This window comes from Rattus rattus, chromosome 3 (genome assembly GCF_011064425.1).
Source record: "Rattus rattus isolate New Zealand chromosome 3, Rrattus_CSIRO_v1, whole genome shotgun sequence".
Lineage (NCBI taxonomy): Eukaryota > Metazoa > Chordata > Mammalia > Rodentia > Muridae > Rattus > Rattus rattus.
Window position 1 is genome coordinate 214,876,829 of NC_046156.1, and position 144,179 is coordinate 215,021,007.

The 144,179-nt window shown below is 40.8% G+C and overlaps 4 protein-coding genes and 1 pseudogene across 4 annotated transcripts; 4 read left to right on the forward strand and 1 right to left on the reverse strand.

The window, feature by feature from the left end:
- Nucleotides 1-1,246: 1,246 nt before the first annotated feature.
- Nucleotides 1,247-34,379, forward strand: LOC116896082 (adhesion G-protein coupled receptor V1-like). Its single transcript, XM_032897059.1, has 16 exons — nt 1,247-1,725; nt 2,043-2,247; nt 6,537-6,683; nt 10,008-10,263; nt 11,595-11,797; nt 13,209-13,385; nt 13,678-13,860; nt 15,771-15,950; nt 21,160-21,324; nt 25,099-25,216; nt 27,527-27,647; nt 28,704-28,842; nt 29,135-29,320; nt 29,595-29,827; nt 31,175-31,323; nt 34,046-34,379. The coding sequence occupies exons 2-16, from the start codon at nt 2,056-2,058 to the stop codon at nt 34,261-34,263; spliced, it is 2,667 nt and encodes an 888-aa protein (XP_032752950.1). The 5' UTR covers nt 1,247-1,725; nt 2,043-2,055; the 3' UTR covers nt 34,264-34,379.
- A 191-nt stretch (nt 34,380-34,570) lies between these two features.
- LOC116896083 (adhesion G-protein coupled receptor V1-like) lies at nt 34,571-93,386 on the forward strand. The gene is made up of 14 exons (XM_032897061.1): nt 34,571-34,861; nt 36,528-36,764; nt 38,426-38,575; nt 44,307-44,780; nt 51,101-51,244; nt 52,269-52,361; nt 59,255-59,429; nt 61,431-61,566; nt 63,687-64,786; nt 69,249-69,366; nt 70,393-70,564; nt 77,485-77,727; nt 82,686-83,093; nt 93,053-93,386. Exons 1-14 carry the CDS (start codon nt 34,571-34,573, stop codon nt 93,239-93,241), a joined length of 3,930 nt encoding a protein of 1,309 aa, XP_032752952.1. The 3' UTR covers nt 93,242-93,386.
- LOC116897337 (ribosome-recycling factor, mitochondrial-like) lies at nt 73,876-74,487 on the reverse strand. The gene has a single exon (XM_032899092.1). The coding sequence runs from the start codon at nt 74,475-74,477 to the stop codon at nt 73,953-73,955; it is 525 nt and encodes a 174-aa protein (XP_032754983.1). The 5' UTR covers nt 74,478-74,487; the 3' UTR covers nt 73,876-73,952.
- A 2,704-nt stretch (nt 93,387-96,090) lies between the features above and the next one.
- On the forward strand, nt 96,091-110,641 carry LOC116896084 (adhesion G-protein coupled receptor V1-like). Its single transcript, XM_032897062.1, has 6 exons — nt 96,091-96,113; nt 96,984-97,233; nt 98,444-98,583; nt 100,976-101,136; nt 108,664-108,764; nt 110,540-110,641. The coding sequence occupies exons 1-6, from the start codon at nt 96,091-96,093 to the stop codon at nt 110,639-110,641; spliced, it is 777 nt and encodes a 258-aa protein (XP_032752953.1).
- A 15,946-nt stretch (nt 110,642-126,587) lies between these two features.
- LOC116897336 lies at nt 126,588-127,051 on the forward strand (annotated as a pseudogene).
- The last annotated feature ends 17,128 nt before the right edge of the window (nt 127,052-144,179 follow it).

A 144,179-nucleotide genomic window follows, 5' to 3' on the forward strand; every position in this document is an offset into this window, starting at 1 on the left:
AATAGTGGCAAGAGGGGCGAACAAAGAAAGATTAGTAAGCCAACTAAATGGAGAATTAACACATTTTGGTGTATATTCTAAAACTTATATAGTGCCTTTTGTGGGAAGGTGACAGAGGGAGGGAGAGAGAAAGGGGGAGGAAAGGGAGACAGATTCCTAAGAGATAGAGAGACACAGAGATAGAGATCCTCCTTGCTGACTGCTTTAAGACTGCTTTAAAAGGGAAGCATTTAAAATTTGTTTTGGAATGTCTGTAATTTATGTAAAATATCTGGCCATTTAAAGTTTCTAATATATTGTCATGATTTCTCCCTTCTTTACCTTTATGCCAGTCTTAGTAACATTTAACAGTACCTAACTTAGTCAGCATGATTAGTACCTTAGCAGTAAACATTAATGGCTAGGAGTTTTTGATGAGCAAGAGTCAGGATGTTGTCTTTCCCACCGGAACCTATGAGATACACCCTAGAAGGCTGGTGTCAGCCTTTCCAGGTGCCTGTCATTTTAATACCTACTCATGCTTTCTTAACAGCCGTCTGTTCTTGTGTGTCAGTCAGCACTAGAACTTGTGTGTGTTTCTCTAGGTTTCCCCAGTACCTCTCCATTAATGTCTGAAGAATGTTTAGTGCTATATTAGTATTTTAAAACACCGCTCTCCTAATCTGTGTAGCTACAGATGTATGCCACTCTCGTTAGATAATAGCACAGGTTCTGGCAACGTCACAAGTGCTCTAGAAATGTCATATGTATATTCATTTTCTTTGGATTAAATATCTTGAATAATTTGCTAAGCGAAAATTTTGTTTCCACTTAGTGCTGAAAACTTCAAATGTTAAACTACAAATGTTAAAATTAGAAGCCTGTGTGGGTGAGACGGCTCAGTGACCAACAGTTGTTGTGGCCAAACCTGACAACCGCTTGGTTGTGCTATAAAGATACCCAGCTCCCAAGAGTTGCCCTCTGACCTCCACATGCACTTGGCGTGCATGCTGTCATGTCTGCAAAATGGATACATAAGTAAAAATTTAAAAACTTACAAACTTGAATACTGTGTGGCAGCTCATTGATCTGCATCATGCCGTGATTATGGAACAGAATGATTTAGAACTTTTGTCTATATTAGTTACAACTGTCAATTTTACTATAAAAAGGCTAGAGAATAAAATATGAAAGTGAAACATTTGGTGGTGAAATTCTTTTTTAGCTTTGAAAACCTCTATATAAGTTTAGCATGGGCACAAAAAAAATGACAAAATACACTTTCATTTTATCAGGTTGTGATTTTTCATGAACAAATTATATGTACAATGTCAAGCTGAATCCATCAATGCACAGTACTGAAAAATTACTTCTATCCTGCTGTTTCAAAAGCAGAATCCTATTTGTTTTAGTCTAGGACTCACGTGGCGCTTTGAGCGTTGGAAGGGTTTTGCTTTGGAGCTGTGAAGAGACCACGCGTGGGCACATGATGCTTCAGTTCTGATGCCTTTCTCTCCTTCCAGTGCACGTACTTCTAACTGGCCAAGACCGGTCTGCTCTTTACTGCTGGAACTCAGAGCTGAATGCCTTCACTGTCGTTCTGGAAGCACCCTCTGCACACGATGCAGCTTTTGTTACGGTGAAGTCGCTTAATTCAAGCAAGACTTTAATTGCTTTAGTGGGAGCCACTGACACCCATGTGTATGAGCTGACCTACGTCTCCAGCCAGTCTGACTTTATTCCTAGGTAGGTTCAATAGTTGATGCTTAATGCTTTTAGCTTACAACTGTGTGTGGCGCCAAATTTTTCCACCTCATTGATTAAGTCACTGCCTTATGTAAAATGTAGGAGTCAGAAATCTGTGCCTTATCTATAGTTTTGGAATCTAGTCTATCAAGTTAACCAGTGTTATGGGTATTTTGTATGCAAATTTTACTTATGAAGTGTTTTGATCCTTGTAAAACTTCATTAATATTCAGTGTGATAAGAGTCTGGGACTAACCCACCGTGTGTATCCTTCAGTGGTCGCCATCGACTCATTTTAAATGTGCTTCTCATGCTAGTTTAGGTGAACTGATGTTTGAACCTGGTGACAGGGAAGCAATCATAGCAGTCAGTGTCCTTGATGACGCAGTTCCCGAAGAAGAAGAATCCTTCAGAGTTCAGCTTAAAAATCCAAGAGGAGGAGCAGAGATTGGCACCGACAGTTCCGTGAGAGTCACTGTTCGTCCCAATGATGATCCCTATGGAGTTGTGGCCTTTGCCCAGGTAAAAGGACTGAGAGCTTCACTTGTGTGAAGGCTGTTGTAGCGATACATTAGCTTTGACAAGCTGTCAAGGAGTGAGTGATACTTGCCTGGTCTTAAGTCTTTTTCCTTTCCCTTGCCTCAGCCTCACGTCTTACTTCAGAGAATTCTGACCTACGGTAGGATTCTACAGAGAGTTCCAGTGCACAGGCTTACGCACTGGGTTCTTGTCGCATTGCTCTGTTTACTTACTTTGATTTGATTTGATTATAATACATGTACTATTTGGTCTTGTCTCAGTGTTTTGCTTCAGTTACTCTCTTAAAAAAAGATTTTAAACCAGAGTGTAGTCACAAAAGAGATGCTAGATATACTATACAATGTATTACATCACACACATCACATACAGACATTACACCAAATGGAAGGAGTGGCGAGGCTTATAATGGTACATGTGTTGTCCTACAAAGAGATGCCTTTGCCGATTTTTTTCTCAAGGAAAGAATTTTGAAAATCTTCTCAGGTTCTCCTATACCTGGGTTTCATATTTCTTTACCAATATGAAGAGAGGTAGACATTCATATTGTATTATTCCTATTTTCAAAGTATATTGTGATGTATTAACTTGTTATATTAACATCTCTACTGCATCTTTCCCCCGAATCTCTCACCTGTAAGAAAAACCTAGTTCAGATAGACTTGGCCACCATGAGCCAGCACATCCTGAACAAAGGCGAGGTGTGGGTTGGCTGTGTGCTGCTCTGTCCCTACAGCCCAGACAGTGCCACTGCACCTTTCTCTGCTCTCACTGGGAAGTTGCAAGCTCAGTCTGCTGGCTCCAAAGCTTGTGTCATTGTATAGTACTGTTTTCCTATTCAAGTCCAGTTAGTGACAGAAAGGAAGGATGCCTTAAGGGTCCTTGAGACCCCCTACGGCTTCGGTGACTCACTAGGAATGTTCCCTATAGATGGTGTTTAGTAAGTCTTGTCACACACACACACACACAATATATATATATATATAATATGTATAATATACATATATTATATATATAACAGTTACAGCTAAAATTCAAAATTATCTAAGGAAAGATACTCATGAGCTAGTCCCAGGGCAAACAGGGATAAGATTCCAGCAGTTGTTTAGGGATCACATAGAATATATCGCGTGATTTCCCTAGCATTGGGTTGTGTCGCTCCAACACATGTAGAATTCGGACACTAATAGAATCTTAGTACAGGTTCAACGTCAACGTTTTTATTGCTAGCTGGTCACATGGTCATTCTCTGCCTCACACATGTCAAAACTTTAGATCCCAGAAGAAAAACAGATGCTAGCATGAACCATATTATTTGTATCAATTGTCTATTCCTAGGAACCATGCATCAGTGCTGTGAATAGAAGGGACCTCATGAAAACCAAATTATTAGACAGTAGCCGAGGCCCAGCCTCCTGAGTTTGGCTCTTACAGGCCAGCAATCAGACCTACTATGTCAATACCTGGCCAGGCCCTTAGCAACATATTGAATTTGTCCCTTGGGGAATGGGAGGGCTTGGAAGTGTTGAAAAAGTGGCACAGCATTCCAGCTAGTGATTTGCATTGAAGGGACTGTACCAGCTATTGAGTTCATATTCTAAATAGAAAGTGACATTGACTGGAGGCCACTGCTACAGTTCAGTAGTTATGGCATGATGAAGCTGTTGGAAAGCATGAGTTTACCCTTCTCCTCCTTGTGGAAAACTGTAGGAAGAGGAGCTGCATAAGGAATGAGGTTGTGCATGCATTACCCTTAGCTGCATAAAGGATGAGGTCTGTGCATGCATTACCCTTAGCTGCATAAAGAATGAGGTTGTACATACATTACCCTTAGCTGCATAAGGAATGAGGTTGTGCATGCATTACCCTTAGCTGCATAAAGAATGAGGTTGTGCATGCATTACCCTTAGCTGCATAAGGAATGAGGTTGTGCATGCATTACCCTTAGCTGCATAAGGAATGAGGTTGTGCATGCATTACCCTTAGCTGCATAAGGAATGAGGTTGTGCATGCATTACCTTAGCTGCCGGTGGGGTTGGGAGTGAGTTAGATCACACTCTCAACCAATCTGGCCCTTCCCTGGAACAAAGGAAAACCTGACAAAGGTTGAAGAGAAATAGATTATGAGCATAGAAATAATTTTAGTTTTGTTTTCTAGTTCACATTGGTGAACAGAACAAGCAGCAAGGAAAGCCAGTTTAACTAGTGTGCTTTACTCAACCCGGCCTCTCCAGAATGCTGTACTTTCCTCATGGTCAAAAGACCGCTGAAATAGTTTACATTCTTTTTACTACTTTGTCTTTCAATTGCTGTACACACTTCACATTTAGAGACCAACTAATCTTGAGCTTTCAGTAGTCACATGTGGGCAGGGGCTCCCATGTATTATAGGGTAACTTTAAGATATACACTGTGTGAGTTCGGGATGTTCCAAGTTTAGAAACCCTCTCCTATCTGCTGTTCACATTTTCACTAACTTCTTCAGGTCTCTCCTCAAATGACACCTTAGCGGAAAGGACTTGCGTAGTTGAGAACTAATACCCATCATCCGGACCTTCATGTCCTGCCTTTTCTTTTTATTGATACTTAGAGTCGGTTAATTTATTATCAGTCTATTTTCATTTGAGTTCAAAAATACATGAGCTGGAAGCTGGGCGACTAGGGAGAGTATGCCGGTGTGCAGGCATGAATCACGGGAGCTTCTCAGGCTTCTCTGGGCTTCTGACAAATATGAAGGGCTAGACTAGGGCAGCTGAAATGAGAACATGGGAGGTGACAGACACCATAGCTCCCTTCCACCCTCTCACCCAGTCTTCAGGAAGCCTGCTTACCGGGTTCCTGTGGGCAAGATTCAGAACTCCTGCAGGCTCTTCCGTGGAATTCCTCAGTGAGCCCCTCAGGACAGGTTACTTGTATCTGGACAAGCTTTAGGATGAGGTTTGGTAGAATTTTTGGTGCATCTTCTGGCAGTTTGCAGGCCCCGTTCTAGTTGCTGTCAGCAATGAAGGGCAGGGAACCAAAGAAGGGCTTTCCCTTTCTGAATAAGTTAAATATTTTGAGATCTGGCATTTTGTGACTGTCTGATAACCGTGAGCAAGACTATGTGACTTTGGCACATGTGTAACCCACTGAACAGCTGTGTAAAATGTTTTCTTGGGTTGGATCTCTGTTCAAATGAACATTCTAAGCATTAAAGGGGTGGGGTGTCTCTTGAGATGACCTCTGTTAAGAACACATGGGGAATTTTATAGAAGAGAGTTTTTTAAAAAGCATCATTATTTGTAAAATGATTATGTTACTGAGAAATCAAGGATGCTTTAAGAAGGGGTTTGTTTTCAATCTAGGGCTACCTGTCACCAGCTGTGACATTGCTGAATGCAAAATCATAAATGTACGTAAACATTATGAGAATACTTTAGCTAATACATTTGTATGATTATTAAGAATGGACTCTCTAGATGCCTAAAGGTTGGACCTATGTGGAAGTAGTCTTTTTGAGGAAAAATTCTTTAAATGGTTGGCACAAGATGTTGTATGTGTTTAGAAAAGAGTGAAACCTTCATGGAGTGGTAAGCCACTAGAATTGGAATGAAGAAATGTGGCTAGGAAGGATAGGTGAGGAGAGAGATTTCTTTTTCCTGGCAGGAAGAACAGTTGCAGAGACCATGAGCTAAGGAATGAAACATCACCAACAGAAGTAGGTCAGCTAATCAAATATTTCATGGGATATGAATTTAAGCCTAAGACACTTTGCAAATGATCGGCGAGCCTCAGTTCTCAGGATGGTCTTGCAGTGGGTGTGGGATTGGAGATTTCTAGATCTAACTCTTCATTTACTCGCAGGCAAGGGAGGAATTACCAGATCTTACACAGATGCAAACGACTTCCCTGCCATTCTAGACTGCATTCTTGCCATTCTACAAACCTTTCAATGCTCTGTGAACTGTTTTAACAAGAAATGCACGCTGTGTATAAAAGCAATGTTTGTCTATTGAATAAAATATATCAGGAAGGCAAACATAAAAACCATGCAATGCGATTAATGGTTTCTTGTGACATTGGGCTATTTATGTACTCACTTTTTGAGATGGTTGTACTCTGTAGTCTGGGCCAGACTCAAACTTGTGTCTTCCTGGCTTAGGAGCCTGAGCACACACCTTACAATGTATCGCTGTTGGTAAGTGTTATAACTATGTGGCAATGAAAGGCAACGAAGAGATTGCTTGGGTATTGCAAGGCAACCAACCCCCTGTGCCTTTCTACCTATCTTTCAGAACTCATTGCATAAGCAATTGGAAGAGCTGGAGCGAGATAGCCTGGTCACCCTGAATGTTGAACGCTTGAAAGGAACGTATGGTCGCATAACTGTAGCATGGGAAGCAGCGGGAAGTGTCAGTGATGTATTTCCCACCTCGGGAGTGGTATGTAATTTAAGAATTATAGAAGACACTTACAATCACAAATCCTGTCTGTTGGAAGAAGTTTTAGCGTGACTATGTTAACACTGGATTCTTGCTAATCACCGTAGAGTAGAATAGAATTTAAGGCTAGTTGTATTTGTTTCCCTGTAAAAGAAAAACTAGACAAAAAATGAAGCCCTTTGAGTTTCACTACATGAATTAACCAAAACACATTACATTGTAGAGAGATAAAATGAGCTAAACTGGGAATGGAAATATGTCGAGACATAAGAAAAGCCAAACAGTTCTTAAAGAACAAATCTTGGGAAATAGGCGTCCTGGTGGAAAGGTCAGTGAGAGCCGTAGACTGAAGATGTTCCCATTGGCTGTCAGTAGACTGAGGTGGAGAGCTCTGGACAGGAGACTTACATGAATTAATCATGTGGAAATGAGGAAGGCAGAAATGTGTAGAGGGAGAGGTTGATCCGTAAGCAATTGCAGATCCAGTGGAGGTCAATTCTGGGTGAGTTCTGTGTCTAAGCTGCCATCCCAGGGTTAGGCCTGATCCGTTGGGGTTCCCCCTTCATCAGGTGTTTGGGACTAGGGTGCCTTGGGTGGACTGTGGTGCAGAGCCTTTGCTAAAGCTAAGGGCCGTCCCCAAAGGTAAGCAGGAATCGGCTGCCCCCAGTAGTTGAAGGTTGACCTCATCGGCCACAGGGATGTGATCTGGGCTAAGGATCATATTATCCACCATGTAAGTTAGCATAAAATTGAAGCCCTGCTTCAAAAACATTTAATTGAATTAGAATATGACAGTTGACTCACAAAGAGGATTCAAGGAGCCTTTTGCTATTTGCCAGAAGTGTGACCTCCTCTTTTGCTGGGGTTCTGTAGATTAGTGTTTTGCCCAAATATTTCTCTGAAGAACCAGTGAAAGAAGCTTTTATGAAGTTATCTCTTAGAAAAAAGTGTGTGTAGCAGTTCAGCATTTCTAGATTTTCATCATTTCAAATTGATGGGTACTTCAGTGTATTAAGGATGGTTTAGCATTCTCTTGCATTTAACACTTATTCTATGCAAATCACCACTAGTGGTATCTCTCTCTGTATGCACTGAAATATATTTCTCTAGATTACTACATAAATATGACTAAGATTTAAAATGTTAACATCCTCTTTCCTTGACATTAATTTTGAAAGAATTATTTTTTCTTCTTTACCTTTTTATTGGTTCTTTGTCAATTCCACATCTTGCACCCCAATCCCACTCATCTCCCTGTCCCTTTGTATCTGTCCTCCACTCTTGCAACCTCCCAAGTCTTGTGGAATCTGTACTATGTGACAGTGTGTTCCACAAAATACCATTTTGTCCACACTTCTTTCCTTACAAATGTTCATTGTTATGAGTCATCGATTCAATTTGAGGCCTCTGGCTTTTGCTGTATATCCATACCGAATCCTCACTGCGACTCCTCTCAGATGACAACTCATTCTTGGCCTGTGTCATGGAGATCCTGCAGCTTTGGATCTGTAGGGCTGGCCCTTCACATGCTCCAGCAGTTCATAGATGGGATAGATGTTGGGGTGAGCCAGCCCAAAGCTGTAGGTCTGGGCCTGCGTGGTAGCTAAGCTGGTCATTCCACCAGCTGCCCCATACCCACACCACCAGGTAGAGCTTTCCAGCACTGTCCTGGTTAGCTCACCCAATGCTGTAGCCCACAAGGGGCAAACCCAGCTCTTCTGCTCTCAAACCCGTGTGCCAGCTCACTTGTGTCATGCCAGCAGGGCCAGCTCTACTGTGCTTCCCAGAGGACGTGCAGGCCCTACTCTCCTGAGTGCTGCAGCCAGTGATAGGCAGGACCAACTTTTCTCCTCTCATTACCTCAGAACAGCTCTCCTGTCCGCCATAGATGGATTGGAGTGAGGGAGAGCATCTTTCCCTAACCCACACTAATGCACGGTAGACGAGTTATGGGGCCAGCTTTCCCATGCTCACGCTTGTGAGGCCAGCTCACCTGCATGCCTGCTGTGCTCACATGCTGTGTAGTGTTGTAGTCAAGGGAGAGAGATGTTCTTTCTCTCCCCTCCACCCTGGCCACCAGCAGCAGGGAGCAGAAGAGCTGGCCCTGCCCCTTATTAGCACAACTCTCAGGAGAGCAAGCCCTGTACCTTGCCCACCAGCGTGATAGAAAGAATTATTTCTATGTAGTGTGGGTAACAGTAGATACATTTTGTAAGGGTCACATAGTAGATGCTTCTGATTTTATGTTCTGTTGTGTGTGTGTGTGTGTGTGTGTGTGTGTGTGTGTGTGTGTGGTTTCTTTTTAAAAACGACTTTGCTTTTGTAGTATAATCGTCAGGTAACAGCAGTTGTTACAGGAAGTCACCGTGTTTATGTAAGTGTGTTTCGCTGCATCCCAATAACATTTCATTTATGTAAGACGGGTCTGGCTCATAGGAGAGGTGGAGGCCTAGGCCTAACGAATGACTGATTTGTGAACGAATTTGGCATGTGTGACATAGAAATGGCATCTATAAGTCAGATCCCTGTCAGAAAGGACTCAAGATACTTTCAGCAGATTTCAACTACTGAGATTCCTGAAAGTCGCTGTCCTTTACATTGTAGTGAAAAGTTGTTGGGAGCGATGCCCTTGAAGCCCTCCATTATTGATGTTATTATTATGGTTAGAATTAAGTATGACTGGGTTCATGGAAATCCCCAGCCAGCTGCAGAAGACTAATACAAATCTGGTGGTCAGGATGAATAATCATATGATAAAGCTCTGACCTTGCTGAGAAATACATCTGACGTCAAGACGCCCAATGTGATGACCTATGACCTTTCTGAAAAACCAACATTCTGCTGACTAATAGATATGACAAACTTGTGACCTTTCTAACATCCTGTCAACATCAGCCGATTCCCTGACCACACGAATATTGTGTCCTTGGCCTGCGTAAATGTTTCTTACTTCCCCTCTCCCTCTGTTACCCCTGTTATGGTATAAATTCAGCCTTGGGGAAAGATAAAATTGTCGCCTTGATCAGATTCTTGTCTTGGCGTCCTTCTTCGTGTCTCTTGTCCCCCATTCTCTTCCAGGTACACCCAATACCCTTCGCTTACAAAAAGTAGCCACCAAGATGGGACAATTTGAATATAAAAATTAACTCAAGTTTTTGAAGAGCTTTAATTTTTTTTTAATCTTCTAATTTTAATATAAAAGACATTTGATTTATTTGTAAATTTATATTATGTTATAGATTTGCATAAATCATATTAAAATAAATGAACATTTTTACGACATGATGTTAACCCTAAAATTAGTAAAACTCTCTCTTTTTTTAGATTTCGTTCGCAGAGGACCAGGCGATGTCCACCATCACTCTGACTGTCCTCGCGGATGACTTGCCAGAGTTGTCTGAGGCCGTGGTTGTAACCCTTACCCGGATTGTCACAGAGGGGGTTGAGGACCCATCGGAAGGTGCTACTATTGACCAGAACAGAAGCAAGGCTGTGCTGACCATCCTGCCCAGTGACTCGCCCTACGGCGTGGTTGGCTGGCACGCTGAGTCTCTCTTCACTAGAGTGCCTGAGCCCAGAGGTCAGTCCTGGGAAAGATCTGTCAGGTGCTAATAAAACGTTTCCTTGGACATTTGAATTATACCATTTGAAAGGGACGTGCATTCTTTTTATTCACATGGCTTTTTCAGCTTCATAGGCCATTCCTTTAAATTTAATTTAAATTTTGTAATTGTGGACTGACTGCAATAATGTTTACGACAGTACTTTTAACTTCTCAGAGCATGCTTTTATAACAGCCGTGTCCATTTGCGCTGCATTAGTAGCAGGGCTGGCATTTATTTCCTTTTTATAGTTTCTCTCCTCGTTTGCACTGTGCACAGAGATTTCCTGTGTACTCTCGGGAGGTGGAGGGAACAGTCAGTAACCCTGAGAAACAGACTTGGTGTTGGAGGTATTGATTATGTTACCCCAAACAGGAATCAGAGTGATTTCATCCAGTGACCAGTGCTGAACTGTTTAGCTAAGTAACTTCTGATTCCTTTTGTTGAATAAATATTCTAATAATAGGTTATGATCAATCTATTGAAATAAAATGTTACATAAATCTTGTGCTTGTAACAAACTTACAGGATGGCTTGAAACTTTTCAGATTAAAAAAAATGGGCAAACAGATTCCAGGTTCCTTTTAATCACAGAGCTGACAGGTCAAGTGGCATATAGTTATGTTCCTGGGCCCTTGCCTGTGTGTGGGTGCAACACCCAAGACAAGAGACATTAATAAAATAACACATTCTTTTTCATTTAATGAACATTTCTAAAACAGAAATTTGTAGGAATTGTATTCTTCCTTTTGGAAATAATCAATCATTAGAAACTCTTAGACTGGTGAGGATATTAATAAACATTTTAAGTATTTTATATGACAAATTACCTTACTCTGAGGTACAAAAAAATACTAGGATTTTGGAGACACTTTGAGCCTTGTGATTGACACCTCATGGTAGAAATTTAAATTGCTCTTTCGATGGTTCATATTAAATTATGATGGTGTGTCCAAATACCTATTTTCAAGACACTTGTGAATATTATGCAACTGTCACCTATGCGCTATGCCCATGTGTTCACTTCTGTAAGACGTCAGTCAGATTTACATCGTGCGTGACATGGATAGCATCTGAGGCTACCATCATGGGACAGAGGGACTAAAGCAGATGCAATCCAAGGGTGGACGGCAATTCTAAGTACAACTTTGGGAACAATGGAGACAAAACAGAAACCTCTCCCTAGTTTGTTGTTTGTAACTCCTACTTCCTTAACTGTCTAGAGAGAGTGGGTTCTACCATGAGTGTTTTCGACAACATTAGCAGAACACAGAACAGCTTAGTAACTTGAGGCACCTTTATCTCCTAGAGAACATCACTGTCGTTCAGTTACATCTTGTTCGAGACAAAGGACTACTTGGGGACATTTCCATTCATTTGATAGCGAAACCCAATTTCTTACTAGACATCAATAATCAAGCTACTGAGAATGAAGACTTTGTGTTGCAAGACTCAGTAATAATAATGAAAGAAAATATAAAAGAAACTCAGGCTGAAGTTGCCATTTTGCCAGTAAGTATAGATTCTAATATATATATATATATATATATATATATATATATATATATATATATGGTAAACTAACATGCTTTTAACCATAAACCTGTAATTCTCCAATAGGTAATAATGATTAAAATATGCTCTTAAATACAAGTATGGAATTTTACCACTCAGATATTTTATTGGATGGAAAATGGCAAGTGTATTTATTATTTTTGTTTTAGAGTGGCAACATTTGAATGCATTTGAAATGCTGAATTTTGATTGATTTTATGTCTGATTGACCATACTATGAAGATAATTGGTTAATTGCTTTAATAACTGAATGAATTAAATCTCCAAGTCAACCTAGTTATTTTTATTGTTTGGTTGGCAGCGAGAATTTTCACTTTATGATACAGTAATTTCAATATGGAGGAACGTTTAAATGGTCTAGGTCTAGGTCTAACTAGGTCCAGCTTTCGTGGGCTACATCACACTAGGTCTTCCTCTGTCTGTCTAAAGAGGAAATGGTTCCAGAGACACAGAGACACAGAGAGAGGAAACAGGCAGAATGCACATAAGACATCAGAGATGCCACTGCTTAGTGTCTTATAACATACGGGACATACGGTGATCTGGACTGGGGGTCAGCTCAGAGCTAATGTTTACTTAGCATACATGAGACCCCGTGTTTGATATACAATGGCACAGAATGTTTAAGTAGTGCATTATACATAATATCATGTGAGGTTAATAATACCTGTTAGACACTGTAGTCATGTCACATGCCGTTACATAGATACGGTAATATTTGTGCCCCTGTTAGGGGTTTTGCTGATGCTGGTTACCGGTCCTGTGGCGAGGACAGTAGGGAAATCACATAAAGGGGCAGGAGTAGAAGGGAGCTTTCCTATTTTTTTTCTGTATGTTACTTCTACGTCTTGATTTTTATTAATTTTTATTACACAAGTAAAGTGATTTTTTCAAAATTAACTATTATATTTGCTTACACGTGTTTCTATCTAGAACTTATACTTCTACAATACATGTGAATTTTATCAAACTTTCCTAATTTTTTTCAGGATGTTTTATAAATGTAAAAGGTTGAGATCAAAATTGTGGGACAGGATTTTGAACATATGATAATGTACTTGTGAGTACCTTTGAAAGATTGTCATTATTCTTGAACACATTATAGATTCCGAGGACGCTCTGAGAATGTATTGGATATATTAAAATATAGCAAGAAACCATGTGTGACAGAGCCATAAACCCTGAAGAATGCCAGGTTTACAAATGAAGCGTGGAGGAAAACATCTGTAATTCCAGCTGCTCGAGAGGATGCGGGAGGGGCACCTGGGCCACCGTGTTTGAGACCAACCTGGGCTTCATCCCAGGACCCAGATAACCAAATGAAGCATCTCTTTCTCTCTCATCTCAGGATGAAGTTCCTGAGCTGGACGAAGGACTCATTGTCGCCATTGCTGCAGTGAACCTGGTGAACCCCAACTTTCCAGCAGAGCAGCCCCGTGTGCAGAGACCAAGGATGGAATCAGCGGAAATAATGATTGAAGAAAACGATGACCCCAGAGGGATTTTTAGCTTTCGTGTTAGCAGAGTGAGAAGGCGTTTCTCTCATCCATAGTAACCTAAGCAAAGCTGGCCATTGCCGATTCAGCCAGTGCCTTTGCATGAATTTGCAAAGCAATCTGACTTATTTGTAGATAATTATTCAGTTCGTATTATGAATAAGTTTTAGTTCTTTTAGCCAGACCACAGAATGCAACATTACATTTTGCTCTGAGTTCTAAGTCCCTCCTCACATAAGTGAGAGTAGTAAATTCAACCCATTGTGGTTTCAGAGAGGTTTGAAACTTCGGCTCCCTTACAACCTTTATTCTCTGTTAAAGGGCGTTGGTGGCGTCATCATCGCTCACGAGGGACCTCAGCCCTTGAATATTCTTCAAGTTCCTGTCATCCGGATGGCTGGAAGCTTTGAGACAGTAAATGTTTACTGGAAAGCAACACCAGACAGTGCGGGCCTGGAGGACTTTCAGCCACCTCATGGGATGCTGCAGTTTGCCGATGGACAAGTATGTTCATTAGGAACAGATTGATTTGGGTTTGACTTCAAGCATGTGTGAGCGTCAACCAAGTGAACATACACTAGTGACTGCTAAGTGCATTCTAGTCTGTTTATTTATCAAATGAAATCTGTAAATTACTCTACAGCCCACTAATTAATCAGGGAACAAGAATTCATTCTTATGGTTTTTAACAACAACAACAACAACAACAACAACAAAAATGCATGCAATGTATTCTAATCAGACTTTTCCCTTCTCCAGATCCAAATCCTCCCACCTTACTCTACTCCACATCTTTTCTCTCTCTTTAAAAACCAAAAACAAAAGAAGAAACACATGCAGAGCCACAAAAATAAAACCCAGAATATACAAGCAAAAGACTGAGATAAGAAAAAAGTGCCTGAGCAAAGCTAATGAGACAAAAAGTCTTCAAAAATCCTACGGCGTTTGCTTTGTGTTGGCCAAGCTGAAGTGCGGCACATACACCCTGAGAGACTCTACTGGGGAGAACTCATTGTTATCTTACCAGCTGGGTTCAGTTGCAGATAGCTTCTTGGATAGGGGTAGGGGCCTGGGTCCACTTCCTACCTCTGCTCTTGGACCCCATAGCTTGAACATATGTAGGTCCTGTGCATGCTGCCATAGCCTCTGTGATGCACAGAAATACATCAGTGTGCTTGCTGTGTCTGGAGGACACTTCCTGTGGAGTCGTCTGTCATCTTTCTGACTCTTAACAATCTGCATCCTACAGAAAGAGAGTGAGTGCACTGTCGCAGTCTTCAGACACACCAGAAGAGGTTGTCAGTGCTCTTAATTGTTGAGCCATTTTTCTAGCCCCAGAAAGAGAATTCTAAGAAACAAGCATCTCACGTTTTTTTTTTTTTTGAACTTTTCTTTCATTTGAAATAGACGTTATAGGCATACAGGTTCTTAACAAAAAAATACTTTTTAAAAAAGCCTGACTTACTATTCTGTTCCTTGTTTTAGTTTATTTATTAACTTTATTTCTTAGTATTTATAAATTGATATTTTCTATTTTATTGCAGAACCATCACTGGTTTACGTAGTTAATTAGATACATAATTTTCAGTACTCTCTCGCCTCTGCACCACTAAAACTTTTCCCCCAGATTCCCAGTGCTACTCCATGTCTTTCCCTGTCTGTGACCAAGTTTGCCTTGGAGTGTATTTCCCCAAGAAGTGGTTACACCACTGAAGATGTGCGTGGCTTTGTGTGTATATATGTTTGTGCGTGTGTGTGTGTGTGTGTGTGTGTGTGTGTGTGTATGTGTGTGTGTGCAGTCAGACAACAACTTCAAGTGTTCATATGTATCTTCTATTGTATTTGAGAGTGGATCCCTCACTGAATACACATGCCAAGTTAGTTGGCTTGTGAGATTCTACTCTGTCTCAGTTCTCTCCTCCAGTTTCACCTAAGGGGTGCTTGGATGACAGGTGTGTACCACAGTATCTGGCTTTCCATGAGTTCTCAAGGTCCAAACACAGGCTCTCCCATTTGTATAGCATTTCACCAACTGAGCTATTTCTCCAGCACAGTCTTAGTAAGTAGAAAGGCGTATGGTTGTTAGAAAGGGCATGGCATTTAGAAACTTTAAAAAATATCCATTACTTTTTACATCACTAATAAAATAGCCTATGTCTTATTAAATTTGAAATTAACCTTGAAAATAATAGATTTTAAATTTCTAATGTTAAAGAATAGTATATATAGTCTTACATGTATATAAGTGGATATAATATGCAAAAGGCTGCTTTTTTCTTTTCTACTGTGTTTTGTTTCACTCATCAAAAATAATGAAAATATTTATGAGGAAACATCATTACATGTGTCTTTCCCAGCTCTGCTCGCTCCTGTCTCTGACTCCTCCCTCCCTCTCCTCACCTTGTGTTTCATAGGTCATTGCACCAATACACATAACTATAATTGACGATACTGAATTTGAACTCTCTGAAACATTCAGCATCTCCTTAATGAGTGTGACTGGTGGCGGCCGCCTGGGCGATGATGTTTTGGTGACTGTTGTCATACCACCGAATGACTCTCCCTTTGGAATATTTGGATTTGAAGAGAAGACTGTAAGTTAAATATATCAGGGGACTGCTTTTCCCCAGTTTTTCATGTAGCTGTCAATAAAATGTATCTTTAATTTTTGTTTTGAAGCTTCTCATAACTCTCCACTTAATGAGTCTTTCTTCAGGAATGGTCCTTGACTAGGCTGTTGCCTGTAGGAAACACTCCCGCAGCCTCTGCACACAGTTACACACTGCAAGCGTTGGTCACAGCAGGGGATCTTGCCAGAGAGCAGCAGATTCATTGTTACTGCTTACGGTAGACCAAGGTGTCCTTCTCACCATGCCTTCCATTTTCTGCCTGTGTTTTACTGCCAGAATGCTCTCCTTGTTGGGAACGCCTTTACCATTGCTCTTAGGATAGCTTAATTATGAGAAATACTGCTACTCATCCGTTGTACTGGAGTTTTGCCTTGAATTATACTGAGCAAAAGATTGGACGGTAGTCTCTTGTCGCTAGCGCTGGCATATTTTCTTATCATTCTTCTTTTTGCTGTTCCTCAGCTGTTTTCTTCCAAGATCCAAAAGAGCGAAGCCACTTATTACAGATTTAGCTCTTGAGTGGAGATAAAAAGCTCAGCCAGTTCCAAGCATGCAGTCTTTATGTGGCTCTATTTGGTGACAGTTTCTACATGAACAGCCTCTTAAATATAAAAGTAGGAAGATCTCTCTCATAACAAATGTTGTGTGGTGATAATAGATAATTATAAATTTATCTCTTAAAGCCTACTCCAATCTGAGATAATCATAAAGATCCGTAGATAATTCATATTTACTGAAAAGCTCTTGTGGCTCAGTCTGTCCCAGTTCACTCTCTTACCGATCCTGGGATCAGTCGCTCATCACAGGTAGCCTTTAGCAACTGTAACGCTACTCTAACACCCCACGTGACTCTTCTGTGGCTGGAAGTCTAGAGCTTTATAACTTGTCTATGAGATCTGTTTTTCAGATACTTAATGTAGTCTAGACAGTACCTAATAATTTTGTCAGTGTAATTTCAGTTTCACAAGAAAATGAGACTTTTTAGAGGATAATTTTACTACAACTAAGTCAAACATTTTCTACCTGGAATAAAAATCAGGCAGAGGTCTTGAAGTGGCTTGTGATAAGCTAACATCTGGGGAACACAAAGTGTATAAGTTCCTGAGATAATATCAATATTATTTTGGAATTACTGATCACAATATTTCTTAGAATATTGGCATATATATAATATTTATTGGCATATTTTAGTACACATGAATATGTAATTTAATTTTTCAAATTTGAGCAGAACTAACTGCTCAAATCTTCAGTTGGTAAAACCTTATAAAAATACTTTCATTTGTAACATCATCACACATGAACTTGGACGTTGGAAACTGTGTTTATAAGCCCTTCCTCCCGTTATGGAAAACAATTTGATAAAAATAATTCATGGTTTATTGTTCGGTTCTTCAGTCAGTGAAGATTTTTTGCATTTGGGCATTCAGTTTGTTTAGAAGCTTCTCTACCTAAGAACAAGAAATCATTTTACTATTCACAAATAATTTTTGGTTATTATTTTATCTTAATTGCTATTATTAACATTAGCATCTAAACTCAACTTAAGCATGACTGGAGAATTAATCTACTAGCCTCAAGTTACTACTCGTCTTACCCCAAAAGTAAAATTAGGAACCCAGATCATACTCTGATTTTTTTCATAACAATTACAAGGAATAAATGAGTTGATGCATGCAGAGCACTCACCTACATTAGTTGATGTATGTAGAGCATTCACACTTACATGAGTTGATTATGTAGAACATTCACACCTACATGAGTTGATATATGTAGGGCACTCACACCTACATGAGTTGATTGTGTAGAGCACTCACACCTACATAAGTTGATTATGTAGAACATTCACACCTACATGAGTTGATATATGTAGGGCACTCACACCTACATGAGTTGATTATGTAGAGCATTCACATCTACATGAGTTGATTATGTAGAACATTCATACCTACATGAGCTGATGTATGTAGGGTACTCACACCTACATGAGTTGATTATGCAGAGCACTCACACCTACATGAGTTGATTATGTAGAGCATTCACACCTACATGAGTTGATTATGTAGAGCATTCATACCTGCATTAGTTGATTATGTAGAATATTCACACCTACATGAGTTGATATATGTAGGGCACTCACACCTACATGAGTTGATTGTGTAGAGCACTCACACCTACATAAGTTGATTATGTAGAACATTCACACCTACATGAATTGATTATGCAGAGCACTCACACCTACATGAGTTGATGTATGTAGAGCATTCATACCTACATGAGTTGATTATGTAGAGCATTCACACCTACATGAGTTGATTATGTAGAGCATTCACACCTACATGAGTTGATTATGTAGAGCATCATACCTACATGAGTTGATTATGTAGAGCATTCATACCTGCATTAGTTGATTATGTAGAGCATTCACATCTACATGAATTGATGTATGTAGAGCATTCACACCTACATGAGTTGATTATGTAGAGCATTCACACCTACATGAGTTGATTATGTAGAGCACTCACACCTACATGAGTTGGTTATGTAGAGCATTCATACCTGCATTAGTTGATTATGTAGAGCATTTATATCTACATGAGTTGATGTATGTAAAGCATTCACACCTACATGAGTTGATTATGTAGAGCATTCACACCTACATGAGTTGATTATGTAGAGCATCATACCTACATGAGTTGATTATGTAGAGCATTCATACCTGCATTAGTTGATTATGTAGAGCATTCACATCTACATGAATTGATGTATGTAGAGCATTCACACCTACATGAGTTGATTATGTAGAGCATCCACACCTACATGAGTTGATTATGTAGAGCACTCACACCTACATGAGTTGGTTATGTAGAGCATTCATACCTGCATTAGTTGATTATGTAGAGCATTTATATCTACATGAGTTGATGTATGTAAAGCATTCACACCTACATGAGTTGATTATGTAGAGCATTCATACCTGCATTAGTTGATGTATGTAGAACATTCACACCTATATGAGTTGATGTATGTAGAGCACTCACACCTATGAGTGCAGTTGATATTTTGACTCTTGGTAGAATTAGTACTAATTGTCATGCAGCCTTCTGAGTTTGTTGACATTATATCCTGTCTTTCTTTCCACAAAGCATCTTACTTTCCAACATGCATGTGACAATGTTGTACACAGTGAATAGCACTACTTGGTGACAGATTAAAAAGAAAACTGAAAACATTAAGGAGAAAGTTGTTATTGTTGAACTCATCAAAATAAGATGCTCATAGGGCAGTGTATTAGAACATAGACCTGTGACTATCTACATGTGTATTCCAAGCTAAGCATAAAATATGCACACAGACAGAATGCTTATAGTTGATTCCTTCCTGCTTTGTTACAAAATTTCCTGTGCCTAAGTCGTGCTGTGAACAGCACTTAGTATGGAGTCCAAATACTTGAATTAGATTTTAGACTCATTTTATCCAAATATCTATATGTGTCTGGTCTTCAAATTTCTAAGAGGTTTATGGGGCTTAAATAAAATAAACCATATGCAATGGTGGGATGATGGGAAGATGGCTCAGGAGAGAAGTCAATGGGAGGATCTGAATTCAAATCCCAAGAACCTACTTAACAGTCAAGTCTGTAGTGGCTGTTTGTAATCCCAGTTCTCTGATGTTCTCTTAATTATTTTTCTGTTGCTGTGAAGAGACACCATAACAAAGGTAACCTTTAAAAGAAAATATTTATGGGTTTTGTTTGTAGTTTCAGAGGCTGAGTTTCTGGCTATTGTGGTGCATAGTATGGTAGCAGGCAGGCAGGAATGGTTCTGGAGCAGAAGCTGAGAGCTTATATCTAGTGTAAAAGCAGGAAAGAGAGAGAGAGAGGGAAAGAGAAAGGGAGAGGGACAAAGAAAGGGGCTTGGGAGAGGGAAAGAGAAAAAGAGAGAGAAGGAGGGGAGAAAGGGGAAGAGAGATAGAGAGAGAGAGAGAAAGAGAGAGAGAGAAAGAGAGAGAGAGAGAGAGACTGGGTCTGGCATGGGCTTTTGAAACCTCAAAGCCCATGTTTTCTGTATAGTGACATATCCTCTCTGTCAAGACCACATTTACTAATCCTTTCCCAAACAGTTCCACCAACTAGAGACTAAACATTCAAATATATGAGCCATGGGGGTTGGGGTGGGAGAGTGGCAGTCATTCTCATGTAAATCACTCCATATTGAGAGGTGGGAGGCAGATACCAGAGAATCCATGGAATTTTGTTGGTTGGCTAGCCTAGTGTATGCAGTGGCCAAACAAGAGACCCAGTCTCAAACAAAGTGGCAGGCAAGGACCAGTTCTCAAGGTTGTCGTTTGACCACCATACATACATAGAGGCATATGTGTGCCTGCTTTTATATAAAGAAATGCATGTGCGCGCACGCGTGCACACACACACACACACAGTGTGTACTCAAAAAAAGTCTAAAGAAGACAGAGGTATGGAGAGAAAGACACGCACAGGAAGAGAAACTGTGTGTGTGGACTCTTCCCCCATCTCCCCACTCAAAATTGCTTTTAAAATATTTCCTCTTTTGAAAGTCAACCAGCTTAATAAAAACTTCAGCTTACTAAAATTGGTAAACAGCGGCCCACACAGAGGAGAGTTCATACCTGTGTTACTTGAGGAGCCCGTGCACTGAAACAGAACTTCAGAGTCTCACTTCCTTTTGCATGAATGTTTGCCTTTGTAGGCAAGGGTGGTACGGTAGTGCCTGCTTCTCTGATTGCCTTGGACCTCCGTTCTCCAACGGACACCCGAGGCGTAGGATTCCTTCCATCTCTGCATCCTAATTTTTAAAAGATCGTGGACCACCTTCTCTGTTCACCTACAAATGGGAAGAGTAGATGTGGAGGATTGTGGGAAGTTTGAGTTTCCTGCCCGCTATGATCACTACTAACAGTTACTTATTGATAGTGCAGCCACTCTGCTCTCTAAAAGTTCAAGATAAATTTGAAATACTAGTGGCCTGATGTGTAGGAAAGAAAAGAAACAAATTTGAGAGGCTCTTTTTACCAGCCACGTGATAACATGGCGTGAATAGAGTCACAAATTCAAAACTACAGTGATCACAACCAAATAAGATTATTTCTCCCATATTTTTCATGTGTCTGCCTGACTGGATTTTATTTCTTGCAGGTAATGGTTGATAGATCCCATTTGTCTGATGACCCTGATTCATATGTGAAACTGACAGTAGTCCGGTCCCCAGGAGGAAAAGGAGCTGTCCGACTTCACTGGGCTATTGAAGAGAAAGCCAAAGATGACCTCAGTCCTTTGAACGGGACACTGTACTTTGATGAGGTACAGTCAGCCTCTCAATTCCTGTAACATTTCATTTGTTTTGTACAGAGCCTTGAAGTATGGCTTATGAATTCACATGCTAGAGTTCAATAGTTCTGTTTTTTTTTAATCCATGTGCACTTAGAAGAAATGAGAGGAGACATGGGGGAAAGCAGGAGGGGAAGGGAAAGGAGTATCAGGTTGCATACTTCAGACCCTGCCTCTGTCACAGTCCAAAGTGCCTTTCTGTCATCTTCCTCTCCTGACTGAAGGTCGAGTCGGCAGACAAACCACACGTCCGTGTGTCAGCCCCAAAGCCAGCCTTTCTGCAGCCATTACACATGTTATCACTGAGTCTGATATTGTATTTATTTATTGTATGTATTTGAGTCTATCTGCATGGACACCTGCATGACAGAATTGGGCATCAGATCCCATTGTGAGCCACCATGTGGTTGCTGGAAATTGAACTCAGGACCTCTGGAAGAGCAACCAGTGCTCTTGACGGCTGAGCCATCTCTCCAGCCTGTGTATATTTTTAAAATTGTATGAGAGCTTCTGGGAAAACATGACTTCTTGCCTCAGGCCTTGCTTGTTGTTCTCCCGGGAAGGCCCTAACTGCTGGGGTACATGCCTTACCCTCACCCAGCGTTCCTGTCTCCTTTACTCTTGCCTGTGCCCCTGTGGTGTCTACGTATAAATATGTTTGAAGAAGGTACATTTCCCTTGGTCAGCCCAGCGTCCATTTAGCTCAGAAGTCTCCCATGTTTGTTTTATTCTAGTAAAACAAACAGAACAACCACGTGCTCTTGGTTAGAACTCAACGGTACAGAGGGATGCAAAATAAGTGCTGTCTCCCCGCTCCTCTGTCTCCCCACCCCTCCTGGGTAACGGCTATTGATAGCGTCTTTTATCCTTCCAGAACATAGTGCCCCATCTTCTTCACACATGCGATTTGTGCTTTGCAATGTGTTCCTAACTTGCTGTTCTATACTATGGTTTAAATTAAACGTTGGCTTTCCATGTTAAACAAATCTCTTGCATTAGAAACATGGACGCACAGCTCTCGCTGCTAGGACCTGCACACCCTCCTGATTTGTCTGTACCACCATGGTTTGGGTGGCTTTGAGATTATTCCTCGTGTCCTTCAGCTCATATCATTTGCTCAGAGCTTAGTCTCCTAGATTCTGGCATGCCGTAGTGTTCTACAGCACGACACATACCTACGTCACCTCATGTGTGTCTTTGTCTACTTTGTCTACTTTGTCTGCTTTGTCGACTACCTTTCCTTACAATTGCAGTTCTTCTGTAATATTGGAAGTAACCACGGTCAGATTTTACATTTCCAGGGAGGCTACTTGAAATCTTCTTCCTACCATTTCATTCCATGTGGATCTAGGTAAATTTATTAATGTTGATGGCATCTGGTTTCCAAAGTACGAAATGAGAACAGTGTTTAACCACATCAAGGTGTGAGGGCTAAAAAATAATATGTGTGAGCAGGCTAATTTCCCGACCTTATCAAGTGCTTAATAAAATAGATTATTTATAAAGAATCCATGAAAATAGCAGTTTGCCACCTCAGTGTCATGACATTCATCTTTCCCACGTTGTGTACTTAGTGCTTAATAACTTTGAATCTCCAAAGCAAACAACTAGTTTATATCTCTGTCTCTCTGAAATAACCTACAGATGTTATTCCCAGGTCACTGCTCCATACGGTTTTTGTGTAGAATATGAATAGTGAAAAATTTAGGGAAAACTTTTCTATGATCAAATATCTTTAGAAACTCTTGATTAAATTGAGGAGGATTTTTTTGAGGGATTAGGGGAAGAGTTGCTTAGAAACTTTGTACTTAAGTAAATTTTGATTCACTAGGAAAATTTGTCTAAGCTCATCTCTCCATGAATCAGTACCCCATTACCTCTTTGTGCCCGGCATTCATCGTTACCAGCGCCAGGAAGCTGTTGACTTGGGATGACCCCCCTCCTTTCTCCTCCTCTCACTGACTTAGTTCTATTGAGAGCTGGAGACTCTACGACATGTTTCCTAGTAAGTTAGAGGGCTGCGTCAGCATGCAGAATATAGTAGAACCTTATGATCCATTGAAGAGCCTGAACTCTTGTACACTTTTGAGTGTTCCTACTCACTGAGATACATTTGTGTCCCTTGGCCAGTAGGTCAATATGCCTGGTGCCTTCCTCCTTGCTTGCTGGCACTGGGATCTGATGGGAAACTCAGCTTTTATATTTTATGCATTCCCTTCTGAGGAAAGACAAGAAAACTAACTTGTTTTACCTCATAATGTAAACAAAGGTCCTTTTAATACAGTCTGTTTAAAATCAGTTTTCCTTATTTGTATATTTGTAACTTCGCTGCCAAAACAATTCCCAGAGTATTGTAGAAATCATCTGTGATGTGACTCAAACACAGACGCTCTGTGTGACAGATAAAGTATACTCCACTATGGGCTATGGTTCTTATTAGCACAGGAACATGTTAGAACAGCTCTAGGTTTGCTATAATAGTCACATCTCTAGAAACAACCAGAAGTACACCAGAAGTTGATTTAAGGTTGCAAATACGTTTTAGAGCACAGGCCAACTTACTGTCTAGGGATGGCAAGCCAACGGGACAAACTCAGAGAAGTTTCACACACAAATAAGGATAAATGCAAGAATATTTGTGGCAGCATTATTAACACAGTAAATATTCAGTTAGATGAACATAAAATTGTAAATACAAACAATGGAATGTCCATTATTATCGAAGGACGAATTAAATCCACACAGGGAAATGCCGAAGGCTGGAGCAGACATAGCACAGCACAGGGAACAGCAGAAGCAGAATTCATGGCACAGAATGATAGACAAGAAGGGCAGCCTTGAAAAGGGCAGCTGAAATGGAGAGACAAAAAGGCACAAAAAGAATATAAAAACCTAAAAGGCTGTGTGCTCTCCAGTAAACACGGCTACAAACATGGGATGAATGCAAGCTGCATTTGGGGGAACAAGAAAAATATTTATTGACACATGAAGTGACACTTTGTGACTTAGCACTAAAGATAAAAATTAAGATCAGAAAAGTGTAACGTACTCAGGAATACATTCAGTAAGAAACAAGCAAGATGCACATGAAAACAGTAAGACAAATCATTACCCTTAAGAAGAAACCAGGACTAAATCTTGTAACACAGCAGCAGGCTTCTGGGTAGAGACTCCATTCTCTCCTAGGTCAGCCCTGACTGATGCTCTCAGGCAGTATTGCCAACTAGGAAGGTGCCACCCACCTGACACTGATGAGGGAAGCTGGGAGCTTTTCCAGTGGCAGGGGACTGTACACGCCCTAAAGACTGCAGACTCCAGCCGTGAAAAGCTCTCTCCCTTGTATTCAGCCGACGGTGTCCTGTGTGCATCAGCTCCACCCTTTGCCTCTTTGGGATGTGGACAGTTAATCCTCTAAGTTTGAATTTTCAGTGCTGGAAATTTTTCAGTAAATTTCCAAGTTGTGGGCTTTTTTTTTTCTTTTCTCCTCAAGAAAGTAAAGTGGAATTCAGAGCTATTTTTATATTGCAATTCTTCCTGGATATAATTCATAATTGTAGGTGGCCAAATAGCATCTTAAAAAGTACATGCATCAGTGCACTGGTTTCTGTTGTCCCTATCAATAAACCTCATGTGATTGCATCAAAAAAAAAAAAAAGTACATGCACAAAGGTCTTACTTTTCTAATGCGAATGTGTAGAAGTTGACTTTGGTTCACCTTGAACATGTTTTTTGCTTGTTTCCATGTAGACTGACTCCCAGAAGTCCATTATACTGCACACACTTCAGGACAGCGTGCTGGGGGGAGACAGGCGCTTCACCATTGAGCTGATGGCTGCTGGTGAGGTAGAAATATCTCCAGGGAAAGGTAAGAAAAAGCCCGTTTCTGAAATTCAGTATATCCAGAAATAAGCGTGCATTCTAGGCCAATGGTAAAAATTAAAATTATAATATAAACAGCACATGATAATTATTGGATTATAAAAACATAAATTTATTACAGTTATATCTTTATGCTACACTACTTAAGATTTATAAGGTCAAAGATCATACACCGCTGGGTTTCGTTTATAGTAAAGCTCTTCACTGTCCTTGTGCTTGTAAAATAAAATAGGAGAGCTAAATGGCCAAACTGTAGTAAACTATTATATAGCACAATATGGCACAGCAGAAACTCCCAATTACATTAAAATCAACTATAATTAACTTTAACTAAAATCATAATTGAAAATTTCAGTTAAAATTGTGTGTGTGTTGTTAATGTGCATATGTGCATGCGAGTGCAGGTGCCCGCAGGCCGGAGGACTTGACCTCACTGGGACTGCCATTACCTTGCGTTAGGAGCTGCCCTCCACAGGAGTTGTGGACTGAACTCAGGTTCTTCGTAAGAATGCCACATCTTCCTATGTCTGAGACATCCTGCAGCCCCAAGAATTATTTTTAAAACATTTTAGTTTATGTGTATGTATGCCAACGAGTTTTCGTGTGTGCGTGCATGCGTGCATGCATGTGTTTGTACCCGGACTTGTGCAGACTTGCCCACAGAAGCCAAAACAGGGTATTGGATCCCTTTGAGCTGGAGTTTACAGCATTTTTGAGTTGCTGGTTATGAATACTAGGACGGAAACTTGGTTATTTGTAAGAGCTGTTAGTACTCTTCACTTCTGGACCATCTCTCCAGGCCCAAGAATTCTTAATTACACAGGTATTCTCTGTGTTACAAAGTTGGTCTTCATGCTCCATGCTCAGTATAAGCTAATTTTATGTTCTTCTATGAATTTAGAATTATTACCTTGGAATGCTGACAGTGATGCTTGATTGCTTATACTTTCTATGTGTTTTTAGCAATTACATTGCATAATTTTAAAATTTAACACACGAAGCGTAATTAGTATAGTCTAATTCCACATGCTCTTATCTAATATTAATCACTTGGTTATTTTAATATTTCACACAAGTTTCCTAATTCTTATATATTCATAGGAAAGACAGGTATTAAATGATTTCACTTTGCTATGAATAATAACAACAAAAAGGATGAGAAATATTTAAAATCTAAAGTTGCTTATTCTGATACCATCATTTTATAACATTGAACTTCCATGCTAAACAACGCTGTGGGACTGAAGTGGGTTGTCCCAGGGGGTATCTTCCCTCTTCTCAGAGGAAAAGAGAAGGGAGAAGGGAGCAGAGCTATGTGATGGGGGCTGTAGTCTGGATGTAAAGTGAATCAATAAATAAATTAATAGAAGGAAAAAAACATTGCACATATTTCCCCAGAAGAGTTGACAGAGGTTGCTAATACCATCCATCAGATTGATCCACACTGGAAGCAAACCAAACATCAAGTCATTTCATGTATTGAATAGAGTAGTACATGGTTGCCAATAAATTTAAGTGATAATCACAAATATTGACATTAGATAATCTAAATGATCATTGGTCAAAAAGAAAGTCATAAAATAACAAAAAGAAAGAGAAAAAGAAAGAAAGTGGCGGGGAGGTGCTCTGAAGAATTCTTGCTTTTGATCCTGAGGCCACTGACAAAGCCACACAGACCACACAGCATGGTGAGTCTCACCACGCATGTGGTAGAGGACAGCTTGCCTGGTTTTGTGTGTCAACTTGACATGAGCTGGAGTTATCACAGAGAAAGGAGCCTCCCTTGAGGAAATGCCTCCATGAGACCCAGCTATAAGGCATTTTTCCAATTAGAGATTAAGGGTGAGAGGGCCCATTGTGGGTGGAGCCATCCCTGGGCTGGTAGTCTTGGGTTCTATAAGAGAGCAAGCTGAGCAAGACAGGGGAAGCTTCCTGCCCTGCTTGAGTTCCAGTCCTGACTTCCTTTGGTGATGAACAGCAATGTGGAAGTGTAAGCTGAATAAACCCTTTCCTCCCCAGTTTGCTTCTTGGTCATGATGTTTGTGCAGAAATAGAAACTCTGACTAAGACACCTACTATGCGGTGTGAATGGGGTTTGACCAGATGTTTCCTGTCCTTTTCTGCAAGTGTGATTGCAGGGAGGTCTGAAAAGGCACCAGGGCCTCAGTGCGCTTTCATCTCCTGGTGAACGGCGGAAACCAGCACGTGCCAGCAATTATTGTCATCTGCATTTAACTGTTTAGTTCATGTGTGTGCATTTACCTGTTTGCTTCAGAATGGGCTATCTTAAATGTAGGTAGAGCATCAGTCATCATTCTAGGAGAGAAGAGCCCATCAGAAGTTGGAATTGCTTCATCATCCAGACACGTCATTATCGGGGAACCCTCAGCAACATACAGTGGCACTGCCACCATCAGGTAGGAGTCTAGGATTTTTTCTCTGTTTTATTTAAGTAGCCTAGAGTAGCAGTTCTCAACCTGTGAGTTGTTACCACCTCAGGGGATGCATATCAGATATCCTGTGCATCAGATATTGACATTATGATTCATAACAATAGCAAAATGACAGTTATGAAATAGCAACCAAATACTTTTATGGTTGGAGGTCACCAACAGCATCAGGAACTGTATTAAAGGTTTGCAGCATTAGGAAGGTTGAAAACCACTGGCCCACAGCATCATTCATTCTCAAGCAGGCATAGTACGCAGTATCAGTGTGCATATTGGTAAGCATTGTGTGGAGAACAGAACAGACTTCAGACAGAAACTAAAAGCTGTTCCCCGAGTTGTCTAGATGAAGTCTAATCACAAGTAGCCGTGTTTACTCAGGGATGGTTTGCGAAGTCCGGGAGGGAAGGAAGGACAGCCCCATTCTGTCATCGAACACACAAGGACTTGGTTTCTATAAGTTGGTTCTGTGGGTTCTCAGATCAGATCTTGCCACATGATTAAATCTGTGAGTTTGTCTCTCCATGTTTTCTAATGAGGAGTGAAGCAGCAGCCACCAGTGATGTAGCTGGATTTGACTTGAGAGGTCTGCAGTCCACGCCGAGGCCTTCCAGCTTATCTAGTCCTTTTCCCTGAGTCTGTTTACATGTGGAGCATAGTGTCTCTGGTCTTTACGCTACTCCTATTGTATGTAAACATTAAATAAAATCTGCAAATCCTTGTTTTTATTCCTTTAAAGCTTCATGCTTAGCGTTCACCTTTAGCTTAGGAATTCAGATATGACCACCCCAGAATCCTAAGACTTTGCCTGGTAAGGCTATGTAAAGTCATAATATTCTTGAAATAAGTGAAAATTGATTGAAGGGTACAGCAAATGTTTAGGAAAGATGATTAATTAAAAATATACGACGGGTTGGGGATTTAGCTCAGTGGTAGAGCACTCGCCTAGCAAGTGCAAGGCCCTGGGTTTGGTCCCCAGCTCCGGAAAAAAAAATATACGAAACACATGTCCATGTACTGTTGTAGCCTGGATCGTGGCCCAGGGGTTTCCGGGGAGGTCACAGTGGACTGGAGGATATTGCCTCCCTCCAGGGGGGAGTTTGCTGAAACATCAGGACAACTGACCATGCTGGATGGACAGTCTACTGCTACTGTAGTAATTCAGGTACTGGTGCGGCTGCCTTCTGTTAGCACTTGTGTGCATGCACGGGAGAGTGTGTGCGTGTGTGTGTGCATGTGCGTGAGAGTGTGTGCGTGCGTGTGTGTGTGTGTGTGTATGTGCGTGTGTGCATATGAGTGTGTGTGCACATGTGTGGGTATGAGTGTGCATGTGGATATGTGTGCATATGTTTGTGTGTGTGCATGTATGTATTTGTGTAATTGGAGGGAGGTTACAGAATCTATGGCTGTTTCTATGCGTAGGACAGAATAGCTTTTTATTTTTTAACCTTCTCCAGGCTTTGAATGATGACATCCCAGAGGAGAAGTGTTCCTACGAGTTTCAGCTCACTGGAATCAGTGAGGGTGCGGTGCTGAATGAAGCCAGCGTCACTGCCAGCATCTCCATGGTGGCCAGTGACACTCCCTATGGCCGGTTCTCATTTTCACATGAGCAGCTTCAAGTTTCCGAAGCAGCACAGAAGGTGTGGTGTGGACTGCCGAAGTTCTATCTGTTGACGCTAGTATGGGGAGTGGTCCTTAAATAATGCCGTTTGTTTGCTCGATTTTCGTTGTGGTTGTTCCTTTTCTAAAGCTTTTTCTCCCTAATGGATTAATTTTTTTCCTCATATTGTATTATAATGTCATTTTAGAGAATTTAATTTAATTCCCACATAATCCCAGTAAATAGAATAATTAGAGATGGTTTGTGCAGTGAATTAAAGGTGCAAATTAAGCAGGTAAGAAATTTCCTCCTAGGTTAATGTCACAGTTGCCCGCTCTGGTGGTTCCTTTGGACGTGTGCGTGTCTGGTATGAGACCGGTAGCAGGACGGCTGAGGCAGGCTGGGACTTTGTTCCCACTTCAGGGGAGCTGATCTTTGAAGCCCGAGAGAAGATGAAAAGTCTGCACATTGAAATTCTTGACGACAACCTTCCTGAAGGCCCTGAGGAATTCGTTCTTGCCATTACAAGAGTGGACCTCCAGGGAAGGTAAAGATGAGGGAAGGAAGCAAGGAGAAAGAAAGAAAGAGGGGAGACCTTGGGGCAGGACTGGACACAGGATTAAGGCAGACTATGACTTCCTAACTGTCTAAACTTTATCCCTCCCCCTGCTTGCCCGCTGAGGGGACATGGTCCTGTTGGGTAACTCAGCCAGCACAACCAGACCATTGATGGCCGTTCACTGTCTACATTTCCTTGTGGAATTAGCCTGTTTTCGAGAGCAGTCATAGGCTGGGGTGGCAAGAATTGCTTCCCCATTTCTGCACCCATAAAGGGTGGGAATGGGAGGCAGCTGTCCTTGGTATCCTGAAGGCTGTGCTGTCTTCTCTGTGGGGAATGAGATTGATCCTTGCCAAATAGCTGTTTCAAACTGGAAGAAAAATTTGAAATGTAGTTATCCAAACCGGTGCAGAATGCTGTCAATGAAGAATCAAACTTCCTCATTCTGGGCTCACCCCTTCCTGGAGCTGGGTTGATTGACAGTAGGAGGCATTGCCAGCTGCTCTTGGTTGAGGCAGTCTGTCACACCATCACCCTGTAAAGGCCCCCAAGCAGGTCCTAGGAAGGGGCCTTTCCCTAGAGTAATGCATGCATTCTGAGAAGACTGAAAGTTTGCTTATATATTAAAATATATGTCCAGTAGTTAAATATAAATTTTATGCTTCAATTTTTCCAAGTCAGTATTTCATTCAGAAACAGGTAGAGGATATTCTCTTTCCTGAGACAAGGAAAGACTTATTTAGAGTTCACATAAACATCATTTTGCTCCTTTTCAAGACGTGACTCAGTATCTGGCACTGGGAATTAAATTCTTGCTTAAGTGAAGGTGGATTGGAAAAGTAGTTTCCCACAGGCGACAACAGCTTGTGGTTTTGATTAATCAGGACTTAGAGATTTTTGCCTTCTCGGCTGTTCTTCCAAACATAAATTTTCACATGAATTCTGGTTAATAGTTTTTGCTCGAAGATAATGACCAGGTTTCCTCTGTAACAAAACGGGAGCAATCGAGCGCAGTGTCTTTGCTGTTTTGCCTCTGCGTTGGTAGGTCTCGTGTAACAGCTAATCTCAGGATGCTGATAGGGCAGCTGCTCCACCCGCCCAATGCCTCTTGGTTCTAGCTCTCAGCTTGCCTCGTGAGCAATCTTACGAAGCAGTTTTTACCCTTTCAGGACAGGGCAGCTCATGAACACTGAGTGCAACGCATTTGGGAATTGAAGGAAGGATTGGAATTGTGTAGTTCGTGTCTTCTGAAAAGTCTTTCACTGTACGTTCATACTACATGTGTGTTTTGTTATCTTATTTTGTTGTGTTTTAACTCTGTGTTTCCTTTGCAAGAGGGTATGATTTCACCATCCAAGAGAATGGACTTCAGATAGATCAGCCTCCTGAAATTGGGAACATCTCCGTTGTTCGAATCATAATAATGGAAAATGACAATGTAGAAGGCATCATTGAATTTGACCCAAAGTTCATCGACATCTCAGGTAAGTTTGCTGGCTCCCCCTAACTTCCCCTAACTGCCACAACATTTTCTCAGTTGCAAAGGACGGGGAGTCTTACATTCATTTTTTTTTTTTTGGTTTGATGAGAAAAAATTCCCCTGCATTTGTATGTTTACATTTAAAACTGTATTTTCAGTTGCTTTTAAGTAGTCTTGATCCTCTCTGTATTTTGCAAAGCCAATTGTTACTTGGCTTAGAAAAAAATTGATGTTTAAACTTTAAGGACTATTAAAATATGTCTGTTCGAAGCATTGTTAAGGGCAGGAGACGTGGCCCAGTGGTTAGGAGTTCTTGCTGTTTGGTCCTGTTTTAGTTAGACTTCTATTGCAGAGATGAATCATCGTGGCCAGAAGACAGTTGGGAACTTATTTCATCTTATAACTTGTAGCTTGCCGTCCTGAAGTCCGTGCAGGAATTCAAGGCAGGAATCTGGAGGTGGGAATTGACCAGAAGCCATGGAGGAGCAATGCTCTCTGGCTTGATCCTCACGCTCTGCACAGTTCTCTTTCTCATGCGGTCTAGGACCCCTGCCCAGGGGTGACAACACTCACAATGGTTGGGGCACTTATACGCATCATTACTCAAGACACAGATTTGCCTGCAGGCTAGGCTTATGGAGCCGTCTTCTCAGTTAAGCTTCTTCCTTCCTAGATATGTCCATGTTGTGTCGAGTCAACAGAAACCAAACAGCACACTGCTCTTGCCAAACTGGGTAGCTGGCTCTCACTGCCTGGACTCCCAGCTCCAGAGGATCTGCAGCCCTCTGCTTTGGGGCAATTTGCATATCCAAAGATCTATACATATGAATAAAAATTAAATAAATTCAAAATATTTTTAAAGAAAACCTTCCAAATTTATGTAGATTTAATTTGTAGGTGTCCATAGCTTAGTGTCTGTTTACTCTGTAGTGAGTAACCACCATCGAAATGAACATTTAACTGTTCTGTGGCTCTAGATAATGTCTGGGCTCATGATCTGGTCTAACTGTTCTGTGGCTCTAGATAATGTCTGGGTTCATGATCTGGTTTAACTGTTCTGTGGCTCTCGATAATGTCTGGGTTCATGATCTGGTTTAACTGTTCTGTAGCTCTAGATAATGTCTGGGTTCATGATCTGGTTTAACTGTTCTGTAGCTCTAGATAATGTCTGGGTTCATGATCTGGTCTAACTGTTCTGTAGCTCTAGATAATGTCTGGGTTCATGATCTGGTCTAACTGTTCTGTGGCTCTAGATAATGTCTGGGTTCATGATCTGGTCTAACTGTTCTGTGGCTCTAGATAATGTCTGGGTTCATGATCTGGTTTAACTGTTCTGTGGCTCTAGATAATGTCTGGGTTCATGATCTGGTCTTCAGCTCCTCCCAAGCCTGCCTAGTGTTACAATTTCCCTCTATCATAAAAATCAGAACACCTTTCTAGACAGAAAGCGAAGCTATTTTTCTAGAATATGCTTTTATTCAAAGGTAGGATATAAATATAATTTAAAAGTAAACATAATACCTTGTTTATGCAATGATTTATTGGCTTTATTGCCACTACCCAGATTTTTTGTCTCCTATCTTGAAAATGCAGCAGAGTCTCCTTCTGCAACAGAAAATACCACAGAATCTCCTAAGGGCTTTTGGATGAGCCAGGGCTTATCACATAAGCTATTTCGTGAATTTCATCTCACTACTGGTAAAGGGATGCTGCATTTTTACATTGAGAAATAATAGGATTTTTTTCTATTTACTCATTTCTCATTAATTCACTATTTCTGAGAAGAAGTTTTGGTAATGTATACTTTTTTAGTTTAAAAATTAAATTTGAATTTTTAAATTGAAATCAAACATTGATATTGATATTTTCTGATAGATTTCCTAGGACCAGAAAATAATAGTGTATATATGTACTTTAGAGCACTCATACACGTGCTATTGAGGTAGCCCAACCTGTAAATGTATCAGCTGCTGAGCCCAACAAGCCGAAATCAATCCTGGACACCAGCTGGAAGGAGAAGGAACGTGAGCCCAACAAGTTGTTCTCTGAACTCCACACATGTACACACAAGTACACACATGCACACACACACAAGCACACACATATACACACAAGTATGCACATGTATATACAGGCACACACATACACACACATACACACACAAGTGTGCACATGCACACACATATACACAAATACACAAGTACACACAGGCACACACATACACATACAAGCACACACACACATACATACACAGGTACACACAGGCACACACATACACACACAAGTACACACAGATACATACACTGACAAGTATACACACACACACACACAGAAAATATAAATGAAAAATATCATGTGATGTTACATGCACTATTTGTATTTCAGCTAAATGTCTAAAGCAGTTCAGAGTATTTCCAAGTCATGGACGTTTTTATTTAATTTGTGCATATCATGAAGAGGAAAGTCTGTACTAATGATTGCATAGGTTGCATTCATTTTTAAAAATTGATTCCTCCAAATCTCAACATATGGTGATCGATATTTATCATAAAGACCTAAGACCCACAAAACATTAATTAATTCTTTTAGATGTGGTAAGTGAACTCTGAAAGACAGATGAGTATGCATTGGACCCTTGCCTTTAATTGCTTAGTCCAGTCTGGCTGAATCATGTAAGAGTCATTTGCTGTCCTGGTAACTGGCCTGATTCCTCATTCCCGTCGCAGTGGAGGAAGGTGCTGGAGTGATCACACTCCCTGTCATGAGACTTCGAGGGACTTATGGCCGCGTGTCAGCTGATTTCAGCTCCCGGGACTTCTCTGCTGTTCCAGGAGGCTATGTACCGCATGGTGGCTCAGTCACCTTTCAGCACGGGCAGAGCCTAAGCTTTATAAATGTCTCCATCGTTGATGACAACGACAGGTTAGTCATACAGAATCAGTGAACACACATGATGCATGGCTACTGTGGCCCAGCTCACAATGACCATGTGTGCTCCTGCACAGAAGCAGCACTGAAGAGAGACAGGGGAGGACCAGGAAAGGAGATTACACTGTGGCTGTACACCTCAGTTTTCCTCAGATAGGGGAAAGTTTTCTGTTCTGTACAAGATCTGGTCAGGATGTGGCAGCATTTTCCAGTCCACCTTCTGCAGTCAAGAGGGGGTTGTGAGAGCTTCTTGTAGAGTCTGTGTTTTGCTGAGCACCTCAGCCTATGCGTGCCTGCTTGCATATGTCTGGCTGATGTGGAAGATGACGAGCTATGTGGATTTTGCAAGCATTCTAATAGCTTTAGACTCAGACTGTGTCTTCTTACCATGCAGTGAGTCGGAGAAGCAGTTTGAAATTCTGCTCATTGGAGCGACGGGTGGAGCGATCCTTGGGCGCCACCTAGTGAGCAAAATCACCATTGCCAAAAGTGACTCTCCCTTTGGCATCATAAGGTTTCTCAACCAAAGCAAAATTTCCGTTCCTAACCCCAACTCCACAATGGCTTTACACTTGGTGTTAGAGCGGACTGGCGGACTCTTGGGAGAGATTCAGGTAGAGTTATTATTCCTTTGTTGTTAAAAGAAATTTTTAAGTACTATATATGATGTTGGACTTTCTTACTCCCAAGATGTGTTTGTTTGATTATAGTCTTTACTACTAACTCCTTAACTAAGTGATAAGTGGCTTCTGAGCCTGATGAACATATTTGAAAATGATGTGAGCAGATCAAATTTGAATAGTAACAAACCAGTTTTTTTTTTTAAATCATATGTTCTATAAACTCTGATGGTAACTTTGGGATACCCAATGGGGTGATGACCTGGGAGAAAGGAATTATCGATCCTGCAGAGAAATAAGCCTGACCCATTGATAGGAGAAATCTATATATTTGGGGACTTACAATTGACACAAGATAACCAGAGACCAGACAGCCTGCAGGGCATTGATCACACAGGACCCAGGACAGATGCAGGGCCAATCTGAGATCAATCTGAGATGCTACCATTAAATTCAAGCAGCATGACATCAAAGGAGGCTTAGCCAGAGAGGAGATCACCCTGTTCTCACTCCCTTATGGAGGGAGGCGACAAGATGTGGACAGGTGGTTGGGTTAAAGATGGAGGCTGAAGCTGGAAAGGTTGCTCAGCTCAGCGGTTAAGAGCCCTGGGTTCGCTTCTAGAGATCCTTGCGTTCAATTCCCAGCAACCATGATCTCTTCTGACATCTTATGCCCTCTTTGGCATGTTGGGTACACATGTAGCAAAGCACACATAGAATGAATAAAAATAAACACATTTGAAACAAGATGAAGGCTGAAGAAAAGAGAAATTGCGGGCGACTCCTAGAAATTACCGGAATGTGGCGACTTTCATAGCTGGGGTAAATACTTAAGAATTCTGCTTTGCCAATGTTAATCTGACATCCTGCTAGAGAAGCCCATGGAGGGCTCATCTAGGTTGAGCTTTGCTCGTTGTCAGGGGAGCAGGGATGACAAGGGACAGCAGGCTTGTGTGTAGGAAGCCATTGAAAACATGAGCTCGTAAGCACAGCAAGAGTTGTTAACAAGTACAGAGCAGAGCACTGGGCCTTATGAGGATCTGAGGAGGGAAGGAGAGGGGGAAGAACCTGGAGACAGCAACAAGAGGCACGGTGTTTCCAGAGGAAGGGAGGCCAGCACAGTTGAGAGGGAGAGGGATAACTGAAAAGAATGTATCACTGAGGAAGGAGCAGCCTTTTCCTTCCTCAACATATGAAAACCATAGAGATTAGAGCTATAGGAACCCAAAGCTCTGCTTGTTATAGTGGGAACATTTCCCTGATCCAGCGTATGAACACTTGCGCTCAGTTCTACAATGGGAATTTAGGAAAAAAAATGCTCACCTCAGAATTTCCACAGTTTGCGCATCTTATTTTACCATGCTCTGAGTGTGGGAATCCAAGCCCATCGCTGGACAATATTGCACTCATAAACTTTACCAATGCTTTTATGTTTGTAACATATAAATACCTAAATACACTTTTTTTTTGTCCTGTGATGATTACAAATGACTAGGTACCATTTCTTCATCTTTGTATTAGAGAATATTATTTTCGGCACAGATAAGCCTGCTGTGTCCTAGAAGAGTTTCATGTTTGTGTGCTTTTTCTAATAGTGCATGGACTGCAAAAAATCCTTTGCTCAAAGTTGATCTCTACTAAAATCTGATATCCCATGCAGGTGAGCTGGGAGATAGTAGGGCCCAATTCTGAGGAACCGTTACTGCCACAGCATGGAGACTTTGCAGACCCAGTGAGTGGCATGGTCTCTTTTGGAGATGGGGAAGGTGGTGTGAGAACCATCACCCTCACAGTTTGTCCTCATGAAGAAACTGAAGCAGAAGAGACTTTTGTTGTCCAGCTTAAGTCTTTGAAAGAAGCCAAGTTAGATCCCAGAGCTAAAGCTGTTACGCTAACCGTAAGTCTGGATGCATTCACTGCAAAATTTCAAATTTAGCGGATTTAGCAGACAGTTATTTTTGTTGCTTATGATATTATAATGCTGAGTAGAGAACGCTAAAAGCTGAGGAGGGGCTGGGGTGTGACTAAGTTGGTGCACTGCTTGCCTAGCATGCACAGGACCCAGGGCTCCCCAAACAGCACGGTGTGGCAATATCCACCTGTAATGTATCTGAGCACACAGGAGGTGGGGGCAGGAGGATCAGAAATTCAGGGTTATCCTCTGCTATGTGGTGAGTTTGAGGCAACCTGGTATACAGGAGACCCTGTCTCAAAACAAACAATGACATGAAAGTTTAATAATCCTTATGAATCAAACATTCTCATATTAATTACACAGCATCCTCATTATTAACAATTCTTATTAAAAATTTAGTAACATGTTAAACTACTTATTTTATAATCTTAGAGAGAATTTTGTGGGTGGAAAGTATTTTACATTTCTAGAGAAGAGGTATTTGGTACTTCATGGTAAACATAGAATATTGTCATTTTTTTAAAAATCAGCATTTTATGAGTCAGACTGAAGGTTTTTGTTTACTTGGCTCAGTGATATGGTGCTGGATCTGGCCTGAGTTCAGTGTCTTTCATATGTGCTACCTAGTCTAGCAGAGGGGGATAATAATTTAATTGATTCTAAAAACAGTAAAGAGAAATGATATATTTTAGTTTGAAAAATAGTGTTGTTTGGGGCCTGGATCTGTTAGTGTTTCCATGAGAAAAGCAATGAAATGGAAACACACACACACACACACACACACACACACTCACTCATACACACACACAAGCACACATATGCATACATACCATGTTTGAGGGGAGGGAAGGAGAGAGAGAGGAGGAGGGAGAGAAGGAGTTGATGAGTTGGCAGGAAACAGGGAAGAGTTGCTGCAGGCGTCTTGGCGTCCCTGTGTCAGGGACAGGAAACCCAAGCATGGCTTCTAAGCTGCAATCTTGCTTCTTTTCAAAGCTATTTTGCTCTGTAATCTTAGTTGATTGGATGGAATCAGCCCACGTTATTGAGGGTAATAGGTTTTATTTAGGAACAACTGATTCGAAAAGTTAATCCTATCTATAACTACCTTCACAGATACATCTAGAGTAGCATTTCACCAGAGTATTTAATGCCATATCTTTTCCTATTTGGTGCATAAAATTAGACAGCACAGGGGCTGAGGGGAATGCTCAGTGCTGGAACCCTTGCTGGGCACACACAGCACCCTAGGTTTGATCGGTGTCCTCAAAAGTAACAACCCCTGCCACAGGGCCTTTTTGTCTTTGTTCTATATTGTGGGAAGCATCTAAAAGGAGCCACCTGGCTGAATGATTTAAGCATAGGGTGGCTAAGAAATGCAGGCACGAAACAAAATAACCTTTTACTTTCTATAGGTTACAGTTTTCTAATTGCTTCTATCTTTGACGGTAAGAATGGGTTAGATCTAGACAATAGTCTAGCAGGAAGTTTTTTGTTTTTTTTTCCTTCAAGTGGATTGGCAGATTGTATCCAAGTTCTCCTTCTTTGTAGCATTTCTTCTGCTCATCCCTGGGTTAGTCTGTTAGATATTGCTCTTTTGTTAGGGCTATTCGATATGCTACTCACTTCCTATTAATGTTTGTTAGATACAGAAGTTTGGGGATCCAAATGGAGTCATCCATTTTGCTCCTGAGTCTTTATCTAAGAAAACGTACTCCGAGCCACCACCGTCAGAAGGACCCATGCTTATATCCTTCCTTGTCACGAGATCCAAAGGCACCTCTGGAGAGATCATGGTATGACACTGTATTTGATTTTCCTGAAGGGGTATCAGTTTGCACATATGTGGTTAGGGGGACAGAGAAACTTTATGTTCTAGTTAAAGATTTTGCTGACTTGAAGTTGTTAGGGTTTGCCACGAAACTAAGGCATGTGTGCCTTTGCGTTCTGTTACAAGAACCAGAGCCTTCTGTGTTCTCTCAGTGAAAGTTGGTACGCTGGGCAGAACTGACCACCATCCTCATCATGGGGGCTGAGTTGTTTCCGATTTTCTCACTGGCTCTAACAGGGAACCTCCCTGCTTAGGCCCTTGGGGACATTTGTAAGTCGCTTATTATATTTGTCCTGGTCTTATTTCGCACAGAATGCTTCCACGTGAACAACTGCTTTCTAAAAACCACAGTCTGGGTTTGTTGACATAGCCTGCTTAAGGTGCTCTTGGAGTTCTGGTGCACTGGCTAAGAGATAAAGTTCATGTGTCTGACGAACCAACATTTGTCTCAGTTTGTGACAATCCCCTAAGTTTCATCTCTCCTCTGAATTGAAGAGTAGCTAGGTGGTTTTTTGTTTGTTTGTTTGTTTTTTGTTTTCTTTTTTCATTTAAAAGTTTGCAGTTTGGCGGCAGCACTTGTGACATGAGTAATTAGTTGTATTTTACAGATAATATTTTCACTTAAACAACAAAAATAATTACTGAGTTACATAGTTACTTTGAAAGATTTTTAGAAACGTTAATGCTAAACTTTCATGTAAATAAGAACACCTTACACCAAAAGTAACCTGATATAAGCTGTGGAACGTCACTTATAGGTCATTATACAACCTAAGTTTACCTTCTTTCCTGAAAAAAATTTTTTTTTACCATACTTGGTATTTTTATTGGATATTTTTACTTACATTTCAAATTTTATCCCCTTTCCCAATTTCTCCTCTACTATCCCATCTCCCCTCCCCCTGCTTTTATAAGGACGCTTCCACACCCACCCACCCACGCCCTCCAACCTCCCTGCCCTGACATTCCTCTACACTGGGGCATCCAGCCTAGGGTTTCCCCTCCCGTTAATGCCCGACAAGGCCATCCTCTGCTACATATTTGGCTGGAGCCATGGGTCCATCCCAGTGTACTGTTGGGATGCTAGTCCTTGGGAACTCTAGGGGGTCTGGTTGGTTGATATTGTTTTCTTCTTATGGGGTTGCAAACCCTTCAGCTTCTTCAGTCTTTTCTCTAACTCCTCCATTGAGGACCCCATTCTCAGTTTAATGGTTGGCTGCAAGCATCCGCCTCTGTGTTTGTCAGGCTCTAGCAGAGCCTCTCAGGAGACAGCTATATCAGGCTCCTGTCACCATGTACTTCTTGGCATCCGCAATATTGTCTGGGTCTGGTAGCTGTATATGGGATAGATCCCCAAGTGGGGAAGTCTCTGGATAGCCTTTCCTTCAGTCTTTGCTCCAAACTTTGTCTCCATATTTCCTCTTGTGAATATTTTTGTGAAGCATCCACATTTTAGTCATCCTTCTTGATCCTCATGTGGTCTGTGGATTGTATCTTGGGTAATACGAATTTTTGGGCTAATATCATAACATGTGTGTGTGTGTTTTGTGATTAGCTCACTCAGGACGGTATTTTCTAGTTCCATCCATCCATTTGCCTAAGAATTTCACAAAGTCATTGTTTTTTTTAATAGCTGAGTAGTTCTCTATTGTGTAAATTTACCACATTTTCTGTATCCATTCCTCCATTGAAGGACATTTGGGTTTTTTTCCCAGCTTCTGGCTATTATAAATAAGGCTGCTGTGAGCACAGTGGAGCATGTGTCCTTGTTATACATTGGTGCATCATTTGGGTGTTTGTCCAGGAGTGGTATAGCTGGTCCTCAGGTAGAACTATGTCCAATTTTCTGAGGAATCAACAGACAGATTTCCAGAGTTGCTCTGCTAACTTACAATCCCACCAACAATGGAGGAGTGTTCCTCTTTCTTCACATTCTCGCCAGCCTCTGTTGTCACCTGAGTTTTTGATCTTAGCCATTCTGATTGGTGTGAGGTGTATCTCAGGGTTGTTTTGATTTGTGTTTCCCTGATGACTAAGGATATTGAACATTTCTTTAGGTGCTTCTCACCAATTTGATATTCCTCAGCTGAGAATTCTTTGTTTAGCTTTATAGCACATTTTTAATAGGGTTATTTGATTCTCTGGAGTGTAACTTCTTGAGCTCTTTGTATATATTGGACATACATTGCCTTCTGTCAGATGCAGGATTGGTAAAGATCTTTTCCCAATCTGTTGGTTGCTGTTTTGTCCTATTGACAGTGTCCTTTGCCTTACAGAAGCTTTGCAATTTTCTGAGGTCCCATTTGTCAATTCTTGATCTTAGAGCATAAACCATTGGTGTTCTGTTCAGGAAATTTTCCCTTGTGCCCATATATTCAAGGCTCTTCTATTTCTTTAGGAGTTATAGGACTGTTTAGATAGTTTATTTGATCCTGATTTAACTTTGGTACCTGATATCTGTCTAGAAAATTGTCCATTTCCTTAAGATTTTCCACTTTTGTTGATTATAGGCTTTTGTAGTAGGATCTAATGATTTTTTTTGAATTTTCTCAGTTTTTGTTGTTATGTCTCCCTTTTCATTTCTGATTTTGTTAATTTGGATATTGTCTCTGTGCCCTCTGGTTAGTCTGGCTAAGGGTTTATCTATCTTGTTGATTTTATTAAAGAACCAGCCCCTGCTTTTGTTGATTTCTTTCTATAGTTCTCTTTGTTTCTACTTGGTTGATTTCAGCTCTGAGTTTGATTATTTCCTGCCTTCTACTCCTCCTGGGTGTATTTGCTTCTTTTTGTTCTAGAGCGTTTAGGTGTGCTGTCAAGCTGGTGACATATGCTCTCTCCTGTTTCTTTCTGCAGGCACTCAGAGCTATGAGTTTTCCTCTTAGCACAGCTTTCATTGTGTCCCATAAGTTTGGGTATGCTGTGACTTCCTTTGTATTAAATTTTCAAATTTTTTTTTTTTTTGGAGCTGAGGACCGAACCCGGGGCCTTGTGCTTGTGCTTGTTAGGCAAGCGGTCTACCACTGAGCTAAATCCCCAACCCCTAAATTTTCAAAATTCTTTAATTTCTTTCTTTATTTCTTTTTTGACCAAGTTTTGAGTAGAGCATTGTTCAGCTTCCATGTGTATGTGGGCTTTTTGTTATTTTTGTTCTTATTGAAGACCAGCCTTAGTCCATGGTGATCTGATAGGATACTTAGGATTATTTCTATCTTCTTGTATCTTTTGAGGCCTGTTTTGTGACAGATTATATGGTCAATTTTGGAGAAGGTACCATGAGGTGCTGAGAAGAAGGTATATTCTTTTGTTTTAGGATGAAATGTTCTATACATATCTGTTAAATCTGTTTGGTTCATAACTTCTTTTAGTTTCACTGTGTCTCAGTTTAGTTTCTGTTTCCATTATCTGTCCATTGATGAGAGTGGGGTGTTGAAGTCCCCCATTATTGCATGAGGTGCAATGTGTGCTTTGAGCTTTAGTAAGGTTTCTTTTATGAATGTGGGTGCTCTTGCATTTGGAGCACAGATATTCAGAATTGAGAGTTCATCTTGGTGGACTTTTTCCTTGATGAATATGAAGTGTCCTTCCTTATCTTTTTTTGGTAACTTTTGGTTGAAAGTTGATTTTATTTGATATTAGAATGGCTACTCCAGCTTGTGTTTTGGGATCATTTGCTTGGAAACATTTTTCCCAGTCTTTTTACTCTGAAGTAGTGTCTGTCTTTGTCACTGAGGTGTGTTTCCTACATACAGCAAAATGCTGGGTCCTCTTTATATATCCAGTCTGCTAGTTTTTGTTTTTATTGGATCCAGTGGTATTGAGAGATATTAGGGACCAATTATTGTTGTTTCCTAGTATTTTTGTTGTTAGAGGTTGAATTATGTTTGGTTATCTTCTTTTGAATTTTTTAAAATAAGATTGCTATCTTGCTTTTTCTAGGGTATAGTTTCTTCTCCCCACTCCCCGCCCTTGTGTTGGAGTTTTCCATCTACTATATTTTGTAGGTTTGGATTTGTGGAAATATGTTGTGTAAATTTGGTTTTGCTATGGAATATCTTGGTTTCTCCATCTATGTTAATTGAAAGTTTTGCTGGATATAGTAGCCTAGGCTGGCATTTGCATTCTCTTAGGGTCTGCATGACATCTGTCCAGGATCTTCCGGCTTTCATAGTCTCTGGTGAGAAGTCTGGTGTAATTCTGATAGGTCTGCCTTTATATGTTACTTGACCTTTTTCCCTTACTGCTTTTACTATTTCTTTGTTTTGTGCATTTGGTGTTTTGACTATTATGTGATGAGAGGAATTTCTTTTCTGGTCCAATCTATTTGGAGTTCTATAGGCTTCTTGTATGCTTATGGGCATCTCGTTCTTTAGGTTAGGGAAGTTTTTTTTCTATAATTTCTTTGAAGATATTTAGTGGCCCTTTAAGTTGTGAATCTTCACTCTCTTCTATTCCTATTATCCTTAGGTTTGATCTTCTCATTGTGTTCTGGATTTCCTGGATATTCTGGGTTAGGAACTTTTTGTGTTTTGCATTATCTTTCACTGCTGTATCAATGTTTCCTATGGTATCTTCTTCCCCCGAGGTTCTCTCTTCTATCTCTAGTATTCTGTGGGTGATGCTTTTGTCTTTGACTCCTGATCTCTTTCCTAGGTTTTCTATCTTCAGGGTTGTTTCTCTTTGTGATGTCTTCATTGTTTCTGTTTCCATTTTTAAATCCTGGATGGTTTTGTTCAATTCCTTTACCTGTTTTGTTATGTTTTCCTGTAATTCTTTAAGGAATTTTTGTGTTTCCTCTTTAAGGGCTTGTACCTGTTTACCTATTTTGTTCTGTATTTCTTTAAGGGAGTTATTTATGCCCTTCTTAAAGTCCTGTAACATCATCATGATGTGATTTTAAATCAGAATCTTGCTTTTCTGGTGTGTGGGGGTATCCACAAGTTGATGTGTTGAGAGAACTGTGTTCTGATGAGGCTAAGTGGCCTTGGTTTCTGTTGCTTAGGTTCTTGCACTTGCCTGTCACCTTCCAATTATCTGTGGTGTTAGGTCGTCTTGTTCTCTCTGAGAATGGCTTGACCCTCCTGTAAGCCCTCTATGTCAGCCCTCCTGGGAGAGCAGCTCTCTCCCGGCCAGATCTGAGTCCAGAGAGCTGTGGCACAGGATCAGGTCAAGGCACAGATGGAAACCAAAAGGATCTCCTGCAAAATTTCTAACTTCATTTTCTTTAGAGCATAATATATTCATATATGCACATATATTTTTAAATCTCATTATCCATTCATCTATTAAGTACAACTTGGTTGATCTAATTCTTTGCTACAGTTTATGAAGCAACAGTAAATGTACAACTATCTTTACAGTGCAGCCTGGGGTTCTCTGGGTGGATGTGAAGGAGTGAGTTGGGATGTACCTTATACATACCTTTGGCATTGAAATTCTGTGTATGGTTCACAAACTGATGTATATGTGGAACTGGCACTTTAGAGTTTACTTGCTTCCCCATCCTTTCAAATCGTGGTCTTCTCTCCTTCAGATTTGCATAGGAAAGGGGTCACTGTGCATATATTAGCATATACTTCCAAGTGTGTCTGAATGTAAGCGCGTGTAACTCACGTTTCTCTTTTGAAGAAGTGTAGTCTGGAGGTTTCTCTTTGTACCTCCTGAGCTACCTAACTGCTGCTTTTCTTCCTCTCATCTAGGTGCACTGGGAGCTAAGCAGTGAGTTTGACCTTACGGGAGACTTCCTTTCCACCCGAGGACTTTTCACCATTGCTGATGGAGACAGTGAAGCAAGCTTTGATGTCCATTTGCTGCCAGATGATGTCCCTGAGATAGAGGAAGAATATGCTGTCCAGCTAGTTTCTGTAGAGGGAGGTGCAGAACTGGACCTGGAGAAATGCACCTCGAGGTTCTCTGTATCTGCCAATGATGACCCGCATGGCATATTTGCCCTTTATTCAGATCAGCAGTCAGTACTGATTGGGCAGAACCTCATTAGATCCATCCAAATTAACATCACCCGGCTTGCTGGAGTGTTTGGTGCTGTGGCTGTGACACTTCAAATACTGTCTGACAATAAGGAAGACCCAGTTGCTACTGAAAATGAAGAGAGACAAATGGTGATCAAAGATGGGGCCAGATATAAAGTAGGCTTGGTGCCCTTGAAAAATCAGGTTTGTAGCATTTCAAATTCCTGAGAATTGTAGCAGAACTCATTTGGGAGAGCCCTATGTACATCTGGATCAGATGCTGAAAGGTTTAGTTTGGTATTTAAAGGTAACCTATAAGACAAACTTGCAAACTGCATAGTAATTCTTGGATAATACATTGGTGAATACATTCTATTTGGAAATAGTAGGTCTTCACCCAGATTCTGGTAGGGGCTCAGTTAGTATTTACCAAGATCAGTGGTCAGTGCATTGAGAACCGATGCATGTTCCCTGGGATTTGGACAGCTATAAACACAGTCTGATAGCTTCGCTTCTATACGTAGAGATGTGTAACATTGGAATTGACTGTGACTGTCTGAGATAGTGAGGGGAAGGAAGAATAGCAAACTACCCTGCTGACATTTGGTGTAACCATGTTAAGAATGCCTGTTCTTGGGATAGGTGAGACAATTCATGGAATAAGGATACTTGTCACCAAGATGACCTAAATTTAATCCCAGTGGCATACATGGTAGAAGGAGAGAACTAGCTTTCACAATTTGTCTTTTGACCTTCATACTGGAGCAATGGCAGCATAGGCCCCATGTAAAGAAAGACCCCTAATAAAGTCCTTGGGAGGCAAAGGCATATAGATCTTTGCTAGTTGAAGCCAGTATGATCTGCATAGTGAGTTCCAGACTAGCTAGGGCTACATAGAAATGCTCTGCCTCAAAATAAAGTAATGTTTTAAGCAATTGGTGCATAGATTTCTGTGAGACATGCACATGCCCCCCCCATACATGCAAGGCTAGATGCCAGACTGCTAGAAGACCCCAGCAGTCTTTGCTGTCTCCATACACCAGAAGTGACTTAAGCACCGTGTAAATTTTCACAAGCACAGTATGTATTTCTCCCTCTGTTACATGAGAGATGCTCATTTAGTTCATTCACATGGCACTTAGTGGTGCTTGTATTTTATGGCTAAGAAATCTGCCCAGAAAGTGCCTAGATTAGAGCCTTGACGAAAATCTAAAGCTTGCTTTGAGAAACCAGAAGGACGTCTCAAGATTGTGGTGGAGGATACTGTTGCAGGGGAAAATGACAGAGTAGAAATTTGAAGTCCCAAGGAGCACCCACATCAATTCAGTGGCTGCCAAGCACTGGAGTGATGTTTTCAGTTAGCCAGCTGGTGTTAGCTAAGCAAGGACTAGAATAGAGGGGCAAAACATATCGCTTTATTAAAGGGCCTTGCTTGGAGAACTGTCCAGAATGAGGATGGACATGTCCAGCACTGGGAAGGTTGGAGCTGTATTGAAAAACCACAGATAACCTGACATGCCTTCCATTGTAGATCTTGCCATGGGTCAGGCAAGAACTGGTGTAAACAGGAAAACTTTAATTGAACACAGAGCTACATTTTAATTGATGAACATTTGGTCTTTTGTATTTCTGAAAATGACAACGTTGAGAGTGAGTTACTCTGATGCCAGAAGCTGGTAGGAAGACCTTAAGACACTAACGGGGAAATGCAGAGATTTTTCTGTTCATGCCCTTCTTGCTTCCTACAGACTTACGATCATGGTAACGAGGTCCCTTTAAATGATAAACACCATGCTGTAAACATTTTTAATCTTTTGTACATATAGGTCTTTAGTTTTGTTGATGCTTAGTGAATGGGGAAAGTTGAGACTTTTAGTAAGGCATTGCTATCACAGTTCTGACATTTTTGCAGATCTGTGGGAAACTGATTCAAGTATGACTAATTTGTCAATTTTAAAAATCTATGTCCTGTGCCTAAAAACATCTGTACAAAAAGACATAATGAAAATATGGGGAAATGATATGTGCATTAGTTAACAGGTAAGGGAGTAGAAATAAGTAGAAATAATAAATGACTTTGCATCACCAAACCCTCCCCAGCATGGGTGACAAGTGCACAAAAGTTGGGGACTTGCAGCATCATGTACAGCCTTCAGGCAGCTCAACACATGTAAGAGAGTTCTTTCTAAATGACTCCATTAGTCTAAACCTCTTTCAGGCAACTCAGCTGGTTCTGCTTCTTCCAGGCAGCTGTTCTGATCTCATCTTCTCTGCTGCTTGGCTTGTCTACTCTTGTGAAGAAGGTGCCTAATGAAGCTGGTCAGTTTCAGGGACTTCCTGAAGCCAATTTGTTGCTTACTTTCCTTTGTAAGAAGCTTCCCTATAAGAGGGAACGTTTCAACCTCAGAGGAAACTGTAAACGACATATATCTATCAGATTTCTTTCCTGTGGGGCTTGGGTCATTGCAGAAGAGAAGGCAGAATGATTATACGAGCCATAGGTAGTGGAGGATGGCTGTGAAGCAATGTTTTCTGCATTTGACAAACCATTTCACACATCAACTCACAGCAACTCTGATTGTATGCCCAATACCTGAACAAGATCTAGCCAGTCAAAATCTCAATGTATCGGGGGCACTTATAAAACTCCACCACTAGTCAAGGAGTTATTGACAACTGATGGATACTGGAATAGGAAAGGTCAGTTTTCTTCAGAGTTGTGACCTCTGACAGGTTGTCTGTGCTCCAGTGGGTGGTGCTCCACCATGCACGTGCTGGCAGCACTCAGTGAACTCCTAGACTTAATAAAGACTACATGAAGTTGAGAGGGAAACATGATAAAGGGAAATAAGAGGTGGAAGGGAGGGAGGGGAAGGTGGATTTGATCAAAACACATTATGTGTGCACATGAAATTCTCCAAACAATTATGAATGTAAAATGCCTATTCCATATACCCATACCATCACTTTCTGACCATATTCAAGTCATAATCTGCTGGTAAACACTAAACGTCATTGGTTTAACTTTTCAACGAAGGTATTTTTCACTGGCTACTAAGGTTTGCCATAGAGAAATGTATACCTATCTGTTATTTCTATCAGGCAGTATTTATAGTACAGAACTGCTCTCAGGCTATGTATAGGAAAAATCCTACATAATACATTTTGTAGGAACAAGTGAGTCCAATCTACCTAGCCACCAGGTCATTTATAGTGACCCGTATGTCTGAAAGTCAGTGGTCATTTTTTTTTCATGTCACATAGAAATCTAAATAGTATAGCTTGTAATATCATTTGTTTTTTAAGACCATATTTGGATTATTATCTATGTGTTTCTTAATATCTGTGAATATATTATACTTGTCTTCACAACTTTTTAGTAAATATTAGAGGAATCTTACTAGCAGATACATGTATGAAGTTTTTTTTTCTGCATGTGGTCACAGCTTTCACTAGCTTATTTCAAATTTTATGGGAATCTTCACTTTCATTAGCATTCTACATGTGCCACCTGGAAATGCAGTGCTAGGGCTTGTGCTTGCTTTTTTGTTTATTAGCATCCACTCGCACACGTCCAGAGGTGTGTAGCATATGATCACACCTAAGTCATTGCGGTTTTATGTAAGACGTCATACAGGTGAAGGCACGTACAAGATACAACAAGGCCTGTCATTGGACAAGATGGAAGGATGGGTGGGAGAAAAGTTTTAGAGAGAGGAAGAGACTGGAGCGAGGCAAGAGAAGCCCCGGAGAGAACATGGAGGCTGATGTTAAGATTCCTTTACAGGTCGTTTGAATATTATTAAGGGATGGATGTGTTCAGGCCTTTGTATGTCTAGATGAGCAAATTATATATTATCAATTGGATCAGAGGTTATTGTGTTGCGTGTTCTTTCATGTGGTGATTTAAGTTTAAGAGAGTATGTGGTGGGGGAGACACTGGGCCACCATGGAATTGGGATGTGTGTGTTTGGCATGGTGGCAACCTGCCTTGGGAACTAGACGGGTAGAGAGATTGTTGCCAAGCTCAGAGAGAAGCCATCTGCCGGAGCAAAGCAGGTGAGAGGCTTTGCTGACTGAGATGAATCTACCGGATATCTTGGGGGCACTAAAGTGCCAGACCTAGTGTGGGGTAAAAGAAACCTCTTTTAAAAAATAATTTTACAGCATCAGTTTTATCTTCCAGGTAAGTGTTTAGAGACAAGATTTACATGCACATGAACCAAAAGTAGGACTTTTTCCAATGGCCACCTTCCTCCATTCATCCTCAACATATATAACAAATACATTTTTCTTTGATATTTGAGGTTTTCATTATAAGAATTTTTATAAACTCCTCTCTGCTCGATGTTGCTGGGTGAAAGTGAGCGCTTTAGACAAATAAGCCCCAGAGAATCAGCAAAGGCATTTAAATATTTAATCCTTTACGAGGTGGCGTCTGATCTTTAAATGGGTCTGTGGAAGGTTCTATCAAACTCTAAAAGCTAAAAGCATCCTTAGTGCTGGTCTAACGCCAGGACCTTGCATTGGCTTTTGGGCTGTTCCTCCAAGTGCGTTCCTTCATGAGCACACTAAGGACCCAGTCTGGTTTTAGAGGAGTGCAAGCTAGAATGTAGAAACAGATGGACTTTTCTGCATGGCTCAGATATTAAGCACTTAGATCATGCCAGTTATTCTCAGCAGTGAAAGATGAATGGGACTTGGTCACTACTGCTCTGTGCAGAAGTTCCACGTCCTGGTTGTTTTTTGTCTACTTGACACAAGCTAGAATCAGTTGGGAAGAGGGACCTTCAGTTGAGAAATCTCTCTCTATAAGATAGCCTATAGGCAAGTCTGTTTGTTTTTGGCTTTGTTTGTTTTGATTAGCGATTTATAAAAGAAAGCTCAACTCACTGTGGACAGTTCTGTCCCTGGGCTTTTGCATAAAAAAATCAGGTTGAGCAAACCATGAGGAGCAAGCCAGTAAGCAGCATTCTTCCATGGCTTCTGCTTCAGTTCCTGCCTGTTGGTCCCTGACTTGAGTTCCTGCCCTGATGCAGTGTGTCCTGGGAGTTGTAAGCTGAATTAAACCCTTTCCTCCCCATGGTGCTTTTTGTCACGGTGTTTGTCATAGTTAACGCACCTGAGAGAAGAAACCATCCAGCAACAGCCAATTACAAACACACATGGATTTGCAGTATCAGAGATGCACATGGGTAACATAAGATCATAAGTTATTTGGTTTTAATTATTTATTCATTTTTATGTATGTGAATGTTTTACCTGCAGGTATGTCTGTGAACCACATGGTTTTTACTGGTCCTCAAAGACCAGATGAGGTTATCAGATACTCTGGGACTACAGTTATAGACAGTTATGTGCTGCCATATGGAGCTGGAAATTGAACCTGAGTGCTTTAGCAGAGTAGTCAGTGCTCTTATCTCCAAGCCATCTTTTAGCTTATTCATAACTTATTTTTATTTGTACACAAATACTCACTCACTGAAGATATATATAATCTCCTAACATGATTCTTGTCCAACTTTAATATCAGTTGCCTCTGGGAGTGTGTGTACTGAATAGGCCAAGAGCAGAGGTCCTAGGCAGAAAGGGTCTAATGACTTGTTACTTCAGAGTTGTACTTCATTCTTTATGAAATTGGAAAAAAATCATTAGCTACCCAGCCATTAGTTGGTCTGAATAGGGATGGGACATCTGGGAAAGGTCAGGTGCATTTCAAGGACTTATGGTGCTATGATTTGCCTGCCTAGCAATGACCTAAAAGTTCTGTTCAGAGTGTCATCTTGAGAAAATGAAACCTGTGCTTCGCTCATGCCATGCGTTTGCGACAACCATGTGTGTGTACCTTGTGTGTTCAGGAGCAGGAGTGGGCTGAAGTTCATTGTAGCCAAAGGACATGTTTCTCAAACAAACATGGTTGCTTTGGACTCCACAAACATGCACACTTTTTAAAGCCATGCTCTTTGTTTGGAACCAGTTAGCGGTCCACCATTGTCAATAGTTGTTTCTCAGTGAGAAGACACTGTGAGTTTCAGATACTTCTAGTGTGATAGCAGTGTGTAAGTTCACAGTTTCCCAGTTTGCTAATCCTTGACATTAGTAATCAAGCACACGCGCTAATGATCTTTATTTGCTCCGAGTACCGAAGTGACAGAGGTACCCATGTCACAGTCTGTTCTGAGTGGCTGTCATTAGAATCCACAGTTCCTGCTTACTGAAGAAGGCATCAGTGGGCCTCCCTGGGTCACCCGCCCTCACTCTATTCTGGTTTTTCCATCTCCTGGGCTCTGTGGAGATGTCTCCTTTGCTCCATTACTATTCCAGCACATGATGAAGGGCTGTAAATTCCTACATTTGTTTTCTACAACTACAGCCATGCACCCTACCCTCTAAAATCTGGGGGCTTCTTTTTAAAGAAGAAAGAGCTGGGGAAAGCTAGGACTGACCCAACTGTCCTCTACCAACGGAACTCGTATGTACATGTCTCCTTTTCCTCTGAAGACTCCTTAACTGTTTGTTTACAGGTCTTCCTATCACTGGGCTCCAATTTCACCCTGCGGCTGCTGTCAGCAAGGCTTCTGAGTGGACCTTTCTATGGAATGCCAACAATTCACCAGGAAGCAAATCAAGCTTTTCTCTCTGTTCCTGAGGAAGCTGCCAATTCCCAGGTAACTGGTCCTGGATGTAATCCTCACAGTTAGCCACAAGAGGGCAGCACAAGTAGGAAGTGCTAAGGTCTTCAAGAATTTTTATTCGTTCATTCAAAATAGTTTTATTGATTTTTGGGGGCGGGGGAGGGCGAAATTCACCTCAAACACCCCCGATCTTACCCACTTCCCAGTTCTTTCGTATCTGCCTTCTTGCCCTTGCGACCCCCCACCCCACAACCCCAAATAACAACAGCAAACGAGCCCGATTTGTATCGCCCTCACAGTCTCCGGAGCGTGATCAAAGTCCCAGTGGCCATCCCCCTAATGAAAACTGAGTTCTTCCCCCACCACACACCCGGTGGAAGTCATCAAACTTGGAGAGCTACACCTCAGCCTCCGTATCACAATTGCTATTTTATTTTACTTTTCCTTATTTATTTTTTTCTACTTCTTTAATTTTTTTTATTAACTTGAGTATTTCTTATTTACATTTCGAATGTTATTCCCTTTCCCGGTTTCCGGGCAAACATCCCCCTAATCCCTCCCCTTTTTTTATGTGTGTTCCCCTCCCCATCCTCCCCCCATTGCAGCCCTCCCCCCAACAATCACATTCACTGGGGGTTCAGTATTAGCAGGACCAAGGGCTTCCCCTTCCACTGGTGCTCTTACTAGGATATTCATTGCTACCTATGAGGTCAGAGTCCGGGGCCAGTCCATGTATAGTCTTTAGGTAGTGGCTCTCAATCCTATTTATTCATTTTTAACTTACTTTCCATCCCACTCATGGTTCCTCTCCCGACAGCCCCTCCCCCAGCCCCCATCTCTGAGCACGTGGGTCCCCGCTGGGTATTCCCCGACCCTGGCACAACAAGTCTTTGGTAGTCTAGGCACATCCTCTCCCTCTGAGGGCTGACAAGGCAGCCCAGCTAGAAGAAAATATCCCACAGTCAGGCAGCAGCTTTTGGGATATATCGGCTGCAGTTGTTCGGGACCCCCATGAAGACCAAGCAGCACATCTACTGCACATGCACGGGGAGCCTAGGACAGAGTTTTAAGAGTTCTCTTAATGCCAACAATTCACCAGGAAGCAAATCAAGCTTTTCTCTCTGTTCCTGAGGAAGCTGCCAATTCCCAGGTAACTGGTCCTGGATGTAGTTCTCACAGTTAACCACAAGAGGGCAGCACAAGTGGCCACTTGATGACTTCCTTTCTAGGCTGTTGCATTTGCGGGTTGTGGGGTGCTTGGGTGTGAGTAGGGCTCATCGCGGAAACTTCATGTGTCCGTCTTTCTCAGTTTTTCTCAATTGTGTGTCTACACTCATCGATGTCACTGTCAAAGTAGTCTCCTGGCTCTTTGTAGCCACCTGGAGCTCAGATCATGGGCTTCCTCGTGGTTTCTGGGGACAGTACACACCACGAACAAAGAATTTATTTTTAAGAATGTGTGTGTGTGTGTGTGTGTGTGTGTGTGTGTGTGTGTGTGTGTGTGTGTGTGTGTGTGTGTGTTAAATTCTCTGCGAATTGAATGCAGTGGATTTTGGTCTTCTTTTCCACGTAAATCCTCAAGAACCATGCCCTCCCCGATGGCATTAAATTTCTGAACCCCCTTTGCAATGGACAACCACATCCAGGTAGTGCTGCCCTTTATTCCTGGGTTGGGAGCGTCCATTGGAGTGTGATTGACCTACCAGAGGCAGAAACTGACACAAGACTGGGGGTTTTGTTTGTCTTGTTCTTTTTTTTTTTTTTTTTTTTTTTTTTTAAAGATTAACCACCTTTTCAATAGTAAACAGTCCCATGCATCTCAAAGGATCCCTCCTAGAAAAATAATCTGTCAATTTTATTTATTTCTTTTTTTTCTTTCTTTGTTTTTTTATTAACTTGAGTATTTCTTATATACATTTCGAGTGTTATTCCCTTTCCCGGTTTCCAGGCAAACATCCCCCTCCCCCCTCCCCTTCCTTATGGGTGTTCCCCTCCCCACCCTCCCCCCATTGCCGCCCTCCCCCCAACTGTCTAGTTCACTGGGGGTTCAGTCTTAGCAGGACCCAGGGCTTCCCCTTCCACTGGTGCTCTTACTAGGATATTCATTGCTACCTATGAGGTCAGAGTCCAGGGTCAGTCCATGTATAGTCTTTAGGTAGTGGCTTAGTCCCTGGAAGCTCTGGTTGCTTGGCATTGTTGTTCATATGAGGTGTCGAGCCCCTTCAAGCTCTTCCAGTTCTTTCTCTGATTCCTTCAACGGGGGTCCTATTCTCAAATCAGTGGTTTGCTGCTGGCATACGCCTCTCTGTTTGCTGTATTCTGGCTATGTCTCTCGGAAGAGATCTACATCCGGCTCCTATCGGCCTGCACTTCTTTGCTTCATCCATCTTGTCTAATTGGATGGCTGTATATGTATGGGCCACATGTGGGGCAGGCTCTGAATGGATGTTCCTTCTGTGTCTGTTTTAATCTTTGCCTCTCTATTCCCTGCCAAGGGTATTCTTGTTCCCCTTTTAAAGAAGGAGTGAAGCATTCACATTTTGATTATCCGTCTTGAGTTTCATTTGTTCTAGGCATCTAGGGTAATTCAAGCATTTGGGCTAATAGCCACCTATCAATGAGTGCATACCGTGTGTGTTTTTCTGTGATTGGGTTACCTCACTCAGGATGATATTTTCCAGTTCCGACCATTTGCCTATGAATTTCATAAAGTCATTGTTTTTGATAGCTGAGTAATATTCCATTGTGTAGATGTACCACATTTTCTGTATCCATTCCTCTGTTGAAGGGCATCTGGGTTCTTTCCAGCTTCTGGCTACTATAAATAAGGCTGCGATGAACATAGTGGAGCACGTGTCTTTTTTACATGTTGGGGCATCTTTTGGGTATATGCCCAAGAGAGGTATAGCTGGATCCTCAGGCAGTTCAATGTCCAATTTTCTGAGGAACCTCCAGACTGATTTCCAGAATGGTTGTACCAGTCTGCAATCCCACCAACAATGGAGGAGTGTTCCTCTTTCTCCACATCCTCGCCAGCATCCTCTGTCACCTGAGTTTTTGATCTTAGCCATTCTCACTGGTGTGAGGTGAAATCTCAGGGTTGTTTTGATTTTATTTCCCTGATGACTAAAGATGTTGAACATTTCTTTAGGTGTTTCTCAGCCATTCGGCATTCCTCAGCTGTGAATTCTTTGTTTAGCTCTGAACCCCATTTTTTAATAGGGTTATTTGTCTCCCTGCGGTCTAACTTTTTGTGTTCTTTGTATATTTTGGGTATAAGGCCTCTATCTGTTGTTGGGTTGGTTAAGGTTTTTTCCCCATCCGTTTGTTGCCTGTTTGTCCTTACCACAGTGTCCTTTGCCTTGCCAGAAGCTTTGCAGTTTTATGAGATCCCATTTGTTGATTCTTGATCTTAGAGCATAAGCCATTGGTGTTTTGTTCAGGAAATTTTTTCCAGTGCCCATGTGTTCCAGATGCGTCCCTAGTTTTTCTTCTATTAGTTTGAGTGTGTCTGGTTTGATGTGGAGGTCCTTGATCCACTTGGACTTAAGCTTTGTACAGGGTTATAGCATGGATCGATCTGCATTCTTCTACATGTGGACCTTCAGTTGAACCAGCACCATTTGCTGAAAATGCTATCTTTTTTCCATTGGATGGTTTTGGCTCCTTTGTCAAAAATCAAGTGATCATAGGTGTGTGGGTTCATTTCTGGGTCTTCAATTCTGTTCCATTGGTTTATCTGTCTGTCTCTGTACCAATACCATGCAGTTTTTATCACTATTGCTCTATAATACTGCTTGAGTTCAGGGATAGTGATTCCCCTGAAGTCCTTTTTTATTGTTGAGGATAGTTTTAGCTATCCTGGGTTTTTGTTATTCCAGATGAATTTGCAAATTGTTCTGTCTAACTCTTTGAAGAATTGGATTGGTATTTTGATGGGGATTGCATTGAATCTGTAGATCGCTTTTGGTAAAATGGCCATTTTACTATATTAATCCTGCCAATCCATGAGCATGGGAGATCTTTCCATCTTCTGAGGTATTCTTCAATTTCTTTCTTCAGAATCTTGAAGTTCTTGTTGTACAAATCTTTTACTTGCTTGGTTAAAGTCACACCGAGGTACTTTATATTATTTGGGTCTATTATGAAGGGTGTCGTTTCCCTAATTTCTTTCTCGGCTTGTTTCTCTCTTGTGTAGAGGAAGGCTACTGATTTATTTGAGTTAATTTTATACCCAGCCACTTTGCTGAAGTTGTTTATCAGCTTTAGTAGTTCTCTGGTGGAACTTTTGGGATCACTTAAATATACTATCATATCATCTGCAAATAGTGATATTTTGACTTCTTCTTTTCGATCTGTATCCCCTTGACCTCCTTTTTGTTGTCTGATTGCTCTGGCTAGAACTTCAAGAACTATATTGAATAAGTAGGGAGAGAGTGGGCAGCCTTGTCTAGTCCCTGATTTTAGTGGGATTGCTTCAAGTTTCTCTCCATTTAGTTTAATGTTAGCCACTGGTTTGCTGTATATGGCTTTTACTATATTTAGGTATGGGCCTTGAATTCCTATTCTTTCCAGGACTTTTATCATGAAGGGGTGTTGAATTTTGTCAAATGCTTTCTCAGCATCTAATGAAATGATCATGTGGTTTTGTTCTTTCAGTTTGTTTATATAATGGATCACGTTGATGGTTTTCTGTATATTAAACCATCCCTGCATGCCTGGGATGAAGCCTACTTGATCATGGTGGATGATTGTTTTGATGTGCTCTTGGATTCGGTTTGCCAGAATTTTATTGAGTATTTTTGTGTCGATATACATAAGGGAAATTGGTCTGAAGTTTCCTTTCTTTGTTGGGTCTTTGTGTGGTTTAGGTATAAGAGTAATTGTGGCTTCATAGAAGGAATTCGGTAGTGTTCCATCTGTTTCAATTTTGTGGAATAGTTTGGATAATATTGGTACGAGGTCTTCTATGAAGGTCTGATAGAATTCTGCACTAAACCCATCTGGACCTGGGCTCTTTTTGGTTGGGAGACCTTTAATGACTGCTTCTATTTCCTTAGGAGTTATGGGGTTGTTTAACTGGTTTATCTGTTCCTGATTTAACTTCAGTACCTGGTATCTGTCTAGGAAATTGTCCATTTCCTGCAGATTTTCAAGTTTTGTTGAATATAGGCTTTTATAGTAAGATCTGATGATTTTTTGAATTTCCTCTGAATCTGTAGTTATGTCTCCCTTTTCATTTCTGACTTTGTTAATTTGGACACACTCTCTGTGTCCTCTCATTAGTCTGGCTAAGGGTTTATCTATCTTGTTGATTTTCTCAAAGAACCAACTTTTGGTTCTGTTGATTCTTTCTATGGTCCTTTTTGTTTCTATTTGGTTGATTTCAGCTCTGAGTTTGATTATTTCCTGCCTTCTACTCCTCCTGGGTGTATTTGCTTCTTTTTGTTCTAGAGCTTTTAGGTGTGCTGTCAAGCTGCTGACATATGCTCTCTCCTGTTTCTTTCTGCAGGCACTCAGAGCTATGAGTTTTCCTCTTAGCACAACTTTCATTGTGTCCCATAAGCTTGTGTATGTTGTACCTTCATTTTCATTAAATTCTAAGAAGTTTTTAATTTCTTTCTTTATTTCTTCCTTGACCAGGTTATCATTGAGTAGAGCAGTCTCTTTTGGTTTCCCAGGCGTGTCTGCCTCTCTGAAGGTTTAGCTCTCCCTCCCACGGGATTTGGGTGCAGAGAACTGTTTATCTGGTCTGTTCCTTCAGGTTACGGCGGTGTCTCAGACGCAGGGGTCCTGCCGCTCCTGGGCCCTCCCCCACGGGAATCCAGAGGCTGTATACAGTTTCCTCTTGGGCCAGGGATGTGGGCAGGGGTGGGCAGTGTTGGTGGTCTCTTCCGCTCTGCAGCCTCGGGAGTGCCCACCTAATTTGTCAATTTTAAATATTAGTTGTAAAATTTACTTGTCATTGCAGCTTGTTGAAAGATTTAATTTTGAACAGCTAGAATGTAAGGTCCTTTTTAAAGGCGCAGTCAGGTAAAGCCAAATATTTCCAAGTGTAAAATCTTTAACATCGAGGCTTTTAATGCTAAATAAGGAAAATTGGAATGAAGCATTACATATTTTTTCATTTCCTAACATTACTGAGTCTGTACCTGTGTTAAAAAGATTATCCCTAGTCACTCGATAGGCTGGCAAAAACAAAACAAATAAAATAAAAACCAGCAATGAAACCCTCTTAGACCCTTTACATAAAAGAAAAATTGCTATTGGCTGTGACGTGTGCTTTCCTAGCTGGTCTGAGGGATAACCTGTCCACAGTGAATTCAAGCCTGGTCTACCGGGGACTAATTAGCATGGAGCAATGATGGTGTAGGGGTCTGGGATGGACGATTGCAGATCATTAGCACAGGCTCGTCAGCTGCTCCCTCCTGGACGTCTCCTCCACAGGGAATGAATTTGCTCTCTCCCTAAAGTGGAGTCCACAAAGATTAAAACCAAGACAAATAGACCATACCCGGCACACATCTTTCATCCCGGCATTCAGGATGAAGAGTCAGGTGATTTCTGTGTGACCAGCTCAGTCTATACAGTGAGTCCCAGGACCAGGGCTATGATACGACACTGGTTCTAAAAGGAGAAGAAACACCGTAAAGTTGCAGTCGCTCTTTGGCCTTTGAGAGCTTCAGAAATGAAGCGTCTCTCAGAGAACCAGGCGTCCAGATGTATGCCATCAGGAGTTTAAAGGAGGAGATGTTCCACTCTATAGCTGCTGGTTCAGTGGCGGCCCGATTTTCATTTGTTGAGAGCAGGAGAGGTAACCTGAGCTGTTCTCTCAGATGAGACTGGGAATCAGGCTTTATTCAAAACCACTGATTAGAACGAATTTCGGCTATAAGTCACATACCCTGGAAGAGTAACAAAAAAATCTTGTTTGATGGTTATTTGAAGTGTAACTACTTCAAAGAAGCAAATAGAAAAACAAAAACTACAACCCCCCAAACCCAGTTTACCTCTGAAGCTTTCTGAGTGTACCCCAAATGTCCAGTTTAATGAAGGAACTGAAGGCCTTACCCGAGGGTCTGCTTTGATGAGGAATGAAGGGAACAGGTTAAGTCTCCCTGCCTCTCATCCTGGTGCTTCGTGCCCCTATCCCAGCCCCGGAGACTGAAGCTGGAAGACCGCAAATTCAAGGTCTTCCTTGGCTGTCTAGTGAGTTACCAGCCAGGCCTCCATTCACAAAACATTGCCTGTAGGATAAACTCATTAACGTTAATGAATAAATGAAAGACATACAGTCGCTACGGATTTTCAAAACAATGTAATTTTAACTTTTTTAATTTAATTATTATTACACTTATTTTTTGGATATTTTATAATTCAAATGATTACTTTTTTTTAAAAAAAAAGAAAACTTGAAACTAGAATCTGAAGCATAGGACAGGATGGAATTTTAAATCTGAGGTGTTAAGTATTTCTCCTCTGCGTGTATCATCATTTAGGGGAATACATTGTAAAATCTAAAGAGTTAGTGACATGTTTATAAAAAAGATGAAGAGAGGAGGGGCTGTGTTTTGGTGGAGGTGTGGTGAGGTCTGGGGAAAGGGGTGCCTTTGCAGGCCCATGCTCAAGCATCCCTTCCCCTGAGGGACCAGCCACACGAAGGTTTAGTATGGAATAGAGTTTATTCAGGGCATGGGGAGGGGAATTGAGAGGGTAGTAGAGACAGAGAAAGGCAAAAGGCGGAGGGGAGAGGAAGGGAGAGGAAGGGAGGGGAGAGGAGAGGAGAGAAGTAGAGGTCTACCATGAGCACATGAAGAAATAGGGGGAAAGAGAATGGGGAGAGAGCAGGAGCAAGAAGAAGGCAAGAGCAAGAGAGAGAGGAGGGGCCAAGCGGCCTTTTTTATAGTGAGTCAGGCATGCCTGGCTGTTGCCAGGTAACTGGGGTGAGCAGAGCCTAGACACAATACTAACAGTCTTAACCATTTTTCAGAGAACAGGAAAGCTCCCCAGGTGCTCATGTCCTCTAAGCATGTCTTTCTTTAGGTTGGCTTCGAATCCACTGCTTTCCAACTCATTGACATCACGGCCGGCACAAGCCAAGTCACGGTCTCCAGGAGAGGTACATATGGCAGGCTGTCTGTGGCCTGGACCACAGGATATGCTCCTGGCTCGGAAATCCCTGAGCCTATTGCCATCGGCAACATGACACCAACTCTCGGTGAGTAAAGCTCTTCTAGTCCAGTCTGCAGAATATGGAGCTGTGCCGTTGACAGCCATCCAAGGCTATCCCTCCTCTCAACACTGAACTGTATGAGCACTACTCAGTGTTCTTAGCTTGAACGCAGCGCTCCTCTGCAGAACCAGGGTGTTAGGGCTCCTTGGTGAGGAGGAGGGGAATTGTTCAACCAGATTGAAATCTTTATACACCATGGAACAGTGATGATGACCAAGCAAACAGCTCCGTCAATCCTTGAGGATTCGTTAAAAGTCGTTTTGAGCATCTCACTCAGCGAATGTAGCAATAAAGTGATACAGCTTTGCACTTTGTACCCAATACATGTTCTGTAGTTCTGACAGATGCCCAACAGCCACTTCACCTACTTGGTCTTTAAATGTGTGTCAGTGGCCCTTTGAGAACAAGTAAGGTGTGGATGTTGGGTGGTGTGACCTCGACCCTGGTGCATGGAGCTCACTCCAGACTTCCGTAAAGACAGTCGTGACCAGCTCCTCACCGCTGTCCCAGATCTGTGCACCCCTGGTTATTTACAGTGCTTCCCTGCTCACCAGGCGAGTGTTTCTGTAACACATACATCTCATGACTCTGATAGAAGAGCTGAGATCCACATTCTTCCATGAGCGTGGGACGGTTTTGTTTTCCTAAGTTGCATTTAGCTGGGACACTGAGTGATCTCTTTAGGCAATGAGAATAGAATGCAGACACCAAACGTGACCCATTGCGACGTCAGCCATCAGCTGTGGCAGGGCACTCTCCAGTCTAGTGTGCATTTGTGCGCTACTTCATTTTGTGACAGCACGGCACCAGGCTTGCCTTGGGTAGAGCATTTCACGTCCACTGCAAAGGATGCTGATTCTTATTTTCTTCTTGGCTTGCCCCTAAGTTAAAGATCTTTTATGATCTTCTTTACCTGCATTCTGGCCCCCCTTTGCCATTTTTACTGCATTGTTATTCTTCTGTCCTTTCTGTCGTTCTGTGGTCATGTCTGTTTATGTATGATTAACCACAGTCTCCATGTAGGACTCTTGTCCATTAGGTGTAGGTTTATTTGTGACTTGGCTTGCACATAAGCTTTGAAAAATATTTAGTGAATTATTATTATAATAACTTGATTTAAAAATAATGGAGTTTGCAAGTAGCGGGTTCGTGTCTTTAGGTAAACTAGATTATTCTTTTGATCTTTTATAATAACTTTTAAATGCAATGAATAATTAATATAACCCCTAAACTCATGGACTTCACTTAACAGTTGTAAACCTTCTTGATCATGACATGTTTTTCTAACCTAAAATAAAATACACACATTGTGATGTTTTACCCTAAATTCCTGTGATACCCTGCTGTTAAAAAACACTGAGGCCAGAATTCAAACCACAGCTTAGCACCAAATTGCAGGAAAGCTTACCTAACATCACCCTAGCCATTCCCTTCCTATCACTGCTACATTTGGTAATTGAGTAGAGGGGGAAGGGAAAAGCCTAGAGAAGGGGAAGGGGAGTGGGTGGGGGAGGGGAATGGGGAGGGAAAGAAGGAGGTGGAGAGGGAGGGGGAAGCAAGGGGGAAGGAAAGATAGGGGAGTAAGCAGGGAGTAAAACTGTGTGGTCTCAGAGATGTGTACAAATGTATTTATTTCTTGTTCCTGTTATTAAACATTCTATCTTTTGGGAACCAAATCGAATTTTAGGTCATTTCAGTGTATGTTTTAGCAACACATTCCAGTTTAAGAAGTGGAAGTAGGCTGGAGAAATGGCTTAGCGGTTAAGAGCAGTGGCTGCTTTTCCAGAGGACCAAGGTTCCATTACCAGCATCCACAAGATGACTCGTGACCTTCTGTGACTCTGGTCCCAGGGGATCTTATAGTCTGTCCAACCTCTACAGACAGATGCATGGCCATACATGAAGACAAAACACTCATGCATATAGAATAGAATTTAAACAAACAGAAGGAAGGAGTGATGACCTTCTCTGTCATTCTTTCTCCAGGGAGCCTTTCTTTTCTGCATGGAGAACAGAAGAAAGGAGTCCTCCTATGGACGTTTCCCAGCCCTGGCCGGCCTGAGGCCTTTGTCCTTCATCTGTCAGGCCTGAGGAGCAGTGCTGCAGGTGGAGCTCAGCTTAGGTATGGCAAGGAGAAGTTCACCGTCTAAGGCAGTGGGTCTTAACCCCTGGGAGTTGAAATATCCTTTCACAGGGTTTGAATATCAGATCTTCTGCATATCGGATATTTATATTACAGCTCACAGTAGTAGCACACTTAGAGTTATGAAGTAACAATGTATCTAATTTTATGGTTGGGAGTCATCACAAGATGCGGACCTGTATTAAAGGTTTGCAGCATTAGGTCAGTTAAGAACCACTGATATGGGATCATTTGCAATGTGTCAGTGAGACCAAACAATGACCTTGAGATTCCGGTGGAGTAATTCATAGCTTGCATGTCAGACACAGTGTGGGAGAGCATTGTCAGTAGAGGCCCCGTCCTCTCTGCCATTGGGAGAGCACACCTTGATCTCCAGCCTCAGGATGGGTGCCTGGGCTCTCAGCTTCCCTAATCACAACAGCCTCAGTTTTTAAAGGGACCGTCCTCTGAGGAAGAGCTGCAAACTCTCATTTCCCAAAATCACTAAAACTGTGCATCACAGTTAGTGAATGGCGATACTTATTGAAATCAGTTTCTGCTTAATTGTATTTGGCATTGTTAGTTAACTGTAATAATTGTTTATATGGAATTCAATGTACAGATAAATATATTCTACCTAAAAGCAGTTGGCTTCTCCTACTTGGGATGGGCTTGGCCAGAATAATAGCAGTGGACTAGTGTGTGTTCAAAACGACTGCACGCATGTCGTGCATGGGAGAGTGGTTATCTGTAGTGCCTGCGTTGATGTATCCCACTTGAAATAACATTTGTCCAAAGAACATATTTCAGGGTGACAAAATTAAATGTCTTTAACAACAACATTACCGACAAATAGGTTTACGCAGCGCTTCCCCAAATCAGACACTGCTGTGAGCCCGCCTCACTCTGCCACTTCTAGGACCAGCTGTGTGCTTAAGCATTTTATGTCCCGTCTTATCAGTGGAGCAGGTGGTGTTCTCGTTCTTTTTCTGTTGCCGTGATAAAACACCATGAAGGATAAAACACCAAATGAAGGAAGATGTTTATTTTATACCACACCTTTCACATCACACGCACCACTGAGGGAAGTCGAGGCAGGGATGTGGAGGCAGGGGCTGATGCAGACACTGTGGGAGAATGCTGATGGCTGGCTTGCACTTCAAGGCTCCCTGAGCTTGCTTCCTTACACAACCCTGGATCTCTGGGGCAGGGGCTGCACTGCTCCCGGTGAGCTGGGACCGCCCTCATCAAGCCTCAATCAGGAAACTGCCTCATGGACGACCTGATGGAGGCGTTTTCTTCCCTCAGGTTCCTCTTTCCCATTAACTCCAGCTTGTATCAAGTTGACCGACAACTAACGAGGACAGATAGAGTATGTACTGAACCCAGTATCACACTCTAAATCTGTATTTGATGGCAGGCTCTCCAGCCACGGTCTCAACTCTTAACTGTATTTATGTGCTTCTCAGGGGAGACGGATGGACTTGAGGTATCCGCTAAAACATCATGCAAATATATATTATTTATAAGTTTGACATATAATACATAAATATAGTCAAACTTATTTATAAATTTTTCATGGACAGGAGTAGGCTAGTGTACCACTAAACATAACTTCACATGTAGCTAGCTAGTAATTAAATGCATAGCTAAGAGGTAAGGATAACGTTTTCAACCAGTGATGTTTCTAACTCACATACAAGTTTTGGTTACATTTTTGTGAGAAAGTAGTTTCCTTGCTGAGAACTGGAAGACACAAGGATTTTGCTCATAGTACAAAAGAATAGCTTGTCTTGGAAGCCACGAGAGAAGGCCAACGCTCAGAGTATCATGGGTATGCTTGTCTCTCTGTCCTGGCTACAGAGCACGTGTTTCAGGCCATCAGACTACCGCTCCTGCGTGGCAGGGTGTCCGAGCGCACATTGCGCACTTTCTCTGAGCTGTGCTGGGCCCTGCCATTGCCGTTGCGTCCTCTGCTTGTACGGTTCTCATGCTTACTTGTGAGTATGAGAGAACGTGGTATTTCTAACGCGGTTCTTGCATTTTAAGTATTGAAGGAGATTGCTCTCCAGTGGTATGCTTATGTTAAGTTCAGTCCATATGTTTGAACTTTTTTCCAGATCGGCTTTTACTACTGCTGAAATTGAACCCCTGGGAGTCTTCCAGTTTTCGCCAGGCTCAAGAAATATGACAGTGTCAGAGGATGCACTGATAATCCGAATATGTGTGCAAAGACTGTTTGGGTTTCAGGGTGACCTGATTAAAGTCTCCTACAAGACGACTGCAGGAAGCGCTAAGCCTCTGGAGGACTTCGAACCTATTCAGAAGGGGGAAATTTTTTTTCAGAGATTCCAAGCTGAGGTTGATTTTGAAATAACCATTATTAATGATCAGCTTCCTGAGAGAGAAGAAACATTTTACATTAATCTTACTTCAGTAGAAACTAGGGGACTAGGAAAGGGAGATGTGAGTTGGAGACCTCGCCTAAATCCAGATCTCAGTGTTGCAATGGTCACCATACTGGACAATGATGACCTGGCTGGAGGAGCTGTCTCTGTCCCTGTGACAGCAGGGACTGTGGCAGCTGACAGCACTCTCCTTGCCGTGGAAGCTGATTTCACCACACACCCTAACAAAAGCAAGATAACCACCATTCCATATACCACGGAGGTGTTTGCCCCTGTTACAGAGACAGTGGATGTGTCTGCCATCCCTGAGAAACTTGTCACCATTCACAGCGCCATATCTGAGGAGCCTGACTTGGCCCCAGGAACCGCTCAGGCTGCAGTCTTTGGGACACTGAGTCTCGGACCCCCCATTGTCTATGTGTCAGAGGAAATGAAGAATAACACACCCAGTACTGCAGATATTCAAATCCAGAGGACAGGCGGGTCTGCAGGCAATGTCAGTGTAACGGTGAGGACTTTTGGGGGAAGATGTGCTCAGAAGGAGCCCAGCGTCTGGCCCTTTCAGGATGTCTATGGAATTGGCAACCTAACATGGGCAGTTGAAGAAGAAGACTTCGAAGAACAAATGCTAACCCTGACGTTTCTCAATGGGGAAAGAGAACATAGAATTGCAGTTCGAATTCTGGATGATGATGAGCCCGAGGGGCAGGAATTCTTCTACGTGTTTCTCACCGACCCTCAAGGGGGAGCAGAGATTGTGAGGGGAAAGGATGGCTCTGGGTTCTCAGCCTTTGCTCTAGTCCTTATCACAGGTAATGTACATCCTCACTACAGTTATTTGAGTCACTCATCATAACTCATTAGAAATTGCTTTTCTTTGGGATGGGCATGGTGGTGCATGCCTTTAATTGTGGCATTCAGGAGGCAGAAGCAGGCAGATGTCTCCAAGTTTAGGACCAGCTTGCTCTGCATAGTGAGTTCCAGGCCAGTCAGGGAAAGAGTGAGATCCTGTCTAAATAACAATGACAATGACATGAAATAACTGTCTTCCTAAAGTAACGAGTGATACCGAGAGCTCGTGCTGTTTTCAGGCCAGACTACAACTTACCGAATTATAGGCGTTGCTTAGATAAGGGCCAGGTACTTGATCTATAAATCTGTAGTTTCACAACAGAGAGAAAAAAAAATCCTTAAGTCCACATTATTTTTCTAGAAATGCTGTTTTGGATATCCAAGCATAAGATTGCTTGTTTTGAAATCTAAGTTTTTAGCCACTTCCAGTAATCAATCTTAAAGCAAAAATGTAATTGTCAAGAAATCTTCTGCATATGCTCTGAATTAGATTAAAATTATTATCTTTTATTATTTTTGACCCAAGATAATTGATATAGTCATTGTACTAGTTGGACACACATGCACACCAAACTCTATGTATATGTATGTATATGTTTATGCATGTGTATGATGTACATGTATACACACATACAAACGCACAAACCCTATATATTTGTGTTACAGTCGTTTAAAGTTTTCTGTTTTTTAATCTGTGGCCACTGATCCAGTCATCGTGTTCCTGCCTCCCACTCTCTGTGTTCCTGTGTCCTATTTGCATACATTCACATAGACGGTTAATTTTAGGAGTCCTCACACACATTGATGTGGTGGTAACTTGCTGTTTGCTTCTGAAATAATGCTATATAACAGTGCACAAAGTAGACCAGCTTATCAATAACTAAGGCAGCAACAAGGCCAGTTTATGATTGAACTGTATTTTGATTACATAGTATCTATTTTCATATGCATGAGATGTGAGTTCTAAATAGTCAAATAATGAATTCAAGCCAACAACCATACTCATCATCTCAAATCTTAATGTTTCTGTGGTGAGAACTCCTGAGGTTCATTCTTAGTAACCTCAAGGTGTATAATACTAAGAAATTTACCACCTACGTGCTCCACACTAGATCTCAGCGCTCACTGGTTCCTCAGATTCACTGGCTTCCTCAGAATTGTGCTATTTTAACCATTCAGTTATTACATTGTAATAACGTCCTTTATACTGTTTTTCCTATTTCTATTACCCTACAAATTTTCCCTATCTATAGTTAGCACCATTCCTATTTCAGTAGTATATTGAGAGCATTGTAAATTTTAATTCATGTCTGCAATTTTTTTTACATTGGCTTAATGTAATTCATATATTTCTACTAAAATTTGTTTGGAATTAAGCATCACCCTCATGTTCTATGACTTAAACATTTTATTGCAACCATTCAGATATGACCATGGCTGACAGCCAAAATGTCTAGCAATCAGTGTGACTGGAAATCAGTCCAGTGAAAATAAAAATGGTCTCTAGAGATTTCCAGCTCTTCTGAGCACTGCTCCATGAGTTGCCATGCAATCGCCAGGCTTTGATCCCTGGTTAGGTGGTTGGAAGAGAGCTTTCTGGTGATCAGCATGCAATTATGCTATTATCACGATGGTATCTGGCAGGAAATTGCTTCTCCATTTATCAGGCAATAGGGCACACAAAAGCCTGCTCAAAGTCTGAACAGTGTGAGATTCTCTGTCAGACAAATGGATGCATGGACTCCTCGCCATGCCTGTCTGTTACTATCATGTGGTGCTGCACACCCAGGGCCATTGCCAGTTATGGCCACATTACCTAAAGTGTCTTTACTCTTCTATTCTGCCCATGCTCCTGTCACCCACCTGGATTCTCCTCTTTATAATATTTTGTTTTAAGTAGATCATTAACTCTCCTGATTCTGTCATCAACCGGTCAGCACAATCTTTCCGTGTTTAGATGTTAGAACCCACTTTATTTTATTTTTTAAAGGTTTATTTATTTAATGTTTGTAAGTACACTGTACACTGTAGCTGTTTTCAGACACACCAGAAGGGGGCATCTGATCCTATTACAGATGGTTGTGAGCCACCATGTGGTTGCTGGGAATTGAACTCTGGACCTCTGGAAGAGTAGTCAGTGCTCTTAACTGCTGAGCCATCTCTCCAGCCCATAGAACCCACTTTAAAAGAAGCCAGATACTAAATGACTCATTTGGTCTTGGATCTGAGCACTGATACATTAGAAATCCAGAATCACCTTACCAAGAAATACGGTTTGAGTTTATTGTAGATGTAACAAGAGAATTTTAATTTGACCCTGATCAGTGGCTATTGCTCTACAAAAGAAAAACAGGAAACTAAACTACCAGGGAAGAGCAGAACCAGAGCTGGGAGGAAATAATTGCTACTGAAGGGGAAAATGTGGCATCATCGTCTAATGCCGGGCTAAAACGTGATTATAATGGCTAATTAAGGAAAGTGAGGACTGTCGCTGTAGCTGATAAAGTGCACCCAGGAGGAGTGAGGACAAACAGCCCATCACATGCACGCCCACGGTACATGTGTCCACATTTTCTTACACTTCAGAACTGGGAGACAGAGTTCCTGGTTCCTGTTGTCTCTCCCCAAGCAGTACAGTTACACAGTTTTTCATCTCACTAACCTGCACCAGTGTTTATTTCTGGAACCTCGTGACTTATGTTCCTGGGTGGATGATGTAAATTGTTTTTGAGGTTGATTGCTTTAGGATCATTCCTCCTAGGAGAGACCCCCCTTGTCAAACCTCTATCTCCAAAGATATTTACATCCTGACTCATAACAGTAGCAAAACTGCAGTTATGAATAGCAACAAAAATAATTTTACAGTTGGGGTCAGCACAACAAGAAGAACTGTGTCAAAGGGTGACAGTATTAGGAAGGTTGCAAACCACTGCTCTAGGATGACTTTGAAAGGCTGTCAGTCAGAGACAGCACATGCAGTAGCTCAGATACTGGCCTGACCCACATTCACTTCCATGCTGGTTGGACATGAAATGACTGTGTCAGCATGCAGTAGACGCTCCTCCCCACCACCAGGTTGGATCCTGCTTATGCTTGTGTGTGGGTATGTACATGTATATATGGTATGTGTATGTGGTGTATGTGTGTATGTTATATGTATGTATGTGTGGTGTGTATGTGTGTGAAAATGTGTATGTGTTGTGTGTGTATATGGTATGTATGTGAGTATATACATGTGTGCATATGCATACACATTTGTGTGTATATGTGTTATATATGTATATGAGTATGTGTGTGTTGTGTATGTGTGTGTATGTATGTGTGGTGTACGTGTGTGTGAGTATGTGTTGTGTATGTATGTGGTGTGTATGTGTGTATGGTATGTATGTATGAGTATGTATTGTGTGCATATGCATGTGTATATGGGGTATGGTGTGTATATATGTGTGAGTATATATGTGTATATATGCATGTATGTATGTGCATATGATATGTATGTGTTGTGTGTATATGTGATATGTATGTGTGTGTGGTGTATATGTGTGAATATGTACATGTATATATATATGTATGTGTGTGGTGTATGTGTTATATGTGCATGTGGTGTGTGTGTGTGTGTGCGTGTGTGTGTGTGTGTGTGTAATGCTTCAAATAACCACCCAGGAGCCTCTAACACTCAAGTTTGCCTAATCCTTTTCTCCTTTTGTCCTAGGGCAGGTAAGTATGTGACATAAACTACCCATTTAAAGGAAGGTAAATTAATTACATACTTCATTTACTTGACAAATACTTTTTATTAAAGGCTTGCCCTAAGCTGGCTCTTCTGCTGGGAGCACAGTAGAACACAGAAAGCAAAGAGTTGCTACCCTGTTGGAGTTTGCACTGTGTGTGATGCACAACCTTTGACCTAGCAACCATGTGCAAGGCCAGCTGCTAGCAAGTGTAGAGTCTTGTTAGAAACATCATGTGTCCAGCCTTTGCCTTGTCTGTTTGTATCTCATTTTGTCCTGTTTGGTCCTCTTGGAGGACTGCTTTTTTCTGAAGAAGAAATGGAGGGTAGTGGATCTTGGGGAGGAGGGAGCTAGGAAGAGCGGAGGGAGAAAAAACTGTGCTCAGGACATATGGCATGAAGAAAGAATCTAGTTTCAATAAAAATCAAACAAGTTAAAACAAAAAAGGAGAAAGAGAATCATGAACACACACTAGGATGTTAAGGTGGTTTCCTCTTGCCTTTGCTTCTCCAATTGATACCCGCTTTGGCATTATAGTCTGGGAATGTTTTTAGAAAAAAAGTTAAAAATTAAAGTTCCCACTTTCCATGTGGGAATCTCTCCTTTATACTCTCTGGGCTGTCAAGATAACTGTGGCACTGGAGGGTTTATAAATTCCCACATGCTGATAGCTCTCCATTTTCCCTTCCAGGTAGTGACCTCCACAACGGCATTGTCGGCTTCAGTGAGGAGTCCCTGAGAGGCCTGGAGCTGAGGGAAGGAACTGATAGGAGCAGTCAGCACCTAGTGGTCACAAGGCAGCCCAACAGGTGTGTGTGTGTGTGTGTGTGTGCGTTCACACTCGGAGATGTAACATCCTGAAATTGTATACAGAACTTAAGATTCATAACGAATGATGACAGCAGGGTGACTACCGATAAAGGTGGCCTGCAAGCTAGTTTGACAGTATATGTTCTTTTAACTCAAACACATTTACTATTATTACTTGCAGGCACCCATCTAATGGTTGGATCAGAAGACAACTTTCAGTTGTCACTTCTCTTCTGTATGGGTCTGAGGGATTAAATTCAGATTGTCAGGCTAGGATGGCCAGTGCTTTTATTGGCCAAGCTACCTCACTAGTGTGGGGATGATGCCATTCTCAATCTATTACTTAACTCATTGGGTTTTTAGCCATAGCATAAGAATTCCTAGAGTGTTGTGGATACCATCCAGATCAATACCGGATGGTTTAGACCATCTCTTTATCATGATAACCACTCGGTGATGACTGTGTATATCACCACTGCGCTCCAGGGGAGACTTGGAACATCAAAGGTTTCCTTGCTGCCTAAACTCAGTAGTGAGTTTTTAGGAACTTAGTACATGTCTTTACTTGCTATGTGCATGCACATATGTATGGATTAAAACATAGGGGCTGGTTCTGTAAAAATGTAGGATATCTTTTGGTTTTAAATATTATATCTGTTTTTAGTTGTAGTGTGTTCCTCTAGAGAAATTATTGCTAAAAGATCAATAATACCCATTTTCTTGAGGTTTGAGATTCTCTCTGCTGTTTGTTTGCACATTTTGTTACATTGGACAGAGAGGATTTGACTTAACATTCCTGAGCGTTAGTTTATCACTGAACAGTGGGTCATTAGAGAATGCTATGGAGACCATAGGTCTTAGTGTTCTCATTGCTGCAAGTGCAGCTCTGTTCCCCATTGTCAGTCATAGTAAGTGCTGCCCCCTGTGGAGGAGAAGGGGAGTTCACATAGTGCCAGGCACTGTGTGTGTCTTCTGTCACTACATTTCATGGGTTCCCGGTTTTTTTGTTTGTTTTTTGTGCACAGGGCCTTTGGAGAAGTCCAGGTCTTTTGGAGAGTCACACTTAACCAAACAGCCACCATTCTCCAGGAGAAGGGGCTAAACCTAACAGATGAACTCCGGTCTGTGGCAGGGGTCACCACTTGCACAGTGGGTCAAACACGGTGTTTTATCCACCTTGAACTCAATCCCAAGAAGGTAAGTGCTGTGAGCGGCTAAGCGCTTCTTTAGAATGACACACCTCAGAGCATCCCGATGGAAACTGACTGGGTGGTGACTGTCTTCGCATGACGTCTACGCCTCTCTATTAGAACAAAGACTCAGGTGTAAATTTATGCCATCATAAATTTTTGCTGAGTGTTTTCTCTTTTTTTGCCAGGTCTAGGGTACGTTTGGCCCGGCCGCTTGCTGTGTGTAGCCAAATCAGTCTCTCTAACTACTCCGACTATTTACAGCTTTGTTCTTATATTCATAAACATTTTTTCTATTTATACACGAGAGATGTTTGTTTCATGTATTCTTGGGTGTTATAGCTTTGATTTACAAAAGAGGCACAGAGACGGCCTTTGGTACCTCCTTGGATAACTGAGTTGCATGTGGCTCTGGGACCCGGAACTGGGCCCACTGCCAGGACAGTCTGCATCATTCAAATGGCGTTTCTCACAGTGACCCACCTGAGTTGACAGGGTGCTCGATAATACATGTGTGGGATTCTATGGGATTCTGATGCTTCACCCTCTATGGTATACTCAGCACTGTTTAATTTTTGCTGCACATTTATTAAATCAAAATATCGAATAAAAACCAGTCCGCCAAATTCTGAAATGAATGTTGAAGCATGAGGGCTTCTTTGCATGAGCCACAAAGTCCCTCAGCAGAGAATCACACAGATACACTTGTCTCAAAGCTGTTCGTGTCACTCAGCCAATTTGGAAATACCATCATTGTACATTTCAATATTTCAAATGTTTTTCTACTTATTTTATCAGCTTTTGAGAGTTGCCATAGTAGTTATACTTCTGTCTTCTAAGGTGGTCCTCATACACAGTTTCATATTTTGTGGATATTTTGTTCTGAAAGCAAAAGAGACCACCCGTCGTTGGTCACTGAGGCTCCCGGGCCCTGGGTAATTGCTATTTTGCTTTTGTTGAGTTGTGAGACCTTGTTCCTGGCTGTAGAAGTTTCTGAGAAATACTGTTCATGCACACTGAAGTGTTTTTATTAACTCACACCTTCGAGGATAATTTTCTCAGTACCCTGTTTACAACGCTGCAGTTCCAGCTCTACAGAGATCCTGAGGGAACCTCAGTAGATGTGAGGCTGATGCCAGGGCCCTCTTGTTTCTGGGAAGGCGACCTGGAGGAAGCGGGAGAACAGTCTGCCCTCCTTAGCCTGTGTCCTACTGATTTAAAGAAGATCTCTGGCCCCTTTCTGCTTCATTTGTTTGCATTTCACAGGCGCTAAGCATGCGTTCCAATTTTTGATGCCATTCTTGCTTTTCCTAGAAATAAATCTTTATGTGCACTTCTTACTGTTAAACTCTAACTACCTAAGTGTACAAAGAATAGTGATGACCACTGTTTTAATTTGTTATTGAAAATAGATTTTCTCTTCATATAATATACAGTAAGTACAGTTTCTTCTACCTCTAGTCCTCCCAGCTCTGTCAGCTCCTCCTCCCTCTTAACCATTTCTGTCTATCATTAGAAAGCAAAGAGGCTTCTAGGAGAAAATAATATCGTATAATGAAATAATATAACAATGTAAAGGAACAAAAACTAACACATCCGAATAGGACAAAACAAACAAGCAGAAGAAAAGGACCCTAAGGAAAGACACAGAAACACCCCCTCATTTGCACACTCAGGAATCCTATAAAAACATAAAACTGGAAGATAAAATATATACTCACAGGGCTTATAGCATAAAACGTGTGGGGAAAATCCTCCTGCTGGTGCACAGCCTACTCCTAAGAATAGTTTGTTTCCCCAGTGAAACTCCTTGAGGAGAATTACATTTTCATTTTTAAGTGGTTACCAATAGCATCTGGGTTAGGAATGGGCCATGTGTTCACCTCTCCTTTCAGCTCTAAGACTCCATCTGGTCCAGATCCACATTGGCCCTGTACAAGCTCCTCAGTCTCTGTGAGTTCTTATGTGTGTCAATTCCGTTGATTTAAAAGGCCTCATCTTTTCCCTATCCTCCTAGTTCTTAAGATCTCCCAGTCTCTTCTTCTGCAGACCCCCTGATTCCTAAGGGGAGGGCTTTGATGGAAATATTCTACTAAGGGTTTCCTGAGGTCTTTTACTTGCTGCATATTGCCTGGCTATAGGCTATTTAGTTTCAGGTTTTTGGTCACCCAAGCAGTGCTAGATATGGGTTTCAGCTCATGGAGTGGTCCTTAAGTCAAGTCAGATATTGGTTGGTTGCTCACACAAGCTTTGTGCTACCATTGCACCAGTATTATCTTGCAAAGCAAAGGACTTGTGGCTGGGTTGGTATTTACCTTTCTGCTTTGGTAGTGTGCAGAGTACCATCCTTTACCAAACACACCAGAACATAAGGGTAAAGGCTGTATATAGGCACTAGCTTGACTTCTCCACGTACAGTGAGTTGTGTGGGTGTTGTTCTGACATCAGTTTTTTGGAGAACATCCTACAGTCTTGACAAGTCTTAGTTGTTTGGGGGTTTATGTGGGACCCCTTTGGTCAACAACTCAATTACATGTAAAACATTCCCAGTACTGGAAGCTTCATTCGGTCACAGGAGATCTCCATTTGGGCTCTGTCTACCGTGTTATTGAGTGATTTTATTGCCTTTATATATGTATATATGTATTACACCATTAGGAATGTTGAGGATCACTGGTCTAACTAGAGGAAAGCCACAAATTAAGTAAATATTTAAGTAGTTTCAGATAGGTAAGAAAGATAACTAATTTTCAAAATATTATACTTCCATTGTTTTTGCAGCTGTTAAAAAGTAAGTAACAGACAAGGACAACAAATTCTTATGTCAGTCAAAGAAAATGTAAAAGAAGAAGAAGCTGAGAGGAGACACAGAGCTTTAATACTAGCACTGCAGAGGCTGGAGTACAAAGAACACAGTCAGAGGCCAGCCTGGCACTCGTACCATATCTCAGAAGTAAAGGAGGAGAATATGATTGTGGTTTTTTTTTGTTGTTGTTGTTGTTATTTTCCAATTTAGCTTGATCATTAGCAGTCGGACTGAAGGTCCACGTTAATCCAAATGAGTTTAACACAAGGGCAGGGGATGATTCAGTTTGAAAGGAGGCTCCTGTGTTGAAGAGAGGAGCTGCTAAGCCTGACAGTGGCCCTAGTCTTGCGGTGACACCACAGTCATGGTCACTGCCAGAGTAAAGGTCCTCCGCCTTCACCCCAGGAGATTCTGAGCAGAGCGAGGAAACGAGGTAGAGATTCCGTAAGTCTGAGCATCCCAACAGGAAGCTGAGTGGCTGACAGAGAGCAGCAGTGTCAGCCTCCCAGGGATGGTCAGGGCAGTGGGCACACACGCTTGCCACCCACTGCATGAGCAGACACTGGTGCTCGGCTGCGACTGCTGACTTTCATCCAAGAAGTTCTTTGGTCTTTGCTGCGAGACGCCGGTCCAGCTCTGCCACTGTGTCGTCCGCCATTTGGCTGATCTGCTTCTCGATGAGCCTAATGGTGTCCTCCGAGGTTTTGTCCTTTGACTTCTTCAGTTTATTCATTGCATTAGTGTGAACCTTCTGTAAATTTTCTTTGGCTTTGTTGGTGTTCTGTTTGGCCAGTTTCACCAGCATTTCTCTGTGTTCCCTGGTTACTTTAGGAATGGGTACCCGAATTAGTGTTCCTTCCACTTCTGGGTTCAGATTCATTCCACTTTCTCTTATAGCCTTGATAGCTGCAGCTGTACACTCTGGGAAGCTGGCCATATTCCCCAGAATCAACTGTGGCGACTCCACGGAGATCTGGCCAATCTGGTTTAGAGCGAGCTTCCCATCAGCAGTTACCACAGTAATATGATCAAGGGATCCTGGTGCAGTCCTTATGTTGAGAGTCTTATTGAAATTATCTTTAAGTGCTTCCATCACAGATTTCATTGTCTTCATCTGCCTCTTCCAAGCTGATTATGTTCTCAACTGAGGCAGTGTTAATGTTCACTCTGGCCTGGGGCTGTCCTTTCCCTTTGGCTTTGGCCTTCTTGGTTGCGAAATGGCGAACTGGCACTTCAACTTCTTACCTCCCTGAGTTCTTTAAAAAGAAGTTGCTTTGGTCAGGTTAATTTATTACAACAACAAGAAGAAAAAAAAAGCTAAGATAGCAGGTATGCTCTTAACCCACTAAATCTATTTAAACTCAAGCATGTAGACATTGGTGCAATGCTTTAGAAAAATGCTTAGGTAAGATATTGTTTCATTTTTACTTTTCTCCTTTCTTTTACTTTTCTGAGCATTTCTGACTCCTGAGAGAGGAATTTTCTTCTAGTTAGGGTAAAAGTCCACCCTGAAGTACAAATGCCCTAGTAGGAGAGGGTCGTACAGCAGATATGTGTGCATTGGGTTCATGTGAAGTCTCCCATCATATTTAGGAGTCTGGAGATGTTCAGATATGCTCTTTAAATCTTATTCCTCAATAGATTTCAGGCACGTTGTCTGAATAGAGCATTTCTTTGCCCGACTGGAAGATTCTTTTTGTCTTTAGTCTAATTATATGTAGGCACCCATCTGTACACTATTCAGTTTTTAGATAGTTCTTTACTTAGATTACAACACGTTCTTTTGATGGTAAGTGGTTATAAGTAATGTTCTAATCATCATCACAATGAAAAGGAATATTTTACTGGAAAATAAAGACAAGAGTGTCTATTGGAACTTAATATGCCAAAATCCTCACTTCAAAGAGACTATTGTGAATTCAAACTCCTACTGCCATTAGGGAATATTAGCTCTTGAATACAATTGCCCTTACTTTTCCTACTGCTTCAACTTCTTGCATTTGCCAACTATAGTTTCTCATAGTAGAAAGAATATACCTAGTTCCACATTCCAACACTTATGGACAGTGTATTGGCAAAAGTAAGAAAATTTATATGCTGTTGGATAACTAAACACATTTCTTTAAGCATTGAAAATGAGATTAAGAGCATTTAGCGTGTGACTAAGGTGGAACTTTTTTGGATCATACAAAAGGATTTGTTGCTTTGTTTCATTTTCTTTCAAATTATCACAACAGAAGAGGATTAGAACCTAATCTCACTGGCAGATAAGAATATGCCTAATGCACCCTTAGACAATGACATGTGCAGTTGAAAATATATCAAGTCACTTTAACAGGATATGCCAGTATGCTAACAACGTGGTTAAACATTTCAGATTTTTCTTTGTAACAGTAAATCATTTGTTAAAACAGATGATTGACAGCGTATTATAAAAAGCAATGCAGGCTTTAGAAAATGGGTAATTTCAGAGAGAGAAACAAGGGTACAGCATCAACAGAGTTAATTTTGACTTGATATAATGTTATTTGAAAGCTATATGAAATTTCAGAACTTGTTATCAATATATCCTAATATTTGTTTAAAACTTAAAAACTTTTTTTAAAAATGGGGACTCAGATGATAGAGTGTTTGCCTAGCACAAACAAAGCCCCGGGTTTGATCCATTATGCCACATATGTAGAAAGCGGTGGTACACACCTGATCCTAGTCCTTGAGAGGTAGACCAGATGGAGCTTCAGGAAATTTAAGTTTATCCTTGTATATACACTGAGTCAAGGACAGCCTTGCCATATGAGACCCTGTTTCAAAAGATTCAATAAATAAGTAAATCTTATGAAGTTCAAGTCTCCCCTCCCCCCTTTTTTCCTTACAACTCACAGTTTAACTCTACACTGTATTTAACTCTACACTCTGCCCTGGCTTCTACCTGATATCAATGTTGAGAAAAGTACCATAATGTGGGATGTTTTGTTTAAGATTTGAATATTTATGTAAATATTTTTGACCATATGGAGTAAACATTATATCATTTTTATTTTTATACTTAAGGTATCATATATATGTATATATATATAATTATGAAATATTTATAAATCCGGATGTTATCTCTTGTTGCCATATTTGAGATCTACCTATATTGGAAAATATTTGAATAGTTTATTGCTTCCATCAATATTTAATCAGCTGGTTATGTGGATATATTTATTTATTTATCCTTTTCTTATTGAGTTTAGGAATATTATCTTTGGAACTTGTCTTAGTCACTTTCTATTGCTGTCAAGGACACTACAATCAAGGCAACTCTTATAAAATATAATTTAATTAGGGGGGCTGGCTTACAGTTTCAGAGGTTTAGTTCATTATTATCATGGCAGGGAGCATGGCAGGATGCATGGCACTGGAGCAGTAGCTCAGAGCTGCATACTAATCCATAGACAGAAAGAGAAAGCCTAGGTCTAGAATCAGCTTTTGAAACCTCACCCCCGCCCCGCCACATTTCCTCCAACAAAACCATACCTACCCTAACAAGGCTGCACCTCCTAATCCTTCCAATCCTCTCAAATAGTGCTACTTCCTGGTAACTAAACATTCATATATATGAGCCCATTGGAGACATTCTTATTCAAACCCCACAGACATTTATCTTTCAGAGAGAAGCCTACTATATGAAAATGAAGTTTTAAAGAAAGAAGTTAAAAAAAAGAAGACTAGTTGGAATAGTAATTTAATGTAAAAATTTAGTTCTGAAATTATATAAAAAGTTTCCTTAACTATATATTTGTTTCTGTTAAACATGCTTTTAATTGAAATAGAATTATATCACTTTCCCCCTTCCCTCCCTCCATCATCTTCTAGGTACTTTTCTTCCCTCTGCTCCCTCCTATGTCCCCATCAATTCTCAAGTTGATAGCCTCTGTTTTCTTTGATTAGTATTGTTACGTGTGTGTATGTGTGTGTGTGCATATATATATATATATATATATTCACATATGAAGTATACATGTGTATATTCATGTCTATAATGCTGGGGATAAACTGTAACATGGCTTAGGAGATAGAAATATGTAAAAACATGAGTATATTTGCAATAATTAAGTCTTTCTTTTCCTCACTATCAGGTGCATCAAGTTGAAATGCCTTTCTTTGTGGAGCTGTATGACGTCACTGCTGGGGCAGCTATAAACAACAGTGCCAGATTTGCCCGGATTAAAGTTTCCAAGAGCGGGGACTCTCAGAGCCTTGTTTTCTTCTCTGTGGGTTCTCGGCTGGCAGTGGCTCACAAGAAGGCTACTTTGATCAGTTTGCAGGTGGCCAGAGATTCTGGGACAGGAGTGATGATGTCTGTTAACTTTAGTACCCAGGTAGGCTTGCAAAGTATAGTCATATATGAACCATATATGCTGAGACCATAATGAGACAGTAACCTAAACAATGTTTTCTGATGATGTGATTATCCCTAGCTGTTTGTGCATTACACTGTTTTCTCCTTACATCAGCTAGCCTGTCCCTCGTCACTATGAAGTGGTGCTTTAAAATTAGAGGCTTTCTGTTTGGATTGCTCTGCTTTGGCAGCCTTCAGTGTCCCATCAAGGTATCCCATACAAGCCTGCTCTGTCATATCGCCACAGCCGTACCCCAATGTTTCCTCCACTGCCACTCTTTGGACTTGAACAAAGAGTCAAAATTGCCTACAACTGACATTCAAACTAGGGGATTTTTTTTTCTTCAAACCCTTAAATACTGACTGAACTTAAGTTGTACACAGCACTGTGTTTAGGTAACTACACTCCTGACCAGCCGTCCTTTCACATGGTGTCCAGTGAAAGATTGGCTGGCTTTATGGAAGCCCAGAATAGCTGCTGGGTATGTGAAGAGAACAGATCCTACGCTCTCATATACCTTCTCAATGTTACTGTCTTTATTTTGATCCATCAGCAACATTCTAATACAGTAAAAAAGAAAAAATACATGCTATCTATTCTGCTTAAAGTATGATTGTGGAGATCATAGCTCTCCCACTTTAGCTGTCTGTTCTTTTTCCCCATTACCACCATTTATACATACAATAGAGCATATGTTGCCTAGTGTGATAGTCAGGCAGTAGGAGGGTAGATTTAGAATCATGGGTGGGAGCTGCTCCACAAACCAGCTAGGCAGGGCTCAGATAACAGGGAATACAATTCTCTGCTCTGTGAAACACTAAAAAGTAACTCCATTTTGTATAGTGTTACAGTATGACAAACAAGAGAGAAACATTTTCATACACAATAGATTTTAATACTTTGTTTAGATAGGAAGAGAAATGATAAAAATATGTGTTTTGTGTTCACATTTCGCTCATGAAATATTATCACTATCAGGTCATGAGTTTATAGAATAGAAGAAGGGGAACCAGAGATGCAAAACATACAATGAAGATATTTGAGGCACTTTTATGAACAAGTTCTCATGCCCAGATGAGAGAAGAGTTGATAGATGGATGTATGTATCCCTGTAGACATACCTGTTATTCTATTTACTAGACACACTACCCTGTGATCACAGCTCAGGGCCGCAGTGCACTAGACACAGTACCCCATGATCAGACTCAGGGCCATGGAGACTCTGGAACTGGAGGGGAACTATGAGCTCAGGATTTGGGACACAAGCAGCACATAGAAGGCAAGTTTCCCAGCTCCCTTACCCCTTATTCCCTGTAGTTCAAATAGCAAAATTCCTCATACAGATATAATGTGTACAATGCAAGGATCAGGACACCAGATACAGAAGTGTCGTCTGTGGTGCAAGGGGCAGGGAAGGAACAGACAAGCAAGTCAGAAAGCTTTTGGATAAAATGGTTTGTGTTCTTTGGTTAAACATGCCTGAAAACCTTTACTCAACTTTATCCAAGTCAGCTGGGGGTGGGGGTGGGGATTTTGGGTAGGGAGGGAGGGAGGGAGAGAGAGCATTGGCACAGTGTTGGTGGAGAGCACTGGGTGGCAGTGGACAGGTCCTCAGGGGAGAGATCCATGAAGGTGAGATTATTGGCAAGACCTCACTCCACCTAATGATAAAGAAGATTCTCCTTCCCTCTACCTCAGAAACCAGTTAGGGAAACTGCATTTTTCCTGTCAGGAGTAAGGTGATATTTTCCTTTTTCGGTCATAGCAGTGCCAAAATAAGCCAGTAAAACAAACAAACAAACAAACAAACAAACAAGCAAGCAATAACCTGAGTCTCATGAGGTAAGAGATAGCCAACAATGATCTGACTCAAGTATGAAATGATCTAAGTGGAGTGGAAAAAATAATAAATAGATGCCAGCAATAAGATGAGCCAAATATGAGAAATATTCAGTAAAGTTTTAACACAGCTGCACAAAATGCTTTAATCAGCAGTTGAACAAGTAAAAGAAAGAAATTGTCTCAACAAGGAAAGAGGAACTCTTAGGCAATAAAAAGAAGACATAAGGAATAGCAAACAGGGTTTTTACATGTAGACACACGCTAACTAAAATAGCCCAGACAATCTCAGGAACAGAACAAAGAGAAAGGAAGCAACAGTCTTGAAGACAGTGTGGCAACTGCCTCTCTGTTTGAATGACTGCAGCAGAGAGATTGAGGAAATTGACAAAGCATGGCTTGGGGACCTACCTAGCTACAACAACAAAAATTAACATGACTCTGGAGTCCTGAAAGAAGAAAGAGACAGGGATTAAAAAAAAACATTGAAAAAATAGTGATTGATTTTTTTTCAATTTTACAAAGGTTATTAGAATATATATTCAAGAAGCTAAAAAAATCCACAGGCAAAATAAATAAGAAAAAGAAAGCCCTTCATTAAGGTGCTGTAATTATTGGCTATCTTCTTGTTGTGACAGAATACCAGAAGAAGCACCTTCAGAAGGGAGAGGTCTATGTTGATTCACAATTTATGGATATGGTCCAGCATGGCGGTGAAGTGAATGGACATCAGGCAGCCGTCACACTCTGTGTCCATGGTCAGGAAGTAGAGGGAGATGAGTCAGATGCACACCCAGGCTTCGATTTTCTTTCAGTCCTGGACTCCAGATCCTAGATTGTTGCTGTGCATACTTAGGATGGATTAACCTCAGTTAACTTAATCTGAATGAGTAGTTTCTTACAGCTTACTCAGAGGCCTGCCTTTTCAGAAGGTCTAGATCCTATGAGGCTTGTGATCTGGTGATGTCAAGCATAACACTATGCAATAATCAAACCACAAAATTAATAAAAGAGAGGAAAATACTGAAAGCCCTGGAGAGAAGTGTTGGAGCACAGTTATAAATTGTAGCTTTCAAATGGTGACAATAAGTCATTAGCCCTAATTTCACCCGTAGAGAAAACATCCGTACACAATGAAAGAGGAATTAAGGCATTCTTGGAAGAAAAGTCATACTTCCATACCAATATGCTCAGAGAGAAAGAACGCCATGAGAGAAAGTTCTGTGAGTTCAAGTGCAGTGATAAGAAGCGGTCATATGCCTACCTCAGAGCAAGCGCTGAAGGAGAGTCACACTCCTTTGTGTGTCTGTTTTAAGCTGGTCTCTTCAGTGGAGTGTCTAGGGAACACAACAGACTTTGTGTGTGTTCCAAGTAACACTTTCCTGGTTTCCCACCATCTATATAGTAACTCCTCCATCCAGGCCAGTGTAGATTCAAAAATCTAAATCCCAAACATTTGATTTCACCAAATGAAGACTCAGGAGTCAGATGCTGTGGTGAAAGCCTGCTAGGTCAGAAGCAGAGAAAGAACCCAGCTGACCTTCCTACTCCACTGACATCCAGAAAGGAAAACAAACAAACAAACAAACAAAAACAAAACAAAACAAAACTGTGTCTCCTTCTTTATGCTGTCTTAAATACCCCTCTATTCAAAGTCCTTCTCTTCTGTTTACTTACCTTTGTTTACCTCTTTTCCTATTGTTAACTTTATTTAGCACTTTGAGTAGGCTGAACAATGCCACAAATACTCATGTACAGTAAACAGAAAGCTCTAGGATCAAAGGCTGAGCCACAATTAGAAGCAGATCCTCACAGTTCACAACGTCCCAGTTAACAGTGTGATTAACTTTTCTATAATAGGCCAGCAATTTTATATCATCCTTAATCCTCATGTTCCTCTCAGCCCTGCTGAATATATCAGAAGACCCTATTAACTACATTCACAGTCTGTTCCGTTGGGAGCCTTTCTACCCCTGTATCGCTTGACTGAGCTGTCTCAGAGCCTTGTGTCTCTTTTTCCTGCCTCTGTTAGTCCAACCATAGATTAGCATGCATATTCCCCAGTACAGTCATGGAATTCTTAATAAAATGGGCCACTCTCCTGTTTCCATCCATAATTTTCGTGACAGTTCAGATTATGCTGGTACCTCATCCTCTCCTCATGACAGGATCTAAAACTGCCCCTTTCATTTGCGCCAGCCTTTGAGTTCTTCCCATCAGTTTGTAGGGTTGTTCTTTCTATGGAACCCTTTAGATTGTTGTCCTCATCACCTAGAATAGTCCTCATTAGATCTAGAATCTGTCTATTGTTGTAAGCATGTGGACAGTCCTTTAAGGAAGCTTCTGCTGAAATTCCATGTCCAGCCTGGTTTAAAATTGCACCTACCATCACCTTGTGTCTCTGAGTCTACTTTGCCTAATTTCTCTTCACACAAGACCATGGAGCAAAATAGTAGTAATCCCATTTCATACTGTGCATCCTCTGCCAAAATCTTGGGTTCTGGGAGTATAGGTAATCTACCCGTCCATTCTGCATACCGATATCCATGCTGGGATGTACTAGGAAGTTAATCCTTAGTACTCAATAAAGACACTATTTTGGCTTTTCCTTGGCTGCAGTATTGAATTTTCTAAAAGCTCTGCAACAACTATACTTTGAAAAATCAGATGCATACATTGCACAGCTCATTTCCATGCTGAAGAGTGAAAAAGAGCCAGTTCTTTCTTCCTCCCCACCTTTTGCCTTCAGCTTTCCCTGCCCCTAAATTTCTAGGAGAGATTAAAATTTAAATATTTCTTTTTCACCCACCATGTTTAGTCTTCCAGCCTCTGCAGTCTAGAACATAGCCCTGAGTTTGCCCACAACTGTATTCTTATCTAGACAACAGTGTCTCTCCATGTCCAGTTCTTCTCTTCTGTTCACTTCAGTGCAGGCAAACCCCCTGCTCTCTAACCTCTGTGTAGCTTATTGAAGGCAATTAAGAAAAGTATAAAGTCCATGTTTAATGGCAGTGTAGTTACTGCCAATTGGTTTAATAATATTAGGATAACTTTATAGGCATTGTAGGCTCATTTCCCTGCCTTTGTTTAATTTTCAGGAGCTGAGGAGCGCTGAAACAGTTGGCCGGATCCTCTTATCTCCAGCTGTTTCTGGGAAGGACTTTGTGAGAACAGAAGGCACACTGGTCTTCGAGCCTGGCCAGAAAAGTGCGGTGTTGGATGTTGTCTTAACACCAGAGACAGGTTCTTTAAATAAATTTCCTAAACGCTTTCAGATTGTGCTTTTTGACCCAAAAGGTGGTGCCAGAATTGATAAAGTGTACGGGACTGCCAACATCACTCTTGTCTCTGATGTGGATTCTCAAGCTGTCTGGGGTCTTGAAGACCTACTACATCAGCCTCTACATGAAGATGTTCTCAACAGAGTGCTCCATAGCCTCAACCTGAGAGTAGCCACAGAGAGCACAGATGAGCAGCTCAGTGCTGTGATGTTCATAATGGAAAAGGTAGAGTATCCTTGCAGGTAGATGTAAGCTCACAGTTCAGAGAGAAGGTCAAAAAGCCCAAATCAAAACTAATACCTCATCCCGGTATAATGCCCAATATTGTGAAATAAGAGTAAATTGTAATTTCTAAACATAAGTGTGAGATTCCTCACACCTGCCTTGTACATTTTCTTGAGTGAGGCCTGTTTGACATCGTTGCTCTTAGACTGGAAACTGTGGGTAACCTGGTATAGCCAGAATCCAACAATCCAACAACAGTTTGTTAAAAAGTAAGAATAGGAGGAGCCATAGAATTTCAGGCATCCATTAGCATGGACTTGCCCTAGTCAGCTTTTATATGAGGTCAGTTATTTATTTACTCTCCTACAAAATATGCAACTACATAGAGATATAAAAGTTCAAGATTATAAATGGAAAATATTATCTAAAAAGTATTGTTACTGAAGGAAAAGATTTTTATAGTTTGTCTTAAGCTTTATTACCAAGATAATGCCCTTTTAACATATTTATTTATAAGCATAAAATTTTGAGTCCATTCATATGAACCCCCTACATGGAGACCTTTAATTATTGAAAATGTTTTCTATAGGATGTTAGAATATTATTCTTATTCCACATATTTCTGTAGGCACAAGGCACACTCGTGTACACCAACATACGTGCAGACAAAGCACTGATATACAGAAGTCTGAGGGATAGAACATTATAGCATGTAAAGAAAAGGTTATAGAAAACCTTTAAAGCACAGAGAGGTGGCTGCCATTTTGTGTAGAGGACACTCTAAAGATAGAGTTCCTGCAAAGAAATGGTGATCTTTAAACTTCAAATAATAAAACAGATGGGACTATAGTAAATGTATCCTGACCAAAAAGAGAGAAACCATATATAAAGACTACATTTTAGAGTGTAAAAAAGAAAATTTCAAATGTTTTAGAGGAAAAATTGGTAGTATGGAATTCTGCTACTCTTTTTTCCTCATTAAGTTATATATTAACACTATGAACTATATTGAATAGGTAGGGAGAGAGAGGGCAGTGTTGTCTAGTCCCTGATTTTAGTGGGATTGCTTATAGTTTCTCTCCATTTAGTTTGATCTTGGCTACTAGTTTGCTGTATATTGCTTTTACTATGTTTAGGTATGGGCCTCGAATTGATGAGGATCTTTCCAGACTTTTACAATGAAGGGGTGTTGAATTTTGTCAAGTGCTTTCTCAGCATCTAATGAGAAGATCATGTGGCTTTTTTCTTTGGATTTGTTTATATAGTGGGTTATGTTGATGGATTTCTGTATATTGAACCATTCCTGCCTCCCTGGGAAGAAGCCTACTTGATCATGGTGAATGATTGTTTTGATGTGTTCTTGGATTCTGTTTGTGAGAATTTTATTGAGTATTTTGGCATTGATATTCATAAGGGAAATTGGTCTAATTTCTTTGTAGGGTCTTTGTATGGTTTACGTATAAGGGTAATTGTGGTTTAATAGATGGAATTGGGTAGTGTTCCTTCTGGTTCTATTTTGTGGAATAGTTTGGAGAGAATTGGTATTAGGTCTTCTATGAAGGTCTGAAAGAATTCTGCACTAAACTCATCTGGTCCTGGGCTTTTTTTGGTTGGGAGACTTAATGACTGCTTCTATTTCTTTAGGGTTATGGGACTGTTTAGATGGTTTATCTGATCCTGTTTTAACTTTGGTACCTGGTATCTGTCTAGAAAATTGTCCATTTCATCCAGATTTTCCAGTTTTGTTGATTATACACTTTTGTAGTAAGATCCAATAATTTTTTGAGTTTCTTCAGTTTCTCTTGTTATATCTCCATTTTCATTTCTGATTTTGTTAATTTGGATGCTGTCTCTGTGCCCTCTGGTTAGTCTGGCTAAGGGTTTAATCTATCTTGTTGATTTTCTCAAAGAACCAGCTCCTGGCTTTGTTGATTCTATGTATAGTTTTGTTTGTTTGTTTGTTTGTTTGTTTCTACTTGATTGGTTTGAAGACCTAGACAGAGCAATTAAAAAAAAAAAAGGTCAAAGCACTACAAATTGGAAAGGAAGAAGTCAAAATATCACTATTTGCAGATGATATGATAGTATACTTCAGTGACCCCAAAAATTTCACCACAGAACCCCTACAACTGATAAACAATTTCAGCAATGTGGCTGGATGTAAAATTAATTCAGATCAGTAGCCTTCCTCTACTCAAAGGATAAACAGAATGAGAAAGAAATTAGGGGAAATGACACCCTTCATAATAGTCACAAATAACATAAAATACTTTGATGTGACTCTAAACAAGCAAGTGAAAGATCTGTATGACAAGAACTTCAAGTCTCTGAAGTAAGATCTTGAAGAAGATTTCAGAAGATGGGAAGATTTCCCATGTTCAGGGATTGTCAGGATTAATATAGTAAAAATGGCCATTTTGCTGAAAGCAATCTACAGATTCAATGCAATCTCAATCAGAAATTCCAGCTCATTTCTTCACAAAAAGCAATTTCCAAATTCATTTGGAATAACAAAAAACCTAGGATAGTGAAAACTATTCTCAACAATAAAAAAACTCTGGGGCAATCACTATCCCTAACCTCGAGCTGTATTACAGAGCAATAGTGATAAAAAATGTATGGTATTGTTGCAGAGACTGGCAGGTAGGATCAATGGAATAGAAATGAAGACCCAGAAATGAATCCACACATGTATGGTCACTTCATCTTTGACAAAGGAGCTAAAACCATTAAATGGAAAAAAGACAGTATTTTCAACAAATGATGCTAGTTCAACTGAAGGTCATCATGTACGAGAATGCAAATTGATCCATTCTTATTGTCTTGTATGAAGCTCAAGTTCAAATGGATCAAGAATCTCCACATAAAACCAGATACACTCAAACTAATAGAAGAGAAAGTGGGTAAGATCCTCGAACACATGGGCAGAGGGGGAAATTTTGTAAACAGAACACCAGTGGCTTATGCTCTTAAGATCAAGAATTGACAAATAGGACGTCATAAAATTGCAAAGCTTCTGTAAGGCACTGTCAATAGGACAAGATGGCAACCAACAGATTGGGAAAAGATCTTTACCAATCCTACATTTGATAGAGGGCTAATATGTAATATATACAAAGTACTCAAGAAGTTAGACTCTAGAGAACCAAATAATTTTATTAAATAATGGGTACAGAGCTAAACAAAGTATTTTAAACTGAGAATTTGCATGGCTCAGATGCACCTAAAGAAATGTTCAACATTCTTAGTCATCAGGGAAATGCAAATCAAAACAACCTGAGTTTCCACCTCACAGCAGTCAGAATGACTAAGATCAAAGACTCAGGTGACAACAGATGCTGGCAAGGATATGGTGAAAGAGGAACACTTCTCCATTGTCGGTGGGATGATGCGATTGCAAGCTGGTACAATCGCTCTGGAAATCAATTTGGTGGTTCCTCAGAAAATTGGACATAGTACTACCTGAGGACCCAGCTGTACCACTCCTGGGCATACACCCAAGAATACTCCAACATGTAACAAGGACACATGCTCCACTATGTTCATAGCAGCCTTATTTATAATTGCCAACAGCTGGAAAGAACCCAGATGTCCTTCAACAGAGGAATGGATACTGAAAATATGGTACATTTCCTCAATGGGGTACTACTCATCTACTAAAAACAATGACTACATGAAATTCTTAGGGAAATGGATGGAACTAGAAAATATAATCCTGAGTGAGATAGTCCCATCATAAAAGAACAAACATGGTATGCACTCACTGATAAGTGGATATTAGCCCAAAAGCTTGGAATACCCAAGAAACAATTCATAGACTATATAAGTCTCAAAAAAAATGGATGACCAAAATGTGGATGCTTCAGTCCTTAGGAGGAACAAAGTACTCAAGGGAGAAAACACAGGGATGATGATTGGAGCAGGGACTGAAGGAAAGGTCATTCAGAGACTGCACCACTTGGCGATCCATCCCGTATGCAGGCACCAAACCCAGTCATGATTGCTGGTGCCAAGAAGTACTTCCTGACAGGAACCTGATATATCTGTCTTCTGCGAGGCTCTGCCAGAGCCTTAGTGATACAGATGAGGATTCTTGAAGCTAGCCATTGTACTGAGCACGAGGCCTCAGTGGAGGAATTGAGAAAGGACTGAAGGAGCTGAAGGGGTTTGCAACCCCATAGCAAGAGCAACAATACCAATCAACCAGACTCCCCCAGAGCTCCTGGGGACTAAACCACCAACCAATGAGTACACATGGAGGGACCCATGGCTCCAGCCACTTACGTAGCAATGGATAGCATTGTCTGGCATCAGTAGGACAAGAAGCCCTTGGTCCTGTGAAGGCTCCTTGTCCCAGTGTCGGGGAATGCCAGGGTGTTGAGGCGGGAGTATGAGTTTCCTCACAGAAGGAGGGGGAGTGGGAGGGCAGTATGGGAAAGGGGAGAAAGGGGGGAAAGGGGATAACATTTGAAATATAAATACATAAAATAATCCAATAAAAATAAATAAATGTTTAAAAAGTATAAAAATTAAATCATGTATTATCATCTGTCAAAAGGCAACACTCTAAATGAGATATGACAAGGGTCTGGAGAGATGACCCAACAGTTAAGAGCATTAGCTGCTCTTCCAGAGGATGAGGGTTCCATTCCTAATAACAACATGGTGGCTCACCACCGGCCATATCTCTAGTCCCAGGGGATTCGATAACTTCTTCTGGTTTTGTGAACACCAGGCACACACATGGTATATAGACATATATGCAAACAAAGCACTGATATACAGAAACATAAAGATTTAGATGTGGGAGCACATTTCAACGTTCTAGCCATAGAGGCAGGAGGAAGGCAGAAGGCAGAGGCAGCTGAGCAGTAGTTTAAGGCTCATCTGGGCTACATAGTGAGAGGGTGTTTAAAAAAATCCCCAATTAATGTTGGTAGTCCATACTTATATCAACACTTATTTCAATAAAATTGTCAAATAGCACAATACCATAGGTCATCATTTTGTTTGGAATTCAACTCTGAGATTCTTAATTCACAGCTCTAATTCATGTGAATGTATAGCAAGAATTGTGTTTTAGAAAAATAAATGGGAACACTTTTGCAGATATATGTGTAATCTTAAGGCTTATTTCAGCATTATTATTTATTAACATATAATTATATAATATATAATAAATATAATATTGCATGCAGTGTCTAGTACAGTAACGTTCACTGAAGTGTTACATAGCCTGTTTACGCAGTGGCTGAACCATGAAGATTAGCATAGTGTGTGATGTCTTCTTGATGACAAAATCAGAATGTATATTTTTTGATACACTCATGACTGTCAAATATGGATTTCTCGTTTTAGACACAATTACATAGTGAAATGAAAGGAATCGTGAGTTAATAACTGACATGTATATAACCACTTATAAATACCCTGCACCATTCATATCTAACATTTAGCAAATAAAAACAAAGGATGACTAGTTATATATGAATTTCAGGTGAGCAATGCATTTTAAATGCAGCTACATCACTACCACTTCAGCACTGAGAGCAAAGAGTTACTAATCATGGCCTGAAATGCAGAGAGCCAGTGGTACTTAGTGCACTACCCTCCATCGGAAGTTACAAAGCGATCCACCCTCAGCTTTACCAGAGACTAGAGCTTCCATGTGCTGAATACAATGTTGTATGACCGTATGTGAATATGTTTGAGTATGTTTGACATTTTCTGGTTTCATTTTCTCTCAGGTTCTAAGCACTTTGATGATGTATGCATCCAACATGAATATTTCTTTCAATGGATCCTAGGTGGGAATTTGTACGATTGAAGTAACATACTGTTTTTTATTTGAAGTGGACACTGTTGTACTAAGAAGAATAACAAAAACTCTATAAATATTTCCTAGATAAAGCCCATCTGTGGGCTCAGACAATCTTTGGTATAACAATATTTTTGACTCCTGACTTTCCCAGGTGTGGAAAAACCCCAATTATTTCTAGTGCTATCAGTTGACTTAATAACAATACGTAGTTCAAACTCCTGTGCTATTTGATATTCTAATGTTTTTATTTTAGCAGCTTCATCTTTCTGGTTATTATAGCTTGGTAGTACTAGAGTCAGGAGTTCTGATGCTGTATTCTGGAACGTCTACAAAAGCACAGGAATAGCATGTCCTCTGGAGTCTAATAGACTACCCCCTCATACACAACCACATGGTTCTTTTTTTTTATTTAGTTTCACTCCTGACAGCCTCTTAAGGTTTTCCCATGTGAAGTTCCTGTCTTTACTGTTTTGTAAACGAATTTTTGATAGCTTTGGGTTTTCTGTTATTTTCATAAAAATGACCTTTTAGAGCCAAATTGTTTTATCATCTGCATCTTATCAATGTATGCCTTGTAGTGCAGCTGTTTTTTTTTTTTTTCTTCTCATTTTTTTTATTAACTTGAATATTTCTTATATACATTTCGAGTGTTATTCCCTTTCCCGGTTTCCGGGCAAACATCCCCCTCCCCCCTCACCTTCCTTATGGGTGTTCCCCTCCCTACCCTCCTCCCATTGCCGCCCTCCCCCCAACAGTCTAGTTCACTGGGGGTTCAGTCTTAGCAGGACCCAGGACTTCCCCTTCCACTGGTGCTCTTACTAGGATATTCATTGCTACCTATGATGTCAGAGTCCAGGGTCAGTCCATGTATAGTCTTTAGGTAGTGGCTTAGTCCCTGGAAGCTCTGGTTGCTTGGCATTGTTGTACATATGGGGTCTCGAGCCCCTTCAAGCTCTTCCAGTTCTTTCTCTGATTCCTTCAACGGGGGTCCTATTCTCAGTTCAGTGGTTTGCTGCTGACATTCGCCTCTGTATTTGCTGTATTCTGGCTGTGTCTCTCAGGAGCGATCTACACTTCTGCACTTCTTTGCTTCATCCATCTTGTCTAATTGGGTGGCTGTATATGTATGGGCCACATGTGGGGCAGGCTCTGAATGGGTGTTCCTTCTGTGTCTGTTTTAATCTTTGCCTCTCTCTTCCCTGCCAAAGGGTATTCTTGTTCCCCTTTTAAAGAAGGAGTGAAGCATTCACATTTTGATCATCCATCTTGAGTTTCATTTGTTCTAGGCATCTAGGGTAATTCAGGCATTTGGGCTAATAGCCACTTATCAATGAGTGCATACCATGTATGTCTTTCTGTGATTGGGTTAGCTCACTCAGGATGATATTTTCCAGTTCAACCATTTGCCTCAACAATTTCGTAAAAGTCGTTGTTTTTTGATAGCTGAGTAATATTCCATTGTGTAGATGTACCACATTTTCTGTATCCATTCCTCTGTTGAAGGGCATCTGGTTCTTTCCAGCTTCTGGCTATTATAAATAAGGCTGCGATGAACATAGTGGAGCACGTGTCTTTTTTATATGTTGGGGCATCTTTTGGGTATATGCCCAAGAGAGGTATAGCTGGATCCTCAGGCAGCTGTTTTTATGTGGTTTTGTTTAGGAGTACACTAGGCTCCATTTGCCCGTCGCTTAGTGTTTTTACAGATTTGCTAGTGAACTAGCTCAAGTTGTGTTATTACAGTCTGACAGTAGCAGGGGACTCTGCAAGCCAGTGCAGATGGCTGGCTGGCACGTGTTGAGCTTGGCCAATAACCAAGACTTGTGCCCTGTGCCAAGTTGTTTGTTCTCATTCTGCCTCAGTTTCCTTATGTGGAAATAAAGATGATGATAAAATCTGCCTGTGACTAGAGATTAGAGGAGTTTTGTAAATTATTGAGAGTGATAGCGTGCCTACACTAACCCAGTGTTAGAAGAATGGGTTTGGTTGTTGTTGTTACTTTTCTTAAGTGAACTTTGTGTTTCCCTTGAGCATTAAAGTCAAGCTTGAACAGCCGTCTAATAAAATGTACACATATTGTTCTGACATTTTCTTTCAGAAATGTTTAATGTTAAGATGAACTTTAGCTTCTCCAATCCTAGTTGCTTCTCATCTATCGCCCACTGTAATTTCGTAGTTCTGGGAGTCATATTGTGTTGTCTGTTGTAAAATTTGTCTCAGACGTAAAACAACTTCTACATCTGTAAGCTTAAATAACTCGTGCTGCTCATTTAAGCATCTGGCATGTCTTAGGGATTTAGCCTACGGTCATCTCATTTGTTAGTCTCCTCTCTGAGCTCTGAGAGGGTCTCTTGCTTGAGCTTGTCTTTTGTTTGTTTCATTTGGTCTCCTTGCTTCTGTACCCAACAGGCCATGTACTATTCATTTGTAATTGTACTATCAAATTTGTATTGTTTTAAATCATATTTTCTGTGTGGACTGTTCCCTTAGCTTTGAAATGGATAGTCTCATAAATTCAGTTCTTGAGTTTGGGTGTGAGTTCAAAACTGCAAAAGTACAAAGCTACAAAACAACAACAACAACAAAAAAAAAAAAACCCAAAAAACAAACAAACCAAAAAACAGGGCTAACATGAGCACACCTTCACCTTTTCTTGCTAGGAAAAACGGCAATAGTTTCAAGGATATCATGACTTTATTACTATAATAAATCACAGAGAGTGATTGTGTGTGTGTGTGTGTGTGTGTGTGTGTGTGTGTGTGTGTGTGTGTGTGTGTGTGTAGGGTTGCAGAAGGCACAGTGGATGAACTATAAATTGAGTTTGAGGTCTGGGATTTCCCAGATATATTAGAATATGAAGGAACAATAAGAACTGTCCTTGTACTTCAAATACCAACTCAGTTCTTCAAGGTGGGAAATTACATTTGAAAAAGTGATATGCCAGGATGCCTGGAATGGTCTTAATTGAAGAGAATTTTCTCATTTGGCTTGCTTTTGTACATTAATGTTACATGCGGTCACTGTTTGCTTGTTGAAACACAGGCAATTAAAAACAATCTCATCTCTGTTGTGACATATTTTTGAAATATTTATTTCCTTGTTCATTCATTAAAGAAGTAATGAATTCTTGGAGTAGTTTTAAAACTGTGATTTAATTCATGATGTTAACTATTGCCACTAATCTAAAGGATATGTGCCTTGTAGGACTTTAAGTAATACTTAAATACTTTAAGTATTTAAATATTTAAAGTACTTAAATGCTTTAAGTGAATAGAAAGTATTTTAATGATTATTTCTTTTTTTTGTCAGTGATCACCCATGCCTTTTAGATGGAAATAATAATAATAATTTTGGATAATAATAATGGATAATTTTGATACCATCTTCTCTTCAATTCTTCATATTTGTCAGATTTAGAGAAATTTTAATCCAGCAACATGGCAATGGATCACATCCAAAGACCTTCTTGGTCTGTGTGATCCTGCTGGATTGCAGACAGGCCACACATTTTTAATCCCGCTGGTTGGACTATAGACATGCCCTTAGTACACACCTTTAATCGCAAACAATGAAGTTAAAGTTAATTTGTAGAAGGAAGCAGCCATTTTTGAAAGTGGTGGCTAATTGAAGGGCAGACAAAGTGATGAATCAGAGAAAGATTTAACAGAGTCAGAGAAAGGATATGCTTAACTCTGGTGAGGACAGGGAAGAGAGAGTTCAGTGCAGTGGATGTGAATCAGTTCAATCAGTGTAGTTCTTGCAGTGCAGTTGGGTTCAGTCTTTTCGTGAGTTGCATTAGTTTGTATAATTCATTCAGTGCAGTTGAAGCCAGAGAGTAAGAAGGAGCAATGCAATCCATGGAGAAGCAGAGAGCAGCCAGTTTGAATCAGTTAGCTTGGAGAGGAGTTTGAGTCAGAACAGCTGATAATTGAAACAGCCAGCTAAAGTTCAGAAAAAACTAGAAAGGATGAGTTTATTCAGCAGTCAGCCTCTGAGATCACAATTACGTTTGGTGAATGAATGACACATTTATAGTCACAGTCAATGATTATTAATGAAAAACATGCAGCGTATATGTTATATATAATGTAAAAAGTGGTTTGTTGAATACATAATTTAATTCTTACATTTTTTTCAGATAATGATGGAAGGAAAAAATCAAGCTTTCAGTATAGAAAGCCGAACTCTTTTGTATGAACTCCTTTGTGCTCTCATCAACCCAAAGCGCAAAGACACTAGGGGATTCAGCCATTTTGCGGAGGTGGCTGAGCATTTTGCCTTTTCTCTTCTGACGGATGTTGCCTGTGGGTCACCTGGTGAGAAGTAAGTATTTTGTAAAATTGTCAGTGCCTGAATGTATTTCCTCATGGCTTGCAAGCAGTGAGTGCAAGTGGACATCAAGATGATACACAGAGTATCGGTTAGTGCTTTGCCTCTGTTGGTCAATGAATCCAATTATTAGAAGAAAATCGCAGCCCCAGCAAGAAAAATGAATGTGTACGATCAACACAGTGCTTCTGTTTAAGAGCATCTTTAAGAATAAAATATCATCTTGTGTGGCCCTGCATTTATTCAGGGAGTGGAAAACACATCCTGAAGAGAAAGAACACCGACTCCCAGCCTTGTGCGGTGACTTTTGCTACCCGAAGTCCCAGATGTTTCTCCCACTGGGAGACGTTTCTCAAAGTTTAGGGATTTTTTTTTTTTTTTGTGGCTGCAGTTCTACAGAAGGAAGCTAACAAGAGAAAGAAAATAGCATGTGACTCATGGTCATTATTAACTACATCACTAACTATGTAGCCATTTGTTAATATTTTTGTGTATAGTGATATAAAAATTACATTCATAATCTAAATGGGATTATTATAGTCCAAAGACCTCAAAGTATTTTATTTTGTTTTGACAGCCTAAAATCCACTGACATTAGAATATGGGCAGAAATTAAAATCCCACTTGATTTCCATGTTGCTGATCTACACTACCTGAAAACAATAAATGTCATTTTATTGCTATTTAATAGGTAGTGGTTTAAGAATATTTGTATAAAAACCATCAACTTTATTATTTATTTTCAATAAAAATTGTCATCAATGTCTAGGAAATCTCAATAAGCTCGAGTAATTTCAATAATGAACTCTGTCAAACTAACAAAGAAATCATAATTATGATTATATAAACCTCAGAATATTAGGTTTTTGGTTGTAGACACATGAAATTCAAAACAAAAATTACATATAAAAGACAAGGTATAAAATACAGAGAACATTGATGATATTAGTTATATCCTTGCTAAATCCAGATTGCATTAAATTGAATAATGTGGGTGGCTATTCATAGTTAGAAACAGAGCAATACTGAAAAGTGTATAAGCCTCATGTATAAAAGTTGGTGTATAGAGTATGTATATTTTATGAATCGCCATTTTAGGTAAGCTATTGAAAGGTATAGTTGGGGCTCATTTTTTTTTTTTTTGGAGCTGGGGACTGAACCCAGGGCCTTGTGCTTGCTAGGCAAGTGCTCTACCACTGAGCTAAATCCCCAACCCCATAGTTGGGGCTCTTATGATTCATATTTACAGATTCAGAAACTGAGGGCTACGGTCCTGCTCACCTTGACAAATTTCAAATAAGCAGTTCGTGGTGAGTGTCATGCTCAGCCATAGGCCTGCTTAATTTCACACTCCCTCCTGACTACCAGGCTGTGTGGTCACAAGAGTGTAATGAAAACACACTTTCAGCTCAGCATTGCATTACAAATCCATGCCAGGGTATGGGGAAGTTGGGAACCATCCCACATCTCCTTGTACTCCTTTAAAACCTGCTAATGGGTGCTAGGGAGTGATATTTTCCTAGTGGGAAAATCATCAAAGAATCAGAAAAACCTCACAGGAGCCTCTTCCAGTACATCTTCTCTCTAATCCTTACTATGGTTCCTAAATGTCCACCTGAGGTAATGCTGGACAGTTCACACTTTGTGCCGTGTACATACGTCTAACCCTGGCTACAGAAAGTTCTGACATGGATTAGTTGTTTGCATTGAGACCACAGAATGTGCTTGGGATGTACCGTGTGTGTGTGTGTGTGTGTGTGTGTGTGTGTGTGTGTGTGTGTGTGTGCAAGGGGGGGAAGGGAGAGAGAGAGAATTTTGATATATTCTCATTATATATTTTCATATATATTGAGGAGGGCACTGAAGAACAGAAGAAAGTAAAAATGGAGGGAAACTTCAGAGGATAAGAGCTAAGAGAATATGAAGGATGAAATCCAGGCAGGAACACAGAAGCATGGCACGTTCGAGGTAGAAGCTCATAAGAGCTGTACACTGTGCATAGGATAGAAATGGCCATCACATTTGGTTTGGATTTCTGAAAGCTAAGTTAAGCATTTTGCTTGAATTCTCAACACACCACTTTGGTATCAGGTGCATCTGCTGAGAGGGGAGAATTTGGGAATTGAGCAAGAATATTATCGATGGAAACCACTTAGAAAACAACCAAAAACAATGCCAATCAGTAGTAGCTTATAGGTAGTTTCTTTGTGCCTAGCAATGGCTTCTGTCTGGGCTATAATGGTGTTTGATAGGGAGGGCTGAGCGGAGAGATTAACAAAGGGATTTTGACATGGTTGTGGAGGTATGTGGGTCCCATTACAAATGAAGGTGCTTACATAGGAGACTTGACACAGAGACATAACATTCTGGATAAATGGGTAGGTTCAAGATAGAGTATCAAAGCCAGTGACCACTACTTATTTATTTGTTCATTTACTCATTTTCATTATATTGTAAAGTTATTTTAAATGTTTTTCTTACAATATATTTTAATCATAATCTTTCACCTTCCCCTATTTTTTAGATCTTCCCCACTTCCTTACCCACACAACTTAATGTTCTATTTCTCTCTCAAAAAAATCTTACCTCCCAATCAAACCAAAACAAAATCAGAAAAGACAAAAAAATAAGCCACCAAAACAAAACAAAGAAAACAAAGAAACCAGCACACCAGAGTGTCCATATCGACTACTGCTGACCTGGTCAGCTCCAGGCCTGCCCTGCATTGTGGTTGATACAGCTGACCCTGAACACTTGAAATGCTGTCATGTAAGCCTTGGACATCTCTTGCTGTAGAGAGGACACATAGCTTCAGGAAAAGGCTCTCTTTTACTCTTTCATTTAACAATGTCTGATCCCTTCCTCATGCTGTAGGTCTTAGCAAGGTATCATTTTGATCCACAATCCATCTACATACTCTATATGCATTGTGGCTGGTAGAACCTTTAACATTGGACAGATACATCTTACAGCATTCACATCGTCTCTACCGTTTTAAAGGCCTGTTTCGTATTTATTTTATTTTGGTATCTGCTCACTAATGCAAGATGACACATCCAGGGACAGATTTTAGAGGAAATAGTTACAGATTCACATTCCTTGAATCATAAGTATCCTAAGTAAAGATTTTGCCTTAGCATGGCTGGAGTATCACTTGTACTTTAAACCAAGTCCACATGCAGTCAACTCACATTGAGATTAGAAAATAATTTAACTGAGCATAGAATCTTATTATGCCTAAGAACTGTGGGGAAAAAAATGAAATCAGAAGCATCAAGACCATTCTTTCTTACCAGCCGGATGGCTGTATTAGAAGGTTCTGATGCGCTAGGAGGCAGGCGGTAGACCTAGGATGAACACCCAGCTGTGGACGTATATCCTTCATAACGTATATCCTTCATAATTCTAAATGAAAATAAAGGGTCCACTCTGAATATTCGCTCTTCAGTCTGTGAATGAGACAGAAAAGGACCTTTCAAGCCACAGAGTGTATTGTGATAACCGTGTCACAGCTTCCAGATTCTCCTGGTGTAGGTTACAAAAAAGATCAGGCAAAGGGATGTGGAAAGATGTACGGATCACATGCAAAGCAGAAGCAGACGGCTTTTTAGTGTTGGGGTCAGTGCTGTCATTCTTCTTCATGAAGAGAAAATTCTCACTTTCAGCATTACAGCAAATTCAACTGGATATCTTGATACAAATACCTGCCAACTCAATAGAGACTCGTTTTTCTCTTGTAGAAGCAAAACCGTCCTTGACAGTTGCCCGTATTTGTCAATCCTGGCCCTTCACTGGAGCCCTCAGCAAATCAATGGACACAGGTTTGAAGGGAAGGAAGGTGATTACATTCAAATTCCAGAGAGGTTACTGGATGCTCCTGAGCCGGAAGTGTCGGATGGGAAAAATGCGTGCGCATTAGTCCAGTTTGTGGAGTACAGCAGCCAGCAGTGGTTTGTAGCAGGAGACAACCTTCCTGCCCTGAGAGACAAGGTAACTTCTCATTTCTTAAAATGGAGTGATATTTTATCTAATTTTATTTCTTTTTTATTAGATTTTTAATTTATGTTTCAAATGTTATCCCCTTCCACTGTTTCCTGTCCATAAACACTGTATCCTATCCCCCGCCCTTCTTCTATGAGGGCGTTTCCCCACCCTCCCACCCACGCCTTCCTGCCTCCCTGCCCTGACATTCTCTACACCGGGCATCGAGCCTTGGCAAGACCAAGGGCTTCTCATCCCACTGGTGCCCAACAAGGCTATTCTCTGCTACATATGCAGCTGGAGCCATGGGTCACTCCATGTGTAGTTTTTGGGTGGTGGTTTAGTCACTGGGAGCTCTGGATGTTGATATTATTGTTCTTGTGGGGTTGGAAACCCGTTGAGCTCCTTCTATCCTTTCTCTAACTCCTCCAGTGGGGGCCCTGTTCTCAGTTCAGTGGTTGGCTGTGGAATTCATCTATGTATTTGTCAGGATCGGGCAGAGCCTCTCAGGAGACAGCTGTATCAGGCTCCTGTCAGTCAGCACTTACTGGCATCAGCAATATTGTCTATGTTTAGTGGCTTTATATGTATGGGCTGGATCGCCAGGTGGGGCAGGCTCTGAATGGCCATTCCTTCAGTCTCTGCTCCAAACTTTGTCTCCATATCCCCTCCTATGAATATTTTGTTCCCCCTTCTAAGAAGGACTGAAGCATCTGCACTTTGGTCATCCTTTTTCTTGAGCTTCATGTGGTCTTTGGATTGTATCTTGGGTAAAGGTATTTTATCTTATTTTCCTTCAGCAAACTTGTAACACATTTGATTAGATTTTTTTTTGTCAGGTCCATGGGAAGTGTTCTCTTTTCATAAGCCATTTGTAGAATTTTTGGCTTCAAATGTAGGTGGAAATGTTTACTTTATGTTTTGTGGTGTGTGTGTGTTCACCCTGCTATAACATCTTAGCACCTCCCTATCTTTTAAGGAAGCCTGCCTGGGATCCAGTGGGTATTGCCAGCTACAGATTAAAAAAGTGGAGTTGGTGGAACTAGGCTGTAACAGTGAAGAGCCAGTCAGGGTCTGACGTGAGCCAACTAGCGGGACTGAAGAGAACACTGCAGGCATTCGGTGCCTGAGAAATGGAGTCCAGTTCTGACCAGCAGACTCTGTTGTAATATTAATTGGAAAATTATCATTAAGCTTCCTGTTTCTTCTGACATTATAGGTATTGTCTTTGAATGTGAAAGGTCAGAATGCACAACCCCTGCTTAACAACAATGAGGTTCTCTACAGGATTTATGCAGCTGAGCCTAGAATTATTCCTCATACATCTCTGTGTCTCCTCTGGAATCAGGCTGCTTCCAGGTAGTATTACTAATCTTTCTTTCAGTGTTTGCTGCTCCCCTGTCTGGAGGCATTGCTCCTGTTTGTACTGCACATAGACAGTAGCCTCAAGGAAGACTTCAGACTGGAGAACAGCGTCTACCATAAATCAGTAACAAAAATAGTCTAGCATCATTCAAATGAGGACTCTATTAATAGAGAATTCTGCGTGCAGTATCGTATTCTTTCTTCGTTATAGCTATTCTCAAGGGCTATATTATGAGTTCTGCTCAGGTTAGATAACTTTTTGAACTTATCTGTTAATTTGTTACACTTTAAAGGAAGTTTCTTTCTCCATCCCTGCCAACTATGGTTCAGTGTCTGAACCTATGTTTAAAGGGATCAATAAGGTTTAAGAATTTTTGTTCACTGCTATCTTAAAGCCCATTTGGGGAATAAATCCAGATAATAGCATAAACAAGAGGTTGAGTGAGACTCTTTGGCCTCTGGGTGAGGTTCCTGAAGAACTTACTATCACTCAAACTTTGGTCAGTGCTGTGTATGATCCAGTTGTGTTGGGAGAGGAGTTAACTGTCTATGTCAGCCATGAGATTTAGTTTATTACTGAAGTTTAGGCTGACAGGAAAACCAAACAATCCCTTTGGTTAGTTTCTCTGCAATAAAACAATGCTCTCTCATGGTGGTGAACAGTAACATTGAGCAGTGGCTTTTAGCAACATGATTGGGAGGGTAAATAACCAAGTGTGTTGCATTGCTAAGCTGAGGTGTTCAGTGGGATAGATATAACAAAGACATCTGCAACATTCATTTCAAAATAATGGGTTTAACAGTCTACTCCATAATAATAATAATTCATAAAAATCGCTAGTCCTCAGTATCTAATGAATAATGGAAGTTTCAAGATGACGTTTGCATTTCAAATTGGGAAGGTTTGCATCATTAGAAAAACAATGGGATCAAGACTATTGAAAGGAATGTATTCAAGAAGCAGCCACTGATTGACAGTCAGTGAGATGAACTTCACTGAGAGAAGTACTGGAAGTTCCTTATAAAATGTATTTATGATGCATGACTCAAAATGCAAACAAGAAAATATGTGGAAGGAATCATAGTTAACATATGTGTTAGTTACTGGTCTTTTGCTATGATGAGACACTAAGATCAAGGCAACTTACAAAAGAAAGTATTTCATTTGGGACCTGCTTACAATTTCAGAGGGTGAGAGTTGATGGTCGTCATGGGAGGGAGCATGGCTACGAGCAGGTTGCCATGGCACTGAAGCAGAAGATGGGAGTTTATATCTTATCTGTAAGATGGAGAGAGAGGAAAGAGGAGAGAGGGGAGAGGAGGAAAAGGGAAAGGAGGAGAGAAGAGAGAGAGGGGAGAGGAGAGGAGAGGAGAGGAGAGAGAGAGTGTGTGTCTGGGTCTGGGACGGGCTTTTGAAACCTTAAAGCCCACTCCTGGTGGCACACCTCCTCTAACTAGGTCACACCTCTTTCAATAAGGCCACATCGCCTTAATCATTGTCAAACAGTCCCACCAATTAAAGGCATTTCAAATATATGAGTCTATGGGGTTAGCTCTACACACCCAATGGCTATTGTACTGGCTGGCTATGTCAATTTTACACAAGCTGGAGAAATCAGGCAGTAAGCAGCCTCAATTGAGAAAATGTCTCCATAAGATCCAGCAGTAAGGCATTTTCTTGATTAGTAATCAATGGGGTGGTAGTCCGTGGTTCTATAAGAAAGGCTGAAGAAGCCAGGTAGAGCAAGCTAGCAAGGTGCACTCCTCCGTGGCCTCTGCATCATTTCCTGCTCCAGGTTCCTGCCTGCTTGAATTCCTGTACTGACTTCTTTTGGTGATGAAAAGCAGTGGGGAAGTGTAAGCCACATAATTCCTTTCCTCCTCAACTCCCCTTTCAGTCATGGTGTTTTGTTATAGCAATAGAAACCCTAAGACAGCTGTCTGTTCTGTGAGGAAACACAGCACAAGCCATGGCTCTATGGTCTGTTAGGATCCGTACACACCATGGCTACACTGATCTGTCAGGATTCACACGTGGCATGGCTATGTAGAGCAGTGGGAGATCTTAAATGACAGAGAAGAGCAAACTTGCTCTAGGATGGGTAAGGCGTCTACACCACTGCTAGGAGGGCTAACTTCCCCAGTACAGCAAATGACCTGGCAGGTGTGGCTGCTGTGTACACTGCTTCTTAAAGGTGTCTTGGTGGAATCTGTTAGGTCATGTCCTGGACAAGATGTTCCCTCCAGTGTTTCTTCTGGAAAATGTAGTTTGCTCAAGTCTTGAGTAAAGAACATTTAATTTCCGCTAGTTATTTTTCCTTTTAAAACAACCTTAACATCTTTGAAATATTATTGAAAGACCAGTGACTATTGTGTTTTGTTCTAGCTGGTTGTCCGACAGCCAGCTTTGCAAAGTGGTTGAAGATGCTGCGGACTACGTGGACTGCGCCTGCTCACACATGTCTGCGTACGCTGTCTACGCTCAGACTGACAACTTGGTGTCGTACAACGAAGCTTTTTTCTCTGCTGGCTTTATATGCATCTCAGGTCAGTGGCAGGGTTTCCAAGTCATGCATTTTAAATCTACACGAGAGTGAAACTTTCCCACAGTTCTTGGGTGTATGTAAAATATGAATGTACTCTGATGCATCATTATTCCATTGTTTCCATCATTAATGAACACAACCGGTGTTTATGGAGGACGGCCTCTGTTAACTCATGAACAGTATGGGTTACAATGTAAGATGGAGGCTAGATCATTAGAAAGGGAACCATTTCTGGTGTATTGTACCTTAGAACTCAGACTCTACAGCTAGAACATTGTGAGGATATAAGTCAATAAATATAAAGATTTTGTAATTTCATTAAAATAGTCTACTCCATCAGTTGATTGGCAGTCTACAACTTTGGAACTCTAAACATATCAACTCCTATGATAGAAATTATCTTCCACTCAACATATGTCGTCCCTCTTTTTATTGTAGTGATAGGAACTTGGACTTTATTAATATCTATCAAACTGTATCCATACAACCCAGTTATAGACTTATTCTCCTGTGCGGTGCAGTGTGGTGAGAAGTGTGAGACATCTTTACACTTCTTCAGGCCTTACTTCCCCTTTGTTTGCCTCCGCTTTTACCCCTGTAAAGCATCCCATACGTTTTCTCTAGGAACAGTAAGTTATACACATAGCTTGGTATGAGATAATGACTAACTGTAACCTTGCAGCCAGATTACCTTAGTTCAAGCCCTGATTCTGTCATTGGCTAGTTGTAGGAACTGGAGTAAATTACTGATTTTATGTGTCAATATGCCACAGAATTCCCACCCTCAATATACGTGTGACTACAAGTCATCCTGCATTTCAGGGTGGTAAGTATATTAACTCATGCACCTCTGATATTCTGCTTTCTTGATGATTTGTCTCTTATTGAAATGGATTAGTTTTAAATACATTGAACCAATAATCCACCTAGTAGACTTTATCCATCTGTTTGGAGATAAAGTCAGTAAGTAATTAGTATTTTTGGCTGTAGTTGTTAAGTGTTTTCAGTAGAATTTAATTTTATGTAGTCATAATTTTCCTTATGATATGTGACATTTGAGTCAGGTTCCATCACAAAAGTTAAAGAACCTCCTATTCATAAAATCTTTCATTTAAAAGATGGATGACTTTTCTTGCCCAATAAATTCTTCTAGGTGAATATAGTTCCAAAATCAGAGGGAGACTTGTACTTCAATGATAGCAGAGTTTCAAGCAAAGAAACTTCATAGAATAGTGAAATAAATTCTTAACTATATTGAAATAAAAATCTGGATATTATTTTACAAACAAATTGAAGTGCTGCTGTGCCCCCCAGGCATTCCCTGCTTTATACAAACATTGAACATGCCAATTTTCTGTAGACACGGCAGAAATGTGAGCATGTCCTAGGAGGTCTGGTACTGTGTTTTATATCTTGGTGAGAAAAGGCAACATTGACCTGCTCATGCTCTTGAGATCCTAAATGCCAGCATCCACATTTGTGCCTTTGACTTGGGATCAGACTTTGAAATTATGATTTTGATCCCTCTCATATTCAAGATGTTTGACAAGTACGGCTCTAAACTCCTGCCTCTTTTGCCACCGTTTTCTCTTCTTTATAACCAATGCCCATACCTCTGCTGGGCCTTCAGGAATTAGAAAAGACAGCCTGTTGTTTCTTACATACACATAAAGTATAGTTTGGGTGAGGCCAAATGGAATGGCTCTGGTTTGGTAACAGCTGATCCGTTTCATGAGTGTAGTAATGCACGCATTCACAGGCGCTGGCCTCTTTGTTTGTTTTACTCATAATAAATCCCAGGACTTCTCTGTGAGGACATCTTGCAGTTCTGTATCATGGTCTAAAGCAGGAGGGTTGAAATGTTGACAGGATGAGATGCCAGTGAAGGGGATAGAGGCTTAGAAACCCACAATTTAGAGAAGGGAAGTGGGGAGGATCCACCTGGAAGTTCCCAGGTTTACCCAATACAAGAAAAGGAACCCAAGGCCATTCCTTGAAGTGAAATAGATAAAAAGAGAAATGCAATAAAAAGGGTGTGTTCTCTGGCTCCCCATGGAGGCGACTTGGGAGAAGTGTACATTAAGATGGCTTTGGCTGTCAATGCCAAAATCCGGTATAATTATTAATAAGACCAGCCAGGCTTGAGGTGCAGACATGACAGTGATTACAAATCCTCCTGGACTTTCCTTAAGCTCTTAAGATCCCATCAAAGATGACTGTCAGGTTGGACTTTTTCCTGACTGCATTCTTAACAAAGTTGTATAATCTTATAGCCTTAGTGAGATCCTGCAGCAGTCACTGGGGACTTCTTTTCTGCTTTAACTGAGTGAGCTCACTCATACTGGTGCATCTGTAGTTCAGCATCCTGTGATGCAAGTGAGTCTGCAACGTTAGAGGCGGAACGGACCTCATATTGGCGTCACTTGCCTTAACACATTTCCCAAACTTAAGTGTCCTTTGTTAATTGACTAATTCTTGTATCTACTTAAAATGAGATACTAAGTGTGTGAATGCCAACACAATGCCAATTTCATAATAAATAATATGCAAGTAGCTAGATTCAAGCCTTATAGGTTAAGAAAGTTAATAAAAATTATTTGAAGATGACCATTCTTTTGTTCAATCTTGTATAGAATGGCAAAATTTTCATGGTGTGCCTTTTCCCCCCTGCTGAAAGCTGAAATACTGATAAATTTTCAAGGTGATAAAAACCAGCCATCCCTGAAAAGATTTCTGGTAGTAACAAAAGTCATTGTGAGACACCTCAGAGTATACACAAGGGTGTGAGGGTGGGGTGTCCAGAGAAACAGAGCCTCAGTAATCAAGAAGTTAAATCTGAACACAGTTGCATTCAACTCACAATTGTTTTCCTAAAAAGTGTTGGCTTTGAAACTTTTGGTCAACTTCCTTTAGAAACATCAAGTTCAGATTTTCAGAAACCATTGTCTTGAGAGACCTATTATGATTGTTGGAGGAGTGTGCTATCAAAATAATTTTATTCAATTAAATGATATCTTATTCCCAAGGAAAAACTTTAAAAATGCATAGAATTTTAAGAACAAGAGTTTGAAGGCATAAATCAAGATGAAAAAGAAGCCACTTAGTCCTAAACTGCTTGGCTCAGCATAAGGATGATAGGTTTAACCAGCGGTGTCTGCAGAGGAGTTTTATTTCGCATGAGTTGAGCTGGACATAAGAGGAGGCTGCTGACACCGTCTCACCTTGACTTAGTCACCAGAATGAACAATTAGGCTCCTTCTAACACCGATGTTGAAATTCAACCTCTTCACCTTTACCAGTGCTGCTCAGACCCTGCCTTACGTCATCACCTTACGTCATCACCTTACTGATGCTGCTGAGACCCTGCCTTACATCATCGCCTTACCAGTGCTACGATCCTCATACTTTGCCTTTTTCTGGTGTGGTCTCAGTTGGCTGTAGCACCTTTAGCATGAACCTGCAGTGTCCAGGTGTGGAAAGGGAGACTCCACCTTAAGAGCAATGGAAACTGTTACAAAAGTCACCTAGAATGCTGTCCTGACATCTCTTTGACCAAATCATGTTCAGTGAACATTCATAAGTCAGTCTCTGGAATAGAAGGCAAGCAAAATTGCATACGATCCCCAGGAGACCAGCCAGTGCCCACCTTGCCGAGTATGGCTGGACACAGTACCTGACATACAGTGTTTTCTAATCCTATTTCTTGTTGAAAAAATAAGAAACTCCCAAAGTGCATTGCAAAAAAGTGTGTCATCTTTGTACATTCAAACCATATTATCTTAGTCACTACAATATAAATTCTTTTGAAGTGTAATGTATTCTTTCCTCACTCAGGAACAATTGACAGTTCTCTGCAACAGGGCTTTCTCTGATGACTACAATGTTTTATGCTGTCTAATATGTGATATACTGGCCACCGGTGGTCATGCGTCCTTGAAATATGACTGAATTTTAAATTCTATTTCATTTAACATATAGAAATTTAAATTACTTCCCCAGGCCAGTATCTCTTGTGCTCAGGCTTAACTCCTTCATTATCAAGGCTCTTGTCTGTCTGGCTACAGCATCCCTCTCCTACCACATGGACTTATGTGCTCTAAGGTGCTTCTCGCTGACCTGTGTTCCCACTGGAGACCTTCAGTTGTCTTTTGTTCTCCTCCTTAGCTCATCAGTAGCACTAATCAAAGTTTGCATGGAGGCAAAACTTAAAGACGTATCAACCCAGTGGTGTTTGTAACAAAACAATAGAAAACCTACAGGCAGCAAGAGGTAGGAAGGTGAGAAAGAACAAAGTCAGCGAGTTGATACTGACTTACTGATGACGTAATTGTAAGCTGATCTCATTAGGATTCATCTAGAGGAAGCAGGGACAGGGAGAGTGATAGACAGATACCTGAAAATGCAAAACTTATAAGTATTTTAAAGAAAAGTTTGTAGGAAATGTTCTAACATTTGTCTTGCATTGGGCTAAATTAAAGTTTTTCCCATCTGTAGAATATACTGAGCAACGATGTCTCCTGGCACTGTCTGCTCACATACAAACATATTTATATTCACATAAATATATTCATATACCCCAAACTTGTATGTACATAGAAGCTCTTTGGTCACGTTGGATAGCAGCAAAGGGCAGAGCTCTGCTTCAGATTTGCATCCTACCTAAGTCACGTTATGTGCTCTATAGCGTCATCAACGTTACTAATTTGTGAACAGTGCCGTTTCTCCTGTCCCTTCTTTCAGTAGGAAATCATTTGTGTCAGTGGATCAAGTGTAGGCTCTTTCTCCTCCAGCCTAATCTATAATCAATAAAAGAAAGAAATACTGCTCAGCAAGCAGACTGTTTCTCTACAGAATTGCCAGAAAAGAAAATTTTAAGACAGTTGAGTGCTTATTTAGGCATTATATGGAGTTGTTATAGTTTGTTATACTTTATTTTAGAAATTCTATCATTATACATTCTATGTTTATGATTTGAATATTTATATTAAGGAATTTAAGCTAAGGAACTGCAATTAAAATATTTCTTTGTAAATGTTAAGTATATATACTGAATATAAATACTCATTTACCAGACTGGGGAAAGGTTACTTTCCTAAATTTGTATATTAGTTTTAGTGCTTTAGATAGTTGAATTCATATGTAGTGATCTGGAAACTCAGTAACTAAAATATTTATTTCTTTAAAGCTTAAGTATTCTAGATCATGTCCAAAGTTTGATCAGTTTGCTTAGAGCACAGCTGAAGATTCTCAGCAGAGGAGAATTCTTCGTTGAAAGAATAGACCAGTGTTCTAACTTTCATACTGCTGTGATAAACCTAATGTGACTTGCAGAGCAAAGTGTTGGTTGCAGCTTAGAGCTCACAGTCCACCATGAATGAAAGTCAGGGCAGGAGCTCACGGAGAGAAGCTGGAGGCAGAGGCCATGGTTTCCTGCCTTGCTTCTCCATTGCTCAGTCACTCAGCTTCCTGTTTTGACTGACCCAGTACTCCTCAGAGCAAGGCTCTCCCATATCAATCTTTATCAAGAAGATGCCTCCCACACTTGCTTATGGGCCAATCTGATGGAGACATCTTCTCATTTAAGCTTACCCCTTGCCCTCTGGCTTGTGCTAAATTGAGATAAAAACCTAACCAGCACAGCCAGATAACTGCCAAACAGTGCCTAAAGCTAAGACTATCCAGCCCGCTCTCCCGTCTCTGGTTTTGAATCCTGAACTAAAACCAGGGGCCGTGGTAGCATTTTATTGAAGCTTTGTGTGTTTCTCAGTTTGTCAAGCTTAATTATACTAAACTTCTGTGATGGAGCAGGAATATGATGGAGACTTTATCTCCAAATTTAGGGAAAAATCTTTATTGTATTTCTTTATTATTGTATTTCTTATGACATACAGTGGCAGGAAGCGTGTGCCTTCCTCCCTTGGCATCACAGCTTTGCCTTCGGTTGTTACCATTCATCCAGGAAACTTGCAGGCGATACCTGTTTGTCATCGCGTGGTTTATGAGGAGAAAACTGTAGCTAGCACTTGCTTTTAAGCCAGTGTATTGTGTACACACATAAGCACACGACCGGAGTGGATTTAAGCAGCTTGTGATTATCCTAGAGACAGGGAGGACAGGTTAGTGCGTTGTGAGCAGCAGGCCCAGTAGTGGAGAAAGGAGAGCTGCCACAGCGGATATGACTACCTAGTCTGCAGAAACACAGTCATCTGGGTGGCCTGGCTCCGAGACAGCCCGACCCCTGCGTGCCTGCCCCAGGACTTCGTGGCACTTGTACTAAGAGTGGATTGCTCTTGCCTTCCTGGAGGAGTTTCTAGATGAGAAGCCTTCTTCCTCATCTCAGGGAGTCTCTATTGTTTTCCTGAAATAGAAATTATAATTAAACTATTTCCTCTAAAATGAGGTCTGAGGGGGCATTTCTAAACATAAGACCAAGTCCGAAGACCCCATGTTGGTATTTTGTTGATGCTTAATTCTTATTTTTTGCTAACATGTGGTTTACTCTAAAAGCTCACTCTACAATTTCAGCAACTATTTGGGAGAACCAAATGTGAAATTATTGCAATGTCTCGAATGTCAAGATGGCATTGATGTTAAGTGAGGTAATATATGAAAGCCACATGGGTAAGTGGCACATGCGTGCCAACATCCGTAAGGCTTCAGTGATTCCCACAGAAAATAAACTGACCCACCAAAATGTGTGGTTAAAAAGCCTGCGAACAAATAAATAATTACTGTTTATTAAATTACTATCTGAAAACTTTAAGGCAGAGAATATTCTCCAATAATCTGCCTTCCAGGACTGGTACAGCGGTGCTGTAATGCTCTCTGCCACCCAGGAGGCTGAAGACGAGGGACTGAAATTTCAAGACTGTAAAGACACACAGGCTTAATGATAATAATGCAAGCTAGAAGGTCAAATCTTTATACTTAACTTCATCGTGGAAGAAAGAAAACGTTTTTCCCTGGTCTTGACGTGCAGCCACAGAGGGTTAGCTGAAAGTTCATAGCTGGCCCTGCTGGAGTCATGTACCTGCTCCTGCTAGCCGAAGATTGGAAAATAAGAACCTCAGACTTTGGAGACCATTCACAGTCTGAGGCTCAGAAAGGTCTAGGTGCCTTCTACTTACTCAAGCCATTCACTCCTAAAACACAGATTTAAAATTAGGATGAGAAGCACTTAAAAAAAACAAACAAAAAAACAAAACAGGTCAGCCCACCGATAGCAACATAGAAAAAATGAAGTACTTATTAAAATATGGGTTTATTTATGACTTCCCTTTTCCATGGCAGACAACTTGTAAATCATTGGAGCATTAAAGTTCATCCCTTGGGTTAACTGATAATGTGAAGATGATCTCTGTCATGCGAAATGGAATATATTGAAATTCCAGCATAATCATTGCCAGAGTGGGTGTGCTCTGCTGTATAGGCTGGGCTTTTGTGCTTAACTGTCCCAGAGATTTTTTGTTCTGTACATATAATCTTTCGTGGATTATGAAACCTCACGTCGGCTCTTTGGTTTCCACAGGTCTCTGTTTGGCTGTTGTTTCCCACGTGTTCTGTGCTAGATACTCCATGTTTGCAGCTAAACTTCTGACTCACATGATGGCCGCCAGCTTAGGAACCCAGGTAGGAGACAGATGACACTCACCGTTCGTTATGAGACAACTGAATGTGTGCATACAGTTTTTACCAACTTAGTTGAAATTAGCTTACTTGTTTTGCACTTGAGCAATATAGAGAATAAATACAACAATAATAATAATAATATAATAATAATATCAGACCCAATATGTATATTTCTAAAAAGAATACTTTTTGAGATTATCACATAATTACATCATTGCTGTTTCAGTTCCTGTGTCCAGACTTTCCCACTGCTCCTTGCTCTCTATCAAGTTTGTGGCCTTTATTTTCAGTAATTGTTTTCAGGCTGACCATTTGCTATTGGATAACCAATTGGTGTCATCTTCTCTGGGAAGACTATTTCTTGTGCTCTCAGTGTGTGTTTGTGTGTGTGTGTGTGTGTGTGTGTGTGTGATGTGTTTTGTGTGATGTGTGTGTGTGAGATGTGTGTTTGTGTGTGATGTGTGTTTTGTGTGATGTGTGTGTGTGTGAGATGTATGTTTGTGTGTGTGTGTGATGTGTGTTCGTGTGTGTGATGTATGTTTGTGTGTGTGTGTGTGTGTGTGTGTGTGTGTGTGTGTGTGTTCGTGTGTGTGATGTATGTTTGTGTGTGTGTGTTTGTGTGTGTGTGTGTGTGTGTGATGTATGTTCGTGTGTGTGTGATGTGTGTTCGTGTGTGTGATGTATGTTTGTGTGTGTATGTGTGTGATATGTGTTCGTGTGTGTATGATGTATGTTTGTGTGTGTATGTGTGTGATGCATGTTCGTGTGTGTGATGTGTGTTCGTGAGTGTGATGTATGTTTGTGTGTGTATGTGTGTGATATGTGTTTGTGTGTATGATGTATGTTTGTGTGTGTATGTGTGTGATGCGTGTTCCTGTGTGTGTGATGTATGTTTGTGTGTGTATATTTGTGTTCGTGTGTGTGTGATGTATGTTTGTGTGTGTGTGTGTGTGTGTGTGTGTGTGTGTATGCACAGCTATACAAATGCTGTGGCATGATTGTGGAGCTCAGAGTATAGTCCCCTCATCCATGGTTCCCTCTTAACCCTCAGTGGGATCCAGGAGTCCAGCTCAGGTTTGCATAAAAGCACTTTCCTGCCTTATGAACTCGTTGGCTAATTTCTTCTTCTTGCTCTCCTTTTTACATTGAAAAAATTTTTTCACACAGTGTATTTTTTCATGGTTTCCCTCCCTCATCTTTTTCTTTGTCTTCCCCAATTCTCCACCCTTTTCACTAAATGCCTTCTTTCTCTCTCTTTAGAAAACAAAGAGGCAATAAATAAATGAAAAGATACACACACATACATAATATGTGTATACATACATACATACATACATACATACATACATACATATAAAAGAAAAGAAAAAGAAAAAGCATAAGAAGCTCAAACAAAACCCATGATAACACAACCTTGGAAACATAACATACAAGCAAAATACAGTTGAACAAAAGGTGCTGAAAGAAAGCAACGTAAGACAAAGATCTACGCGAACACCACGAGGTTTGTGTTGTGCTGACCTTCGCTGCTGGACACGGGGCCTGTCTACCTTTAGGTGTGGTTTATAGTCCAGTGAGACTCCAATGGAGAAAACTAATTTTTCCTTTTCAAGCATTTGTCAGTTGGAGGTGGCCTCTGGGTTAGCAATGGAGGTGTCTGTCCGCTCCCCCCAGTTAGCGCTGGAACCATGTCTGCTCAGGTCCAGTCAGGCACTGTTTTCTTATTTATCCATCCCTTTAGCACTTAACGCCTTTTCATTTCCTCTTCTGCACAGCTCCCTCAGCCAGACACAGGCTTGGGGTGGGAGGCTGAGGAAGTGTTTGATGAGCACGTCACCGCTAAGACTGCATGTTCCACAGTCTCTCCCTCTCTGTAATTGTCCAGATTCGTATCTCCACATTGTTTCTCATCGACTCCTGGAGGAAGCTTCTCTGAGGGTGGCTGAGTTAGACACGGATCTTTGGGCATAGCAGAACGTTGTTAGGAATCATTTTGTTGCTGCATTCCCAGAAACGTAGTATTTGGTTTGTGATTAGACACATGGCCTATCCAGTCCCCAGTTCTGGGCCACCTGAGCAGTGGGCCATGCATTCAGAGTGACTGGGACCGCTTATGTGCATGGATTCATCTCCCATGAATTCTCATTGCACAGGGTTACTAATCGAGCACAGATGTCCTTTGGTGAAGTACCAAAGGGGCTAACATGGAAAACTATCGGAAACATTGGCACTCTGTTGTGTTTTCCTGTCCCAGGAATGGCAATGTCCTTTAAATTTCATAATCTGTTTTTCAAAGAAAAATCAAGGGCTGGATTCCAGGTTATGTGTTCAAAGTTCCTGTGAAGAGTAGACAGTAGGAGCTGTTTCCCAAAGGGGCTTGCACTGAATTTGACAAGGCATTACATTACCTTATGAGGCCGTCATAACCGTCTGTTCCTGCCTTTGTTTATTGTATGTAACACAGCGGAGAACCTGCCTTCCATAGTTAGAGTTTATTTGACTGTATTCACCACCCATTTTGGTGGGCTGTTTCGGCAGCAGCATTTATATAAGATTTAATTAAGGCACCATATTATTATAGACAACTCTTCAGCATGCTAGCACACAAATTTGCTCATGTTTGGGGATGAGAAAGAAAACCAGAATCTTTATGTTAGAATATTGGCTTCTGGTTCACATTATGCTTAACATGGATTTTGAAGAAAACAATTAGTCAAGTGCGTACATTTCCAGTGTATTTTTAGAATAGACAAAACAACGTGGCATAAAATCATGTAAGGGATGATTTGTGGCAAAAAGAACTAAAAATATGTTTCAATAGCTTATTTTTACCCAATAGAATGGTTTAATTTTTCATGTCAGAAGCCATACAGTGTACAGTTGGTATAGTTTCCATAGGAAATACACAACATATTTACCAGCTGCCTGGATATTTAAAAATACTATCTAACTTAAAGTGAATGTTCGTCTCATTTGGCTAGACAAGAGATTTTTAAAGATGTGTTTTATTTTTAGCTCACAGAGACTAAGGCAGCAAGACATAGGGCCTGCCTAGGTCTGCACCAGGTCCTCTGTGTATGTTACGACTTAGCTTGGTGGCCACCTAAGAGTGTTAGTGGGTGTGCCTTGGACGCTTTTGCCTGCTCTTCGGACTGTTTCCCTCCGGTTGGGTTATCTTGTCCAGCCTTGCTATGAGGGTTTCTCCTTGCCTTACTGTTTCTTCTTTTGTCCTGTCTGGGTTTTGTCTGCAGTTTGGTTGTTTGTAGACCTCTTCTTTTCTGAAGGGAAATGGAGTGGGGATGTAGGGAGGTGGGGAAGGCTGGGAGGAGTGAAGGGAGGAAAACTGTGGTCAGGATGGATTGTATGAGAAAATAATTTATTTTCAATTAAAAACGATTTATTTTATTCTATTAATGTCTGTGTGTGGAGTGGGGGGATACGCACATGAACGCTATTATGTAACAGTGAGAAGCTGGCATTGCATTCCACAGAACTGAGTTAATAGTGGTGAGTCACCCGGCATGGGCTCTGAGAACCAAACTTGGGCGCTCTGCAAGGGCAGCAGGTGCTCTTGAGTACTAAACTGCATCTCCAGCTCCAAACTGAGGACTTTCCAAACTTGTCAGATTCTCCAAAATGAGAAAAGGAAGTGTTTGCAGAGACGCTGGCTTTGACATGACCGAATTTGAAGGAGCTTATGGGATGAGTTGTAGAATTGTACTACTGGGGCCATTACACTCCCAGCCCTGGATCTCCATTTTGGATTCTCCAGCTTTGCTAAGTAGACATCATTAGAGCTTAAATTGCCTGGAGAAATGAAAAATAATGGCCTTGGGTTGCATTCTTGTTAAAGGAGTGAAATGTCTCCAGTTACCTATAGGAGTGTGATTTGTCAATACTGGGAACACAGGCGTGCTAAGATCTTTCCTCTTCAAGACTTGGTTGATAGTCGTGTGTGTGTGTGTTAGTGTATGTGTTTGCTTGTGTGTGTGTTTGTGCACAAGTGTGTGCACACAGGTGCATGTGCGAGTGCATGTAAGGGAGAGGACTCTCATGTAGCACAGGGTGCCTTGAACTTGCTGTGTAGCTGAGGATGACCTCGAACTTCTACACTTCCTGCCTCTATGTACAGTATGCTAAGATTAAAGACCTGTGTCATAATGCTGGTTTAAGTGTTACTGGAGATTGAACCCAGGGCCTTGTGCATGCTAGGCAAACGTTACCACCTGAGCCACATCTCATTCCTCTTGACTTCATTTTGGAGGAGTATGGTACAATGAATGTGTAAGTCATGTTGTCAGGAAAATGTGCTTAAGTACGGTTGTTCTCTATTTTTAGAAACATATAGAACAGTGTATCACTAATTCACTAAATATTTTATTTACTTTATTCCAAATTCGAGGAGGATACAAAAGAATCAATAGATTGTTCTTGTATTGAAGTTACATGGGTAGGGAGGTGGAGAGAGAGGAGGGGAAAATATGTATTGCCCATGAGAATAAAAAGGCATACTCCATATTCTAAAGTGGGTTTAATGCCCATATATTAGAAATCACAATGAACCCAAAAAGATATCTACATTTATTATCACAATACATATCGAAAGAAAATTAAAGATGGCCCAAATACGATCTAGTCTTAATGTACTACGCATAAGACATGTCATTTCTGGAAGGGGTACCCTCTCAGATGAGAAGAGGAGGAGAGATGGGAAGAACTCTGCAAGGAAGGGTGGGGAGGGGGACAACATTTGGGATGTAAATAAATATAATAATTAAAAATATTTTAAAAATCAAAAAAGGAAAATATGATCAATACTCAGTTTTTGAAAAAAAATTAATTAGAAAATGGTCATGATAATGCTTTAATCTGAGTGTCATTGTAATTCTGTGAGTGGCATTGACCATAATATGCCAGCAGGTGGCAGTATAGGATTTTTTTCCTCCACCCAAAACCAGTCAGTCTTGCAGAGTAGGGGTTAGGTAAAAACTAAAGGCTCCTTTCAAAGCTTTCTTTGACCGAGCTACAGAGTGTGTGCAGCATGGCAAATACACATTTGTGGGTTTCTGGCTTTGTCTTGTGTCACTTGTATTCAAAACTGCAGTGAAGGCATTTGTAAGTTAATACCAGAAAGCTTGTTTCTACCTGTCCTTGGTAGAAATATCTTGCTACCACCCATCAGTTACTTTAAAATGCAGGGGCTACAGAGTTATTTTTCTACTGTTATGTTTATGCTAATAGTAATGTCCTACTGTTAATATAGAAAATTATGCTTATTGGAATATCGCAGACTTTTTCATATAAGATTTACATTTTAGCCGTTTATCAAGCAGGGAGTGCTTCCCTTCAGTGTCGAGTTTTGTTTTTCTCATTTATCTACTAGGAAACGCTTAAGCAGCAAGGTGTGAGAGCACTGACTTCCAGGGTGGTGGGAAACAGCTAACAGCCTTTCATGCTCTTGCCAGATTTTCCTGGGAAAAACATGCAGTTCTATCTTTGGAAGCTTTATCTCAGAATCACATTGCCCTGTGTGCCCTGAGCAGGCCGGTGGCAGGCGGGACAAAGGGCATCTTTGCCAGGCACAGCTCTCGATTCCAGAGGGTCTGTCGGGAAAAGCAACTCCCCAAATCTAAAAAAAGAACAGAAAGATAGCACGGTGTTTACTCAGATTAATACATCTTGCCAACAGGAAAACATCTGACTTCTTTGTTTCTTTTTGTCTATTTGTTTGGCTTCACTTTATCTTCTGAAACTGAATTTAAAAAAAAAAAACCCTCTGCAGAGAACTTGTATGTGCCCAATGGTGTACAAGAACCACAGAGCCTTGATACCGACTCACAGAGGGCTATGTGACTAGGTTAGAAGTTGAAACACGTGTTTTTGTTTGTTTGCTTTTTACTTTATTTTCTTTTTGTCATCCGATGGATGTGCATGAATGTTAATTTCATCTGTTTATTCTTCATGAAGGCAGAAGAGAATTTCATGTTAGCTGAGCACTGTTATTTAGAATCCAGTGAAGGTTGGGCTGTTTATCACTCTGCAGCATTCAGGAATGTCATTGTACAATGTCTGTTTCTCAGGAATGACCCAGATTGCTCACAACTACTTTAATTTAATCTTTCCTTTAATCTGAGCCCTATGTCATTTTACCTTTGAGTATCTATCCTCTTGGAAACTCTCTAAGGATCTCTGACTGCAAGACTGAAGCCAAAGCCACTTAGGATTCCAGAACACTGTCTCCTCCTTGTAGGAGAAGATCTGATCATCCCAAGTAACTTGATCTGTTGCATTGAAACTGTTAACACAAGAAAGACATGTCCAGGGCCCCAGATGCTATTAACTAAGAACTCTGTCTGTCTGTCTGCCTATCTACTATTCATCCATCTGTCTAACTATATACATACATATCTATGCATGTACTTATGTGTGTTTATATGTATGTATATATCTCTGTCTACCATCTATCTACTATCTATCTTCTATCTATCTATCTATCTATCTATCTATCTATCTATCTATCTATCATCTATTATCTTCATCAGCATCTGGCTGACTGTTATCTGTCTAGTTTAGGTCAATCGAAGCAGAGTAGGATGAAGTGTTATAAATAGAGATAGTTTTCCCTTAGCTAGAACTTTTGGCTACTCATTAATCTGACTGGATCTTGTTGACTTTACTTTTGCTAATAAAACAAGAAAAAAGTTTTGAGTTTAAATACTAGAGTCAAAACTAGATCTTTCTTTGAACTAGCCACTTAAGCAAGGCTTGTCATTCAGGAGAATATTGTGACTTACAGGTTGTGCAGATAGAAATAGATCAAACGCCTCCTAACTTCCAGCGTGAGAAGTCTGTTCAAGTTCAGATGCTGACTTGGTTATCAGAGGGCTGCCTCCTCCTGTTCGTGAAGGGCCTGGGACAGCTTGGAGCGACCTCCCCATCCATGCTACTGCTCCTCTCACTGTCACTAAGTCTATGCTACCAACCTCTTCCTGCACCCGAAAATCATCTTTAAAAAATTCATAACTTTTAATTTTATTAAAGAATAGAAAAGAAGTATTTTTTTTTAAAAAAAAAAAACACCTTTAGCCATTTATCATCCACTCATTTTGGGGAAAGTCTCTCAGGTCAACTTTTTTATCATGTGTTACATTTATAGCAAGCATGTTTACGTCTGTGTTTTTTTCGTGTGTGTGTGTGTGTGTGTGTGTGTGTGTGTGTGTGTGTGTGTGCATGCACATGCACTATCCCCATTCACAATATTCAATGAGGTGGGTCTCAATCAAACCCAGAGTCCGTCCTGACAGGGCAAGTCTTGCTAACCAGCTCGCTTCCTCTGGAGATCTCTGTCTCCACTTATGAAGGTTGGAGTTATAGGTGACCATCACGACCAGATAGCATTTGTATGTGTTCTTGGAATAGAGACTCTAATGTTGTTGGAATGGCAAGGGCTTTAACAACTGAGCCACACTTCCAGCCACTACTATTAGCTGTTTATCTTTTTAAAAATTATTTTTATTGGATACTTTTATTTATATTTCAAATATTATCTCCTTTCCCGGTTAACCATGCATAAACCCCTATCCCATCCCTCCTCCCCCTGCTTCTAGGAGAATGTTCCCCCTACCCAACCACCCACACCTTCCACCTCCCCGCTGCATTGACATTGCCCTACACTGGGGCATCAAGCCTTGGCAGGACCAAGGGCCTCACCTCCCATTGATGCCCAACAAGGTCGTCCTCTGTTGCATATGCAGCTGGAGCCATGGGTCTGTGAATGTGTGTTCTTTTCATGGTGGTTTAGCCCCTGGGAGCTCTGGTAGGTTGGTATTGTTGTTCTTATGGGGTTGCAAGTCCCTTTAGCTCCTTCAATCTTTTCTCTAACTCCTCCAATGGGGATCTTCTTGGGTCAGTGGTTTGCTGCTAGCATTCACCTCTGTATTTGTCATGCTCTGGCAGAGCCTCTCAGGAGAGATCTATATCACCTATATCACCTGTCAGCATGCAATCCTTGGCATCAGCAATATTGTCTGGGTTTGGTGGATATATATATATATATATGCTGGATCCCCAGGTAGGGCAGTCTCTGGATAGCCATTTCTTCAGTCTCTGCTCCAAACTTTGTCTCTATATTTTCTCCTATTAATATTTTTGTTCCCCCTTCTAAGAAGGACTGAAGCATCCACACTTTGGTCGTCCGTCTTCTTGAGCTTCATGTGTTCTGTGGATTGTATAATTGGGTAATCCGAGTTTTTGGACTAATACACACTTATCAGTGAGTGGATACGATGTGGTTTTTTTTGTTGTTGTTGTTGTTTGTTTGTTTTTATTTTTGTTTTTTGTTTTTTTAGTGATTGGGTTACCTCTGGATATTTTCTGGTTCCATCCATAAGCCTATGAATTTCATGAAGTCATTGTTTTTTTTTATCTTTATTAACTTGAGTATTTCTTATTTACATTTTAGATTGTTATTCCCTTCCCTGTCTCAGGCCAACATCCCCCTAACCCCTCCCCTCCTCTTCTCTATGAGTGTTCCCTCCCATCCTCCCCCATTATCGCCTCCCAACAATCAGGTTCACTGGGGTTCAGTCTTGGCAGGACCAAGGGCTTCCCCTTCCACTGATGCTCTTACTAGGCTATTCATTGCTACCTATGAGGTTGGAGCCCAGGGTCAGTCCATGTATAGTCTTTGGTTAGTGGCTTAGTCCCTGGAAGCTCTGGTTGCTTGACATTGTTGTTCATATGGGGTCTCGAGCCCCTTCAAGCTCTTCCAGTCCTTTCTCTGATTCCTTCAATGGGGGTCCCGTTCTCAGTTCAGGGGTTTGCTGCTGGCATTCACCTATGTATTTGCTGTATTCTGGCTGTGTCTCTCAGGAGAGATCTACATCCGGTTCCTGTCGGCCTGCACTTTTTGCTTCATCCATCTTGTCTAATTGGGTGGCTGTATATGTATGGGCCACGTGTGTGGCAGGCTCTAAATGGGTGTTCCTTCTGCTTCCCTATTCCCTGCCACGGGTATTCTTGTCCCCCTTTTAAAGAAGGAGTGAAGAATTCGCATTTTGGTCATCCTTCTTGAGTTTCATGTATTCTATGCATCTAGGGTAATTCAAGCATTTGGGCTAATAGCTACTTATCAATGAGTGCATGCCATGTGTGTTTTTCTGTGATTGGGTTACCTCACTCAGGATGATATTTTCCAGTTTCATCCATTTGACAATGAATTTCATAAAGTCATTGTTTTTGATAGCTGAGTAATATTCCATTGTGTAGATGTACCACATTTTCTGTATCCATTCCTCTGTTGAAGGGCATCTGGGTTCTTTCCAGCTTCTGGCTATTATAAATAAGGCTGCTATGAACATAGTGGAGCATGTGTCTTTGTTATATGTTAGGGCATCTTTTGGGTATATGCCAAAGAGAGGTATAGCTGGGTCTTCAGGTAGTTCAAGGTCCAAATTTCTGAGGAACCTCCAGACTGATTTCCAGAATGGTTGTACCAGTCTGCAGTCCCACCAACAATGGAGGAGTGTTCCTCTTTCTCCACATCCTCGCCAGCATTTGCTGTCACCTGAGTTTTTGATCTTAGCCATTCTCACTGGTGTGAGGTGAAATCTCAGGGTTGTTTTGATTTGCATTTCCCTTATGACTAAAGATGTTGAACATTTATTTCTTTAGGTGTTTCTCAGCCATTCGGCATTCCTCAGCTGTGAATTCTTTGCTTAGCTCTGAACCCCATTTTTTTAATAGGGTTATTTGTCTCCCTGTGGTCTAACTTCTTGAGTTCTTTGTATATTTTGGATATAAGCCCTCTATCAGTTGTAGGATTGGTAAAGATCTTTTCCCAATCTGTTGGTTGCCGTTTTGTCCTAACAACAGTGTCCTTTGCCTTACAGAAGTTTTGCAGTTTTATGAGATCCCATTTGTCGATTCTTGATCTTAGAGCATAAGCCATTGGTGTTTTGTTCAGGAAATTTTCTCCAGTACCCATGTGTTCGAGTTGCTTCCCCACTTTTTCTTCTATTAGTTTGAGTGTATCTGGTTTGCTGTGGAGGTCCTTGATCCACGTGGACTTAAGTTTTGTACAGGGTGATAAGCATGGATCGATCTGCATTCTTCTACATGTGGACCTCCAGTTGAACCAGCACCATTTGCTGAAAATGCTATCTTTTTTCCATTGGATGGTTTTGGCTCCTTTGTCAAAAATCAAGTGGCCATATATGGGTGGGTTCATTTCTGGGTCTTCAATTCTATTCTACTAGTCTATCTGTCTGTCTCTGTACCAATACCATGCAGTTTTTATCACTATTACTCTGTAACACTGCTTGAGTTCAGGGATAGAGATTCCCCTAGAAGTCCTTTTATTGTTGAGGATAGTTTTACTATCCTGGGTTTTTTGTTATTCCAGATGAATTTGCGAATTGTTCTGTCTAACTCTTTGAAGAATTGGATTGGTATTTTGATGGGGATTGCATTGAATCTGTAGATCGTTTTTGGTAAAATGGTCATTTTTACTATATTAATCCTGCCAATCAATGAGCATGGGAGATCTTTCCATCTTCTGAGGTCTTCTTCAATTTCTTTCTTCAGAGACTTGAAGTTCTTATTGTACAGATCTTTTACTTGCTTGGTTAAAGTCACACCGAGGTATTTTATATTATTTGGGACTATATGAAGGTTGTCATTTCCCTAATTTCTTTCTCGGCTTGTTTCTCTTTTGTGTAGAGGAAGGCTACTGATTTATTTGAGTTAATTTTATACACAGCCACTTTGCTGAAGTTGTTTATCAGCTTTAGTAGTTCTCTGGTGGAACTTTTGGGATCATTTAAATATACTATCATATCATCTGCAAATAGTGATATTTGACTTCTTCTTTTCGATCTGTATCCCTTGATCTCCTTTTGTTGTCTGATTGCTCTGGCTAGAACTTCAAGAACTATATTGAATAAGTAGGGAGAGAGTGGGCAGCCTTGTCTAGTCCCTGATTTTAGTGGGATTGCTTCAAGTTTCTCTCCATTTAGTTTAATGTTAGCAACTGGTTTGCTGTATATGGCTTTTACTATATTTAGGTATGGGCCTTGAATTCCTATTCTTTCCAGGACTTTAATCATGAAGGGGTGTTGAATTTTGTCAAATGCTTTCTCAGCATCTAATGAAATGATCATGTGGTTTTGTTCTTTCAGTTTGTTTATATAATGGATCACGTTGATGGTTTTCCATATATTAAGCCATCCCTGCATGCCTGGGATGAAGCCTACTTGATCATGGTGGATGATTGTGTTGATGTGCTCTTGGATTCGGTTTGCCAGAATTTTATTGAGTATTTTTGCTTCGATATTCATATGGGAAATTGGTCTGAAGTTCTCTTTCTTTTTTGGGTCTTTGTGTGGTTTAGGTATAAGAGTAATTGTGGCTTCATAGAAGGAATTCTGTAGTGCTCCATCTGTTTCAATTTTGTGGAATAGTTTGGATAGTATTGGTATGAGGTCTTCTATGAAAGTCTGATGGAATTCTGTATTAAACCCATCTGGACCTGGGCTCTTTTTAGTTGGGAGACCTTTAATGACTGCTTCTATTTCGTTAGGAGTTATGGGGGTGTTTAAATGGCTTATCTGTTCCTGATTTAACTTCGGTACCTGGTATCTGTCTAGGAAATTGTCCATTTCCTGCAGATTTTCAAGTTTTGTTGAATATAGGCTTTTTGTAGTAGGATCTGATGATTTTTTGAATTTCCTCTGATTCTGTAGTTATGTCTCCCTTTTCATTTCTGATTTTGTTAATTTGGACACACTCTCTGTGTCCTCTCGTTAGTCTGGCTAAGGGTTTATCTATCTTGTTGATTTTCTCAAAGAACCAACTTTTGTTTCTGTTGATTCTTTCTATGGTCCTTTTTGTTTCTACTTGGTTGATTTCAGCTCTGAGTTTGATTATTTCCTGCCTTCTACTCCTCCTGGGTGTATTTGCTTCTTTTTGTTCTAGAGCTTTTAGGTGTACTGTCAAGCTGGTGACACATGCTCTCTCCTGTTTGTTTCTGCAGGCACTCAGAGCTATGAGTTTTCCTCTTAGCACAGCTTTCATTTTGTCCCATAATTTTGGGTATGTTGTATCTTCATTTTCATTAAATTCTAAGAAGTCTTTAATTTCTTTCTTTATTTCTTCCTTGACCAGGTTATCATTGAGTAGAACATTGTTCAACTTCCATGTATATGTGGGCGTTCTTCCCTTATTGTTATTGAAGACCAGCTTTAGGCCGTGGTGGTCTGATAGTATGCATGAGATTATTTCTATCTTTCTGTACCTGTTGAGGCCCGTGTTTTGACCAATTATATGGTCAATTTTGGAGTACATACCATGAGGAGCTGAGAAGAATGTATATCCTTTTGCTTTAGGATAGAATGTTTTATAAATATCTGTTAAGTCCATTTGGTTCATGACTTCTCTTAGTCTGTCTATGTCTCTGTTTAATTTCGGTTTCCATGATCTATCTATTGATGAGAGTGGGATGTTGAAATCTCCTACTATTACTGTGTGAGGTTCAATGTGTGCTTTGAGCTTTAGTAAGGTTTCTTTTATGTATGTAGGTGCCCTTGTCTTTGGAGCATAGATATTTAGGATTGAGAGTTCATCTTGGTGGATTTTTCCTTTGATGAATATGAAGTGTTCTTCCTTATCTTTTTTGATGACTTTTATTTGAAAATTGATTTTATTCGTTATTAGAATGGCTACTCCAGCTTGCTTTTTCAGACCATTTGCTTGGAAAGTTGTTTTCCAGCCTTTCACTCTGAGGTTGTGTCTGTCTTTGTCTCTGAGGTGTGTTTCCTGTAGGCAGCAGAATGCGGGGTCCTCATTGCATATCCAGTTTGTTTATCTATGTCTTTTTATTGGGGAGTTGAGACCATTGATGTTGAGAGATATTAAGGAATAGTGATTATTGCTTCCTGTTATATTCATATTTGGATATGAGGTTATGTTTGTGTGCTTTTCTTCTCTTTGTTTTGTTGCCAAGACGATTAGTTTCTTGCTTTTTCTAGGGTGTAGCTTGCCTCCTTATGTTGGGCTTTACCATTTATTATCCTTTGTAGTGCTGTATTTGTAGAAAGATATTGTGTAAATTTGGTTTTTTCATGGAATATCTTGGTTTCTCCATCTATGTTAATTGAGAATTTTTCAGGATACAGTAACCTGGGATGGCATTTATGTTCTCTTAGGGTTTCTATGACATCTGTCCAGGATCTTCTGGCTTTCATAGTCTCTGGTGAGAAGTCTGGTGTAATTCTGATAGGTCTTTGTGTGTTACTTGACCTTTTCCCCTTACTGCTTTTAATATTCTTTCTTTGTTTTGTGCATTTGGTGTTTTGACTATTATGTGACAGGAGGAGTTTCTTTTCTGGTCCAATCTATTTGTAGTTCTGTAGGCTTCTTGTATGTTTATGGGTATCTCTTTCTTTAGGTTAGGGAAGTTTTCTTCTATGATTTTGTTGAAGATATTTACTGGTCCTTTGAGCTGGGAGTCTTCACTCTCTTTTTTACCTATTATCCTTAGGTTTGATCTTCTCACTGAGTCCTGGCTTTCCTGTATGTTTTGGACCAATAGCTTTTTCCATTTTCCATTATCTTTGACCGTTTTGTCGATGATTTCTATGGAATCTTCTGCTCCTGAAATTCTCTCTTCTATCTCTTGTATTCTGTTGGTGATTCTGTTGGTATCTACGGCTCCTTGTCTCTTCCTTTGGTTTTCTATATCCAGGGTTATTTCCCTGTGTCCTTTCGTTATTGTTTCTATTTCCATTTTTAATTCCTTCAACCGTTTGATTGTGTTTTCCTCTCTATAGGCTTATACTCATTTTTTATATTTTCCTGCATTTCTCTAAGGGAGTTCTTCATGTCTTTCTTGAAGTCCTCCAGCATCATTATCAAATATGATTTTAAATCTATATCTTGCTTTTCTTGTGTGTTTGGATATTCAGTGTTTGCTTTGGTGGGAGAATTGGGCTCCAATGATGTCATGTAGTCTTGGTTTCTGTTGCTTGGGTTCCTCCATTGCCTCTCCCCTCTCAGGTTGTCTCTGGTGTTGAAGTCATTGTTTTTAATAGCTGAATAATACTCCATTGTGTATATATACCACATTTTCTGTATCCATTCCTCTATTGAAGGACATCTGGGTTCTTTCCAGCTTTGGCTATTATAAATAAGGCTGCTATGAACATAGTGGAGCATGTGTCCTTATTGTATGTTGGAGCATCTTTTGGGTGTATGCCCAGTAGTGGTATAGCTGGGTCTTCAGGTAGTACAATGTCCAATTTTCTGAGGAACCTCCATACTGATTTACAGAGTGTTTGTACCAGCTTGCAATCCCACGAACAATGGAGGAGTGTTCCTCTTTCTCCACATCCTCACCAGCATCTGTTGTCACCTGTGTCTTTGATCTTAGCCATTCTGACTGGTGTGAGATGGAATCTCAGGGTCCTTTTGATTTGCATTTCCCTGATGACTAAGGATGTTGAACATTTCTTTAGTTGCTTCTTGGACATCCAATATTCCTCAGTTAAGAATTATTTGTTTAGCTCCGTACCCCATTTTTTAAAATGGTTATTTGATTTTCTGGAGTCTACCTTCTTGAGTTCTTTGTATATATTGAATGTTAGACCTCTTTTGGATGTAGGATTGCAAAGGATCTTTACCCAATCTGTTGATTGCCGCTTTGTCCTAACGACAGTGTCCTTTGCCTTACAGAAGCTTTGCAATTTTATGAGGTCCCATTTGTTGATTCTTGATCTTAGAGCATAAGCCATTGGTGTTCTGCTCAGGAAATTATCTACAGTGTCCATGTGTTCGAGGCTCTTCCCTGCTTTCTCTTCTATTAGTTTGAGTGTATCTAGTTTTATGTGGAGGTCCTTGATCCACTTTGACTTGAGCTTTGTACAGGGCAATAAGATTGGTGTGATTTGCATTTTTCTACATACTGACCTCTAGTTAAACCAGCGCCATTTGTTGAAAATACTGTCTTTTTTCCACTGGATGGTTTTAGCTTGTCAAGATCATGTAATGAAGGTGTATGGTTCATTTCTGGGTCTTCAATTCTATTCCACTGATCTACTTGCCTGTCTCTGTACCAATACCATACAGTTTTTAATCACTATTGCTCTGTAATACTGTTTGAGGTCAGGGATGGTGATTCCCCCAGAAATTCTTTTATTGTTGAGAATAATTTTTGCTATCCTGGGTTTTTTGTTTTTCCAAATGAATTTGAAAATTGTTCTTTCTAACTGTATGAAGAATTGAGTTGGAATCTTGATGTGGATTACATTAAATCTTTAGATTGTTTTGGGCAAGATGGCCATTTTTACTATATTAATCCTGCCAATTCATGAGCATGTGAGATCTTTCCATTTTCTGATATCATGTTCAATGTCTTTCTTCAAAGACTTGAAGTTTTTCAGACAGATCTTTCACTTGCTTGGTTAAAGTCAAATCAAGATATTTTATATTATTTGTTACTATTGGGAGGGGTGTCCTTTCTCTAATTTCTTTCTCAGCCTGTTTATCCTTTGAGTAAAGGAAGGCTGCTGATTTGTTTGAGTTAATTTTATATCCAGGTCCTTTGCTGAAGTTGTTTATCAGGTTTAGGAGTCCTCTAGTGAAACTTTTGGTGTCATTTAAGTATACTATCATATCATCTGCAAATAGTGATATTTTGACTTCTTCCTTTCCAGTTTGTATCCCTTTGACCTCCTTTCCTTTTCTGATTGCTCTGGCTAGGACTTCGAGTACTATATTGAATAAGTAAGGAGAGAATGGGCAGCCTTGTATAGTCCCTGATTTTAGTGGGATTGCTTCGAATTTCTCTCCATTTAGTTTGATGTTGGGTACTGGTTTGCTGTATATTGCTTTTTATTATGTTTAGGTATGGGCCTTGAATTCCTGATCTCTCCAAGACTTTAAACATGAAGGGGTGTTGAATTTTGTCAAATGCTTTCTCAGCATTGATCCATGATTGCATGCATATTTGTGATTCAGTGTATGTACATAATGTGTAACAATGAGGAGACAAATGTGAGCCTGTGTTCTATAGATCCTCAGACACTCCTTTAGTAGGTTGAAATGTATAGCAAACTGTTGCAGGCTAGAGTTATACTAAGATGCTATACATCACTAGGCCTCATTGCTCCTATCTTCCCATATCCTGGTACCTCTTATTTCACCTGTCTTTATGTCTTTAGCTTTCCTTTTCTCCCTTTTAGCTTCTCATAACTGTGTTTCTAATCTCTGCCTTTGTTTTTTTCTTCAGCCTTCTTTTCCTTCTCTTTCCCCTCCCCCCTCCTCCTCCTGCTCCTCCTGCTCCTCCTTTTCCTCCTCCTCCTTCTTCTTCTTGTTTTTTTGTCCATGTCTACAGCATGGGACTTTTAACCAAACTAATATGGGACACACATGAAGTTTTGATTGGGAAATTTCTCATAAAATTTCACACTTGGAGGAACTTACTAGTATTTTCCTTGCTGTAAAATAAACTAGTAGGCTAGGCATGGTGGTTCACACATGTAATTTCAGCACTCTAAGAGCTGAGGCAGAGGGATTGCTCCAAGTTTGACTCTAGTTTGTTATCATTATTAGACTTGGTCCTAAGGTTGGACCCTGCTGAATGCAAACAAACAGTAGTAAAAAACTGGAAATAAATTCAGTTTCTTTCTCTGGATTCTTCATTCATTTGGAATAGTTGGACCGCACCCCACCTTTTTGTATAAAAATTTTCAAAGATACTTATCTTTATTTTTCTTTTGTTTATGTAAGGATTGGGTTGGTAGACATGACTAAATAGGATTGGACATTTAATGCCAATTGTTTCTTGATCTAGCTATATGCATCTGTTTGGCAAAAAGATCATTACATGCATATTCAACAATGTAGTAGTGAAATTAAAAGCAAGAGCAAGTGAACAAGTCCTCATCCCAAGCCAAGGCCATCATTGCTCTGTGCCTTCACCACCACCTTCACACAGTTTACCATGTGGGCAAATTGTGTAGTGAAGGATGTCAACCAATGTATACCCACATGAAGCATGAAAGTAGCAGTCTTGAGCAGAAACCTCATGCTAGGACCCAAGGATGTGTGCAGTAGAAGACAATGGCTTCATCAGTGACTGTGTCTAGGGCTGCATGGGCTGAGGAGAAAGGGCCTCAGCTTGAAAAGTGTCCACAGTGGAAATGGAATCCACCCGGGTGCTGAAGTGCATGTATGACGTGCAGGCGGAATGTGACACATTCTAGGCAGAGAAGAAAATCATGCAAGTCCAGCTGTGGTGAGCCTGGTGAGCATCCCTGTGAGGATCAGAGATGCCTGCTGAGGCACAGGCAAGCTGGGAGGTGTGTGAGTTCCACTCCATCTGACATCTGTGGAGAGTTGGAGTCTCTACTGATGTTAATCCACAGCGTCACTGCAAAAGCCTGCTTTGTGGAAGATCACTGTAAGGAGACATTGAATGAAAGATGAGTAAGGCAGATGAAGGGTCGGGGCTGGGCAGACTCTTCTCTTGTGGTAAATTTTATTTGAGGGGTTTTACCTCTACTTCATTCCCAAATAAAAGATACAAAAGCTTTTATATTTATCATAAAAGCACTATTTATAATAGAAGCACTAGAGCTGGGCAGATAGCAACCCTCTGTGCTAGTTTGTCTACTTCCCTGTCAATCACCCCAAGATATCACTGGCTTTGTTCCACCTGGGCTGCTCCTGCTCCAACAGGCCAGCATTCATGGTCAGCCCGTGATCTACCACCCCAAGGTATAGATTTTATCTAATTTAATAAACAACAATATGAGCACCTGGTCCAAGATGGTGGCCAGCAGGAGACTGATGAAGGAGCTTGAAGAGATCTGCAAATGTGGAATGAAAACTTCCATAACATCCAGGTTGATGAAGCTAATTTATTGACCTGGCAAGGGCTTATTGTTCCTGACAACCCTCCCTATGATAAGGGAGCCTTCAGAATTGAGATCTACTTTCCAGCAGAGTATCCCTTCAAGGCTCCCAAGATCACATGTAAAACAATGATCTACCACCCTAACATCGACAAGAAGGGGCAGGTCTGTTGGCCCATAATTAGTGTGGAAAACTGGAAGCCAGCCATGAAGACTAACAGAGTAATCCAGTCTCACATAGCACTGGTGAATGACCCCCAGCCTGAGCACCCACCCTGGGCTGACTTAGCTGAAGAATACTCTAAGGACTGTAAAAAATTTTCTAAGAATGCTGAAGAGTTTACAAAGAAATATGGGGAAAAGCAACCTGTGGATTAAAATCTGCCATGAGTGATTCCAGCAAATTTGAGCAGAGACTCCAAGCAGCGCATTCAGACACCTGGCAAAGCAGGACTCTGTGGAAATTGACACATGCCACCAACTGGCGTCCACTTGTGGCAGTTAACTTTCTACAGTTTTCTTAATCAAAAGTGGTCTAGGTAACCTGTAAAGAAGGATTAAAAATTCAGATGTTCTAAAAAAATAAACAACAACATAATTATTGCTAAATATTTTTTAAAATAATGATATGAGATAGGTACATTATTATTCCCATGTTGTATCAGACAAAGTTTAATTCCATGTCATGACCACATGGTGGTAACAGAACTGAGACTCAAACCCAGCAGCCACTCTGCAACGTTTCCTCAGAAAAGGGAAAGTTATCACATTTATTACTTAAGGAGGAAAGTAATGTAAGGGTGGCATGGATGGGTCATTTCCTGTACTTCCATAGGAAAAGTTGGATGGTTTATTAATTGGAAGTGAGCACAGTTTGGGGTCTGGGGGCTTTAATGATTCCACAGTACATTCAAGCTGATAGATATTTCCCACAGCAGTGTCAGGATGCTGTAAAGTGGAACCTGTGAGTAATCTTTGAGTATAAATGTCTTTAGAGGGTATTGCTTCCTGTGTTCTGGAGGTGGTGAGTACTGTTAGCATTTCTACATCACGGATTGGAAAATAAGGCTTAACAAGGAAAAGATTCCTTTCCTGCCTGTAACATCCAAAGACCGTTAAAGAAAAACGGATTTCTATCAAGGTCTGCGTGGCTAGAAAACCCAGATTTTAGATGCCATGTTGAATGGAGTAAATAAGGCCATTTGAATAATTAAAATATAAAGAATATTTTGAAACTTAGGAAGGAGAGGATAGCTCTACTGTGAGAGATTATTCCTCAGGTTCAACCAGAACAATGTCCTGGAAACCTGTGCAAAGCATGGTGGGAACCAGAAAAGATTAAAGAGTAAACAGGGTGTAAAGAGATCAGAATGGCTATCATACCAAGCAGGAGAATCTGACTGTGTCCCGGAGTGGGGACGCAGCACTGGGCAGAGGAGAGAAGCAGCGACAGCAAGGACACTGGCTGCTCCGACCGCTCTTCGTCCTCTGGATGCTTTGATCTTAGAAGCTCATTGAAGGAACCTGGCTCCTACATCTGCCAACAGGGACAGGTCCGTACTACCTCATTTGTAATTTTTAAACAAGAAATGACACATAATGTAAGGCAGGTACGAATGGGTCATTTCCTTTTAATTTCATAGGAAAGGTTATAAGGTTTATTAACTAGAAATGAGCAGTTTGGAGCTCTGTGAAAGTTATAGAGATTAGTGACTTTTTCTTTGCTCAGTTTTACTCATACAATTTGACCACTTCGTTTAACAAATATTCTAATGAATTGCTCACTCCTAAGTTGTGTGCCAAGCCTAATAGTATTGTAGCTAGGGGAAGAGTAAGTCTGTAGTGGTCTCCCTGGATCCTACTTATGATTGTGGTGGATGTCGTGGTGCCTGCCTGACTTTATTATTCTTGAGGCTGAGGCAGAAGGGTCTCTGGCTAGAGGCCAGCCTGAGCTGTATAGTGTAGCCCTGACTCAAGAAGACGAACCAAGAACACATTGTTGTAATGCCATATCATTTTGTTATTATTATTGATTAATAATTTACACAGCTTTTGTAAGGAAAACACTGTGAGGTTTGTTTGGCGGAAATTATAATACTTCAGGTCAAAAATGACATCAATTGGAATATTGATAAAAATACCAATTCCAAGAAAGAAGTATGACACATGCACATGCATGCACACACACATACACACAGCATTTATTTTCGCGTTTATTTTTAGTACTCATTTTTCGTTTGTACATCCAGTCTGTCTTTCTCAGAAGGTTTCAATAATAAAATCCAGTTTCCTTTTCTGAAGGAGCTTTGGAAATTTAACTCACAGAGACCATTCTCACTAAATTGAAAACAAGTGGACAGTGAGGTTATAAAAATAGTTCCCTGCTCACACTACTGGGAAATCCAAACTTTCCCAAGTGCCGAAGTGGCAAAGCAGCAGAAGGAGTGAGTAATGCCTTGCATGAGGCTACGGCGACATTATCATGTTTGCAACATGGCTTTTGTTACTAGGAAAATTCGTGAGGCAAATCCAGACTTTACCAGAAAGTACCAGTTTGGAATCTTCTATTACAGCCTCAGAAACGTAAACTATCCTTGACTTTTAAAAGACTTCTTTTGATGTGTCTAGCAAGACAAGAAAAACGTCTTGTGAACTTTTAATGACAGCCTTAAAGGACTTTGAACAACAAATATGCAAGAGTGTGGTTTTGGAATTAGAAGAACCTGTGAGTAACATCCTGACATTGAAAAGTGATCACTGGCAAAGGAGGGAGAAGGTCCTTCTGCCTTGCACAGCCTTTAGGAAGTTAGATGGTGACTCTTGTTCAGTGACCATGAAACGAGACTTCAGAATGTCTGGATGGCAAGGAGCAAAGGGAATGACCACTGCACCACCCACCTGCAGCATGCTGGGACTCTCCCGCACCTAACCTTACTCAGTGGCACGGGGCGTCTCTAAGAGAGCTAGAGCAGCTTCTGTAGCCTTTCGTCAGCTGTGAGAGCTGTGACAGCATTGTAACTGTGCCCACTCTTTCCCCCTAAACAGTTCGGTCTGTCCAGCTCATTTGCACTGCCTTTTTCCTGTTCTTTATTGTTTGTAATTAGACAAGATTGGTGATCTTTATCTTTTTCAAATAAGAGATTTTCCTTCTAGTCAGAGTGTTTTCATGTTTGTGTCTGTACTGCTTGTGTAGAATTGTTTGACCTTAAACATTGGATATGTGCAGTAGTCGTGTCTATTAAAGTGTGCATACATCTGTGTACCAATATGTAGAGTGGGTTGGGTCTATATATACACATTTGAAAGTTAAAAAAGGCATATGGTTTTTAAACTAGAGATGTATTTAAGCACTCAGTGTTGTTGAAGGCTGTGAAAGGCACTTCATGTGTGTCATTACAATTGGTCTTTTTAGTACTACATGATACAATATCCCAGGGAGGGGTTTCTTTCTAGTTCCCTGGAACAATTACAGGTTTTTACCTTTAGCCATTTGATGCATTTGACCACAACCAGCCCATCCTTTTAACTGGTAGGACCCAGCTTCCTTTTGTGACACTTTTCAACTGTAGCCCTTAGACTGTGGACTCTAGAATTCCATTTTACAAGGCCCAGGAAGCTGAGTTCTCTAGTGTTCTGTGCTCTACCAAGGGAGAGTTCTGTCTTACGTTGGCTGTTTACCTAGTGGAACTTTAATCTCCTGAGGGAAGAGACTACCCCTTTGTATATCACATACCATGCCAAAAGGTAAAAGACCAAAATAACAGGTCATAAAAGTAAAGCAGGCTTTCCTATAGGCCTGCCCCTCTGCTGAGCCCAAGCATGCTGTCTGCCAGGAACATATACTCTGTGTTCTGCCAGCACAGGGGAGGAGCTTGGGTTCAAGTACCATGTTTTGGTTCTAAGGGTGAACGTGGTTGCCAAACTGAAACATTTGTAGGTTACATGTCAACAACCAAGAAGGTTTTGTGCCAAACTCCATCTGCAGATGAGAACATATGCAAATGGTCTTAGGGATTTCAGTGCGAAGGGAGAAATGCCATAGCTCACCCAAGCCTTGTTTGTTCTCTTGCCCTGCTAGTCAAAGCTGAGTGCATGTAAGCATCAGAGGGCAGCTGAGGACAAGCATGCTACCCTTTCTGAAGTATGAATTTCCGTTAAAAATAGACACTTGAAGAGTTTAACCATCTTTGAGAATTAGATGGTCTTTCTTTGTCCTTACAGATTGTATTCTAGCCATGTCTGTTCCTTCCAGTCTATAGACTCATCTAGCCCATCTCTGTTAGGATAGCCTCCAAACTGCTCCCTGCGGTTTTATTCTGATGTCTCTCTTTCTGTCTTTCCTCCCTTCCCTCTCTTCCTCCTCCTCTTCTGTGTGTATGTGCACACGTGTGTGTGTGTGTGTGTGAGAGAGAGAGAGAGAGAGAGAGAGAGAGACAGACAGACAGACAGAGACAGACAGACAGAGAGACAGAGGCAGAGAGAGACAGAGAGACAGAGGCAGAGACAGAGATACACACAGAGAGAGAACACTCCAGGAATCCTCCTGTCTCTGCCTTTCCAGCACCAGGTTTAAATTCTAAGGCTCTAAGTGCTGCAGATCTACACGCAGCTTCTCATGTATGACTCATTCATCTGCCTGGCTCCTCTGTGTTCCGTGCAGCAGCCCTTTGCCTTCTCACCAGCTAGAAGGGATCCCTTTCAGGACAAAATCGACTGTAGTCGTCGTCCCACCAGAACTCTCTGTGGCCTCCTACTGCATGTAACAGAAGAAGCCATGGCTCCAATCCCCATCAGGGTCAGTTGGTACCTCTTTTGGATCTCATTTTCACCCAGTTGCATCTATACCAAGTCCCAGAAAGACCTGAGGTCCTACTGTGCTCTCTTATTTCACTGGTGCATCCTTCATTCATGCCCAACTTGAGTAGCTCCTTCTGAGTTGCCCCTGGCCCACAAAGTTACATTGCTGTCAACTTTAGTCACATTCCACATGAAGATCTGGTTTTCCTGTCTCTCTATTCAATTCTGTGTCCCTGCTCCACCTCCATTTTCCATCTCCTAGAATATCAACCTCACTAGATCAAAAGTTGCTTGTCTGTTTTGTTGCTGTTTCTACCCACTCCCCCCTGAAACCTTTCTGGCACATGTAAACTTTCACACTGACTAGTGAAAAAATTAGAAAAGCCATGAGGTCGAAGCTGGGTACAGGACTGTCCTTCAGAGTCTCTGTCAGAAATCTGAAACTTGCCTCTCACTATTTTCTCGGGAACACAGTTCTTCATCTGCTCTCAATTTCTTAAAAGGGCAAATTAAATCAACAACTTTAAAAAAAAGGTTATTCTTATTCTTAAATGCAGTGCTGTGATAAACTTTTAAGGAAAAGGTTGTATTATGCATCTTTAAGTTAAATATACTTAATCCAAAATTAGTCTTGCCAGAAAAAAAAATGATAAAAGAAAGTTAATACGCCAAGCCCAGGCCTACTTATCTCATAATCTGCCTGACTATTGCGGATCTTAATTGTACTCTGTAACTTCTTTTCATGTTAAAACACATTTTAACTTCTGAGTGGAAACTTCCAGAACTCCCCTGCTTTCCTCACACCGTCTGCTGTACAGCTTCGCCCCATTTAGAGGCCCACAGGGACGAGTGGTTAAGACACAGGTCCATGGAGGGTGAGGAAAGGTGACCGGGGGAAGGTAGCTAATTCAGCTCCATTAAGCAACTTTTCAGGGTCAGGCAGATGCAGGCGATACAGGCGAATCGAATAACAAATATTAATAGTTCTGAAGCTCGAGGACATATCTAGAAATTTTGTTCTTAAGGCAGCTTTGACAATTTCTTACTGGTGGTCAAAGTTTGCAATGAGAGTAATTTCTCTGCTGCCTTGATGATGCTCTCCATCACTATCACCTTAGCAGCACACAAAAGACATTTTCTTAGTATCTTTCCATACCCTATAGCAATAAAAATTGTGTGTTAAGTGTAGATATTCATGATGAATGTTAATTACCTATGTGTAATACTAATAAATGTCTGTCATGCCAAAATAATGAATATAGGCCATTGAAGTCAAGAAGTAAGGAATTAGTATGTTAGAATAAGGCTGAGATTGAATACTTAAACATACTGTAGTATGTCTAGACATCATGAGCAACTCTGTTATGTTGATAACATATTTATATTGATAAAAAATTTTCATTTATTGTAGCTAATATCAATTTCTGAACGTCTTTTAACCCATGAGTAGCTGAAAGCATTCTTTATGATAACTGAGTTAATGCTATCTAACAATAATAACTTTCTACTGGTCAGCTGGAAATATTTAAAAGTTTCAAATATGTCCATTGAAGGAGTAAAATTTTATTCTGATGCATGAAACTGTCGAGTTCCTTTGTTACTTTGGTTTTCCCTAGGGAAGTGATCAATAAATGTTGATTTTAGGAGGGCAGCGAGTAGCACTAGCTACTACATTAGTCCTGATGTATAAGCACCAATACCATAGAGTTTTCCTTCTGTTGAGAAAAGTTTGGGGCTACAGGAATCTGAGAGATTAATTTCAGCAACTCAGACTAGCCAACCATTGGCATTCTGACTTGGGTGGTCACAAGACACGACAAGAATGTCCTTCTGTCATATAAGGAAACAGCCCTTGGGGAATCTTTGACTCTAAGCATGTGGAATTGCTCTTTTGAAATCTTTCCCAGGATTCAGGATTGAAAGACTCATGAGAATATAAAAAAGTTAAGTGAGAGCAAACAAATCCTACCCTGTTCTACGTGAGGTTGAATCAGGGCAGAAAAGTCCATTCACTATACAGGTAACTTAAAGGGTAAACACCTTCTGTGAAATATCTGTGTAAGAGCATTTGAAACTTACCTTGTACAGCAGTCATCCACCGTTCCCACTCTCCAGTTCTTTAGTGTGTTTGGCAATGTATTGAGTGATATGCTAGGAACTCCAGAGCACAGTACATGGGACGTGATTGAGAGGACAGTGGGAGAGAGAGCAGATGAATTCTCTAGAGTAGTGGAAGCTTGGGCGTGCTCAGAGCACATAGGAGAAGTCATTAAAATGGACTTATGTATTTTACTCTGGATGTGGAGTGGGGTCAAAGGATTTTAATAGCGACGAGAATGCTTAAGCTATTGAAAGCTGAGGTGTTTTCCTCGGGTAGAATCTATAGTTTCAATGTAGACATTCATAAAGGCAGAGGTATGGGGTGTGTCTGGTAGGATCAGTGAGGCAAAGGGATATCTTTAACCTGGGCTTGGTTCTGTTTAATTTGCAAGGATTCATTGGTGGCTCAACTGGTTAAGAGTTGCTGAGGGAGGAAATGAATGTCTGGTGCAGACTTGGAAGTGGCAGAGAACAGGCTCTATATCTGAGCAGAATGGATTTAGGAAAAAGTAACAAAAAAACAAGAAGTCCTTACAGGCATGCTTGAATGGGAGTTTGGGCCCCACGGATACGTATTTGTGTCTGACAAGCACTTCTTTTAGAAATGTGTTAACTGATCTAAACAGGCCAAAGTATGCCCCACTACACTGTTTCCTGGAAGGTCTAGAATCTTCTTTTTTGTCAGGTGTGAGTAGGATGACAGCCTTTTTTTTTTCTTTCAAATTTTGGTCGTTTATTGTTGTACTGAGTTAATATCTATTAGAATTTAATACAGTCATTTATTATATACTGAGATATATTAGTTTTTAAAAATATTAATGTTTTACAGTAACCTAAAAAACCTTTGTTATTAGTTCCAGTGAAGGAATAGGAAAAAGATGTAAGGTAAGTATTTTTAAATGCTACTCCAAATCCATTCTACTAAAATCATTACTAAGGACCCACAAAAATATATACATGTATGCTTGTAAGAATAATTAATGAAAAAAGGAGGCCATAAATATGAAAGAGAACATGGAGAGGAAATGAGACACTGGAGGAGAGAAAAATAATTTTAAAAATATAGGCTTCATACAGATATGAAAACGAAATTAAAATGACCCACAAAGGTTTAATCAGTACAATGTTTATCTGTTTTAGTATTTAACTTTCCATAAAATAACTAAAATCACTTTTATATGTTCTTTATTACATAAGTCCTAGTGATAGAATTCAGGAAGAAATATAATGATATTACAAAGCAAAAATAACAATTGTTTAAATGTGGAAAATGTACCGTGTGAGTTTTCAGTGGGACCACTCTTTGTAAACTTACCATGGAATTCATTTTTTTTTTTTTTGAGTTAAAGAGAATTCATAGTCTAGAACATATGGAGTAACAACACAGGAAGGTGCCTGTGCTGCTGTTTACGTTTGGCCGTGTGTACCTCTCTTTTTCTAAGTTATTAATAGGCTTGAGGAAAAAAAGGTAAGTAGTTGTGCTGAGGAGAAGCAAAGTAGAGAGAATAGACTTCCGCCAGAGCCGGCTGCTGTTGGGAGAGGGGAAGCTGGGCACAAACAATTTTGTGAGAAACTGGGAGAGAGGAAGCAATTCAGCTCCACAATGACTGCTGATATTTGATTTACTCATTTTGGAGTTTACAAGCGGCTGCCAAGTTGCGTCTAATGCATGCTGCGTAATCCTTGGAGGCCTCCCTCCCGGCCAGTGTCTGAGATGCTTGCGTCAGTGGTGGCCGTGAGGGAGGAAACAACTTAAGAAAAGATTGTTTACTACTTAGTTTAACGTGGAATTAAAAGACTAAAATAAGCACTTGGAACTCTGTTTTTGTTTTGCTTCTCATAAAAAAATAAATTCATGATTCCCCTAGAGAGATACCAAGCATATAATCCCAAATGTTAATTAGAATCGCCTTCTGAGCAGCGTCGTTTAATCAGTTCTTTGAAGGTCAGTGAGAAAAAGTCTTGCTTTTTAAAATGACTTCCATATTCCTCATCGTTTGTTAAGTCCCATGTGAGAGCTAAAAAACAGACTAACCAAAAATTACCTCAACATTCACAGTCGTTCTATCAGTTGCTTGTGGGATTAGACAAACTAACTGCAGCCCAATTGTGATGGTGTCCTCAAGGCTAAGGAGCACGAGGGAGACTGCGGGAGTCTAAGAGTCCAGAGGGTGTGTGGAAAGGGCTGTGCAGGGCGCCGCACTGCCTTTCTGCTACATACTTAGTCAGTTTCCCAGCTAGTGGGTTAGAGTTTCCCTGAGGGTAAAGATGGCCCATGTTTGTTTGTTAAGTCCCATCCTATTGATAGACTGGAACCCATGAGAGGAGAAACCTTTGAGCCTCTGTACCTGTGAGTAATTCTTTCCCTAGGATAAGCCTACTTCAGCCGCTAAGTGGAGACTAGCGTGGGAAAGGGGTCAAGGAAATAAGGTCACAGACTCAGCAGTGTGTGGACTGTGGCTTTTGTTTGCTTCATCTTGCTTGCATGCAGAAGGAAGTCATAGGACCGCCCACCAGCACAGCTGGCTGAGCGCTCAGCCCCACTTCTTTTCTTTTGTGTATTTATGCCTTTACTTTTACATATTTACTCACATACTATGTCCATGTATACATACACATATACATATACTACATTTAACAGTGGTTTTTTATTTTCGAAAAGCAATTTTTTATTAGATACTTTTCTTTATTTACATTTCAAATGTTATTCCCTTTCCCAGTTTCCTGTCCATAAGCCCCATCCCGTCCCCAAGCCCCATCCCGTCCCCCTCCCCCATACGGGTATTCCCCCATCCACCCCTCTTACTGCCCCGCCCCCCGACATTCCCCTGCACTGAGGTTGGGGTTCAACCTTGGCAGGACCAAGGGCTTCCCCTTCCACTGGTCAGCCCCACTTCTATGGCTCTCTATCGTGGATTCCCAGCTGTCCACCCGACGCCATCACTGCACAAGTAACTTTAAGATTGGCAAGGGAACAAAGGGCTTGCAAACAGACCAGCTCATCATTTGTGTTTTAGAGCAATCAATCCGTATAGTTTGAAAACACGGGAAGCAAGAAGCACTGTAAGTTCTAAAGATGTAAGAAGAAAAGAACAAACCCATGAGGCCTCAACTTCAGGGAGTGGGAGAAGTGATCTTCCACAGAGAAGAGCACACCCATTGGTTATCAGCCCTAAAAATAGAGTACAAGGAACAGTAAGCTGTATTAAGCTTGGAGAAAGCTGTATTTATGTATTTAAGAACACACAATGTAACAACAAAAGAGGCCATGGATTTGAATGAGGCCAAGGGGTTACAGAGGAGACAGGAAAGAGGGGCAATGATGTAATTGTATTATAATCTCAAAAATATTTTAAAACACACAAGGACAAACAGCATTTATCATAGGAGCAAATAACAAGTTATTTTATTAGTTTAGGTCTAGTTTCTTTTTACTAAAAATGAGTAAGTTAAAGCTATTTTTATTTGGGGAATGCATTCTTCTCATCACAGGAAGAACAACTTTTCTCCCATTTCCTCCTGGGCTTTCATATTTTCAATTTTCTTCTTCACTATGCTGTTTGTTGTTGTTTGTATTTTATCTTTGACTTTCCCAAAGGGTCAATAGCATTTATTTAATTTTAAATTTTAATTCAATTAGAGTAAATTATTTTAAGATGATATTTAAGCCCCTTGAGTCCCAAATCATCATCATGATTTCTTTGGGATTTATAAAGTTCAGGGAATATTAAATATACCCGAGAGTGGAACACTGTGACTGGCAGCCTCCTCTCTAGCGAGATCACTAGGAGAAGCCCGTGAGAAGAGTCATAGTCTCCCAGGAAGGCAGGACAAGCCTGAGTCACAGGTTGAGGCTTTATCTTGTAAGCTTTGAAAGGTTCCCTCAGAAGCAGTCACCAGTGGTTCACTGTGGAGTCACATCTCACCACTGCCTCGTGATCACTAGAGAACTGCTAATCTAACCATTTGTTCATGACAGCGACCACTTCAACATGTCACCTTCTGAGGATGCCATTAATGTGCTAAGAAAATAGGGTCACCTCAAGGTGCCCATCTCCCATTAGCCACTTGTCCTTATGAGGAAGTCAACACTGGCTGATCTTAGAGATACCTTTCCTATTCAGGCTGACCCTGACCAGTGGCTGCTCTGTGTTCAAGCACTCTGGTGGCCTCTGCTTCCTAAGGAAACAGCACATCCTCTCGTTAACACAACCCTATATTCTCAGCTTGATGACGCTTTCAGCTGCACTATATCATTGTGTGATGTCTGCTGCTAATTGATGGGATATTCTGTATGTCTTGCACTCTACCTTATGCCCGAAGCGGCCAGATCCTACCTGTGTGATTTTGGAACAAATTAAACGATGCATTTCAGGAAGGCCTACACTAGCTCGTTATTTGTGCTTTAATCAAATTAAAAGGAAAGGATAAAAAAAGGACAATGGAGTCCACCTGTATCCAGTGTTGCTGGAAATTATGTCCCTGCTAAGTTGACATTTTTGATTAAAGGTTCTAATTATCAAGCTGTTAATACCCCAAGTTGAGTACTCATTAACTGGGCTTTGCCTGTTCGCAGACTTTTCCTTTCCCTTAATCTTGTGTTTTTCCACTGAATACTTCAGGAGAGGTAGACACAGGCCAGATGATCCTGGTGCAAGGAGGAGAATGAGTGAGAGTTTTATGGTGTTTAGAGTTTATCTAAGGTATGGATGCAGATGTTGAAAAACAAGTCTGCAGAGTGATTAAAGATTGGAAAGTAGAGGAAAGAAGCAGAAACTGACAGCAGACAGCTTTTTTTTAACCTTCCAAGTTGTTTTAGTTCGGGGTTTCCACTGCTGTGAAGAGACACGATGGCCATGGCACCTCTTGTAAAGAACCACATCTATTGGGGCTGATGTACAGTTTCAGAGGTTTAGTCCAATATCATCATGCCAAGAAGCGCGGCAGTCTGCAGGCAGGCATGGTGCTGGAGGAGCCAAAAGTAAAGATCTTTATCTGCAGGAGGGAATGTGCTACACTGGGTGTTACTTGGGCATATATGAGACCTCAAAGCCCAGCTGCACAGTGACACTGACAGTGACAATAACACAGCTCCTCCAACAAGGTCAGCCTCTTAATAGTGCCACTCCGAATGAGCAAAGCATCCGAACACATTTGTCCGTGGTTGCCATGCCTATTCAACCTCCAATGAAGGTAGTCAAACTTTTACACTAAGGGCTAACACAACAAGAAAGAAGTTTGTATGTTTAGGAAAGCACCTCACAAATCTAAGGAATGTTTAGATTAATGCATTCTCTATCAGGCTGCTATTTACACACCCTGAGGTCAAATCTGATATTTTCTAAATTTTATTTTTCTTGGATATTTTATGTATTTACATTTCAAATGTTACCACCTTTTGGGATGCTCTCACTCCTACCCTACCCACTCCAACCTCAACACCCTGGCATTAAACTACACTGGGGAAAGAAGCCTTCATAGCACCAAGGGCCTTTCCTCCTACTGATGTTGGACACTGCCATCCTCTGCTACATATGCTGCTGGAGTCATGGGTCCTTCCATGTGTACTCATTGGTTGGGGGTTTAGTTCCTGGGGGGTCTGGTTGGTTGATATTGTAGTTTTTCCTAGGGTGTTGCAAACCCCTTCAGCTCCTTCAGTCCTTTTGCTAATTCATCCAATAGTGTCCCCTTGTGCCGTCCAATGGTTAGCTGCAAGCATCCTCATCTGTATCAGTAGGGCTCTCGCACAGCCTTCAGGAGACACCCATACCTGGCTCCTGCCAGCAAGCACTTCTTGGCATCAGCAATAATGATTGGGTTTGGTGGCTGCATAAGGATCCTCAGATGGGGGAGTCTATTGATGACCTTTTCTTCAGTTCCTGCTCTACTCTTTGTCCCTGCATTTCCTCCTGTCAGTATTTTTGTTCTTTCTTCCAAGAAGGAATGCAGCATCCATATTTTGGTCTTCCTTCTTGACATTTGTATGATCTGTGCATTTTTTCTTAGGTATTCCAAGATTTTGGGCTAATATTCATTTATCAGTAAGTGCACACCATGTGTATTCTTCTGTGACTGGGTTACCTCACACAGGATTATATTTTTTGTGCCACCCATTTGCCTAAGAATTTCATCTAGTCATTGTTTGTAATAGTGGAATAGTACTCCATTTTGTAGATGTACTACATTTTCTGTATCCATTCTTCTGTTGAAGGACATCTGGTTCTTTCCAGCTTCTGGCTATTATAAATAAGGCTTCTATGAACATAGTGGAGCATGTGTCCTTGTTATATGGTTGAACATCTTTTGAGCGTATGCCCAAAAGTGGTATAACTGGATCCTCAGGTATTACTATGTCCAATTTTCTGACGAACCTCCAGACTGATTTCCAGAGTGGTTGTATCAGTTTGCAATCCCACCAACACTGGAGGAGTGTTCCTCTTTCTCCACATCCTCTCCAGCATCTACTGTCATCTGAGTTTTAGATCTTAGCCATTCTGTCTAGTGTGAGGTGGAATCTCAGGGTTGTTTTGATTTGCATTTCCCTTATGACTAAAGATGTTGTACATTTCTTTAGGTGCTTCTCAGCCATTCAACATTCCTCAGTTGAGAATTCTTTGTTTAGCTCTGTACCCCATTTTTAATAGGATTATTTGATCCTCTGGAGTCTACCTTCTTGAGTTCTTTGTATTTTTTGGATATTAGCCCTCTATCAGATAGAGGATTGATACAGATCTTTTCCCAATCTGTTGGTTGCCATTTTGTCCGAATGACAGTGTCCTTTGCCTTACAGAAGCTTTGCAGTTTTATGAGGCCTCAGAGCATAAGCCATTGATGTTCTATTCAGGGAAATTTCCCCTGTGCCTATGTGTTCTAGGCTCTTCCCCACTTTCTCTTCAGTTTGTTTGAGTGTATCTGGTTTGATGTGGAGGTCTTTGATCCACTTTGACTTGAGCTTTGTACAAGGAAATAAGAATGTGTCAATTTGCATTCTTCTACTTGCTGTCCGTCAGTTGAACCAGCACCATTTGTAGAAAATGGTGTCTTTCTTCCACTGGATGGTATTAGCTCCTCTTTGTCAAAGATCAAGTGACTATAGGTGTGTGGGTTCATTTCTGGGTCTTCAAATCTATTCCACTGATCTACCTGCTTGTCTCTGTACCAATACCATGCAGTTTTTATCACTATTGCTCTGTAATACAGCTTGAGTTCAGGGATGGTGATTCCCCCAGAAGTTCTTTTATTGTTGAGAATAGTTTTCACTATCCTGGTTTTTTTGCTTTCCCAAATGAATTTGCAAATTGCTCTTTTTAATTCTCTGAAGAATTGAGTTGGAATTTTGATGGGGATTGCATTGAATTTGTAGATTGCTTTCAGCAAGATGGCCATTTTTACAATATTAATCCATGAACATGGGAGATCTTTTCATCTTCTGAGATTGTCTTCAACTTTTTTCTTCAGAGACTTGAAGTTCTTGTCATACAGATCTCTCACTTGCTTGGTTAGAGTCACACTGAGGTATTTTATATTATTTGTGACTCTTGTGAAGGGTGTCATTTCCATAATTTCTTTTTCAGCCAGTTTATCCTTTGAGTAGAGGAAGGCTACTGATTTGTTTGAGTTAATTTTATATCCATCCACATTGCTGAAGTTGTTTATCAGGCTTAGTAGTTCTCTGGTGGAACTTATGGGGCCACTTAAGTGTACTATCATATCATCTGCAAATAGTAATATTTTGACTCCTTCCTTTCCAGTTTGTATCCCTTTGACCTCCTTTCCTTGTCTGATTGCTCTGGCAAGGACTTCGAGTTATATATTGAATAAATAGGGATCGAGTGGGCAGCCTTATTGTTATGACTCTTCTGTTATGTCTCCCTATTCATTTCTGATTTTGCTAATTTTGGTACACTCTCTATGCCCTTATTACTTTTAATATTCTTTCTTTGTTTTGTGCATTTGGTGTTTTAACTATTATGTGACAGGAGGGATTTCTTTTCTGCTCCAATCTGTTTGGAGTTCTGTAGGGTTCTTTTATGTTCATGGGCATCTCTTTCCTTACATTAGGGACGTTTTCTTCTATCATTCTGTTAAAGTTGGGAGACTGTGCTCTCTTTACCTGTTATTCCTAGGTTTGGTCTTCTCATTGTGTCCTGGATTTCCTGGATATTTTGGGTTAGGAGATTTTTGCCTTTTGCACTTTCTTTGATGGTTGTTGTTTTCTATGGTATCTTCTGCCCCGGAGATTCTCTTCTATCTCTTGTACTCTGTTGGTGATGCTTGCGTCCATGACTCCTGATCTCTTTCCTAGGTTTTCTATCTCCAGGGTTGTCTCCCTTTGTGCTTTCTTTATTGTTTCTAGTTCTGTTCTTATATCCAGGATGTTTTATTCAATTTCTTCGCCTGTTTGCTTGTGTTTTCCTGTAATTCTTTAAGGGATTTTTGTGTTACCTCTTTAAGAGCTTCTACCTGTTTACCTGTGTTGTTCTGTATTTCTCTAAGGGAGTTATTTATGTCCTTCTGAAAGTCTTCTATCATCATCATGAGATGTGATTTTAAATCCAAATATTGCTTTTCAGGTATGTTGGGATATCTGGTACTTGCTGTGGTGGGGGAACTAGGTTCTGATGATGCCAAGTAGTCTTGGTTTTTGTTACTTAGGTATTTGAGCTTGCCGCTTGCCATCTGCTTGTCTCTGATGCTAGTTGGTCTTGCATTCTGTGACAGGAGCTTGTCTTTCTTGTGAGCTTGTGAGCCTGAGAGCCTGTAGGCCTGTGGGCCCCTGGGCCTGTGAGCCCTTGAATTGGTGAGCCTGTGATCTTAAGAATGAGAATGCTTCTGGCAGACCAGCTCTCTGTGGGCAGGTTTTGGCTCCAAATGGCTGTCAAACAGCCCCAGCTCTGGATGCAGATGGGTCTTAAACCAGGCTGCCCTGCAGCATCTGAGCTCTGTGCACTCCTGGCATGTTTCTCTTTCGACAGTCAGTAGAGAGAAAGTGGGGTCCTCCCTGTGGGCTGTGGGCTTAGGAGGGAGAGTGCTCCTGGCAGAACAGCTCTCTGCAGTTAAATTATATATATATATATATATATATATATATATATATATATATATAGTTTTATTTTTTCTGAAACTTGTTTTCAAGAGAGCCTTTTCATTGCCCCCCCACCATTTTGTTTGAATGAGAGAGGAAATAAATGTTATTGAATATTCTATAAGCGCTTCACAGAGGTGGACATGAATAACTTTCCCAGTTGGCTTTGTCACTGTGACATACCTGTACACAGTTCATTATAGACTCTGATAGTTTCCCTTTAGGCATTTGAAGAGTGTTGGTGTCCTGCCCGGTGGACCTACATCTGTGCCCAGTTGAACGTTCCTCGTGTTAGCATATCATGTCTGGAGAATGAATGTCTTTGATCTTCCTGAAGGACATAGAGGATGAGAAATGTAGAACTAATAAATCATTTTAACATGAACACCCTTCCATTTTAGATATTCCTTTCAAAGCCAGGTGGTAGTGGCAGACTACTTTAATCCCTATAGTTAGGAGGCAGAGGCAGGAGGATCTCTGTGAGTTCCAGGACAACCAGGGCTACACACCAAATCCCTCTGTCAGAAAAAAGATATTACTTCCAGCCTGGTCATTCAATGGTCTAGGACTCCTCTTGTCTTTAATACACAATCACAGTCTTGCTTTGGGTGAAATGTTAAAAAGATGTGTTGCGGTGATGTCAGTCATGTGCCTGTGACAAGGAAGTGCCTCATCACCACAGAATAACTGCCATTTGGAGATGTGTCAGTAAGAACTTTCCTCTTTTTCCATCCTGCCTGATTTGTCTGTTTCACAGCAAACAACCAATTTCAATATTTGATAAAAAGAAAATGTGGTGGTTGTTTTGTTCCCAAGCTCGAGGCACACAACAAATTAACCTCGTGTTCAAGGTGGCCCGCTGTCTCCATTGGCCAGGGCCTGTCCTGCTTTGAGCACTGTAACTCCAAGTTCCTGCCTCCACTCACTTTGAGGATATTTGGAACAGATCAACATTTAAATTAATATTTCCTTTATTTCCTTGGTAACCAGTGCTGTTTAGCCTGTGGTAATTTCTGTTGCAAGGGGCTTTGATCAACTTATTCCAGTCCTGTGTGTTGGGTTTGGCCCATAGAGGTGTTGTGTGTAATAATCACAGGATTTCTCAAAAAATGAGGTTGAATACTTGCTGTGGACCTCTGGGCCCCGTGTTCTCTTCTGTCTGACTCCTCCACATATGTTTGCTAATTGCTTTATTCCCAGCTGCCTTTGATTTGTAGTCCCCTTATGCAAGGACTACCTCTAGCTGTATTTGATGAAGAAAATATCTGGCTCTGTACAGACTTTTCGCAAGGGAAACTCATGGATGTACTTGCTCAAGACCTCTTTCAGCTATTATGTAACAAGAAACCAGCTTTCTGTAGCAGTTTACAATCTCTTGGCAGACTTTTTTGAAGTTTGCTTGCTCCCCGGTGATTAAGGCAGACTTATTAAGCTGTAGTTGGGATTTCGCAGGTGAAGCAGATAGAAATCTGCATGGTGGTGATTCAGGATTATAAATATCATCTTCTCCATCCTTTGTAGATC

Coding starts and splice junctions, on each gene's coding strand:
- LOC116896082 (XM_032897059.1), top strand. CDS start 2,056: ATGTTTGAACCTGGTGACAGGGAAGCAATCATAGCAGTCAGTGTCCTT. Junction 25,217..27,526: donor AGAAATATCTCCAGGGAAAG/GTAAGAAAAAGC, acceptor TCTTAAATGTAG/GTAGAGCATCAGTCATCATT. Junction 29,828..31,174: donor AGAGTGGACCTCCAGGGAAG/GTAAAGATGAGG, acceptor TTCCTTTGCAAG/AGGGTATGATTTCACCATCC.
- LOC116896083 (XM_032897061.1), top strand. CDS start 34,571: ATGACGAGCTATGTGGATTTTGCAAGCATTCTAATAGCTTTAGACTCA. Junction 52,362..59,254: donor AGGAAGCTGCCAATTCCCAG/GTAACTGGTCCT, acceptor GTCTTTCTTTAG/GTTGGCTTCGAATCCACTGC. Junction 70,565..77,484: donor TTGAACTCAATCCCAAGAAG/GTAAGTGCTGTG, acceptor CCTCACTATCAG/GTGCATCAAGTTGAAATGCC.
- LOC116897337 (XM_032899092.1), bottom strand. CDS start 74,477: ATGAAGACAATGAAATCTGTGATGGAAGCACTTAAAGATAATTTCAAT.
- LOC116896084 (XM_032897062.1), top strand. CDS start 96,091: ATGTCTGATCCCTTCCTCATGCT. Junction 96,114..96,983: donor TCTGATCCCTTCCTCATGCT/GTAGGTCTTAGC, acceptor TTTCTCTTGTAG/AAGCAAAACCGTCCTTGACA. Junction 101,137..108,663: donor TGGCTTTATATGCATCTCAG/GTCAGTGGCAGG, acceptor TGGTTTCCACAG/GTCTCTGTTTGGCTGTTGTT.